Source organism: Aquarana catesbeiana, linkage group LG08 (genome assembly GCF_042186555.1).
Source record: "Aquarana catesbeiana isolate 2022-GZ linkage group LG08, ASM4218655v1, whole genome shotgun sequence".
Lineage (NCBI taxonomy): Eukaryota > Metazoa > Chordata > Amphibia > Anura > Ranidae > Aquarana > Aquarana catesbeiana.
This window is the reverse complement of record NC_133331.1, coordinates 250,778,792-250,922,970: the sequence shown is the minus strand read 5'-3', so window position 1 is coordinate 250,922,970 and position 144,179 is coordinate 250,778,792. Positions and strand designations below refer to the sequence as shown.

General features: G+C 43.8%; 1 protein-coding gene across 1 annotated transcript; it reads left to right on the top strand.

Annotated features, from left to right (window-relative positions):
- Nucleotides 1–48,842: 48,842 nt before the first annotated feature.
- Nucleotides 48,843–142,138, top strand: LOC141105346 (glutathione S-transferase P 1-like). The gene is made up of 7 exons (XM_073595213.1): nucleotides 48,843–48,916; nucleotides 92,876–92,911; nucleotides 102,787–102,899; nucleotides 103,948–104,035; nucleotides 131,775–131,878; nucleotides 140,580–140,687; nucleotides 141,432–142,138. Coding segments are annotated over exons 1-7 (636 nt in total). The 5' UTR covers nucleotides 48,843–48,915; the 3' UTR covers nucleotides 141,618–142,138.
- Nucleotides 142,139–144,179: the final 2,041 nt, after the last annotated feature.

The following is a 144,179-nucleotide window of genomic DNA, read 5'->3' as shown; positions in this document are numbered from 1 at the left end:
ACCGCTGCTTTGTCCCTGAGAGTCTCCGCACTGCTGTGCTCCAGACTTACCATTTTCCCAAGGCTGCTGGCCACCCAGTGAAGAATTAGCTAATTTAGGCTATTTCTCAACAATTTAGGCGGCCTAGACTACGCGCTAATGTAGCCACCTTCATAGCTGCTGGTTCCGTATGTGCTCAGAGTAAGACACCATGACACCTTCCAGTGGGCCTCCTACAACCCATACCCAATGTAGAGAGGCCTTGGACCCACCTGTCTATGGATTTCATTGTGGAGTTACCCAACTCTCAGGGCAACACAGTTATCCTTATGGTGGTTGACCGGTTCTCGAAAATGTATCATTGTATTCCTCTTAAGAAGTTGCCCACATCCAAAGAACTGGCTTCCATTTTTGCTCGGGAGATCTTTCACTTACATGGGCTACCCAAGGTTATCATCTCGGACAGGGGTAGCCAGTTTGTGTCCAGGTTTTGATGAGCATTTTGTGCACAACCAACAAAGTCTGGGGAATGCCCAGGAAAAAGCCAAAGTCTACTTACCACCAGCTTGCAGACAACCAAATTGACCTATCTAACAGTAAGCGTTAAAAAAGGGGTTTAGTCCGCACGCATTTGCAAACCATGCGTGAGCCATGTCACGGCACCCTTGTATCTGTGGTCCTAACACTAACCTATGAGTGTCCCCCCAGTGGAGGCACATGCATTTTAATGGATAAATGAGAGCAGGTGGACTAGAGGGGAGCCCACCTCTCCTTAAAGAAGGTACAGGAGCACACCAAACACCCAGCAATAGCACAATGGCTGCAAAGGTGTTGGTGCGCTGCTGGACCAATACAAACACTCACGTGATAACAAAAGCTTGCCACCACTCTCATTTATAGCTGGGTATCGCAGTAAGCAGCATTGGGAGGCTAAAACAGATACCAACAAAGTCTGGGGAATGCCCAGGAAAAAGCCAAAGTCTACTTACCACCAGCTTGCAGACAACCAAATTGACCTATCTAACAGTAAGCGTTAAAAAAGGGGTTTAGTCCACACGCATTTGCAAACGAATGCGTGAGCCACAGAGCCACGTCACGGCACCCTTGTGTCTGTGGTCCTAACACTAAACTATGCGTGTCCCCACAGTGGAGGCACATGCATTTTAATGGATAAATGAGAGCAGGTGGACTGGAGGGGAGCCCACCCCTCCTTAAAGGTACAGGAGCACAGTTGGGGATTCAGCTTTCCTTCTCCTCTGCGTATCACCCGCAGTCTAATGGGGCCACAGAAAGTGTCAACAAGTCCCTGGAGCAGTTTTTACATTGCTAAATTTCTGATCACCATAACAACTGGTCAGACCTCCTACCTTGGGCGGAGTTTGCTCACAATAGTACCGTCAACACCGCTTCCAGATCGTCTCCATGGCGAATTATGGTTTCCATATTTGCCTGACTCATTTGTTCCTCAGAGCATTCCTGCATTGGAGAAGCATCTCCGTGGTATTCGTTCTACAAGTCCTTGTGACATGCCAATGATAGGTACAGACTCCATACTGACCGCAGACGCCTACCTGCGCCTTCCTACCAAGTTGGGGACAGGGTCTGGCTGTCATCTCGCAACCTCCGACTCCGTGTTACCTCATTAAAACTGGAACCACGGTTTAGGGTAGGGTCCGGAGGAACGCTCTTGGGTCTCATCCTCAGACGTACATGCTCCTGTCCTCCTTCTTGCTTTCCATAGACGTTTTGCCCTCAAATCTGGTGGTCCTCCAAGGAGGAGGGGTCGTTGAGGAGGGGGTACTGTCAGGACTGGGCTCAGCTGTTCCTTCTCAGAGCTCTGTGCTCAGCTGTCAGTTAATTGCCAGCACTCTTCATTCCACAGTGACTCACCTGGTCTTCATTTCCTGCTCCTCAGCTAGCTCTGCTAGCTATTTAAACTGCATGGGTCAGATCTTCTGTGCCTGGTCAACATATCCAGACTCTCTCTCCTGTGCTTTCCTGTGAAAGACCTTTGCTTGGCTGACATCCCTTCTGGTTCCTGATCCTGTTTGCTGCACCCGACTTCGCTGATCTCTGGACTCCTGTTTCTCTGGCTTGTTCCGACTACCCGTCCTGGTTACAGAACTCTGGCTATGTTTTGACTACATTTGCTCTGTGTATACCATTTTACCATTTTGTTAAAAAGTGTGATCTTTACTGCACTTCTGTCTCAGTCTGATTCATGGTTCCTGACACAGTGTACTACCTAATTTAATATTTCCTTTAACATTTCATAGATATCTCTTCTGCATCTGCTCCTGAAGAGTGGCATTGTAGCCAGGAAACTCGACAAGCTATTAGATGCTCCCCTATGCTATACTACTTATGAATGTTACCAGTAATATGTTATGTCCACATTGGGATCATACCAATTTATAGTATATTTTATTATGGAGATACACAGCAATCAGTCGGATATGCTGTTACCATTGTGTTAATATGCGATTATGTTATTATGCCAGTATGTGCTATGTTGAGGAATTAAGTTTTTCCATTTTACAATGATTGGTTATTACGTTATTATGTTTAGAAATATGGTCATTATTGTTGGTTTATTTACCAAACACTACCGCAGTAATATGCTGAGATGTCTCCCTGGCTGCATGTTTCATGTAAAGTCCCAAACCCTGTTCTCTCAGATTTTTCATTATTGGGGATGGAGCCACATTTATTTGGCCTCATACAAAGTCCCAAACCTTTTTCTTTCTTTTTTCTTTTTTCTAATGCCATGTTGAGGATGGAAACATGCACCCAACATGCATTCTATTATGTTGGTTATTTCAGGCGCTCATATACAGGTCAGACTTCAGACATATCACAGAGAAGTATAGACTGGGTCTGGATGTATTCTTCTCGGATCCCCCTATCTCATTTCTTCCCCTCCCTTACATGTGGGTATTGTGTCATCAGTGGTGGGGCTGCTGAGCTGTGCGGTCTGGCTTGTGTTGTTTTTATTGGCCCCGGGAGCTGCGATCAGCTCCGGGAGTCCTCCCTTTCCCCTCCCCTCTCCGTTGATGTGAGGGTGGGGGCGGGCATCCCGTTGCTGATCGGTGTCACGCCTCCCACGCTGTGCGAGTTGCGTCATCACCAGTGACGTCGCACGCGCCGGCGTGATAAGATATACACCCTGGACACACGAGGTGATGTGTTAGCCGACTGACGAGCGCTTTATGTTGCTCAGCTGTTGGCGCCTTCCCTCTATTGATGCCAGCGTGATTTTGGCAGTCACCCGATCTATGTTGGAGTATGTTGTGCTCCAACACACCCTAGTAGGCATCCTCTGGAACTACTATCCTGCAGACAGTGTACACCATTTGGACCTGATTGTCCATATTAGGCTATTACAGGTAATAGTGTTATACATCTTATCTTTCATCAATTTAAAGTTCCTCCCCTGCACCCTGCATGGGTGGTTTAAAAATATAAAAAACAATATAAAAATATAATAGTGTAAAAATGTAAAATTACCAGGTAGATATATTATCATATTAATTATACCAAATTATTAACCACTATATTACATACCCTATGCTACTATATTTTAATAATACAAAAATATAAGAATGTAAAAATGTAAAATTACTGTGACTCAGACTACGTTTTCTTATCCATGGGGAATCGTCCCTGGACTGTCCTTTCCCAGCGGTTATTCTATCGATGTGGTGGGGATCACCACCTCAGCTCCCGGGGCCGGTGATTCTCCCGGTTAACCCCCAGTTCTCTATACCCATGCCCATGCCCAAAATGTTTTGTAAGTACGAGTGAGAGATCCATTCCTCTATATTAACTATTTATCTATAGAACTACCTAATTTAATATTTCCTTTAACATTTCATAGATATCTCTTATGCATCTGCTCCTGAAGAGTGGCATTGTAGCCATGAAACGCGTCGAGCTATTAGATGCTCCCCCTTGCTATACTACTTATGGCTGTTACCAGTAATATGTCCACATTGGGATCATACCAATTTATAGTATGTTTTATTATGGAGATAAACGGCAATCAGTCGGATGTGTTTTTACTATGTTACCATTATGTTACTATGCCAGTATGTACTATGTTGAGGAATTACATTTTTCTCTTTTACAATGATTGGTTATTATGTTTAGAAATATGGTCACTATTGTTGGTTTATTTACCAAACACTACCACAGTAATATGCTGAGATGTCTCCCTGGCTGCATGTTTCATGTAAAGTCTTAAACCCTGTTCTCTCAGATTTTTCAGTGTACATGAAGCCTTACAGTCAGTCAGCCTGTAGTTAAGTCTTTCCCTGCTGGCCAGCACATTGGGGCCCGTATCCAGCATTGGAACAACAAAAAAAAGTTCCTCCTAACCTGGGTAGAAGTGCATGCACTGTGTTCCAAGCAAACAATACTGTTCCTCTTTAATGAAGTGAAGTAGGGATTGGCCAGTGGCCTCTTGCCAACTCCTGGAGTGACAGCTGGTATCACTCTGTTCTTCTTCAGCAGCTCAGCATTGTCAGCAGCAGCAGCAGTCTCATGTACCAGGAGATGTCTGTTACTCAATCTCTCTATGTCCCTGATGCAGTAGCAAAGTGTTCTAATAACAGCTTGCAGCAGTCTGTCTCCCACAATGTCCTCACTGCATCTGCCTCAAGCCCTGGAATAGACTTTCCTCTCTACAGAACTGTAGTAAAATTCAGGGATACAGTCAGGTTCATAAATATTGGGACATCAACACAATTCTAATCTTTTTGGCTCTATACACCACCACAATGGAATTTGAAATGAAACGAACAAGATGTGCTTTAACTGCATACTTTCAGCTTTAATTTGAGGGTATTTACATCCAAATCAGATGAACGGTGTAGGAATTACAACAGTTTGTATATGTGCCTCCCACTTTTTAAGGGACCAAATGTAATGAGACAATTGGCTGCTCAGCTGTTCCATGGCCAGGTGTGTGTTATTCCCTCACTATCCCATTTACAAGGAACAGATAAAAGGTCCAGAGTTCATTTCAAGTGTGCTATTTGCATTTGGAATCTGTTGCTGTCAACTCTCAATATGAGATCCAAAGAGCTGTCACTATCAGTGAAGCAAGCCAACATTAGGCTGAAAAAACAAAACAAACGCATTAGAGAGATAGCAAAAACATTAGGTGTGGCCAAATCAACTGTTTGGAACATCCTTAAAAAGAAAAGAGCGTACCGATGAGTTCGGGCAACACCAAAAGACCCGGAAGACCGCGGAAAACAACTGTGGTGGATAACCGAAGAATTCTTTCCCTGGTGAAGAAAAAACCCTTCACAACAGTTGGCCAGATCAAGAACACTCTCCAGGAGGTAGGTGTATGTGTGTCAAAGTCAACAATCAAGAGAAGACTTCACCAGAGTGAATACAGAGGGTTCACCACAAGATGTAAACCATTGGTGAGTCTCAAAAACAGGAAGGCCAGATTAGAGTTTGCCAAACAATATCTAAAAAAGCCTTCACAGTTCTGGAACAACATCCTATGGACAGATGAGACCAAGATCAACTTGTACCAGAGTGATGGGAAGAGAAGAGTATGGAGAAGGAAAGGAACTGCTCATGATCCAAAGCATATCACCTCATCAGTGAAGCATGGTGGTGGTAGTGTCATGGCGTGGGCATGTATGGCTGCCAATGGAACTGGTTCTCTTGTATTTATTGATGATGTGACTGCTGACAAAAGCAGCAGGATGAATTCTGAAGTTTTTTGGGAAATATTATCTGCTCATATTCAGCAAAATGCTTCAGAACTCATTGGACAGCACTTTACAGTGCAGATGGACAATGACCGGAAGCATACTGCAAAAGCAACCAAAGACTTTTTTTAAGGGAAAGAAGTGGAATGTTATGCAATGGCCAAGTTAATCGCCTGACCTGAATTCGATTGAGCATGCATTTCACTTGCTGAAGACAAACCTGAAGGGAAAATGCCCCAAGTTTGAAGGATGATTGTTAATCTGTCCCATTACTTTTGGTCCCTTAAAAAGTGGGAGGCACATATACAAACTGTTGTAATTCCTACACTGTTCACCTGATTTGGATGTAAATACCCTCAAATTAAAGCTGAAAGTCTGCAGTTAAAGCACATCTTGTTTGTTTCATTTCAAATCCATTGTGGTGGTGTATAGAGCCAAAAAGATTAGAATTGTGCCTGTCCCAATATTTATGGACCTGACTGTACGTAATCCCACCTCCAGTCTGAAAACACAGGTTCATTCTGTCTGGGAACTGCAAGTCATAGTTGCTCCCAGAAGTCTATGTCCTCCCCACAATACACAGCAGTCCTCTTTCTCTCTGTGGCAGCATATAGTCCTCCAGATGGCCAGTGCTTTGTCTCTTTCTGGCCACAGCTCTTGTCCTTTAGGGCTCTGTCACACTGGGGCCAGCCGCGCATTAGCGGTTAAGTTAGCGGTAAAGCGCCGCTAGTTTTAGCAGTGCTTTACCGCTGTTCAGGCGGTGCTTTTCAGCCGGTAGCAGCTGAAGAAGGGGTTAAAAACTCCTGTGTTGCGGTGCTTCGGAAGCGCTTTTCAGGTGCTTCGGAAGCACTGCCCATTCATTGCAATCGGCAGGGGCGTTTTGGGAGCGCTGTATACAGCGCTCCCAAACCGCTCCAAAGATACTGCTTGCAGGACTTTTTCTAATGTCCTGCAAACGCACTGCTCCAGTGTGAAAGCACTTGGGCTTTCACATTTGGGTGGCATGGGAGGCAGTTTTCAGACGCTTTACAGGCACTATTCCTAGCGCTAAAACGCCTGAAAACTGCCTCAGTGTGAAAGGGGTCTAACAGCTTGAGAGGAAGAGAAAAACTGCAGGGCAGCAGCAATTGTAGCACAGTCCCTGCCTCCAGACAGAGCAGAACTGTGGACCAGGGACTACATTTGCTAATGCATTGTGTATTATATGCTTTTTCTTTCTTTTAGAAATATGTTTTTCACTGTTTTAACTCATTTTTGCATCTCAGTGGTGCTAAGCTGAAGCTTTTTTGCAGTTACTTTCTGTCTTCATGCAAAAGTAGAATTCCAGTCAAACTCTAAATACTCCCTCCCCCCTCCTAACTTCTATTTTGACTAAAGTCAGCCATACATGGATCAAAATTCATCCAGTTCAGCAGGCACTGGCCAAATTTTGATCCATGTATGACAGACATCCCAACCTGCAAAAACTAATTTCAAGGAGGTGGCAAACTCATTTCAAGGAGGTGGGCTTGGCTTAAACCGTGTTACATATTGGGCGTGGCTTAAATGGGGTGTGGTTTATTAGAGTCTGAGATTACTTACAGCGGAGGGTGTGGAGGGTGGTGTCAGTAGGGCAGTGGACGGTGTCAGTAGTTTTTTTTTTTTATTATTATTTTTTTACAATTGTATTTTTTAAATGATTTTACAATTTACTTTTTTATTTTTTGTTTTTCACAATGATTTGGGGTGGGGTAGTGGACAGTGTCAGTAGAGCAGTGTGTCAGTAATTTTTTTGTTTTTATTATTTTCCCTATTTTTTACAATTTTGTTGTGTATTATTTTCTTTAAATCGTTTTTATTAATATTTTTTCACAGTGCTTCTGGGGAAGACGGTGGGGAGTATGTGCGGTGATGTTGTCAGCAGGGCAGTGGACGGTGTCAGCAGGGCAGTGGACGGTGTCAGCAGGGCAGTGGATGGTGTCAGTAGTTTTTATTTTTACATATTGTTTTAAAAATTTTTTTTTTTTTTACAATGCTTTTTGGGGGGAGGGAGTTGGGGTAGTGGAAATTTTTGGTAGGACAGGGGGTGGTGTCAGTAGTCTTTTATTTTATATATTTTTTATAATGTAATTTTTTATAATTTTTGTTTACAATTTTATTTTTAAATATTTTTTGCATTTTTTTTAAATTAACTCTGTGGGGGGGGGGGAGGCTTTAGTGAGATATCAGGGGTCTAAACAGACATGGAAAGGGACTGAGGACATTGATTCCCCAGTCCCTTTCTTAGCATTGAAGATGAATGGACAGAAGACAGCGGCTCCTGTCCATTCATAAACTGAGCAGAGTAACACACTGGTTACTCTGCTCAGTTTTCACAGGAGCGATCTTGCTCCCTGTGTCCAATTCAGAAAAGGCAGGGGCCAGTAAATGACCAGTCCTTTCCTCCTCTCGCCATCCTGACAGATCCCCACAGCTGGCGGGAAAGGAGGGAAGCCGGCTACAGGGGATGGGGGTGGAGGAGGAGGACAGGGAGCTGCTGAAGAAAGGGGGGGGTGAAGGATATGGAGGGGGGCTGGAGGAGGAGGACAGAGAGCCGGGTGAAGGACAGGAGGGGAGCCATAGAAGACACAGAGGGGGGCTGGAGGAGGATACAGGGAACAGTCAGGGACGATCGGTGCAGCAGGAGGGACAGCTGTGATCACCGATCTCCCTGTATAGCTTTTTAGCCGACAGCCGCGGGAGGGAGAGACGGAGAAGCGGATGTCAGCTATACAGGGATATCGGTGTTCACAGCTGTCCTTCCTGCTGCACAGATCATCCCCGGCTGTGAACCAGGGGACCATCCAGGATCAGCCCGCAGGCGGGATATCGGGCAGCACTTGCGGGTGTCCGGGAGGCTCCCCCCAAATGCGGGAGGCTCCCGCACCTCACGGGAGACTTGAGATGTCTGGTATGAGCAAAGTGGCTATAGCCAGCAACGTTGATCAGTGTATTCTGACAGCAAAGAAGCCTTCCCACTGTCAGAATTTATTAGCTCAATGGGGAAGATTCCTCTATCCATCTCGAATGTGTGGATGAGGGAATTGAATCAGATTTTTCATTTAACCCGCTGGTTGAATGGAAAAAAACTGCTTCCTGTGCGTTATGCACTCATGTTCCCTGTGCTCTGTGCATTACACACTCCTGACCCTTATGCTCTATGTCTTAAAGTGGAGCTTTACCCAAAAGGGAAGTTTCACTTTAAGTCCTCCTCTCCCCCCCCCACCTAATTTGTAAATTTTGAGGGGGGGGGGCCAGGTACCTTGTTTAGGTAAGTGTCCTATTATTAAAAAGTCAACAACTACAGGATTTATAGCTGCTGACTTTAAATTTTTTGTTACAGTCAGATGAAGCGCTGTTCTGTGCAATATGCATTCATGTTTTAAGCCCCTCCCACTGTTACCACAATTTTGCCACACACACCAGTCACCTAATCTTATTTCTCTGTCCCCAGGGCTGAACCCCCCAGGAAAAAAAATGATCTACGGTCCTGAGGGACGCAACAGCCCTCAAATAAAATGCATGTAGAGTCATGTTGGTCAATCCAGGCCAATCCAACTTAGCAGCATAGAGTCAATAGAACCCGGCGGGGTGGTAGGGAGAAGATATCTAAGATAATCAATGGTAGACTTGTCATTGGACAGAAGACCCTCAGAGGCAGGCAGGTTGTTGGGCACAGGATGTCCAGAGGCAGGCTGGGAATCAGGCAGAGGCACATCAGGCTGGGCAGCGACACAGGTATCGGCATAGTCCAGCTGGGCAGCAGGCTTGGAAGCAGATGGTAGGTGACCCACGGCAGGCAGCAGCATGGTTGAGGAATGGACACCATCAAAGGCGGCATCAGCATGGAGAAGGAATGGACACCATCGGAAGGTGGCATCAGCATGGAGAAAGACTGGACACCATCAGAAGGCAGCATCAGCATGGAGGAAGACTGGACACCATCAGCAGGCAACATCAGCATGGAGGAGGACTGGATCGCATCGGCAGCAGTCATCAGCATGGAGGAGGACTGGATCGCATCGGCAGAAGTCATCAGCATGGAGGAGGACTGGATTACATCAGCAGCAGTCATCAGCATGGAAGAGGACTGGGCACCATCAGCAGACAACATAGATAGGGGCAGAGTTGTAAGAGAAGGAGAAAAATGTTGTTTCTTTTTGGGCTTGGATACTGGAGTCCTGCATGTAGTTGCATTGTGCTGACCAGAGTGTACTGCTGATGGGAAGGTATAGTACTTTCCCCAGTACTGGGAAGACTAGCAGAAGTACAGGAAGAGGCTTGAGATGTTGTTATGGTAACGGTACTGCAGAGGGAGCTTTCAATGGATTGCATTCAAAGGAAGTGTGATTACTGGTGGCAGGGTTCTGATCTACAGGAAGTAAGGAACCATCAGTAGCAGCAGAGGTTGCTAAGGGTAACAGAGGAATAGATTCTTGATCTTTAGCAGCAGATCTGACTTTATGTGACTCATCTAGCACTGGGGATATGATCTATGACCAAGCTTGTAGCAGAGAGTGAACTAAAGTTAGTTTGTCTCTCCCTTGCTCACATTGCTTAATTAAACAGTGCACAGCAGCAATGCAATCCAACACCACCTGTTGTAAATAGGCTAAATACTGCTGGGAAAAAGAACCTGCACAATGTTTCAGCAACTGTCCCAAAAATCGAGCCTGGTGTATAGTAAATGGAAGAGTGAAAACATCATGGCCCTGAGAGATACACTGAAATAGTAGCTCAGAACAGACCTGAAACAGGGGTTGCACGTTACTAAGAGAGAATCTGCCCTCAACAGCTAAAGCATGTGCTGTCAGAATGCTTTCCAACAGCTCCTCCTCAGTGAGATCCTGCCAAAGTGAATGACACAAATCTTTATCCCCTACCGCAAGCTGCACACAACAAATAATCTTTACTCTCAGCATTCTGACAAAGGCAAAAAAAAAACCTAAGTAACTGGCTCTCAGTTCCTAAGTGTAGCAGATCTTGTCGTTATTGGGCGTCGCTATTATGCCAGGAATCAGCGGCAAGGAGACCAGACATGTAGCTACTAGACATGTGCATTAGTTTTCGTCCAAATGCATTTTCGGATGAATTTCAGGTATTTTCGTTATCGTTTTAACAAACGATAACGAAAGTGCAGAATCTGAAAAAGGAAAGATCCGACATAAACAAATGCTTTATTTTCGTTGCTACAACAGTTCGATATAGATAGGAGAATCGACATGATGCTGACAATAACAATCTGTGTCCATCAAACCTGTGGTCGAATGTGCCTAACCTTAACTCTATTAGTCCAAGATTATTCTACATAGAGAAAAAAGATTCGACATAGAGAGAAAAGATTCAACATAAGGGAGAAAAGATCGCTGCTGGAATTGGGTGGGGGAAGTAAAATAAAAATAATGATGATGATGAATGTAATTGGCCGATTGTAACCAAAGAGGAGGAGCAGTAAAATAGCTAGAACTAAGTACACACGTACAGCCAACTTACTTTCATTTACGATTTGAGAGAGACACACACACTGAATCATTTCAGAAGACAGTCAATCTTAGCTGGTCCGTTTGTCAGAAAACCTGAATTATTTATCAATCAAGCATAAGCACAGCAGCAGAACAATAGTGAAGCAAGCTACAGCTCAACTTAACTTTTTCATAATAATCTGCTGCTATTGTTTTAGTGTTGTGAACTTGATAGTGATACTAGTGTTGCTAGTGTTGTGATAGCCTCAGAGGCTGCCCATGTTGTGGGGGGGTGGGGGGGGATTTATTTTTATAGATTCTATATAGATTCTATATACCCTATCTTGTTACCTGCCTGATCAGTGATCACTATCACCAGTCCATTTTCTGTTTGAACTAAATACATTCAACATGAACGACGAAGATTCGACAAAGCAGCGAAAAACATACAAACGTCGAATCTTTGGCTTATGGTGTCTGTTGAAAGTTCTAAGAAGATTCGACAGAGCAGCTAAACTATACGGCGTCATACAGTTTAGCTGCTCCATCGAATCTTCTTTGAACATTCGACAGACACCATAAGCCTTCAATGACAGATTCAACCTTAATTAATTTGGATTTTCGGACAAATGCATTTTTTAACGACAAACAAAATAAATAAAAACAAATTCTGGGAGTAACTAAATAAATGTATTTTTGCAACGAAAACGAAATTCCGAAACAAAATATTTCAGTGTGCACATGTCTAGTAGCTACACCCAGAAACTGAGACCAAACAAACAATGTATATATCTTTAAAGTGGTATTTATTATTAGTGAACACACACCAATAAACATACACAGCAACCAATGAAAACATAAACCACTCCAGCAATCAAGAACAAAAATAACTAATAAACCTAACTACTAACTGTATAAAATATACAGTACCGTATGTGCAATATAAGGGACAAATGTAACAGGGATGCAAGGAAGGGAATTACGACTGGGTACAGGAGCAAGGAGCAGGAGCAAGGCAGAGGGGTGCAGGAAGGATCAGGATACAGGAATCACAAGGATCTGGTAGCAAGGGCACAATCAACAGGATAGAGATGCGCTGGCGGGAAGGGAGGAGCAGCCTTAAATATCCACCTGGCTGGCAGCTAAACCCTGGTGTCACTGATCATTCCAGCCTGCTGGATCTTGGGAGACACCTGCTGGTGGACACTGAAGTTGCAGCAAACAGCTCAGAGTAGGACAGTGCCACCAGCAGCTCAATCCTAACAGATGTAGGTGATGAATAAAACTCTTTCAGGAAACTCCCTCTGGATCCTGGCTCTGGGAAATAGCGTCTGGCGTCCCCTGCACCACACTGCAGCCCACCCGGATCTGAAGTGCAGGCGTCGCTGGATAACCTGGAACAGCCTCTGGTCTGCCGGGAAAGAGAAACAATGTTGTCCGCAGAGGTCCCAGCTGAATGGCTCCACACTGTGTAGGCAATAAATCAGCAGCAGCTCACAATGACACAGAGCTCCAGCCAACAAAAGAGGAAGCTAACCCCACATTAATAGCCCTGCAAAAATGTCTGAATTACAGGCATAATAGCCAGCTCCTGGCTACACATAGTTACATAGTTAATCTGGTTGAAAAAAGACACAAGTCCATCCAGTTCAACCAACATAAAAAAAAACACACACAAATAGAACACCCCATATATATCATCCTATACCCACAGTTGATCCAGAGGAAGGCAAAAAAAACCACAATAAAGCATAATCCAATTTGCTCCAGCAGGGGAAAAATCCCTTCCTGAGGCTCAATTCACATCTATGCCTGTTGCTTTTGAGCGTTTCTGCAGTGCTTTTTGCGGTGCTTGCCACGTTTGTGGACACGTGTCTTTTACCCCGATTTTACAGTGATTTTGCCACGATTTGCGTTTTTTTTACACTGTATATAGACGGTTGGTAAGGAGGGGGCCGGGCGCCGCGTCCTTAAGAACCGATGAGTCATCAGTTGTCAGTTGTAAAAAAAAAAAAGAATTGCCGGCTAAAAAAAAATTGAGAGAAAAGACAGCGTGGGGTCCCCCCCCCAGGTCCATACCAGGCCCTTGGATCTAGTATGGATTCGGAGGGGACCCCCCATGTCAAAATTTAAAAAACAATGGCATGGGGGTCCCCCCAAAACCCATACCAGATCCTTATCTGAGTATGCAGCTCGGCAGGTCAGGAAAGGGAGGGGATGAGCGAGCGCCCCCCGAACCATACCAGGCCTCAACATGGGGGGATGGGGCCTCAACCACCCCAAAGCACCTTGCCATCATGTTGATGGGGACAAGGGCCTCTTCCCGACAGGTGGTTGTTGGGGTTTGCGGACGGGGACTTATCGGAATCTGGAAGCCCCCTTTAACAAGGGGGCCCCCAGATCCCACCCTCCCATGTGAATGAGTATGGGGTACATTGTATCCCTACCCATTCCCTAAAAAAAAAGTAGTGTAGTGTTAAAAAATACTGTAGACAGTTTTTGATAAGTCTTTTATTAAAAATCTTCTTCTTCTACTCCGCTTCTTCCTCCGGTCTTCCTCCATCTTCTCCCGCATCTTCATCCTCCGGTCTTCTCCTTCTCCCCCTGCTTTCTCTTCCGCTCTTCTTCTGTCTTCTTTGTCTGGTGTTCTTCTTCCTCTGCCATTTTACTGACGATCCTGAGTTTAAACGTCAGTAAAATGATTACATCCATGCGCAAGAGGCCCTAGAGTGAATTAGACTGCATGCTAGAGTTGTTTCTGCCTGTGTGTGTCCAGCCAGCTAGAACTTATGTGAGTGCTAGCTAGTGATATTGTAGGCTGTGATAACTTTAGTGTCAGTGTATGCGTGCTGTTTTAGGTTGCTACTTATGTCCGAATTGGGGATCATTGGCTTCTCATAATAATGTAGCACCCTTGTCCTAAACAGGGCTGCTAGTAAATTTAGCTGTGCTAGGTGGTAGCTAGCCTGGCTAATTTGTAGTTTATTAATTAAATTGGTTTCTCCTAAGCCTGGTGTTAACTGTGATTTCTCCCTTTTGTCAATAGGTGGCACTGTTACCTTTGACATCAGTGTAATGAATTATCATGGATTCAGGTTATGAGTGTGTAGCGGTACCCCCGTGAGGACTGGTGATTGACTCTATACACCACTGGCTACCTCGACTCTGTAGATCCTCTCTTATCTCTGACACCTTGGGTTCTATTCTGCAATATGATGTTAGCAATGAGAAACTCACACAACCACTCAGAAAAGTTTACTAAAGCAAATAATGGAACACAATAAAAAGCATGAATAAACACAAATTGTAATTGACAATTGGTATTACTTAATGCAGATACAGTATACAGAACTTATAACCTTAAATTCACTTTTAGGAGTATATGTGAACAGGTGTACAGAGGGATAAGTAATCAATATCTTCAAAACATATATTAAATACCTTCCCTCTGAGGCCTCAACACACAAACCAAAATGCAGTATGATGTTCTTTAAATTCAAGAACACAGTGTAAAGTCTAGCATATACTCAATGGCCCCCCCTAGGCTATAATTCAGAGTTGAACCTATGAGTGTAGCAGCAATGCTTGGTAAAAGAGGAAGATGATAAAAATTCTTTTAACTCCGGATATCTTCAGCTAGCCTGATGTTTAAACGGCAGTATTTGTTATGCTGTGTACACACGAACAGACTTTACAACATACTTGGTCCGGCGAACCGGAGTCCGTCGGACAATTCGATCGTGTGTGGGCTCCAGCGGACTTTTTTTCCCCAAAAGTTTGACGGACCTAGAAATGAAACATGTTTCAAATCTCGGACTCGAGTCTTAAAGTCCGCTCGTCTGTATACTAGTCCGACGGACAAAAAACGTCACTAGGGCAGCTATTGGCTACTGGCTATGAACTTCCTTGTTTTAGTCCGGTCGTACGAATCCGTCGGACTTTGGTTGATCGTGTGTAGGCAAGTCCGTTCATTCAGAAAGTCCATCGTAAAGTCCGTCAAAGTCCGCAGGACAAAGTATGCCGTAAAGTCTGGTCGTATAATCCACAAAGACAAAGGACAAGAAATGACTGTAGAACAAAAGATTTGCTGATAACTGCTTAACTGAAGAAATATCACCACTTGTGCAATACAGTACTGACCTTACAGCACAGGGGAAAAGGCGAGGCCCCAAAGTTCAGCTGTATGATGCCTATGAAGAAGTAGATTCACTTCCATGGAACTACAAGTCTCACCAGCAGTCTGTTGACAGAACTTAGCAATACTGTACTCTCTACTGAAATGGGCAGGTGCCCTCTCACCACAATGGACTCCAATAGCTGGGAGGCCTTGTCCGGAATCCCCTCCTGGCATTTCCGTCTGGTGAAGATGGCACCGCCGCGCCACGCTGCAACTCCCGGTGGGCTGAAGTCTCCCATGAGGTGCGGGAGACTCCCGCATTTCGTGTGCGGCTCCCGGACACCTGCAAGTGCCCTGCAATATCCCGAGTGTCAGCCCAGGACTGTGGACAAGAAATCCTGTGGGAATGCATCAGTTCTTTGTACAGATGAAATCACCATCTGCTAGTCCTCTCTCCTATCACTTCTCAGCCCACACGTCCCGCTATAAATACAGCACTCTACACATTTATGAACAGGTCCACCTCGTCCTCACCCCAGCCCTGAAACCTACCAGGTATTGGATCCACCAGCAGTTGTCACCTCCCTTCTTCCAATAGTACTCTACCTCTACCAGCAGCAGCCTCGATGTTAGGCTTCAACAATATAGAGGCGGAGACAGCTGTCCCTGGTCCTCGGCATCATGGGGCAGTGAGTATGCACAGCTCACAGATTCCGTTTACAGCCGCACTCTGCTCCCCCTAGTGGTCAATAGTGATATAGCAGCAGAGAGCAGTTGGGATGGAATGTGCAGTAAAACATGGTGCCACCCCCTAAGCAGGCTAGTGCGTCGGTGTGGCTCTGCGTCAGGATGGAATGTTTGTAGTGCAGGTGCCTCTGCTGCCACATTGCTGACAATGAATGGTACTTTCAGAATTGGTACCCACACTATAGAAGAGGAAAACTGCCCCACCCGCTCCAACGATCCCCCCCAATCCTATCCTGGCTCCATCCATTGTGGCAGGTTAAGGAGGAAAGCCACACGACGCACTAGCCTGTTTAGGGGGTGACACCGTGTTTTACTGCACCAGGTGACACCAACCCTGGTGACACCACTGGAAAAATGTATGGCTGTATAAGCTCTAATGAGCAGGCCCCTCTGATTCCTCCTGTAATAAATTGTATTGTAATTGTACTGTCTGCCATTATATTGTAAAGCGCTGTGTAAACTGTTGGTGCTATATAAATCCTGTATAAAAATAATAATGGCAGAGAAGCAATATGAGGGGAGTGTGGAGATAAAGCCACATGTCAGTGAGGGAGCAGGCAGGGAGAGGTGCTGCAATTGGGGGTTTGCTCAGAGGTTGTGTATTACCACAAGTCATATTCTCCCTGGCTCTGAATTCCACATTCCAAGAGTGATCACAAAAGTTATACAAGCACTCAGTTCCTGTCAGGGCTCCTAACATGGGAACGGCCAGGGCCGGTACAAGGGCTGGGCAAAGTGTTGCCATGCAGGAGAGGGGCGCAAGCTTGGATAAGTCCCAAACAATGAGTGTAAAAACCGCACAGCGCCCTGACTCAGGCTCCTTCCTACAGTGTTCACATGATATTCCCCAAACTCCCACCCCCTCAGTGACAGCCTCGGGTGGAGGGAGTGTGAGGAGAGAACGGAAGCCACCCAGTGGCTGATGATTACAGATGTCCTCCTCCCCTTCCCAGGAAGAGCATGAGTCTGTGTGAAAAGCGAGGAGTCACACTGACTGGTACGCACAGGCTGGTCCTTCAGAGAGTGTGAGTTCTGCAGAGTGTGGATAGCGTGACAAAGTGACTGTGTGTCACTCTCTCACCACATCTCTCAGCTCACTCATCATCATGTGTCAGTCACTCAGGATGATCCCAGAGCAGTGAGTCACAGCACAAGTCTGAGCAGGGGCCATTTTCTCCACAGGGGCCAGATTTTCTCCACAGGGGCCATTTACTCAGCAGGTGACGTCCACAGGGATCATAGCAGGTGTTCACAGGGGCCATCAACAGTTTTTATTTTTTATATATATATATATATATATATATAAATTTGTTACAACAGCCTGGTGCCAGAGTTACTACACAGGCAGGGCCAGGATTATCAGTGGCAGTGCAGAACCATCATGGCAGAGTAAAAAAAAAAAGAAGTACAAAACGCACTTCACCCCAGACTACACAAAAGTGTACCCATGCATAATAGGGGTAAAAAAACAATGACGGTGTAGCTCGCTGCACTGGTTGCAGCAGTGATTTCTCCGTAGCCCATGGTGGGTTAAATGACTGTAAAAGACATATTGAGGTGAGTGTGACACAACATTATCTTTTAAAGTATTATTTTATTATAGCATATTATTAATTATCTTTAAAAGTATTATTTTATACTATTTTTTTTACTGGCTGCTTTATGTATTACATAAATTAATTTTTGTGATTTTCACCTAAGTCTGGTATATTATTATGCAGATATGACAGATTACATTGTAAGGACATAAAACACTAAAATAAGGATACACATTATGCTTTTATTTCTTTTAGGGACCACAACATATTAGGGAGGCTAAGCGCAGGGAAGGCTGCTCAAACATTTCACAGTTCTTTTCAGCAGAAAACCAAAGCCCGACAGAGAAGTTCATTAAAGCTGAGGTGTACTTTACATCTTTCATTGTTGAGCATAACCTGCCATTGCATGTGTGTAAGCATACAGGCAAGCTATTCAGGAAAATGTTTCCAGATTCAGATATAGCAAAAAATTATGCCTGCTCATCATCCAAGACAGCAGCTATTGTGAACCTGGCACTGGAACCAGAATGTTCAGAGAATCTGTATAAATTCATCTTGACAGAAAAAAGGCCATACAGTATTACGGTTGAAGAAAGCAACAATGTCATGTGTAAGAAGGAATGTGCTATTTTAGCCAGGTACTGTCGATATGCCAGCGTACAATGATGCCAAAGCTGAAAACATATTCAACTACATTGCATCATCCATGCATGACAAAGGCGTTGAATGGTCTAATTGTGTAGGATTTAGCAGTGACAACTGCAATGTGATGATTGGCAAAAACAACTCCGTACTGTCAAGAGTGAAAGCACAGGCCCCTCATATTCACAGTGTTGCCTGTCCAAGTCACCTGGTCAACATTTGTGCCAAAACTGCTGCTAAGGAGCTCTCAGTGTCACCTGAAGAACTGCTCATTGACATGTACTACTACTACTTTGAGAAAAGTTCCAAACGAAGAAAAGACCTAAAAGAGTTTCAAGAGTTCTGCAATATTGCCCAGCAGAAAATCCAAATGCATTGTCCAACACGCTAGATTTCTTTAGGGAAAGGTTTGGACCATCTTCTCCACCAATGGCCAGCTTTTCTTTCATATTTTGAGTCAATGAGAATCAGAAATCGGCTCATATTCAAAAAAGGTTAAAAGATCCCCAAATGAAACTATATGCATGCTTTCTCCTTAACGTTACACGATGCTTTGACAAATTCAATTTGATTTTTCAAAACAAGGCACCTATCCTCTTTAAGTTGAATCAGAGTGTACATGAGCTCCTGCATGCAATGGCAAGCAGATTTATAAAACCAAAGGTATTGAGAGAAAAAAAAACATTCAGGAAATAGATGTAAGCAATACTGAAATTCACCTCCCAGACAAAGAACTTTTTAATGGGTACCAGGCAAGGAGGCAGTTGCTAAGTGAGGAAGGACAAAAGATGCCCCCTTACAAGACAAATTAGTTCTTTAAAGATGTCAGAGCATTCTATGCCAGGAGCTTTACAAAAATATTGGAGAAGTTCCCAATGCAGGACCAAATTTTGAAGAATACGTCAGTGGTCAATATGGAGAACCAAGATGAGATGAATCCAGAGCAGATTTTGATAGAGAGATTTCCAAATGTGATCAAGGCAGATGACAGAGAACAGCTCCACTTGGAAGTCCTGGATTATGTCTTAAAGCGGGGGTCCACCTATCTATCGTTTTTTTTTTTTTTTTGAGTTCATTCACAAACTTTTCTTCTCAGCATTACATACTCACATATTGTGTGTAATATGTCCGCCTGTGTCAGATTTCGTCGGAAAGAATAACTTATATTATTCACTGCAGGCGGTTTCCATCTTCATTGTGGGTATTTGAAGCCCACAATCATTTATTTCCTGGATGTGGTGAATGCTGTGCTCCCAGGATTCACCGCTCGTTCCCGCGCATGCTCAGTGGCATCCTGGGAAGCCTGAGACTAGCTCCCAGGAGTCTGGGAGAGGCTAGAAACAAGCCTACTCCCATGGGAGGAGAACCAGGAAGTGCAAAGAAGAATAGAAAAATAAAAGGTAATTACGGCGATTTAAATTTTTTTAAACGGCATGTCAGCATCTAGGCAAGGAAGAGAATACATACAGATATTGTTCAAAATTTGGGTGGAACCCCGCTTTAACTAATCTTGAGGGACTGGTGCCAAACTACAAAAGTTTGACAGTTGGTGAATTCTGGGGAAAGCTGTCCAAAGTAAAGTCTGTGAGCACAGGACAGTTGAGATTCAAAGAGCTCTGCCAGTTGATGATGCTGCTTTTGGTGCTGCATTCAGCATTGTACGTCACATTAAAACGAGTTTCAGTCAGCTGTCTCTCCTGTAAATTTGATGTCGTGCAAAATTAACAAATTTATTGTCACAGACTGCTACGAGGTTGAGACTTCCAGCAAAATGCTCCAATCTGCCAAACAAGCTGCTGCACAGTACAATGAAAGTCTGCAAAATAAGTAGTAAAGTTATGTGTATTAGCGTGTGTAAATTGTTGCAATATGTTGTTTAATAACTAGTTGTATTCTGTAATCATAAAATGACGTGTCCTTGCTCATACATCATGTATGAACAAGGACATGACATTTCCTTTATTCCTCAAATCACTGAAGTGGTTAGAGTGTTCCTTTAATACCTCTCAGGAGACGTAAACGTAAACCTCTGTATACTGATTCGATTTCATTTGATCATCCTCTAGTTGTGTTAAATCGGGGGGGGGGGGGGTTGGGTTGTCAGCGCAAAGCGTGACCTCCCTAAAATGAGCTTGCCACCTCCCTGAAATGAGTTTTTGCAGGTTGGGTTATCTGTGAAGTGCAGGGGCTTTCAGTTGCTCTGAAGCGCAGGCCGGTCCGCTTGCTCGAATGGCAAAGCTGTACTCCTAGATCCCTCTCTGCTGAATAGGCCGCAATCTCTCACTCCTGGTCACACACAGACCTCCTGCTGGCAGATGTTGAATGTTATCCAGAGAGGCTGAAAACAGGCCACAACTGGTCCTTTTATCACTGCTCCCAGCAGGCAGTGCTGCGGCGCTTTGCATTGTCTGTATTGTAGTTCAGGGCTGATCCAGCTATCAGAGTCACTTCCTCCTTCAAAATACATCTCCCACAATACTTTGTTGCATTCCTTCTCAGGAATAAGGAAACATCCTAACAGAACCCAGCAGGCACTAGAGGGAGCCAAACTCATTTGAAATAACAACAACTGTAATAACTATAGTAGCAAACCCTTAGCTACAAGTGTATATACTTCTCTTAGCCAATCAGCAGGAGTTTCTTTGGCCACCGGGGATGCTGGGAGAAGCCATTTATTCGGAGAAGGTCAGGTGATCAGGGGGTCAGGTGATCAGGGTTCTTTTCCACCCAGGCTGCGGCATGGGAGGGCGTGTGTGGAGCAGCAGCAGAGGTGTAGGCCTGAATCCTGGGGACTTGCCACGTGTGAAAGGGGCTCTGTTGGAGGGAGTCTGGTCATTGCCGGGAGGCATGGGAAAGGAAGTTGCCAGAGGGTCAACCACTCCTGTTGCTGGAGGCATGTGTGGAGGGATGAAGTTCTGAAGGAGTACCAGAGGAGACTCTTCATCAGCCGGGGACTGTGAAGTGGCTGGGAAAGCTTCAGGAGAGAACTCATCCAAGGATTCCAGTGGGTAGCTGTGAATTAAGCTTGAGGAATCCAGCAGGTAGCTGTGAGTTAAGCTTGAGGAGTCCAGCGGGTAGCTGTGAGTTAAGCTTGAGGAATCCAGCGGGTAGCTGTGAATGGAGCTTGTTGCTATAGGAGACAACAGTTGCAATGAAATACAGATTTCTGAATTCAGCTTAAAGGCCCTTTTTCTGTATAGCTGTCTGCCTATTCTAATTTTGTCTAAGGAGTCTGCCAAGCTATAGCATTTTCCTAAAGGTGTCCTGTGCCCTACCCCTCTCTCCCACAGTTCCTGTTAAGAGTATTAACATCACTTTCCTTTATTTTTAATAGTGACTGGTGCCTATCTTTTCACCTTGCACAACACCCACCATGCCAGGGAACCTGCACCCTGGGGAGGAATGTCGGCCCTTCCGACATCTGGGGGTCACCACTAGGCCCTTGGAGGTTGGGGAGGCCACTACAATAATCTGAGGCTGTGCAACAGATGGCGATACCTTGCACATTGTCTGGCATCCCTTGTACCTAAACCTTCTAAACCCTTGTCCAGGAACACTAAAGAATGGGAGTCCCTGGATTACATTAGCAGTAAACTTATTGACTGAAGCAGATCCTCTCTGGGTTGCTTTATTGTTCCTGCTTTAAACAAATCAAACTAGTAGCTATATCATATGTACACATTTACAGAATCTACCTTCTCCTATTTCAACCAGTGTACTATAACCACAGTGTCCCTCCCCTTCTTTCTTTGTTAATGAAAGTGCGACCCGGAAAAAAGAAAATAGACGCAGGGTCGGCATGACTAAGGGAGGAACAGGTCTGAGAAGGGTGGAGCTGAAAGGGATTTGTCTGTGCAAGGGCTGATGGGTAATCACTCCAGAAAGTTCTGTTGGTTGAAGAGTTTGCTGTTCCTCTGCAGAAAGAATAAAGGACAGGATGAGCGACTTAGAGGCCTTATGGGACCAGGTCAGGGCCGCAGCTGCTGCATCGGGTCCGCAGTGGCTCCAGCAGCAACTGATGGGCATGATAGGGGAGTCAGGGGTTGGTCCATCTCCTCCTGGGTCCCCCCATCCTCAAAACGTGCTAGGGGGATTCGTCCTCCTGAGCGCCTGAGCCCTTCTCACACCCCCCGGATCTGGCTGCAGCATGGGAGCTCTACTAGGAACCCTCCAGTGTCCTCTGCTGTGCCACATGCCTCTGGCTCCAGCAGCAGGCCTAGGACGAATCCCCTTCATGGCGGGACCCATGGGAGGAGGGGATGCCATGCTCTCATCCCCCCTCCTCCCCCTCTTCACTGACCCAGGACATGGCAGCTGGCTCTCCTGCTGATGTGCCTAGCATGAGGTCGGATCATTCAGCAGTGGGAGCCCTGTTCCCTCTGGCACTGGAAAGACAGCCTGTGGATCCGGAGCCCGCCGGGGACTGAGGTCGCATGTTCCCCCTGCTTGCCCGTTCGTCAAGAATCTGGAGTGAGTGGCCCCCTTCCCTGTGGCTGGAAGAGAGGCTCAGCGAGGGAAGAGACCAGCTTCAGGCAGCAGGAAGAATCTGATGCCCTCTGCTGCTTCTTCTATGTCGGTGCAGCCTGGCAAGAATGTTGTTGAAGTGACAGCTACACAAGGGAGTGGCTTTGCCCACGTAAAGGGCCGGCGACCCCCTTCTGCAGCTGGGGCTTTCCAAATGTGCCTGAAGTGCCTGATGTGGACAAAGATACGTCAGGGCGCTCTGGGCCTGAGTCTCCAGCGAGAGGGGTGCCTGCGGCAACTCCTTTCCATGAGTCGTCCGACGAATCTGGTGAGGTCTCCAGTGATGACAGTGATGGGCAGTCAGTGGCTGTGCGCCCTGCTCTTCAGAGACAGCTGGGATCTGGAAGTGCGGCTGCTCGACATCCCGCGCAAAGGCAGCCATGTAAGTCACGTTCTTTAACTACCTCCTTATCCCAGGGTGTCGGGGTTGGTGCAGGAGATCAGGGATGGGTCCCATGTCGGGGTTAATGTAGGTCTGCCGGTAAAGAACACTGGGAGTGCGTTGGGCTTGGCAGAATTTTTTTGCGGGATTTCATGATTTGTTGGACCGTTGTGCTCCGCCTGGGCCTACTGGGCCCATTTTGGGACCAACGGGGGCGTGGATCCCTGCCGTGGCCACATCAGATGGCTTAGGCTGTGATGTTTCCATCATACCTCGTTCTACGCTGCCGGCGGCTGTTGGCACAGTGTCACAGCATGACGATGGTAGACGCACCAACTAGAAATAAAGCGATACTGGATCTACTGATTACCAACAATACAGACCTGATCACGGATGTGGAAATACGGGGCAATTTAGGTAACAGTGATCACGGGTCAATTGGCTTCAGAAAAAATCGCACAAATAGGAAACAAAAGGGGGATACAAAGACACTGAATTCCAAAAGAGCCAACTTCCCTAAACTACGAGCCTTGCTAGAAGGCATAAATTGGGATAAAATCTTAGGAACAAAGAACACGGGGGAGAGATGGGTTTGCTTTAAGAGCATATTAAATAAGGGCATTAGCCAATGCATTACATTGGGTAATAAATTTACAAGAGCGAACAAAAGTCCTGGATGGCTTAACTCCAATGTATAAATGCATATAAAAGCAAAGGAGAAGGCATTCAAAAAAATACAAGGTTGAGGGATCATCATCAGCATTCAGACTTTATAAAGAATGCAACAAGAAATGTAAGGGTGCAATAAGGACGGCTAAGATAGAACATGAAAGACACATTGCAGAGGAGAGCAAAAAAAATCCCTAAAAATTCTTTAATTATGTAAACAGTAAAAAAGGGAGGACAGACCATATTGGCCCCATAAAGAATGAGGAAGGACATCTGGTTACAAAGGATGGAGAGATGGCGAAGGTATTGAATTTATACTTCTCAGTCTTCACGAGGGAATCGGGGGGCTTTAGTAACCAAAACTGCAGTGTTTATCCTCATGACACATCACAGGAAGCACCTCCATGGTTAACAGAGGACAGAATTAAAATTAGACTTGGGAAACTTTACATTAATAAATCACCGGGACCAGATGGCTTGCACCCGAGGGTACTTAGGGAACTCAGAAAAGTAATTCCAAGACCGTTGTTCCTAATTTTTACTAACAGTCTACTGACTGGAATGGTACCAGGTGATTGGAGAAAAGCCAATGTAGCACCAATATTTAAAAAGGGCCCAAAATACATCCCTGGGAATTACAGACCAGTTAGCCTAACATCAATAGTATGTAAACTCTTGGAGGGGATGATAAGGGACTATATACAAAATTTTAGTAATGAGAACGGTATCATTAGCAGTAATCAGCATGGATTCATAAGGAATCGTTCTTGCCAAACCAATCTATTAATCTTCTATGAGGAGGTGACGTGGTGACGTGGTGTATCTGGATTTTGCAAAAGCATCTGACACAGTTCACCACAAACGTTTACTGTACAAAATAAGGTCCATTGGCATGGACCATAGGGTGAGTACATTGACTGAAAACTGGCTACAAGGGCAAGTTCAAAGTGTGGTGATAAATAGGGAGTACTCGGAATGGTCAGGGGTGGGTAGTGGGGTCCCCCAGGGTTCTGTGTTGGGACGAATCCTGTTTAATTTATTCATAAATGACCTGGAGGATGGGGTAAACAGTTCAATCTCTGTATTTGCGGACGATACTAAGCTAAGCAGGGCAATAACTTCTCCACAGGATGTGAAAACATTGCAAAAAGATCTGAACAAATTAATGGGGTTGGCAACTACATGGCAAATGAGGTTCAATGTAAAAAAATGTAAAATAATGCATTTGGGTGACAAAAATATGAATGCAATTTATACACTGGGGGGAGAACCTCTGGGGGAATCTAGAATGGAAAAGGACCTGGGGTCCTAGTAGATGATAGGCTCAGCAATGGCATGCAATGCCAAGCTGCTGCGAACAAAGCAAACAGAATATTGGCATGCATTAAAAAGGGGATCAACTCCAGAGATAAAACGATAATTCTCCCGCTCTACAAGACTCTGGTCCAGCCGCACCTAGAGTATGCTGTCCAGTTCTGGGCACCAGTCCTCAGGAAGGAAGTACTAGAAATGGAGCGAATACAAAGAAGGGCAACAAAGCTAATAAAGGGTCTGGAGGATATTAGTTACGAGGAAAGGTTGCGAGCACTGAACTTATTCTCTCTGGAGAAGAGACGCTTGAGAGGGGATATGATTTCAATATACAAATACCATACTGGTGACCCCACAATAGGGATAAAACTTTTTCGCAAAGGGAGTTTAACAAGACTCGTGGCCACTCATTAAAATTAGAAGAAAAGAGGTTTAACCTTAAACTACGTAGAGGGGGTTTTTTACTGTAAGAGCAGCAAGGATGTGGAATTCCCTTCCACAGGCGGTGGTCTCAGTGGGGAGCAACGATAGTTTCAAGAAACTATTAGATAAGCACCTGAACGACCGCAACATACAGGGATATACAATGTAATACTGACATATAATCACACACATGGGTTGGACTTGATGGACGTGTGTCTTTTTTCAACCTCCCCTACTATGTAACTATGTAATATGTAACGAGCAAGGGAGGAAGGACACAGCAGTGGGTACCGAGGTTGCTTTATCCCCGGCAGTAGTAGAGTCTGCCTCCTAGACAGTGAAGGCTAGTGGCTCGGAGTCGCGTAAGGCCAAGGAGTCAGGAGATGATAGGGTTCGATTGGCGGATACGGCACAATGCGAGGTCTATGTATGCTTCGAGGGTCCGTTGGGGGTTCATCTTAAGCTTGAAATCAGGGAAAAGTTTTGGTGGGGTGAATATGTGGAAATATTCTCCCTCTTGCCCTTAGAAAGTTTAACATAGACAAGGAGAAGGAGGACGAGAGCAAGGAGGAGGAGGAGGAGAGGCGTCACTGGTAGCTTATCCCTCTGACTTTTTCCAATTGGCTTCAGGCCTTTGCTATATTGGTGAGTGTCATCAGCGAAAGAGAACCTGAGAACTGTTCTCCGCTCTTTTGCTACTTGGACGCTATTGGGGAGGCCCATAGGGTCTACGGGAATTGGCGTGGCTTCGCTATGACGAGCAGTTTCGTCAGCAAAAAGCCGTGAGGTCTCAGCTATGCTGGAATCATAAAGATATTGGGTTTTGGATGAAGCTCATGGTTCAGGCGCGGGCCCTGGGACAGCTCTTTCAGGGGGGGTGGCGGTTCAGGTGCCACTGGACAGTCGGCTACACACAGAAAAAGCTACTGTTGGCAGTTCAACGAGGGAACGTGCCGTTTCGGCGCGGCCTGTCATTTCCACCATGAGTGCTCTGGCTGCGGGGGCTCCCACAGTTATGCCAGATGCTTTAAAAAAGGTAAGCATCAATCCGGGGATTCCACTTCAAAAAGGGAGGACCCCGGTAAACCTGTCCGCTATGCTGCCATACCATAGGTATCTCAGGAGAGCGGCGGTGGTTTTCCCTGCCAATGGCTTTCGGATTCCCTGTTCTTTACCTCTGACTGGGACTTCTGTGCCCAAGAATTTAAAATCCACGTTTCAGTTTCCGCAGATTGTGACTGAGAAATTGGCTAAGGAGGTCGAAATGGGCAGGATGGCCGGCCCCTTCGATCAACCACCCATACCTTTGTTGTATGTGTCACCTTTGGGGGTGGTCCCTAAAAAAGAACCCAACAAATTTAGGTTGATACATCATTTGTCGTATCTGAAGGGAGCTTTGGTGAATGATGCAATTGAGCCTGATTTAACTTCGGTGTCGTATACCTCTTTTGATACGGAGGTCAGTTGGGTTCAGCGGTATGGCCGGAGGGCATTGTTAGCGAATACGGATATTGAATCCACTTTTCGTCTGTTGCCAGTTCATCCAGAGAGACAACCGTTGCTGGGTTGTTTTTGGGGTGGGCAGTTTTTTGTTGACTGTTGTCTTCCCATGGGCTTCTCCATTTCTTGTTCCTTTTTTGAGACTTTTAGTACTTTTGTGGAATGGGTGGTACGGGAGGAATCGCAAGTTCGCTCAGTTCTGCATTACCTTGACGATTTTCTTTGTATCGGACCCCCGAAGTCCACAGTTTGCACGGTCCTGTTGCAGACGTTGGAAGGCGTCACACAGCGGTTCAGGATCCCTCTTGTGCCTGAAAAAATGGAAGGTCCTTCCACAGAGATTCAATTCTTGGGTATCATCATGGACACACAGGCGATGGAGTGTCGCTTGCCGATTGCAAAATTGGAGGACCTGCGGTTGATGGTTGGTGCGGCCCTGCAGGCGAGAAAAGCTAGGCTGAAACAGTTGCAATCCTTGTTGGGGAAGCTTAATTTCGCCTGCTGCATCATGCCTATGGCACGCATTTTCTGCCGTCGCCTTAGTGCCGCTACTTCAGGGGTGCGATTGCCGCATCACTACATTAGAATTTCGGGCGAGCACAAGGCTGATCTGCAGGTGTGGGAAGAGTTTTTGACCTCTTATAATGGGAGGTCCTTGTGGATGGCCCCAGTGGTGTCAGCTTTTGACATTGACCTGTATACTGATGCTACTGGCAGCTTGGGTTTCAGGGCTTATTGTCGGGGGGCGTGGTGCGCGGCTGTGTGGCCGGAGGAATGGTGAGCCATGGGATTCTTGAGCAACCTGGTACTATTGGAGCTTTTCCCAATCGTAGATATTTGAGGGCCTCGACTTCAGAATCGCCGGGTTTGCTTTCATTGCGATAACATGGGGGTGGTTGTGGTTGTGTCCAGTCTGTCTGCTTCATCTCCACCAGTAGTGCGCTTGCTGCGTTATCTTGTTCTTCGTTATTTAAGTTTGAACTGTTTTGTAAAAGCTGTACACGTCCCGGGAGTAGAGAATTCCATTGCTGATGCCTTGTCTCGTTTTCAGTGGGGTAGGTTCCGGAAGCTGGCACCGGCAGCAGAGCAGAGGGCGGGTCCTTGTCCCGCACATTTGTGGAGACTGGCATTGGAGTAGCTGTTGCCCTAGTGCAGCGCTCGGTGAGTGAGGGTACATGGTCAGTGTACTCATTTGTTTGGCGGGAATGGAAAGGATTGGTAAATTCCATTGAGGGTTGCTTTTCGGATCAGGACAGACTTTTCTGCTGTTGTATGTGATCGGGACGGAGTTCACGGTGGGCGCATCCGTATCCAAAATGAACCAGAGGTTGGCTGCTCTAGCTTTCCTTTTCAAGCTAGAGGGCCTGCATGATGTTATCAAAGACTTCATGGTGCGACAGGCCATGAAAGGGTTTCGGCGGGGGCGTGGTACCAGATACCAGGAGCCTGGTGTCATTTGAGCTGCTCCAGGAGCTGGTAGGGATCTTGCCCAGGGTTTGTACCTCCCTTTATGAGGTGCAGCTGTTTACGGTGGCTTTTGCCTTGGCCTTTTTTGGGGCCCTACGGATTGGGGAGTTAGTGAGCAAGAACAAGTGTGGTGTGGGTGGGTTGATGTTTTCAGATGTACAGGTCGCTGCTGACAGTATCCAGCTACATATCAGCAGATCAAAAGCTGATCAGCTGGGCAAGGGTGTTATCGTGACGTTGTTCAAAGTGCGTGTGCGTGTGTCTGGTTCTTGCTGCACAGCATTATGTGCGGGTCGGGGAGGGAGTGCAGGGGCCATTTTTGTGGCATGTGGATCGATCATCCCTGTCGCGTTTTCAGCTTGTGGCGATTTTCAAGCACTGTTTGGTTGAGGTGGGCAGGATAGCTTCCCAGTTTAATACTCATGCCTTCTGAGTGGGGGCAGCTACGGAGGCGGCTCGCTGGGGATTGAGTTAGCAGGTGGTGAGACGTATAAGGAAGTGGGAGTCTGACCGTTTTAAAATTTATGTCTGCCCACATATGCTGTAATGTTGTTCATTGTTCTGTACTTGTTTTCTGGTGCTTTTTTTTTCTTTGGCTCGATGTTTTTATTTTGTTTTTCTTATTACAGGTTTTCCTCAGGGCCTGGTGTGGTTTTTGGGAGACACTTACGTCTTCTGGGGGGGTGATCAGAGCGGATGCACATCCCGAAGCGAGACAACTTGGCGTTCCGCGGAGAGAAGCGGTCTGTAAATGGCTGGGCATTAGGGGCATGATGTGGGATTGGGTTCTTTCTGACTTCCACTATTATTCAAAAATTGACAGGCCTCCTGATGTTCTGGTACTCTCCGTGGGAGGGACTGACATGGGGGTTCGGGCTGCTAGGGACCTCATTAGAGATGTCAAATTTGACATTTTGCGCTTGATGCACGATTTCCCCGGTATGGTCATAGTGTGGTCAGACATAGTGGCCCGACACAGTTGGCGTCATGCTCACTCTGTTGAGCGCTTGAATAAAGCCAGGATTAAAGCTAACAGGACAATTTCTGTCTCGTCTTGGGGGCTTGGTGGTTCGGCATCGGGATCTGTAGGATCTGACCATTCGTTATTGGAGAGATGATGGTGTTCACTTGAATGCCGTGGGAACAGATTTCTGGTTTTTGGGATTACAGGAAGGGGTGCAGAGGGCTCTTCAGGTGTGGAGAGACTCGCTTGAGTAAGGTTTCCCTCAGGCTCTCGTGGCGGGTCAGGGGGTCTTTGAGGGGGTCAAGGATTAAGCAGATTGTAGAAGAATTGGTGGCCCATCTTGGGTATGGCGCTCCCACCTTGTTGGTTGTTGGTGGTTCTCCTGGGAGCTAGGGGGAAAAGTCAAAATGTGGAAGTCGCACCATCTTTGAGCCGGATGGGGCGCGGCTGAGAACATGGTCGGTAATTTAAAAATGTGATTTAAGGACAAAGACCCCCCCCCCGGTGTTAAAATTGTTTAGTTTTGTTATTTATTAATTTGTTAAATAAAAGGGTTGCTGTGGCCGTTTAAACCCATGTCATTTGCAGGGGGTACACATTTGCAACCTGGCTCTTTCTCAAAGTGGCGATTTCTACAAGTGAAATGCACTTCTGACTCTGCACTTATCACTCATCATCTGACTGTCTGATCTGAAAATATCATCTTTGTCCTCCCACAGGTATGCTCCTACTACTACAGCTCCAGCCAGAATCGCATTAGTGAAATCTGTCTCCTATGTCTCTTAACTCTGGTATGCTCCTACTACTACAGCTCCAGCCAGCATCGCATTAGTGAAATCTGTCTCCTAGGTCTCTTAACTCTGGTATGCTCCTACTACTACAGCTCCAGCCAGAATCGCATTAGTGAAATCTGTCTCCTATGTCTCTTAACTCTGGTATGCTCCTACTACTACAGCTCCCGCCAGAATCGCATTAGTGAAATCTGTCTCCTATGTCTCTTAACTCTGGTATGCTCCTACTACTACAGCTCCAGCCAAAAACTGAAACACTGCTATCATTTTATTTTTATTTTTTTCTTATGTGTCTCTAATAATGCTGGTATGTTATTTTTACTTAACTGTCTGTAGACCTGTCCACATTACAATGCTTTATTATGTCCCTTGTCTTACCCAAAATTATGGCCCTTTAGTGCCCTCTTGCTAGTCTGTTTGTGAATTAAGAATTTTGCCCTATTAACCAGCCAAGCTTTATAACCTCTTGATTGCTGATTGAAATCTGCCCACACCCTACCCCTATCAGTATATATTTAAGCTTCTCTTGGGGGAAGCATTTGCAGGGGGTACACATTTGCAACTTGGCTCTTTCTCAAAGTGGCGATTTCTACAAGTGAAATGCACTTCTGACTCTGCACTTATCACTCATCATCTGACTGTCTGATCTAAAATATCATCTTTGTCCTCCCACAGGTATGCTCCTACTACTACAGCTCCAGCCAGAATCGCATTAGTGAAATCTGTCTCCTATGTCTCTTAACTCTGGTATGCTCCTACTACTACAGCTCCAGCCAGCATCGCATTAGTGAAATCTGTCTCCTAGGTCTCTTAACTCTGGTATGCTCCTACTACTACAGCTCCAGCCAGAATCGCATTAGTGAAATCTGTCTCCTATGTCTCTTAACTCTGGTATGCTCCTACTACTACAGCTCCAGCCAAAAACTGAAACACTGCTATCATTTTATTTTTATTTTTTTCTTATGTGTCTCTAATAATGCTGGTATGTTATTTTTACTTAACTGTCTGTAGACCTGTCCACATTACAATGCTTTATTAGGTCCCTTGTCTTACCCAAAATTATGGCCCTCTGAACTTTAGTGCCCTCTTGCTAGTCTGTTTGTGAATTAAGAATTTTGCCCTATTAACCAGCCAAGCTTTATAACCTCTTGATTGCTGATTGAAATCTGCCCACACCCTACCCCTATCAGTATATATTTAAGCTTTTCTTGGGGGAAGCATTTGCAGGGGGTACACATTTGCAACTTGGCTCTTTCTCAAAGTGGCGATTTCTACAAGTGAAATGCACTTCTGACTCTGCACTTATCACTCATCATCTGACTGTCTGATCTGAAAATATCATCTTTGTCCTCCCACAGGTATGCTCCTACTACTACAGCTCCAGCCAGAATCGCATTAGTGAAATCTGTCTCCTATGTCTCTTAACTCTGGTATGCTCCTACTACTACAGCTCCAGCCAGCATCGCATTAGTGAAATCTGTCTCCTAGGTCTCTTAACTCTGGTATGCTCCTACTACTACAGCTCCAGCCAGAATCGCATTAGTGAAATCTGTCTCCTATGTCTCTTAACTCTGGTATGCTCCTACTACTACAGCTCCAGCCAAAAACTGAAACACTGCTATCATTTTATTTTTATTTTTTTCTTATGTGTCTCTAATAATGCTGGTATGTTATTTTTACTTAACTGTCTGTAGACCTGTCCACATTACAATGCTTTATTAGGTCCCTTGTCTTACCCAAAATTATGGCCCTCTGAACTTTAGTGCCCTCTTGCTAGTCTGTTTGTGAATTAAGAATTTTGCCCTATTAACCAGCCAAGCTTTATAACCTCTTGATTGCTGATTGAAATCTGCCCACACCCTACCCCTATCAGTATATATTTAAGCTTTTCTTGGGGGAAGCATTTGCAGGGGGTACACATTTGCAACTTGGCTCTTTCTCAAAGTGGCGATTTCTACAAGTGAAATGCACTTCTGACTCTGCACTTATCACTCATCATCTGACTGTCTGATCTGAAAATATCATCTTTGTCCTCCCACAGGTATGCTCCTACTACTACAGCTCCAGCCAGAATCGCATTAGTGAAATCTGTCTCCTATGTCTCTTAACTCTGGTATGCTCCTACTACTACAGCTCCAGCCAGCATCGCATTAGTGAAATCTGTCTCCTAGGTCTCTTAACTCTGGTATGCTCCTACTACTACAGCTCCAGCCAGAATCGCATTAGTGAAATCTGTCTCCTATGTCTCTTAACTCTGGTATGCTCCTACTACTACAGCTCCAGCCAAAAACTGAAACACTGCTATCATTTTATTTTTATTTTTTTCTTATGTGTCTCTAATAATGCTGGTATGTTATTTTTACTTAACTGTCTGTAGACCTGTCCACATTACAATGCTTTATTAGGTCCCTTGTCTTACCCAAAATTATGGCCCTCTGAACTTTAGTGCCCTCTTGCTAGTCTGTTTGTGAATTAAGAATTTTGCCCTATTAACCAGCCAAGCTTTATAACCTCTTGATTGCTGATTGAAATCTGCCCACACCCTACCCCTATCAGTATATATTTAAGCTTTTCTTGGGGGAAGCATTTGCAGGGGGTACACATTTGCAACTTGGCTCTTTCTCAAAGTGGCGATTTCTACAAGTGAAATGCACTTCTGACTCTGCACTTATCACTCATCATCTGACTGTCTGATCTGAAAATATCATCTTTGTCCTCCCACAGGTATGCTCCTACTACTACAGCTCCAGCCAGAATCGCATTAGTGAAATCTGTCTCCTATGTCTCTTAACTCTGGTATGCTCCTACTACTACAGCTCCAGCCAGCATCGCATTAGTGAAATCTGTCTCCTAGGTCTCTTAACTCTGGTATGCTCCTACTACTACAGCTCCAGCCAGAATCGCATTAGTGAAATCTGTCTCCTATGTCTCTTAACTCTGGTATGCTCCTACTACTACAGCTCCAGCCAAAAACTGAAACACTGCTATCATTTTATTTTTATTTTTTTCTTATGTGTCTCTAATAATGCTGGTATGTTATTTTTACTTAACTGTCTGTAGACCTGTCCACATTACAATGCTTTATTAGGTCCCTTGTCTTACCCAAAATTATGGCCCTCTGAACTTTAGTGCCCTCTTGCTAGTCTGTTTGTGAATTAAGAATTTTGCCCTATTAACCAGCCAAGCTTTATAACCTCTTGATTGCTGATTGAAATCTGCCCACACCCTACCCCTATCAGTATATATTTAAGCTTTTCTTGGGGGAAGCATTTGCAGGGGGTACACATTTGCAACTTGGCTCTTTCTCAAAGTGGCGATTTCTACAAGTGAAATGCACTTCTGACTCTGCACTTATCACTCATCATCTGACTGTCTGATCTGAAAATATCATCTTTGTCCTCCCACAGGTATGCTCCTACTACTACAGCTCCAGCCAGAATCGCATTAGTGAAATCTGTCTCCTATGTCTCTTAACTCTGGTATGCTCCTACTACTACAGCTCCAGCCAGCATCGCATTAGTGAAATCTGTCTCCTAGGTCTCTTAACTCTGGTATGCTCCTACTACTACAGCTCCAGCCAGAATCGCATTAGTGAAATCTGTCTCCTATGTCTCTTAACTCTGGTATGCTCCTACTACTACAGCTCCAGCCAAAAACTGAAACACTGCTATCATTTTATTTTTATTTTTTTCTTATGTGTCTCTAATAATGCTGGTATGTTATTTTTACTTAACTGTCTGTAGACCTGTCCACATTACAATGCTTTATTAGGTCCCTTGTCTTACCCAAAATTATGGCCCTCTGAACTTTAGTGCCCTCTTGCTAGTCTGTTTGTGAATTAAGAATTTTGCCCTATTAACCAGCCAAGCTTTATAACCTCTTGATTGCTGATTGAAATCTGCCCACACCCTACCCCTATCAGTATATATTTAAGCTTTTCTTGGGGGAAGCATTTGCAGGGGGTACACATTTGCAACTTGGCTCTTTCTCAAAGTGGCGATTTCTACAAGTGAAATGCACTTCTGACTCTGCACTTATCACTCATCATCTGACTGTCTGATCTGAAAATATCATCTTTGTCCTCCCACAGGTATGCTCCTACTACTACAGCTCCAGCCAGAATCGCATTAGTGAAATCTGTCTCCTATGTCTCTTAACTCTGGTATGCTCCTACTACTACAGCTCCAGCCAGCATCGCATTAGTGAAATCTGTCTCCTAGGTCTCTTAACTCTGGTATGCTCCTACTACTACAGCTCCAGCCAAAAACTGAAACACTGCTATCATTTTATTTTTATTTTTTTCTTATGTGTCTCTAATAATGCTGGTATGTTATTTTTACTTAACTGTCTGTAGACCTGTCCACATTACAATGCTTTATTAGGTCCCTTGTCTTACCCAAAATTATGGCCCTCTGAACTTTAGTGCCCTCTTGCTAGTCTGTTTGTGAATTAAGAATTTTGCCCTATTAACCAGCCAAGCTTTATAACCTCTTGATTGCTGATTGAAATCTGCCCACACCCTACCCCTATCAGTATATATTTAAGCTTTTCTTGGGGGAAGCATTTGCAGGGGGTACACATTTGCAACTTGGCTCTTTCTCAAAGTGGCGATTTCTACAAGTGAAATGCACTTCTGACTCTGCACTTATCACTCATCATCTGACTGTCTGATCTGAAAATATCATCTTTGTCCTCCCACAGGTATGCTCCTACTACTACAGCTCCAGCCAGAATCGCATTAGTGAAATCTGTCTCCTATGTCTCTTAACTCTGGTATGCTCCTACTACTACAGCTCCAGCCAAAAACTGAAACACTGCTATCATTTTATTTTTATTTTTTTCTTATGTGTCTCTAATAATGCTGGTATGTTATTTTTACTTAACTGTCTGTAGACCTGTCCACATTACAATGCTTTATTAGGTCCCTTGTCTTACCCAAAATTATGGCCCTCTGAACTTTAGTGCCCTCTTGCTAGTCTGTTTGTGAATTAAGAATTTTGCCCTATTAACCAGCCAAGCTTTATAACCTCTTGATTGCTGATTGAAATCTGCCCACACCCTACCCCTATCAGTATATATTTAAGCTTTTCTTGGGGGAAGCATTTGCAGGGGGTACACATTTGCAACTTGGCTCTTTCTCAAAGTGGCGATTTCTACAAGTGAAATGCACTTCTGACTCTGCACTTATCACTCATCATCTGACTGTCTGATCTGAAAATATCATCTTTGTCCTCCCACAGGTATGCTCCTACTACTACAGCTCCAGCCAGAATCGCATTAGTGAAATCTGTCTCCTATGTCTCTTAACTCTGGTATGCTCCTACTACTACAGCTCCAGCCAGCATCGCATTAGTGAAATCTGTCTCCTAGGTCTCTTAACTCTGGTATGCTCCTACTACTACAGCTCCAGCCAAAAACTGAAACACTGCTATCATTTTATTTTTATTTTTTTCTTATGTGTCTCTAATAATGCTGGTATGTTATTTTTACTTAACTGTCTGTAGACCTGTCCACATTACAATGCTTTATTAGGTCCCTTGTCTTACCCAAAATTATGGCCCTCTGAACTTTAGTGCCCTCTTGCTAGTCTGTTTGTGAATTAAGAATTTTGCCCTATTAACCAGCCAAGCTTTATAACCTCTTGATTGCTGATTGAAATCTGCCCACACCCTACCCCTATCAGTATATATTTAAGCTTTTCTTGGGGGAAGCATTTGCAGGGGGTACACATTTGCAACTTGGCTCTTTCTCAAAGTGGCGATTTCTACAAGTGAAATGCACTTCTGACTCTGCACTTATCACTCATCATCTGACTGTCTGATCTGAAAATATCATCTTTGTCCTCCCACAGGTATGCTCCTACTACTACAGCTCCAGCCAGAATCGCATTAGTGAAATCTGTCTCCTATGTCTCTTAACTCTGGTATGCTCCTACTACTACAGCTCCAGCCAAAAACTGAAACACTGCTATCATTTTATTTTTATTTTTTTCTTATGTGTCTCTAATAATGCTGGTATGTTATTTTTACTTAACTGTCTGTAGACCTGTCCACATTACAATGCTTTATTAGGTCCCTTGTCTTACCCAAAATTATGGCCCTCTGAACTTTAGTGCCCTCTTGCTAGTCTGTTTGTGAATTAAGAATTTTGCCCTATTAACCAGCCAAGCTTTATAACCTCTTGATTGCTGATTGAAATCTGCCCACACCCTACCCCTATCAGTATATATTTAAGCTTTTCTTGGGGGAAGCATTTGCAGGGGGTACACATTTGCAACTTGGCTCTTTCTCAAAGTGGCGATTTCTACAAGTGAAATGCACTTCTGACTCTGCACTTATCACTCATCATCTGACTGTCTGATCTGAAAATATCATCTTTGTCCTCCCACAGGTATGCTCCTACTACTACAGCTCCAGCCAGAATCGCATTAGTGAAATCTGTCTCCTATGTCTCTTAACTCTGGTATGCTCCTACTACTACAGCTCCAGCCAGCATCGCATTAGTGAAATCTGTCTCCTAGGTCTCTTAACTCTGGTATGCGCCTACTACTACAGCTCCAGCCAAAAACTGAAACACTGCTATCATTTTATTTTTATTTTTTTCTTATGTGTCTCTAATAATGCTGGTATGTTATTTTTACTTAACTGTCTGTAGACCTGTCCACATTACAATGCTTTATTAGGTCCCTTGTCTTACCCAAAATTATGGCCCTCTGAACTTTAGTGCCCTCTTGCTAGTCTGTTTGTGAATTAAGAATTTTGCCCTATTAACCAGCCAAGCTTTATAACCTCTTGATTGCTGATTGAAATCTGCCCACACCCTACCCCTATCAGTATATATTTAAGCTTTTCTTGGGGGAAGCATTTGCAGGGGGTACACATTTGCAACTTGGCTCTTTCTCAAAGTGGCGATTTCTACAAGTGAAATGCACTTCTGACTCTGCACTTATCACTCATCATCTGACTGTCTGATCTGAAAATATCATCTTTGTCCTCCCACAGGTATGCTCCTACTACTACAGCTCCAGCCAGAATCGCATTAGTGAAATCTGTCTCCTATGTCTCTTAACTCTGGTATGCTCCTACTACTACAGCTCCAGCCAGCATCGCATTAGTGAAATCTGTCTCCTAGGTCTCTTAACTCTGGTATGCTCCTACTACTACAGCTCCAGCCAGAATCGCATTAGTGAAATCTGTCTCCTATGTCTCTTAACTCTGGTATGCTCCTACTACTACAGCTCCAGCCAAAAACTGAAACACTGCTATCATTTTATTTTTATTTTTTTCTTATGTGTCTCTAATAATGCTGGTATGTTATTTTTACTTAACTGTCTGTAGACCTGTCCACATTACAATGCTTTATTAGGTCCCTTGTCTTACCCAAAATTATGGCCCTCTGAACTTTAGTGCCCTCTTGCTAGTCTGTTTGTGAATTAAGAATTTTGCCCTATTAACCAGCCAAGCTTTATAACCTCTTGATTGCTGATTGAAATCTGCCCACACCCTACCCCTATCAGTATATATTTAAGCTTTTCTTGGGGGAAGCATTTGCAGGGGGTACACATTTGCAACTTGGCTCTTTCTCAAAGTGGCGATTTCTACAAGTGAAATGCACTTCTGACTCTGCACTTATCACTCATCATCTGACTGTCTGATCTGAAAATATCATCTTTGTCCTCCCACAGGTATGCTCCTACTACTACAGCTCCAGCCAGAATCGCATTAGTGAAATCTGTCTCCTATGTCTCTTAACTCTGGTATGCTCCTACTACTACAGCTCCAGCCAGCATCGCATTAGTGAAATCTGTCTCCTAGGTCTCTTAACTCTGGTATGCTCCTACTACTACAGCTCCAGCCAGAATCGCATTAGTGAAATCTGTCTCCTATGTCTCTTAACTCTGGTATGCTCCTACTACTACAGCTCCAGCCAAAAACTGAAACACTGCTATCATTTTATTTTTATTTTTTTCTTATGTGTCTCTAATAATGCTGGTATGTTATTTTTACTTAACTGTCTGTAGACCTGTCCACATTACAATGCTTTATTAGGTCCCTTGTCTTACCCAAAATTATGGCCCTCTGAACTTTAGTGCCCTCTTGCTAGTCTGTTTGTGAATTAAGAATTTTGCCCTATTAACCAGCCAAGCTTTATAACCTCTTGATTGCTGATTGAAATCTGCCCACACCCTACCCCTATCAGTATATATTTAAGCTTTTCTTGGGGGAAGCATTTGCAGGGGGTACACATTTGCAACTTGGCTCTTTCTCAAAGTGGCGATTTCTACAAGTGAAATGCACTTCTGACTCTGCACTTATCACTCATCATCTGACTGTCTGATCTGAAAATATCATCTTTGTCCTCCCACAGGTATGCTCCTACTACTACAGCTCCAGCCAGAATCGCATTAGTGAAATCTGTCTCCTATGTCTCTTAACTCTGGTATGCTCCTACTACTACAGCTCCAGCCAGCATCGCATTAGTGAAATCTGTCTCCTAGGTCTCTTAACTCTGGTATGCTCCTACTACTACAGCTCCAGCCAGAATCGCATTAGTGAAATCTGTCTCCTATGTCTCTTAACTCTGGTATGCTCCTACTACTACAGCTCCAGCCAAAAACTGAAACACTGCTATCATTTTATTTTTATTTTTTTCTTATGTGTCTCTAATAATGCTGGTATGTTATTTTTACTTAACTGTCTGTAGACCTGTCCACATTACAATGCTTTATTAGGTCCCTTGTCTTACCCAAAATTATGGCCCTCTGAACTTTAGTGCCCTCTTGCTAGTCTGTTTGTGAATTAAGAATTTTGCCCTATTAACCAGCCAAGCTTTATAACCTCTTGATTGCTGATTGAAATCTGCCCACACCCTACCCCTATCAGTATATATTTAAGCTTTTCTTGGGGGAAGCATTTGCAGGGGGTACACATTTGCAACTTGGCTCTTTCTCAAAGTGGCGATTTCTACAAGTGAAATGCACTTCTGACTCTGCACTTATCACTCATCATCTGACTGTCTGATCTGAAAATATCATCTTTGTCCTCCCACAGGTATGCTCCTACTACTACAGCTCCAGCCAGAATCGCATTAGTGAAATCTGTCTCCTATGTCTCTTAACTCTGGTATGCTCCTACTACTACAGCTCCAGCCAGCATCGCATTAGTGAAATCTGTCTCCTAGGTCTCTTAACTCTGGTATGCTCCTACTACTACAGCTCCAGCCAGAATCGCATTAGTGAAATCTGTCTCCTATGTCTCTTAACTCTGGTATGCTCCTACTACTACAGCTCCAGCCAAAAACTGAAACACTGCTATCATTTTATTTTTATTTTTTTCTTATGTGTCTCTAATAATGCTGGTATGTTATTTTTACTTAACTGTCTGTAGACCTGTCCACATTACAATGCTTTATTAGGTCCCTTGTCTTACCCAAAATTATGGCCCTCTGAACTTTAGTGCCCTCTTGCTAGTCTGTTTGTGAATTAAGAATTTTGCCCTATTAACCAGCCAAGCTTTATAACCTCTTGATTGCTGATTGAAATCTGCCCACACCCTACCCCTATCAGTATATATTTAAGCTTTTCTTGGGGGAAGCATTTGCAGGGGGTACACATTTGCAACTTGGCTCTTTCTCAAAGTGGCGATTTCTACAAGTGAAATGCACTTCTGACTCTGCACTTATCACTCATCATCTGACTGTCTGATCTGAAAATATCATCTTTGTCCTCCCACAGGTATGCTCCTACTACTACAGCTCCAGCCAGAATCGCATTAGTGAAATCTGTCTCCTATGTCTCTTAACTCTGGTATGCTCCTACTACTACAGCTCCAGCCAGCATCGCATTAGTGAAATCTGTCTCCTAGGTCTCTTAACTCTGGTATGCTCCTACTACTACAGCTCCAGCCAGAATCGCATTAGTGAAATCTGTCTCCTATGTCTCTTAACTCTGGTATGCTCCTACTACTACAGCTCCAGCCAAAAACTGAAACACTGCTATCATTTTATTTTTATTTTTTTCTTATGTGTCTCTAATAATGCTGGTATGTTATTTTTACTTAACTGTCTGTAGACCTGTCCACATTACAATGCTTTATTAGGTCCCTTGTCTTACCCAAAATTATGGCCCTCTGAACTTTAGTGCCCTCTTGCTAGTCTGTTTGTGAATTAAGAATTTTGCCCTATTAACCAGCCAAGCTTTATAACCTCTTGATTGCTGATTGAAATCTGCCCACACCCTACCCCTATCAGTATATATTTAAGCTTTTCTTGGGGGAAGCATTTGCAGGGGGTACACATTTGCAACTTGGCTCTTTCTCAAAGTGGCGATTTCTACAAGTGAAATGCACTTCTGACTCTGCACTTATCACTCATCATCTGACTGTCTGATCTGAAAATATCATCTTTGTCCTCCCACAGGTATGCTCCTACTACTACAGCTCCAGCCAGAATCGCATTAGTGAAATCTGTCTCCTATGTCTCTTAACTCTGGTATGCTCCTACTACTACAGCTCCAGCCAGCATCGCATTAGTGAAATCTGTCTCCTAGGTCTCTTAACTCTGGTATGCTCCTACTACTACAGCTCCAGCCAGAATCGCATTAGTGAAATCTGTCTCCTATGTCTCTTAACTCTGGTATGCTCCTACTACTACAGCTCCAGCCAAAAACTGAAACACTGCTATCATTTTATTTTTATTTTTTTCTTATGTGTCTCTAATAATGCTGGTATGTTATTTTTACTTAACTGTCTGTAGACCTGTCCACATTACAATGCTTTATTAGGTCCCTTGTCTTACCCAAAATTATGGCCCTCTGAACTTTAGTGCCCTCTTGCTAGTCTGTTTGTGAATTAAGAATTTTGCCCTATTAACCAGCCAAGCTTTATAACCTCTTGATTGCTGATTGAAATCTGCCCACACCCTACCCCTATCAGTATATATTTAAGCTTTTCTTGGGGGAAGCATTTGCAGGGGGTACACATTTGCAACTTGGCTCTTTCTCAAAGTGGCGATTTCTACAAGTGAAATGCACTTCTGACTCTGCACTTATCACTCATCATCTGACTGTCTGATCTGAAAATATCATCTTTGTCCTCCCACAGGTATGCTCCTACTACTACAGCTCCAGCCAGAATCGCATTAGTGAAATCTGTCTCCTATGTCTCTTAACTCTGGTATGCTCCTACTACTACAGCTCCAGCCAGCATCGCATTAGTGAAATCTGTCTCCTAGGTCTCTTAACTCTGGTATGCTCCTACTACTACAGCTCCAGCCAAAAACTGAAACACTGCTATCATTTTATTTTTATTTTTTTCTTATGTGTCTCTAATAATGCTGGTATGTTATTTTTACTTAACTGTCTGTAGACCTGTCCACATTACAATGCTTTATTAGGTCCCTTGTCTTACCCAAAATTATGGCCCTCTGAACTTTAGTGCCCTCTTGCTAGTCTGTTTGTGAATTAAGAATTTTGCCCTATTAACCAGCCAAGCTTTATAACCTCTTGATTGCTGATTGAAATCTGCCCACACCCTACCCCTATCAGTATATATTTAAGCTTTTCTTGGGGGAAGCATTTGCAGGGGGTACACATTTGCAACTTGGCTCTTTCTCAAAGTGGCGATTTCTACAAGTGAAATGCACTTCTGACTCTGCACTTATCACTCATCATCTGACTGTCTGATCTGAAAATATCATCTTTGTCCTCCCACAGGTATGCTCCTACTACTACAGCTCCAGCCAGAATCGCATTAGTGAAATCTGTCTCCTATGTCTCTTAACTCTGGTATGCTCCTACTACTACAGCTCCAGCCAAAAACTGAAACACTGCTATCATTTTATTTTTATTTTTTTCTTATGTGTCTCTAATAATGCTGGTATGTTATTTTTACTTAACTGTCTGTAGACCTGTCCACATTACAATGCTTTATTAGGTCCCTTGTCTTACCCAAAATTATGGCCCTCTGAACTTTAGTGCCCTCTTGCTAGTCTGTTTGTGAATTAAGAATTTTGCCCTATTAACCAGCCAAGCTTTATAACCTCTTGATTGCTGATTGAAATCTGCCCACACCCTACCCCTATCAGTATATATTTAAGCTTTTCTTGGGGGAAGCATTTGCAGGGGGTACACATTTGCAACTTGGCTCTTTCTCAAAGTGGCGATTTCTACAAGTGAAATGCACTTCTGACTCTGCACTTATCACTCATCATCTGACTGTCTGATCTGAAAATATCATCTTTGTCCTCCCACAGGTATGCTCCTACTACTACAGCTCCAGCCAGAATCGCATTAGTGAAATCTGTCTCCTATGTCTCTTAACTCTGGTATGCTCCTACTACTACAGCTCCAGCCAAAAACTGAAACACTGCTATCATTTTATTTTTATTTTTTTCTTATGTGTCTCTAATAATGCTGGTATGTTATTTTTACTTAACTGTCTGTAGACCTGTCCACATTACAATGCTTTATTAGGTCCCTTGTCTTACCCAAAATTATGGCCCTCTGAACTTTAGTGCCCTCTTGCTAGTCTGTTTGTGAATTAAGAATTTTGCCCTATTAACCAGCCAAGCTTTATAACCTCTTGATTGCTGATTGAAATCTGCCCACACCCTACCCCTATCAGTATATATTTAAGCTTTTCTTGGGGGAAGCATTTGCAGGGGGTACACATTTGCAACTTGGCTCTTTCTCAAAGTGGCGATTTCTACAAGTGAAATGCACTTCTGACTCTGCACTTATCACTCATCATCTGACTGTCTGATCTGAAAATATCATCTTTGTCCTCCCACAGGTATGCTCCTACTACTACAGCTCCAGCCAGAATCGCATTAGTGAAATCTGTCTCCTATGTCTCTTAACTCTGGTATGCTCCTACTACTACAGCTCCAGCCAGCATCGCATTAGTGAAATCTGTCTCCTAGGTCTCTTAACTCTGGTATGCTCCTACTACTACAGCTCCAGCCAAAAACTGAAACACTGCTATCATTTTATTTTTATTTTTTTCTTATGTGTCTCTAATAATGCTGGTATGTTATTTTTACTTAACTGTCTGTAGACCTGTCCACATTACAATGCTTTATTAGGTCCCTTGTCTTACCCAAAATTATGGCCCTCTGAACTTTAGTGCCCTCTTGCTAGTCTGTTTGTGAATTAAGAATTTTGCCCTATTAACCAGCCAAGCTTTATAACCTCTTGATTGCTGATTGAAATCTGCCCACACCCTACCCCTATCAGTATATATTTAAGCTTTTCTTGGGGGAAGCATTTGCAGGGGGTACACATTTGCAACTTGGCTCTTTCTCAAAGTGGCGATTTCTACAAGTGAAATGCACTTCTGACTCTGCACTTATCACTCATCATCTGACTGTCTGATCTGAAAATATCATCTTTGTCCTCCCACAGGTATGCTCCTACTACTACAGCTCCAGCCAGAATCGCATTAGTGAAATCTGTCTCCTATGTCTCTTAACTCTGGTATGCTCCTACTACTACAGCTCCAGCCAAAAACTGAAACACTGCTATCATTTTATTTTTATTTTTTTCTTATGTGTCTCTAATAATGCTGGTATGTTATTTTTACTTAACTGTCTGTAGACCTGTCCACATTACAATGCTTTATTAGGTCCCTTGTCTTACCCAAAATTATGGCCCTCTGAACTTTAGTGCCCTCTTGCTAGTCTGTTTGTGAATTAAGAATTTTGCCCTATTAACCAGCCAAGCTTTATAACCTCTTGATTGCTGATTGAAATCTGCCCACACCCTACCCCTATCAGTATATATTTAAGCTTTTCTTGGGGGAAGCATTTGCAGGGGGTACACATTTGCAACTTGGCTCTTTCTCAAAGTGGCGATTTCTACAAGTGAAATGCACTTCTGACTCTGCACTTATCACTCATCATCTGACTGTCTGATCTGAAAATATCATCTTTGTCCTCCCACAGGTATGCTCCTACTACTACAGCTCCAGCCAGAATCGCATTAGTGAAATCTGTCTCCTATGTCTCTTAACTCTGGTATGCTCCTACTACTACAGCTCCAGCCAAAAACTGAAACACTGCTATCATTTTATTTTTATTTTTTTCTTATGTGTCTCTAATAATGCTGGTATGTTATTTTTACTTAACTGTCTGTAGACCTGTCCACATTACAATGCTTTATTAGGTCCCTTGTCTTACCCAAAATTATGGCCCTCTGAACTTTAGTGCCCTCTTGCTAGTCTGTTTGTGAATTAAGAATTTTGCCCTATTAACCAGCCAAGCTTTATAACCTCTTAATTGCTGATTGAAATCTGCCCACACCCTACCCCTATCAGTATATATTTAAGCTTTTCTTGGGGGAAGCATTTGCAGGGGGTACACATTTGCAACTTGGCTCTTTCTCAAAGTGGCGATTTCTACAAGTGAAATGCACTTCTGACTCTGCACTTATCACTCATCATCTGACTGTCTGATCTGAAAATATCATCTTTGTCCTCCCACAGGTATGCTCCTACTACTACAGCTCCAGCCAGAATCGCATTAGTGAAATCTGTCTCCTATGTCTCTTAACTCTGGTATGCTCCTACTACTACAGCTCCAGCCAAAAACTGAAACACTGCTATCATTTTATTTTTATTTTTTTCTTATGTGTCTCTAATAATGCTGGTATGTTATTTTTACTTAACTGTCTGTAGACCTGTCCACATTACAATGCTTTATTAGGTCCCTTGTCTTACCCAAAATTATGGCCCTCTGAACTTTAGTGCCCTCTTGCTAGTCTGTTTGTGAATTAAGAATTTTGCCCTATTAACCAGCCAAGCTTTATAACCTCTTGATTGCTGATTGAAATCTGCCCACACCCTACCCCTATCAGTATATATTTAAGCTTTTCTTGGGGGAAGCATTTGCAGGGGGTACACATTTGCAACTTGGCTCTTTCTCAAAGTGGCGATTTCTACAAGTGAAATGCACTTCTGACTCTGCACTTCAGCGAAGGCACAAAGCGAAAAGACACAAGATAAACACTTTGAAAACCAGCACACAGACATCAGGTGAACTTGTTTACTCCTTTAGCTTTTTTTCCTTGGAACATGCTTTCTCTACCACTGCTTTTGACAACTCTGTCCTCCATCCTAAAACTATCTCTCCTTCACCCCTCTTCTCCCCCCCACAGCGCGCATATATATATATATATATATATATCTATCACCCTCACTCCTGTCCTTATTATTGCACCCACCAACTCCTGCTAATTCTAAATCCACATACACTAAAAATCTCCAAGACCCTGGGGCATGTCACTTCATATAAATCCCACTTCCATATTACCTCCCTCACCCTCTTGCTTCTCCTAACCTCTGGAGATATATCCCCAAACCCTGGGCCTCCATCATTTTAACTGTACCCCATGCACCCATCACCCTGCACCCCCTGGCAGCAGCCGCCGCAATCAACACAATTTAATTCCCATTTCTATTCTTTCCAAATCCAGACTCCCTTTCTCTTGTGCCCTTTGGAACTCGCGCTCTGTCTGCAACAAGCTCACCTCTCTCCATGACCTCTTTATTGCCAACTCATTTAACCTACTCGCCATTACCGAAACCTGGCTCCACGAATCCGACACTGCATCTTCTGCGGCCCTATCCCATGGTGGTCTTCTCTGGACTCACTCCCCCAGATCCCGCGGACGTAAGGGAGGAGGTGTCGGAATCCTGCTAGCCCCACATAGCACCTTTCAGGTACTTCAGCCACCTCCCTCTCTGTCACTCTCCTCTTTTGAAGCACACTGTATTCGCCTTTTCTCTCCAATTTCTCTAAGGATAGCTGTGATCTACAGGCCCCCTGGACCAATATCAACTTTTCTTGAAGACTTCTCTGCCTGGCTACCCTACTTTCTTTCTTCTGAAATCCCCACTATCATTCTCGGGGACTTCAACATCCCTATTAATACTAACACTCCTTCCACTGCCAAACTTCTCAGCCTAACATCCTCCTTTGACCTGAAGCAGTGGATACATGCTCCAACTCACTCAGAAGGCAATATCCTTGACCTCGTGTTCTCTCGCCTTTGCACTCCATGCAACCTCTCTAACTATCCATCCCCTCTCTCTGATCACCACCTTATTAGTTTCACTCTCTCCCTCTCCTTCACCTCCTCTCCCTCCAACCACCTTAAAGTTACCCGCAGAAACCTACGTCATCTCAACCCTTCTCTTCTCTACTCTGCCATCAACAACCTCTACGACAAAATCTCTCCCCTATCCTGCACCAACCTAGCCATTTCTGTGTACAACGCTTCAGTTCTAGCCTCACTGAACTCACTTGCCCCCCTCACTACACACAGAATCAAGCCCAGACCCCTTCAACCTTGGCAAACAGATGATACTAGAAGTCTTAAACGTAGTCGTGCTCTGGAGCGCCTGTGGCGTAAGACTAAGTCCCAGAGAGATTTCTACCAATATAAATCTGCCCTCCAAAAATACAACTCCAGCCTCCTCTCTGCCAAGCAGACCTATTTTACCACTCTCATTAGCAACTTATCATCCTGTCCCCGTCAACTCTTCTCCACCTTCAACTCTCTACTTCGTCCTCCACCGCCTCCATCCGCCAACTCACTGCACAGGAGATCGCCAATCACTTCAAACAGAAGATTGATACTATTCGCGCTGAGATCTCTACTGTGCCGACACCCTCCACGCTTTACACTTCATGCCCACAGGCACAATCATTACTTCCCTCTTTCAACCCCACCACTACAGACGAAGTTGCTAAACTACTTGCTAATGTCCACCTTACCACCGGCCCTCTGGATCCTGTTCCCTCACAAATGCTACGTTCACCCTCTGGCCCTATACTACACTCTCTAACCCGCATCTTCAATCTCTCCCTCTCTTCTGGCATCTTCCCTAACTCTCTAAAACATGCACTTGTCAGACCCATACTTAAAAAGCCCTCACTGGACCCATCCAATCTTAACAACCTACGCCCCATCTCCTTGCTCCCCTTCTTATCCAAACTCCTCGAACGTCTGGTCTACAACCGACCGAGCGTCCACCTCGCTGATAATGGCCTTCTCGATCCCCTTCAGTCTGGATTTCGTCCTCAACACTCCACAGAAACTGCTCTCCTAAAACTAACAAACGATCTACTAACGGCCAAAACCAATCGACACTATTCTGTACTCCTACTCCTGGACCTTTCTGCTGCCTTTGATATGGTTGACCACCCCCTCCTCCTCAAAAAACTACACACCTTTGGTCTCCGTGACTGTACACTTCGCTGGTTCCCTTCCTACTTATCCAACCGCACCTTTAGCGTTTCTTATAACTCTACTTCCTCCTCTCCCTTTCTCTGTTGGGGTCCCTCAGGGTTCTGTTCTTGGACCTCTACTATTTTCAATCTACACTGCCTCCCTGGGTCAACTGATAGCCTCCCATGGCTTCCAATACCACCTCTACGCTGATGACACCCAAATCTATTTCTCTACACCTTAGCTCACTCCCTCTGTCTCCTCATGTATCAGTAATTTACTCTCAGATATATCAGTCTGGATGTCTCACCACTTCCTTAAACTCAATCTAGCCAAAACCGAACTTCTAATTTTCCCTCCCCCCTATGCCTCTTCCCCTGATCTCTCTGTCAAAATCGATGGCACAACTATAAGCCCATCCCCACATGCCAAAGTTCTAGGTGTAGTCCTAGACTCTGAACTCTCCTTCAAGCAACACATCCAATCACTGTCCAAATCCTGCCGCCTCAACCTCCGCAACATCTCCAAAATACACCCCTGTCTAACCAATGACACAACAAAGCTCTTAATTCACTCGCTGGTCATCTCTCGCCTTGACTACTGCAACTCCCTTCTCATTGGCTTACCTCTACATAGTCTATCACCTCTTCAATCCATTATGAATGCTGCTGCCAGACTCATCCACCTTACCAGTCGCTCTGTGTCTGCCACTCCTCTATGTCAATCCCTCCACTGGCTTCCGCTCGGCCAAAGAATTCAAAATTCTAACAACTACGTACAAAGCCATCCACAATTTCGCCCCCAGCTACATCACTTGCTTAGTCTCTAAATACCAACCTACTCGCTCTCTTCGTTCCTCTCAAGACCTCCTGCTCTCTAGCTCCCTTGTCACCTCCTCCCATGCTCGCCTCCAGGCCTTTTCCAAAGCCTCTCCAATCCTATGGAACTCCTTACCCCAATCTGTCCGCTTATCTCCTACTTTATTAGCTTTCAGAAGATCCCTGAAAACCCTTCTCTTCAGAGAATCCTATCCTACCCACACCTAACAACTGTATGTTTTTTTTTTTTATTTTCCCCCATCAGCTCATCCCCCAAAGTTATTACCTTTTGTCTCCACTTGACCCTCCCTTCTAGATGCTAACGAGCAGGGCCCTCTGATCCCTCCTGTATTGATTTGTATTGTAAGTGTACTGTCTGCCCCATGTTGTAAAGCGCTGTGCAAACTGTTGGCACTATATAAATCCTGTATAATAATAATAATGTCACGCAGTGTTGTGCTTTTATTATAAAGTTCAAGGATCGTAAGTTGACGAATCCTATAGTCAAGGCATAATGACTCAGCATACAGTAAGAGGTTTTCAATATAAACCTGTCACAGACAGTCAAGCTTTTAAACCAGCATACCGGTCAATCAAGACTAACAACAGTAAGTAAATATGTCAAGGGGCTTAATAGAATACCCACATTTTTTACTTTTGTTTATGTTTTGTGAGCTAGGAAATCTTAGGACTCAATCCATTTTCCTTGTTTTTTTTTTTTTTTTCAAGCTCTAAAGTGGGAGTTTTTGATGTAGTGCAGGCAGCTTTTTTTATTGAGTTTTCACAAATAGGTACAGACATGAAGTACAGAACTGGAGAGCCTTAAACACACAGACTCTGTATACTATGCAAATATATGACATAAACATGACACATCACAGGAAGCACCTCCATGGTTAACAGAGGACAGAATTAAAATTAGACTTGAGAAACTTAACATTAATAAATCACCGGGATCAGATGCCTTTGATAAAGTCACGTGGGCTGTGACGATACGCGTCAGGGAAGAGTGAGGTGTCATCACTTCCGGCCGCGGCCGAGACCGGAAGTACTGGGATCTGTGCTGTTCATTTTATGCTGTACATGTCCCTTCCGGCTGATGAACATCATTGCAGCAGGTCTAGCGTAAGATGTCCTTTGAGATCCGAGACTTCCATCCCTTCCCAGGACACCTATACGTCTGGATCTCTAAGCCTGTTTGATTTGTTGTCGCTGACATCCGAATCCACCAGTTCTGGTAAGAGTATTTCATCTCTCTCTACTTCAAGATTTTCCATATTGATGAACCACACACTAGAAGATTTTCCACTTGCACTGAATTTCACATTTTATTGCACTGTGGGACTTTATCACTTTTGTTGTTTATATTCATCCTATAGTGGATACTACCCACTGGTTATTGAACTTTATTCACTTATATATTTTGGTTATGTTTTGCTCTTAGCGCTACATTTTTACACTATCCCATGTGCATACTTGTCACATTTTTGTGTAGCAGCTTCATGTTTTTTCACTGGGTTAGCGCAGTGATATTATTGTTTTCACTTGGCAATATGAAATAGAACCCTCAGGAGTAGAAGCAGAGTAATACGCATGTAAGTGGTGATCACAAAGGATCATATAATAGCATTAGTGGTGAACAGGGCTAAATATCAGGGACATATGAGTTAGGATAGGCCAGTAATCCCCTAACAACTGCAGTGTTTATCCTCATGACACATCACAGGAAGCACCTCCATGGTTAACAGAGGACAGAATTAAAATTAGACTTGGGAAACTTAACATAAAAAAATCACCGGGATCAGATGGCTTACACCCGAGGGTACTTAGGGAACTCAGTCAAGTAATTGCCAGACCATTGTTCCTAATTTTTACTGACAGTCTACTGACTGGAATGGTACCAGCTGATTGGAGAAAAGCCAATGTAGCACCAATACTTAAAAAGGGCCCAAAATACACAGGAGGCCGATCCAAGGCTGGAGCATCCCAATAAGTACGCTCCATTGAGTGACATTGGTGAAACCAGTCAGGGACCAGCACTGCTGGAGCTGAGGGAACTCTCCTAGCCACCGGGGGAATAAGTGAGAGTGGGGGGAAGCGAAGGGAAAGGAAAGACAGATTCTGGTAGTAGATTACTCAATTCTTAGAAGGACAGAGAGGCCAATCTGTAACAAAGACCTGAAGCGCCGAACAGTATGTTGTCTACTGGACGTTCAGGTTCGGCACATCACGGATCTGGTGGACAGATTACTGGGAGGGGCTGGGGAAGACCCAGCTGTCATGGTGCATGTTGGCACCAATGACAAAGTCAGAGGCAGATGGAGTATCCTAAAGAACAATTTTAGGGACTTACAGTAGGTGACCGCTATATCGCTATATTGTGTCAATCTCGCCGATGTTATCGGCGAGATTGAAACCTGCGAGCCCCGTCACGGGAAAATGTGTTTTTTCCTCTCCCAATGAGCGACAAGCATTGCTGACATGTGTTTGGTATAAATCATGAGGGGGAACTCCACGCCAAATTTTAAATAAACTGGCATGGGTTCCCCTCCAGGAGCATACCAGGCCCTTAGGTCTGGTATGGGTCCTAAGGGGAACCACCTACGCCAAAAAAAGGCATGGGGGTCCCCCCAAAATCCATACCAGACCCTTATCCGAGCATGCAGCCTGGGCCATATGCCCTCAACATGGGGGAGTGGCTTCTTTGGGGAATGGGGGTGCCCTGCGCCCCTATGCCCCAAAGCACCTTTTCCCCATGTTGATGAGGACAAGGGCCTCTTCCCGACAACCCTGGCCTTTGGTTGTCGGGATCTGCGGGCAGGGGCCTTATTGGAATAAGGGAGCTCCCTTTAATAAGGGGGCCCCCAGATCCCAGCCCTCCACCCTATGTGAATGAGTATGGGGGTACATCGTACCCCTACCCATTCACCTGGGGGAAAAAGGTGTCAATAAAAAAAACACACTAGACAGGTTTTTAAAGTAATTTATTAGGCAGCTCTGTGGGTCTCTTCCGACTCCTCTCCGGCCTCTTCTCCCGCTCTCTGGTTCTTCTGCCTGGCTCCTTCGCTATCTTCTGCTCTTTTGCCACTCTTTTGCTAGCGTTGGCCCGGTCTTCTCCGTCGTCTTCTTCCCTCTTCTCTTCTTCCGATGTTGACACAACGCTGTCTCCCACTGTAATGCCGTGTGCGCGGTGCACAACGACTTATATAGGCATAGGGCATGATGGGACTGTGACGTCATAAGGGGCGGGGGTCACGGTTCCCCTTAAAATCCATACCAGACCTAAGGACCTGGTATGCTCTTGGAGGGGAACTGTTTCTCACACTCGCTGCAATAGGAAAATGTGTTCTTCCTATTGCAGCCAGCGCGAGATGTACAGTACCCTGTCACCGAGAACCAGCATGATGGGATCGTGCTGGAAACACATTCTTGCGGGCAGGTACTGTAGGAGCTAAATTGAGGAAATGGACCTCCAAGGTAGTATTCTCAGGAATACTACCGGTACATCGAGCCACACCAGAAAGGCAGAGGGAGATTAGGGAAGTAAACAAGTGGCTGAAGAGCTGGTGTAGTAAGGAGGGGTTTGGGTTCCTGGAGGACTGGTCTGACTTCTCATTCGATAACCGGTACTATAGAAGGGATGGACTGCACCTAAATGAGGAGGGTGCAGATCAACTGGGAATGAAGATGGCCAAAAAGTTAGAGGAGTTTTTAAACTATGCGATGGGGGGAGGGTCCAGAGGTAGAGATAGTCAGCGCGGAACATATTTCAGAGGGTAGTATTGGGGGCATTAGTGGTAGGTTGACCAAAGCACATAAACTCAAGGTAAGTATAGTAGAAAGTCCTAGTTGCAATCTCGGAACACCAAATAAGAGGATAATATGCGACCAGTCTAAACTACACCAATGCCAGGAGCCTGGTGGACAAGATGACCGAATTAGAGATACTGTTGTACGAGGAGGATTTGTATTTTGTGGGAATTTCAGAGACCTGGTTCAACAGCTCTCATGATTGGCTGGCAAACATTCAAGGGTATACCCTTTATCGCAAGGATAGAGAGGGTAAAAAAGGGGGAGGGGTATGCCTATATATCAAGAATAATGTACAAGGGAATGTGAGAGATGACATCACTAAGAGAGCTAGGGAGGAGGTGGAATCCTTATGGGTGGAGCTCGCAAAGGGATGAAGCTAAGGGGAAAATAATACTGGGAGTATGCTATAGGCCCCCTATCCTGAGGGAGGAAGGTGAGACAGATCTCCTATCACAATTTGGATTAGCAGCAAGGATGGGAAGTGTTATCATAATGGGGGATTTTAACTATCCAGACATAGACTGGGCGGAGGGAACCGCGCATTCATCTAAGGCTTGCCAGTTCCTGAATGTCTTGCAGGACAATATTATGGGTCAGATGGTAGATGCACCAACTAGAAATAAAGCGTTACTGGATCTACTGATTACCAACAATACAGACCTGATCATGAAGGTGGAAATACAGGCAATTTAGGTAACAGCGATCACAGGTCAATTGGCTTCAGTATAAATCACACAAATAGGAAACATAAGGGGAATACAAAGACACAGAATTTCAAAAGAGCCAGCTTCCCTAAACTACGAGCCTTGCTAGAAGGCATAAATTGGGATAAAATCTTAGGAACAAAGAACACGGAGTAGAGATGGGTTTGCTTTAAGAGCATATTAAATAAGGGCATTAGCCAATGCATCCCATTGGGTAATAAATTTAACCACTTGCTGCCCGCCATATAGCAGAATGACGGCGGCAAAGTGGTTTCAATATCCTGAATGGGCGTTGTATGACGTCCTCAGGGTATTAAGCCACTGCGCGCCCCCGGGGGCGGGCATCGAGGCGATCGTTGTTGTGGTGTGTCAGTCTAACACACCACAACTCCGATCTAGGTAAAGAGTCTCTGATGGAGACTCTTTACCACGTGAACAGCCATGTCCAATCACGGCTGATCACGATGTAAATAGGAAGAGCCGGTGATCGGCTTTTCCTCACTCGCGTCTGACAGACGCGAGTAGAGGAGAGCCGATCGGCTGCTTTCCTGACAGAGGGGGTCTGTGCTGATTGTTTATCAGCACAGCCCCCCCTCGGATCCCACCCAGGACCACCATCATGCCACCCAGGACCACCAGGATGGCCACCACACTGGACCACCAGGCATGGCCCCCCTAGAACCCCAGGGAAATACTAATCTGTACCCAGGAAGCTGCCAATCAATGCCCAGGCAGCTGCCAATCAGTGCCCACTCACAATGCCTACCACTGCCATCAGTGATTCCCATCAGTGCCTCATATCAGTGCCGCGTATCAGTGCCGTGTATCAATGCCCATCAGTGCCCATCAGTACCGCCTATCAGTGCCACCCATAAAAACCCATCTTTGCAGCCTTTCAGTGCCCATCAGTGTCGCCTATCAGTGCCACTCATGAGTGCCCATCAGTGCCGCCTATCAATGCCCATCAGTGCTGCATATCAGTGCCTATCGTCAGTGCCTGCTCATCGGTGCCGCCTTGTCAGTGCCGCCTTGTCAGTGCCGCCTTGTCAGTGCCGCCTTATCAGTGCTCATCAGTGAAAGAGAAAACATACTTATTTACAAAACACAGAAACAAAAGCAAAACTTATTTTTTTCAAAATTTTCGGTCTTTTTTTATTTGTTTAGCAAAAAATAAAATCCGCAGGAGGTGATCAAATACCACCAAAAGAAAGCTCTATTTGTGGGAACAAAATGATAAAAAATTAGTTTGGGTACAGTGATGGATGACCGCACAATTGTCATTCAAACTGCGACAGCACTGAAAGCTGAAAATTGGTCTGGGCAGGAAGGTGTATAAGTGCCCTGTATTGAAGTGGTTAAAAGAGTGCACAAAAGTCCTGGATGGCTTAACTCCAATGTAAAATGCATCATCAGCATTCAGGCTTTATAAAGAATGCAATAAGAAATGTAAGGGTGCAATAAGGACGGCTAAGATAGAACATGAAAGACACATAGCAGAGGAGAGCAAAAAAAATCCAAAGAATGTAAACAGTAAAAAAGGGAGGACATAAAGAATGAGGAAGGACATCTGCTTACAAAGGATGGGGAGATGCCGAAGGTATTGAATTTATTCTTCTCCTCAGTCTTTACAAGGGAATCAGGGGGCTTCAGTAACCAAAACTGCAGTGTTTATCCTCATGACACATCACAGGAAGCACCTCCATGGTTAACAGAGGACAGAATTAAAATTAGACTTGGGAAACTTAACATTAATAAATCACCGGGACAAGATGGCTTGCACCCGAGGGTACTTAGGGAACTCAATCAAGCAATTGCCAGACCATTGTTCCTAATTTTTACTGACAGTCTACTGAGTGGAATGGTACCAACTGAGTGGAGAAAAGCCAATGTAGCACCAATATTTAAAAAGGGCCCAAAATACATCCCTGGGAATTATAGACCAGTTAGCCTAACATCAATAGTATTTAAACTCTTGGAGGGGATGATAAGGGACTATATACAAGATTTTAGTAATGAGAACGACATCATTAGCAGTAATCAGTATGGATTCATGAAGAATTGTTCTTGCCAAACCAATCTATTAATCTTCTATGAGGAGGTGAGTTGCCATCTAGATAAAGGAAGGCCCGTAGAAGTGGTGTATCTGGATTTTGCAAAAGCATTTGACACAGTTCCCCATAAACGTTTACTGTACAAAATAAGGTCCCTTGGCATGGACCATAGGGTGAATACATGGATTGAAAACTGGCTACAAGGGCGAGTTCAGAGGATGGTGATAAATGGGGAGTACTCGGAATGGTCAGGGGTGGGTAGTGGGGTCCACCAGGGTTCTGTGCTGGTATCAATCCTATTTAATTTGTTCATAAACGACCTGGAGGATGGGGTAAACAGTTCAATCTCTGTATTTGTGGACGATACTAAGCTAAGCAGGGCATTAACTTCTCCGCAGGATGTGGAAACCTTGCAAAAAGATCTGAACAAATTAATGGGGTGGGCAACTACATGGCAAATGAGGTTCAATGTAGAAAAATGTAAAATAATGCATTTGGGTGGCAAAAATATGAATGCAATCTATACAATGGGGGGAGAACCTCTGGGGGAATCTAGGATGGAAAAGGACCTGGGGGTCCTAGTAGATGATAGGCTCAGCAATGGCATGCAATGCCAAGCTGCTGCTAACAAAGCAAACAGAATATTAGCATGCATTAAAAAGGGGATTAATTCCAGAGATAAATCGATAATTCTCCTGCAAGACTCTAAAAAGCTAATAGAGGGTCTAGAGGATATTAGTTATGAGGAAAGGTTGCGAGCACTGAACTCATTCTCTCTGGAGAAGAGACGCTTGAGAGGGGATATGATTTCAATATACAAATACCATACTGGTGACCCCACAATAGGGATAAAACTTTTTCGCAGAAGGGAATTTAACAAGACTCGTGGCCACTCATTAAAATTAGAAGAAAAGAGGTTTAACCTTAAACTATGTAGAGGGTTCTTTGCTGTAAGAGCGGCAAGGATGTGGAATTCCCCTCCACGGGCGGTGCTTTCAGCGGGGGGCATCGATAGTTTTTTTTTAAGAAACTACAAATACAATGTAATACTGAATGTAACCCCACACATAGGATGGACTTGTGTCTTTTTTCAACCTCACCTACTTTGTAACTATGTAACAACTCGGGGTCTTAAGGGAGCGAGAAATCAAGGGGCCCCTTAGGAGCTGGTAGTTTAAGTCTGCCTAAAGAGTTGGTAAGGTCTTGTTTCAGATTGTAGGCAGTTTTAATGGCTACCCTCCTGAGAGCAAATGGTGGTAGGGGTAGACACATGCACAAGTACCTGACCTCATATGGCTAAAATACATTTCAGCATGGGTTAGGTCCAGTTTGGCCACATCAAGAAACATTCAAGTGAAAAAACTCCACATTTACCATAATAAAAAGTTTATAGAATACAATTACCAGATGGTAAAGCCTAGAAAGTTACTATTATAAAAAAGAAATATTTAATATACAATGAAAAAACACACAACATACCCTAAATAAAAAACAAAAAACAAAACACTTGATCAAGATACTAAAAGAATCAAAAAAGCAAGACATCTTTCTTAAAGAGTAACTCCACTTTTGTTGGGGAAAAAACATTCCTGTCTGGGTGATCTATGTACATTGCAGGTATTTTAACCACTTCAGCTCCAGAAGATTTTACCCCCTTCATGACCAGGTCAATTTTTGCTATTCAGTACTGCGCTATTTTAACTGGTAATTGCGTGGTCAGGCAACACTGTACCCAAAAAAAAATTTATATAATTTTTTTACACAAATAGAGCTTTTTTTCATTTTTTTTTTTTTTATATATACAGTACTACCAATGGCAGCGATCTGTGACTTAAAACAGGACTATGATAATGCGGTGGTCAATCTGACACTAACTGACACTGGGGGTAACTGAATAACTGCCACTGACATCACCAGTGATCATACAGTGATCAATGATAACATAATATACTATCACACTATCACTGTGCTAATGACATTGGCTAGGGCGATCAAAGGGTTAAATATGTACCTAACTATGTGTAAAAATAAAAACAATGCGCTTTAGAATTAAAAAATTCCCAAAAATAGTGCTGCTACTTAAATAACATAAACATGACAAAAACATAAATACATAACCGTGTATATATAATACACAGTAGTGCTCTTAAATGTGTCCATAAAAGACAAATAATGTCCTTAATAATAAAAAAATGTATGTATGTATGTATATAAATATACAATGAAACAATGTATACAGATAAGAATAGTGAAATAGTCTTATAAATCCACACCAAAAAAAGACAACCCTTATTGAAGTGTGCAAAAGCAATATGTGTATATGATGACACCAATTCCTCCCCCAGAGTGATGAATGGGAGATCCCGATAAGAAACAAGCTCACCAGATGATGTTGCTATTCATTCTCCTGTTTGGAAAACAAGCTCAAAGATTAAATTGAACAGCTGCTGTAAAACTCCACACTCAGTTCACATGCCCAGATTTGACTCCACATGTAGAAAATAGAAGGAGAAGAGGGGGCAGGAGGCGGAGCCTAGCAGAGCAGACATGCATTGTTAGAGCTCCACACCGCTGAGGAGAAAAGAGAAGGACAAAGCGGAGCCTGCAGGCTCAAAAGGTATCCATTTGAACCTTTTTGCCCCAGGGAACAAACTGTGAAAGTTTGGGCAGGAAATATGGTACTGGGAGGAAACCGTGGCAGAAATAAAAATCACCTCACAAAGAGCTCACAGGCACTCACTGCAGCTGAAGCAGCTCCAGTCACCTCACAAGATACAGCATCAGGGCGCTCTCACAGACAGAAAATGTCACAGCAAGACTCTCCATTTGAGTCAGATACAGAACAAATCCTCTCACAAACTTCTCCACAAGCCTCCTCAGTATCCCCAGTAATATTATTACAATTTGAAAATATGCTTCATAAGGCTTTAAAACAAACCTCAGACCAAATAACAAAAAGCCTAACCAAAGAAATAAGAGAGCTGGGAAACCGCACCGCAGCCTTAGAAATAAAAATGGATGAAATTGAAATTACAACCCAAGAAAATATAACAGAATTGGAACAATTAAAAAAAGAGAATTTAATACTTCAAACTAAGCTCGAAGATTACGAAAATAGAGCCAGACGTTCAAACTTACGCATAAGGGGAATACCTGAAACTGTGACAGACCTGCAATCTACTATTACTGCTCTATTACAAGAACTAAAGCCAGATATCCCTATTGAACGTTTAGAACTGGACAGAGTACACAGAGCCCTCACAGCCAAAAAGAAAGATGGACCCCCACGTGATATAATCACAAAATTTCATTATTACAGAACGAAAGTACAAATACTAATTGCTGCAAGAGAAAAAAGGGAACTTAATTTTCAAGGACACAATTATCAAATTTTTGCTGACCTATCCCAACTTACTATAACTAAAAGACGATCCATGAAACCCCAACTAATGGAACTGCAACGCCACAACATTATGTATCAATGGGGCTTCCCCTTTTCAGTCAGATTTAACTACCAAGGTACAATTTACAGAAGCAGATCAGCAGATGAACTACAACAAACCCTTTTAAAATTAAATCTGACAGAACCCACAAGCAGCAACACTCCCACACGCAGAAGAATGGCGTCATCTTTACCTTCAGGCAGCACCCAGAAAATTTCAGAACAAAATGGGAATCACCATTCTCACAAAAGAGGCCGTTATGCCACATCATCCATGGACCAAGAAGATTCAATGGACTGACATCCTAATTCCTGATATCTTTTCATTTATTATACTAAGAGATGGTTCTCTATAAAAAAACCTATATTTATAACTGAATGTAACTGCATTCTGATAGTCACACACTGTGTGGGATCATGTTACATTCCAGTTATATTTCTTATTACTTCTGATTCATATAGCCTTAGAATATATAAGTGAAATAAGGAAATTCTTGTTCAGTTATATATTATCAGGTAATAACAATAGATTTATTACTTTTTAGGACAAATATGTTCAATAATCCAGAAGTAATGGAAGCTTTTTCTTTCTTTTCTTAAAACAAATATATTATTATCTAACTAGTTCCTAGAATTATGTTTTTGTTTATTCTAATCTGAAGCAATACAACCTCAATTTTATGAGTTAACATATCTAAACAGTTACGTATGAATAAAATATGTAATTGTTTACTCTAAAAGGGTTAAAATCCCAAAATAATTCAAACTATCTTCATCAATACCAAAGTTATTAACAGTACCTTTCTAACTGAATTATTTAGCCTAGGGCAAGACTAACCATATACAACCAGCCTGGAATAAATAATTTCAACAAAAACTATATTCTGCACTCCAATTAATGAAACATCATTTTGATGTCTTTTGACATAGCACTTCTCTCCTGTAAGCGGAAGATCCGTGTACCCCCATTAGCCCTCCTCATTCTCCCAACCATATTATGTGGGAGTGTGACGAAGGCACTTATTCCCCTGAGAGAGATATTTATTCTCTTTCACGGGTAAATTGTGATTACTTGCAAAAAATAATTTATACAATGTATCATCTAATCTCGTATGTTTTTTGTTTACTCTTTACTCCAGAATTCACTGGTTTCTTTTCTATCTATTCATCTCTTCAGTCCACACAGGTTGATCTGCGCAGTCAGCTCTGCATAACAAAAAGTAAGTCAAAACTATTTGATCTATTGCCATGGCACCACTGAATATACTTTCCCTGAATGTTCAGGGAATAAATGTCCCTCAAAAAAGGACCAAAGCCTTCCGTACTTTCCATAACAAGAAGGCTCACATAGTATGCCTCCAAGAAACACACTTCACCAAAGATTCTACTCCAAAATATATTTCTCCTTTTTATCAACAAATTTACACGGCTTCTGCCTGTACCAAGCAAAGGGGAACTCTAATTGCATTTCACCGATCCACACCATTCACCTTATCATCAGAAATTAAAGACCCAGAAGGTAGATACTTGATACTCATGGGTTATATAATGGATACAGCAATCACGGTGATTTCCTACTACGCTCCTAACAAACAACCTACACCATTCCTCTCACATATATTACAAGTGATTAATACACACAAAATAGGAACAGTGATAATGTGTGGGGATTCGAACCAGGTCCTCCTCCCATTTCTAGATAAATCACCTTTTACACCATCCAAAATAACCTCTAGATTACCTTTTTCTCAACTTCTTTCCAAATACAATCTGGTAGATTCATGGAGAGAAAGTAACCCAATAAAAAAGAAATTCACTTATTTCTCGCACCCTCATCAAACCTTCACCAGAATAGATCATATTTTTCTAACAATAGGAATGATACCAGAAATTATTGCATCAGATATAATTCCGATTCCGTGGTCTGACCATAATGCAGTATACACTACTATAGCCTCAGCCATACCAAAAGCGCATGACCCAACGTGGTACTTACCGGACATAATGCTCAAACACCCACTACATCAGATGGCCATTGAACAAGCTTTAAAGGAATACATATCAATTAATAATACAACAGACATCTCCCCAATAACACTGTGGGAAGCTCATAAGCCTGTCTTGCGTGGTACAATACAAAGACAAATGGCACTATTTAAACGGGAACGCAAAAATCTAGCAAAAAAACTAGAACATAATTTTAATGCAGCCTACATATCATTCCAAGATAATCCATCTCAGAGTACAAAATCTCATCTGGAAAAATCTAGATTGGAATACGATCTATTTCTCACGGAGTCAGTTGATAAATCCCTCGAACGCTCCAAACACAATTTCTACATGAATACAAACAAACCAGGTACATATTTGGCTCGGGCATTAAATTCAACTAACAAATCTTTCAAACCAATACGTTTGAAATTATCAAAAAATGTTTACACTTGTAATCCAGTTAAAATAGTCCATAAATTTCACTCACATCTCGCAACTTTATACAAGACAAACAATGAATTTAATCCTACAGAGGCTGAATCCTTCTTCTCAAAAATAACCTTACCTGAGTTATCTCAAAATCAAAAAAGCAGTTTGGATGAGCCTATAACTATAGATGAAGTTGCTAACGCCATAAAAGACCTAAAACTTAATAAAAGACCAGGCCCAGACGGCTACTCGGCTTTATACTATAAAACATTCTCAAAAATACTCTCTCCCATTCTCACTGAAACTTTTAACAAACTTCTAGATGGACATTCTTTTCGGCAAGAAACACTAATGGCAATTGTTTGTATGATCCCAAAACCCCTTTCTGATGATACTTCCTGTGTGAATTATCGGCCTATCTCTCTGTTAAACCTCGATATTAAATTATTAGCAAAAATAATAGCAAAACGCCTCAATAGCATTATAGGAAAATTAATACATAGAGATCAAGTAGGCTTCATGCCAAATAGACAGGCAGGCGATAATATACGCAGGGCAGTGTTATTGGCACATATTGCTAAAAAACGGAAAATCCCTTTATGTTTTCTGTCTCTCGATATTAAGAGGGCATTTGACACAGTATCCTGGCAATATATGCAATATTCATTACAAAAATGGGGTTTTGGACCCCACTTTTTAACATGGATCAAAGCATTATATAATAAACCCAAAGCCTATATAAAATATGCTGGATACAAATCTGAAGCCTTTAATATCGAAAGAGGTACCCGACAGGGTTGCCCATTATCTCCCTTATTATTTGCCCTTATACTCGAACCCATGGCCCAATACATCAGAACAAACCAAACTATAACTGGCATTGAAGTAGGAGGTATTACACACAAATTATGTATATTTGCAGACGATATATTACTTTTTCTATCATCACCACAGGTCTCTGGTCCTAACTTAATACCAGCTCTTGATGGATTTGCAGCCCTATCCGGCCTTATGATTAATCCTAAGAAATGCCTAGTGCTTAATATTTCACTCACAAACATGGAATTGATCCCGGCTAGGGCTGCACTCCCATTCACATGGGCAGAAAAATCAATCCCATATCTTGGAATTCATTTAACAGCATCTCATTCTGACTTATTCTCAACCAATTATCCTCCTGTATTAAGACAGATCACAAATCTAATAAAACAATGGTCGCAACTTCCTTTATCCTGGATAGGGAAGATTAATGCAATCAAAATGACTATTCTACCCAAATTGCTTTATCTATTCAGAGTCCTCCCTATTCCAATTCCTTCCTATTTTTTGAGAATAGTACAAAAAAGAGCAACTTCGTTTATATGGGGCTCTTCTAAACCACGTATACCTATACACACACTACATCTTCCCAAAAATAAAGGAGGCCTGGGATACCCTAATTTTACTAACTACTACAGAGCAGCACATTTGGCCAGTCTGTCCAAATACCATGCAAAACAGGAAATCCCATTATGGGTATTTATAGAGGCTTCAGAAAATGACCCTCTATTAATATCAAATTTATTATGGCTTGATCCTAAAGACCGCTTTAAAATTCATAATCCCATAACTAAACACTTCTTATCTCTCTGGGATAAACTAAAAACCAAATATCAGTTACAATCTCCACACAATCCTCTCCTTTCTTTTATCAGAAATCCGGCCTTTTATCCGGCATGGATCTACCCAAATTCTTTTAAAGCTTGGACAACATCAGGCATTCAGACACTAAATGACTTCATAGCATCTAAATCATTCCTTTCATTCCCATCGCTTAGAGAAAAATATGATCTACCAAACTCTGAGATATTTAGATATCTCCAAATCAAAAATTTCTATACACCATTCCTAAAGGGGGATACACCATTATCCCAATTATCCATTTTTGAATCAATCTGTACAAAAGATCCATTTGCTAAAGGTACAATTTCATCACTTTATAATCAATTATATGGAGTAGCAAATCTTAATAGACCCTCTTACGTTCAGAGGTGGGAGGAGGACCTGGGACGAACTTTAGAAGACACGGACTGGTCTAACATATGGCTCACATCTAAGTCATCTTCACCCAACATTTTAGCACTGGAGACAAATTATAAAGTCCTAACTCGCTGGTACCTTGTACCCGCTAGAGTGGCAAAATATTCACCTAATACCTCAGCTCTTTGTTTTCGAGGATGCCCAGAAATAGGCACATATTTACACATATGGTGGACGTGCCCAGTAATCCAAACCTTCTGGAAGGAAGTCTTCGTGATTGCATCTAACATATTTAAAAAAATAATACAACCAGATCCATATTTAACTTTGCTTAATCTAAAACCGGAATGGTTAACACTCTCTCAATTCAAACTTATGATCCAACTAATAACGGCTGCAAAACAAACAGTGGCCAAGGCATGGAAATCTCCTACATTGGTACTAGCAGAAACAATTCACAGAATGAATAATACAATGTCCCATGCTAAGATGGTAGCCATCGATCAAAATCAAATTCCAAAATTTGAAAAACTTTGGCATCCTTGGATAAAACAACAGTTCCTGTCAAACTTCAATGACTCTGTCCTGTTGCCATGGTAACAGATTAAATGACTTACAGAGACACCCATTCTAAGGCTTCAAAGAGAACTAAAAAGAATAATAAACTGACGAGCGGTACAACCTTGTGGACCATACCTCTACCTTTCAACCCTTTTTCTTCTTTCTCTTTCCTTTTCTCCACCTTACGATTAAAGCTCATTATCAGAATTTATTTGACCTATATACACTCTACTTGTAAACAATATGTATAGTAGGTATAAATCATTTAAATACCTACAAAAGTAACTAAGGAAATGATATATATCTTTAATTTAGGTTTACGTGAACCCAATGTTTAATATTTGAAATTTCATGATATTTACCTATATAAACCCTACTGTAAAACAATGAGCTTACTTTATAGATCCTTGTAAACTTGCTTTATGTATCTTTATAACATTGTATACTCAATAAACTTCTTTTGACAAGGAAAATAGAAGGAGAAATGGAGACTCCAATAGTGTAAAATACACAGTTATATATTTATGTTTTTCATCTTTTGTCATGTATGTGTAATGTGTGTAAAGTGTGCTGCTTTTTACTAATGATCTCCAAGTTTCTCATCCCTGTTTTGCAGAGATGAAAAACACAGAGATCGTTTCTTGTGTACAGAACTCTGTGTTGAATGTCAACACAGAGCTCTGGACTGTGAATGTAAACAGCCGATCAGCATGTCCTGGCTGTGAATCATTGGAGCTGGGCGGGGGGGGGGGCACATGTGCCCTAAACCCAGAAGTAGGCAGCAACGTAACAGTATGTTCCTTTGCCTACAGCAGACATACGCCCACAGTGCATTGCAGGCAGGCAGTCAAGTAGGTAACTTTGGTGCAGATTCCTACCTTTTTTTTAATTCTGAAGAAATAGCTGTTTGTTTGTCTGTCTTTATGGGAGTGATTTTATAATTATCAATCAGCTGCTGCACCTGCGGGGTTCTAATGAGGTAAGTGGTATGGTCAGTATCCCTTTAGATGTGATTTCCCTTTGGGGGTATTACACCAATAATGCAATTTTTGTTGCAGGGGATGCCCAACGTCTGACTTGTATCATAGTGCAGACACCTGGGAAAATCAGAGAGCCAATCACACGAGCAGGACATGATTTTCTAGGGGTGATCTGTACACCATCAATATACAGACCACCTCCAGGTAGCCATATTGCATTGCATTTTACAGAAAATTACTGCACTGCAGATTGAAAAGGAAAGATCATTTTTAATAGCATTCAATTACAATATGACTTGTGTAGCAATTGTATTCACTATATACTGTATATATACACTCACCAGCCACTTTATTAGGTACACCTTGTTAGTACCGGTTTGGACCCCCTTTTGCCTTCAAAACTGCCTTAATTTTTTGTGGCATAGATTCAACAAGGTGTTGAAAGGAATTGTGGCCGTTACTAACTGCAGCTCCATTATTTTCATTGCACTACTGCCCCTCCGCACTATATTTTCCCTAATCTCTTGCAATACTTCATCCATAAGGGTGAGGGAGCAATCCTGAGGGAGCAGGGAGGGTGAAGGAGCAGTGCTGCACTCTGTTCTCTTACCTATGTAACACTGCTACCGCCCGGACAGAGATGGGAGGAGGGAGCAGACACACACGCTGGATCCCTGTGCAGCAGTAGGAGCGAGAGAAAGAGAGCATGCATCAGAGCTCAGCCTGCTCTCCAACAACACAGCTGTGGGGTCACAACCCACCAGGTCGCTATCAAGAACAGCTGCTTTGTACAGCACACATAGCCATGGCACCTGGTTTGGCTACACTAATGCGCATATGATGATTATCCCTGTAATCAAGAACTACTATTTTTTTGTGCAGACAGTGTAAATCACTATTACATATAATGTGTGACAACCAACCATACAACAAACGTGTTCATATATTCATAAAGAAAGTGTTCAAAAAACTGTAAAAAAGGTAATTAGTACATTTGATAAAACAACCCAATCCACATACACAATATAAACTTGCTACAGCACAAATATATTTTACCAGCCAATCCACTTACACAATATTTACTCCTCCCACTGACACCCACAGCTCGCGATCAGAGGATGCAGTCAAATCGAGCTGGTAAAACATATTTGCACTGTAGCAAGTTCATATTGTGTAAGTGGATTGGGTTGTTTTATTGAGTAAAAGGTGTTAATGGTTTTACGCTAGGAGTTCCCTTTTTTCTTTATGTAGCCATGGTGTTGCAGCTATTAACAATCCGCGAAATCACCCCACTGCCAGACTTCATACATCACTTCCAGAGACAATGAACAGTCTTTTGCGAGCTTTGTTTTTGTTGTTTTTTTGGGGGGTACAGCTTGGATAGGAATATGGGATACCCATAGAAGTCTTTGCCATCATATTTAAGGATTTGAGTACACTCTGAATAAAGTTAGAGCCAGAAGATTTAATGTGCATATAGAATTTAGTATTAATCTCCTCCTGCATCTCCATGCAGACTGTTGCTCCTCCTCCTGTGGCTCAACCTCTGCAGACTACTGTCTCTAATGCCCTTTACACACGGTCAGATTTTCCGATGGAAAAAGTGCGATCGGATTGTGTTGTCAGAAATTCCGATCATGTGTGGCCTCCATCAGACTTTTTCCACTGGAATTTCCAACACACAAAGTTTGAGAGCAGGATATAGAATTTTCCGATCACAACAGGGTATAGGGGAAGGAGGAGGGGAATGGGACCCACGAGTTATCATCTGTACCTGGTCACGGAATTCAAATGGCCGGTACTGTACCCTGTACCTGTTACGGTTCTGTTGCTGTAACCATTAGCTATTAGGTACCAAAAAAGGGGAATTGGGGAAGGGAATAGGCCCGTTATAGATGGGCCTCAAAGGGGTTACTTCTAGCAACAGAGTAATCAAGGATACTGATTAAGTAAAAGTATAACAATTTATTCATATATTAAACATTAAAATACACTTTAGACTTAAGCAGTGCAGTGATGGGTTGCGATAAAGAATTGGCCAAACTCTCGCGGACAAAGACAAACAGACAGGACAAACATTAAACAAAGTGTACAGCTAACCAGGTCCGGGCTTATTGCTTCAGTCCTTAGTGACCTCAGGACACAATTGAGGCCATATGTTTGGTCTGTGTTCCAAATTGAGCCTTATTAGGGAATTTGGGGGGTCTGCTAAGGGCTGAAGCAATGGAGGAGTGGAGAGGAAAAGGAGAGAAGGTGCATGTGCCAATCTAATTAGAAGACCCCAGGGCTGGACATGAGTTATCTAGATAATATAGGCTCATTAACTCTATGATTGGTGCTTGTTGGTTCCAACTGTGGTAACTTGGGAGGTTCGATCAGTCCAGTAATAAGCTCTATTTTGGGTAGTAGGAAGGTCTCCTTGGGGTAATTTGCTGTCTGAAAATCGCTATTGTATATTGAGATGATTAACTAGTAGATCAGACCTTTTCCCAATAAGTAAATTTGGGGATTAATGTCCATGGACCAAATGGCCATTAGCACTTCATTACGAAATTCCTGTGTAATAGATGAATAAGTATTTGTAATCAAAAATTGTAACACTGTCATAATCGGTGAAGTTGCTCACAAGGTTCAGACATATCAAGCTGGTATAGTGACCGTATGTCATTACATTACTGCTCCATTCACGAGCTGCATCCACAGGTCCCGAGCGCTGTGAGTCTCTTGTCGCTCCTGTAGTGTATTACAGTGTGGGGAGGGGAAGCTGTCACTCATGTAGAAGTCTCCCTTGGAACAGCAACTAGCACGTAAGTAGATCCCTTTAGTCAGTACAAGTTGATTTAGCCATGTTTACCTGTGTAGATATAGATGGATCTGAGCGCCCTGTCCCTGTCCTCGCCTCTCATGTGTACGCTCCTCTGAGCCTCAGGTGTTCGCGGACCAGGCAGTGTTGTGACGTCAACGCGTTTCGCCGTGACCAATGACATAGCTTCTTCTCGGACGTTCATTGGCTAGGCCCCCACACCCCCTTCTTATGGTAAACTGGCTGGTGGTGGCCGCCAATTAAATTGTAATAGGTAAAAGGGGCAGAGTCCTGTTTAAAGGAAGTCAGCTGTCCGCCTGGCCGATTACTAAGTATAGTTCACTTCATCGTAAATAATCATTAACAATCGTAAACTTAAATAGGGTGTTATCACGTAAGAAAATTGTGCTGGTTTTCATTTTATTTACATAATGATATTTAGATGGATAAGGGCATTTAGGGGTGAAAAGTGTGAGGAAAAAGGAGAAGGAAAATTCATAGGAGAAGGGAATAGTAAAGACGCTTGGGTGGCATGCAGAAGCATTTGGGCACCGACTGTGTCCAGGTGTTTCAAATGGAAGTGCAGCAGGTGCCCATAAAAGATAATAATTGTTAACTAGATACAGGTTAAGCACTATTTCTATCCACAAGGGATATACATCAGATGTATATACATTTTCATTGTAAGCACATCACAGTAAGAGTCTCCACAAGTATTTGGCAAAAGTGCTATGGCGTGGTATATGTTATGGAGTCAAATTGGATTAATTGTTGCATGCCCCATGCCTTTAAATCAGAAGCAAGGGGTAGGACACTAGACAGAGGTGATAATGATGTTTAAAAGGCAATAATAAATTCAATCAACCAACTAGGTCTCCAAAAATACCTGTAGGTTTAGCTCCGTATTCAACCCCACCGGTACTAGGGACATCAGCTTGTATACCCACCACTTCTCTTTTTGGAGAAGTATGTGGTCGAAGTCACCTCGTCTGTAGGGTAGTTTTAGGGCATAAATCCCTTTTACAGTAAGGCCATCAGAACTTCCGCCATGGCACAGAAAGAAGTGTTTAGCCAAAGGTTTCTCTGGGATCTTTCCCTTAGCGTCAATTTCACGTAGGTGTTCGACTATGCGTATCTTTAATGACCTCTTTGTTTTCCCTACGTATATCTTAGGGCAGGGACAGATAATTACATAGATCACTCATGATGTTAAGCAATTAATGAGATCACGAATCTCAAGGGTTTTTATTCCCAGAGCATCAGTGAAGTTGGAGGTTCTGTGGACAAAGGGACAGACTTGACATTTATTACAGGGAAACATGCCCAGGGAACGGGGGTACTCTGACAGCCAGGTATGGCTTGGCTCCCTGACGAATTCTGATTGAATCAACATGTCACCCAGACTACGGGCTCTAAGGGCAACAAGCTTCGGGGAGGAGCTAACTATTTTATTGAGTTCGGGGGCATTAGTCAGGATCCCCCAATGTTTCTCAAGTATAGAGCGAACTGTGTTCCACTGGGACCCAAAGGCTGTAATGATCCGCACTGGTTCATTCGCCACCTTAGTTTGCTCTACACCAGTTGGTTTGGTGTGCAAAAGACTTTCTTGATCTCTCAAGGCAGCCATTTTTTTGGCATACAGTAAAAAAAAAATGCCGCGCTGGAACAATAAGATAAAGCAGCAGTAGACAGTGTGACAACACAAATAACAGTAAGAAAAATAAACTGCGCTAAGTGTCCTTTTGTATTGGTAGTGACATAAACGTTTGAAGTGAATGTTCAATGGTATAGTCCAAATATCACTTTGGGCAAGAAAAAGCACTCCGGATCATCCAAATGCTACAACATGCACAGAAATGATTCACAATCCAAAGATCACGACAATGAATTGCCCTTACCAGAACGCCAAATATAATAAGCAGATGGCTTAAACCCAGCCGGGGCCTTTAGGATAAGGACCGATCAGCTCTGTCAGAGTTCAGGCGTAGTTCCCTCAGTTCAATACCGTAAGAAAGAAAAAAAGGCTGGCCATAGTGTAGTATTGTTTTAACCAAGTATGAGCATGCACCTGAAACCAACACCCTATTGTGCACTTAAAACGAAGGTGATATCCCACCACCACAGCTGTAGAGTGTGCTTACCAACTCTCAGACTTTGCATTCATTGGGCTCTATGTCACACTGGGAGATTGATTGCTGTATCAGGAAATCCTGGACAAGGAATTTGCAGATCTGCCTAAAACTGATGCCGTGAAACTTGATTGCTTTTGGATCCAATGTGCCGAAATCGACAACCTCCGGAAATACTCCGCCACCCCCCTTTGAGGTACTGAGCATGCACACTACTACCCCGCAGCCATTTTTTTGGCTCTTCTGATCTGTCTATGCAAGTACCCGCGTTTGCGGAACCTCGCATATAGATCAATGCCTTTACGTCTATAATATGCAACCTCTGTACAGTTCCTTTTAATTCGTAGGAACTGACCCACTGGGATCGCATTTTTTTGCCAGGGAGGGTGGTAACTTGTTGCATGCAGCAGCGTATTGGCCGCTGTTTCCTTTCGGAATGTGCAGGTGCTAAGCCGACCATCTTCCAGTATGATCTCTAGGTCCAGAAAGGACAATTTCTTTTGATCGAAATTATATGTCAATCGTATGTTTCGTTCATTCGTATTGAGGTCCCTCATGAATTGGTGTAGGGACATCAGGTGCACCCTTCCACAACATCAGTACATCATCGATGTACCGCAACCACGTAAGTACGTGGTCACGGTACATCGGCAATGGGTAAACCTCTGTCAGTAATAGTACTCACCGAGTCAAAGATGCCAAGAGCGGTTCACCCTTGCGACTAAGCGCAGTCCGCCCCCTGGAGGTGGTACAGGGAGGGAACGGCACGAAGAGGCACAGGCTACCCCAATGGACCGTTGGTGACTTGCTTGAGGGTCTTGGTAGAGATGAGCCGCTGTGCAGATACTGATAGACAGGAGTACAAACTGGAACGAAATATAGGAAGTCCAGAACCAGGCTGAGGGTCAAACACAGTGAGCAGTAGTTTTGAGCTGCGGGGTTGCAGGATGGTGTCTAAAAGACACGGGTAGTCCAGGTGCAAGCAAAGAGTCAGGCTAGGAGACAGGAGACAGTCCAAGTAACAGGCTGAGGGTCAAACACAGGAGACCGGTGGAAATCCGTTTAAACAAGCCGAGGTCAGGTCCAGGAGAGAAGCAAAGAAATCCAATGGCAATCGGGTCACAACAGGTAGTCAGGCAAAGTACAGGAGACAGGTTCAGGTAATACAGGGAGCTGAGACAAACCAGCAATTTGTTTGATCCTCTGAGCGCCTTTTATAGGCCGCCCAGAGGATCACGTTGGGTGTGCACTAGTGCGCATGTGCGAGTGCCGTAGCGTCGGACCGCGAACGTGAATGCACCGGAACGCTGCATGCGCGAGAATACACGGCATAGTAGGAAGGCTTCTTCTGACAACCTCCTCATCCTCCCAAAGTCCCAAATGGAAGCAGGCATAGGCCGGTGCCCACGCCGCTCCCATGGAGGTGCCTCGTATTTGATGATAGTAGGAGGTCAAAAATTGAAAAATTATTGGACAGCGTAAAATCCAGCATTTCAACCAGGAATTCGTTTTGTGGTTCAGACTCTGGGTATGATAGTTCCAGGAAACGTTCAACTGCATGTATACCAACTGTATGAGGTATTGAGTTATAGAGTGACTCTACGTCTATACTAACCAGCAAGAACCCCTCCGGTTGTCTACCGGTATTGAGTTCAGTAATTTTGGCCAACACATGTCTTGTGTCCTGGACATAAGATTTTAGATCTTTAACCATATCCTGTAAAAGGGAGTCCAAGTATCGTCCCACCCTTTCCAGGGGGCCCTGACAGGCTGAGATGATCAGTCTGCCCGGTGGATTTTTTAGATTTTTGTGAACCTTAGGGATAATGTAAAAGGTCGGCACATTAAACTCCCGCACGAGGAGATGTTGATATTCATGGTTCAACAGCAATCCCTCATTCTTTGCGTTCACTAATTTCCTATTTAGTTCAGATACTAGTACTGGAAAAGGATTACTGTCCAGTTTCTCATAAGTAGTCTGATCACCGAGTAGATGGTTTACTTCTTTTTCGTACTCTTGTTGGTTTATTAGTACAACATTACCCCCTTTGTCACTCTTCTTTATAACAATGTTCTGTCTCTTTTTTAAGTCTCTCAGGGCAGCCCTTTCCCCTACTGTCAGGTTGTCTGGGGATTTTTTTGGCTACCTTTCCCAGGTCTGTTTTGCACCACTATGGTTCAGCCACCTGTTCTTGGACAATGGAGGCATTTTTGGGACCTTATCCTCAAGTTAGCCTGTCTTCTTATTGGAGCAGGTGTCCCAAAGGGCCCTTCGTTTTCCTCCAACAATAAATTCAGTATGTCTAGTGCTTTTTAGTCAACAACATCCAGAGATATATAGTATGTAGATAAATGCTTGGGACTTTGCGTGAGGACAATGGGGCCGCCCAATACCCCTCCTCCATCCCGATTCAATGAAAAAATAAGAGAACAGATGTGGGACTTTGAATGAGGCACAAGGGGGCAAAAAATGTAAATTGGCTAAAAATGCGATTTATTCTTGAATTGATACAAAATTTCATGTTATTACATACATATTTAGGCACGTGGCTCTATACATGCTGGCACATGGCTCTACAATGATAATTAAAATCATCCAAGAAATATACTGTATTTATTGGCGTATAACACTCACTTTTTCACCATGAAAATCGGGTGCAAATATTGTGTGCGTGTTATACGCCAATACTTCAATTTTAGCTGCCTTGTAGGGGACAGGGAGGGGGGCGGGACGAGCACCATCAGATTATATACAGTGAGAATCTCCTGTTTACTTGGCGGCTTCTGTAATGGGAAGTCCCGTCTCCTGGGCCGCCATTGGACCACTGTTCTGTCTATCATAAGAGATTCTCACTGTATGTAATCTGTCGGTGCTCCCCCCCCTCCCCTCTAGGCTGCAGATGGGCATCGATCAGGCTGCACTGATGGCAATGGTGAGGCTGCTGCATAGATGGCAATGGTGAGGCTGCATTGATGTGGACTGATGAGGCTGCATTGATGGCACTTGTGAGGCTGCAGATGGGCACTGATCAGGCTGCATTGATTTGCAATGGTGAGGCTGCAGATGGGCACTGACCCTTATTTTGCTTCAAAGTTCCTTAATTAAAATTTAAGTTTTTTTTCCTGAAACTTCCCTCTTAAACTGAATGTGCGTGTTATACGCCTGTGCGTGTTATACGCCGATAAATACGGTAATTCAACATGGGTTACAAAGGCAAACATAACATGCAATAAGTAGGAACGTTCATACGCTTATGATGGATCATTGTGTATGCAAAACGGTGGATCTGAGCTCTACGTCGTTTCGGGGCCTTATAGCCCCTCATCAGGAGCAGTAACCGTTGTACCATCTATAGATTTAGGGAGATAGCAGTATTAAATGATGATAAAAAACAAATGGGTAGTAATAGAACAAAACTAAGTACAATTTTCTCACCAGAGACATGGACTCACCTTCTGGTTTTCTCCTTGACTCCTTCACCCTTTTTTTCACTGTTACACCTTCCTTTCCCTCATCCTCCACCTTCTCTCTTTTCTCTTTTTTCTTTTTTCCTTTCACTTATTTCTCATTTTCCTTTCCATCCTCCTCTCCCACACTCCTCCACCCTCTGTTCCTTATGTCTCTTTCTCTTTTTCTCTATTCCTTCTCTCTTCACTATTCCTCTTCGCTCCCCTTTCTTGACCATTCTCCCTTCTCCCCTACTTTCTTCCTCCTTTCTCCTTCCTTTTTCCTTTCTCTCCCCCACCTCACCTCACACTTCACATTCTTTTCTGCATCACACATTATTGGATATTCACACACTATCTCCCACACTTGTTTTTTATAGGTTGAAAATTGTTCACCTTCCTTCCTCCTCACGAGGCCATAAACCTCGTCCATCCTATCCCCTTTCCCCACATCCACCCAGTCTGGGGGGCCACCTGTGTGGGCGGCGCCGTTGAGTTACACCCCCTCAGCTTCGGACCCTGGCATACAGGCTGGCTGGGCATGTGGGGCCGTGCTACCTCCGCGCATGCGTGTTGTGAGTCCATGTCTCTGGTGAGAAAATTGTACTTAGTTTTGTTCTATTACTACCCATTTGTTTTTTATCATCATTTAATACTGCTATCTCCCTAAATCTATAGATGGTACAACGGTTACTGCTCCTGATGAGGGGCTATAAGGCCCCGAAACGACGTAGAGCTCAGATCCACCGTTTTGCATACACAACGATCCATCATAAGCGTATGAACGTTCCTACTTATTGCATGTTATGTTTGCCTTTGTAACCCATGTTGAATTATATTTCTTGGATGATTTTAATTATCATTGTAGAGCCATGTGCCAGCATGTATAGAGCCACGTGCCTAAATATGTATGTAATAACATGAAATTTTGTATCAATTCAAGAATAAATCGCATTTTTATCCAATTTACATTTTTTGCCCCCTTGTGCCTCATTCAAAGTCCCACATCTGTTCTCTTATTTTAACATCCAGAGATGTAGCTGGTACTGCGGGGTTGTCAGTGCAGTCATATAATGAGCGTAGGAAAGCTTTCCTCAGGAATAATGTAATGTCCTTAAAGACCGTGAACTCATCCATGTTGTCTACCAGGGAAAAGGTTATACCCTTTTGCAGTAAACTGATGTGATCAGGGGTGAGTTCCAAGTCTGATAGATTAACCACCTTCATGTCGGCAGCCCTCTGTGTTGGCTGCCGGCATGTAGGCTTCATCACTGTCTCTTTTGGCTTCTGGTAAGAGTTCGCTCTCAAGCTGTCTTGGTTTGCTTTGTGTTGGTTGGACCTACTTTGATTGTGCAATTGGATTGTGTTGTCAGAAATTCTGATCGTGTGTGGGCTCCATCGGACTTTTTCCATTGGAATTTCCAACACACAAAGTTTGAGAGCAGGATATAAAATTTTCCGACAACAAAATCCGATCATTTAAATTCCAATCATGTGTACACAAATCCAACGCACAAAGTGCCACGCATGCTCAGAATAAATTAAGAGACGAAAGCCATTGGCTACTGCCCCGTTTATAGTCCAGACGTATGTGTTTTACGACACCGCGTTCAGAACGATCGGATTTTCCGACAACTGTGTGTTACTGTGTGTATGAAAAAGAAGTTTGGCCCAAAACTCGTCTGAAAAAATTGGATGGATTTTGTTGTTGGAATGTCCGATCAATGTCCGATCGTGTGTACAGGGCATAAGAGTTCTCCATCCTTCACCGTGTGTTTGATGGAGACATCACTGGGACCATGTCCAAATGATGGTCTTAGATCACTTTCACCTCCTGCCCAAAATTTGCTTCCTCCTGTACAGACTTGGTTCCTCCTGCAAAAAACTTGCAGTTACTAATTGAAGTATGGCACATCCTCCTCTATTAGGTAGTAGGGGGCCCACTCTGAATAAACCCCTCTAGTGGCTCTGGTTGCTCGCTCGGCCTGAGGCCTGCAGAACCTCTCCCCGGAGGCCTAGTGGGTTAAAAGCATGTCTTTTAGGAAAATGGACTACTGTTCCCAGCCAGCCCAACTTGCAAATCATGAGCCCGCAGGCCACATCGACTTGACACAGATATCCACAGTCTCTTTTCTGATTCAGGACTCCCCATCATCCACCGTGTGTTTGAAGACTCTGCTAATGACCATGTGATAGCAGAGTTCCCTCAGAGACTCCTTGGCACCTCCAGCCCCCCACTGTGGGAACACTCACCGACCTTCCAACAGCCCTGAGTCCTTGATGAGGAACTTTAACTGGACTGTGTACCAGCAGCTTCACCTGCCCTTCTGCTCCAGGAGTTCCCTGCCACTGACTGTGTGGTGACAGAGACATTGCCAATGACCGTGTAGAGGCAATGTTCCCTCACAGCTCTCCCCGGGCCTCCTCCTGTGATTGGCGCACCCCCCCAGATAGGGATGGCCTCCTGCGACTATCTAACATGCAATTCCTCACTTCACTCAGCCGACTTCTCTCCCCCAGTGGCATCTCACCTCAGCTTATATATGAGGCCCGCCCCCTGCCAATACCAGTTGGGGATTGGTCAGGGCTCACACACAAGCTGCCTGCCACTCCAGTTCCAGGCCCAACCCCTTTCCCAGAACCTTCTCTCTGGAAACAGGGGAGGCACCCCAGAACTAGAGCACAGGTGGTAACACCCACTGCTACTCTGACCACTCCCAGCCCCCAAATCAAAACAGACAGGCCTAGCATGTAGCATAAGCCTGCATACATTTGCCTGTGCTGGATAAACTTAGTAAAAATAAACCTTACTAGCACCTACCTATTGTATAACACCCCTTTGTTTGGAGCATAGAGTTTACCAATGTTGGATGATCATTTGAGACGGTTTGGTGGAAACATTCCCGGTGCCCCTGAGTTTATGATCAGCCATTAGGCCTGATTCACACCTATGCAGGTTGCAGTTTGCATATTGTAGGTGCATTTTGCGTTTTTCAATACACGCTTTTGATCCATTGAAGTCTATGGAACCAAAAACCAGAAAAAAGTCCCTGGGCCTTTACATAAAATCCACAGATGTGAACTATATCCATAGGAAACCATGTTAAATGTACTGTAGTGTGATTCTGCGAAACTGAAGATGCACTAAAAAACTGCATCAGTGTGAACCAGGCCTTAGTGGTAGTGAGTAGGGATGAGCCGAACACCCCCCTGTTCGGTTCGCACCAGAACATGCGAACAGGAAAAAAGTTCGTTCGAACACGCGAACACCGTTAAAGTCTATGGGACACGAACATGAATAATCAAAAGTGCTAATTTTAAAGGCTAATATGCAAGTTATTGTCATAAAAAGTGTTTGGGGACCTGGGTCCTGCCCCAGGGGACATGGATCAATGCAAAAAAAAGTTTTAAAAACGGCCGTTTTTTCAGGAGAAGTGATTTTAATAATGCTTAAAGTCAAACAATAAAAGTGTAATATCCCAAATATAATATTTTCAATTAAATAAAGTTTTCCGTGCATTCAAAAATTCTTCAAAAGTCCATATACAACATGAAGAAAAAGACTAAAAATCCAATCTCCAAGCAAGCAGATACTTTCAGTGTTAGAACCACCACCAACATCTGCTAACTCACTCACTACTAGGGATGAGCTTCGAGTTCGAGTCGAACTCATGTTCGACTCGAACATTGGCTGTTCGCAAGTTCGCCGAACAGCGAACAATTTGGGGTGTTCGCGGCAAATTCGAATGCGCGGAACACCCTTTAAAAGTCTATGGGAGAAATCAAAAGTGCTAATTTTAAAGGCTAATATGCAAGTTATTGTCATAAAAAGTGTTTGGGGACCCAGGTCCTGCCCCAGGGGACATGGATCAATGCAAAAAAAAGTTTTAAAAACGGCCGTTTTTTCAGGAGCAGTGATTTTAATAATGCTTAAAGTAAAAAAATAAAAGTGTAATATCCCTTTAAATTTCGTACCTGGGGGGTGTCTATAGTATGCCTGTAAAGGGGCGCATGTTTCCTGTGTTTAGAACAGTCTGACAGCAAAATGACATTTTGAAGGAAAAAACTCATTTAAAACTACCCGCGGCTATTGCATTGCCAACAATACACATAGAAGTTCATTGATAAAAACGGCATGGGAATTCCCCAAAGGGGAACCCCGGCCAAAATTTAAAAAAAAAATGACGTGGGGTTCCCCCTAAATTCCATACCAGACCCTTCAGGTCTGGTATGGATTTTAAGGGGAACCCCGCGCCAAAAAAAAAAAAAAAAAAAAAACGGCGTGGGGTCCCCCCAAAAATCCATACTAGACCCTTACCCGAGCACGCAACCTGGCAGGCCGCAGGAAAAGAGGGGGGGACGAGAGTGCGGCCCCCCCCCTCCTGAACCGTACCAGGCCACATGCCCTCAACATTGGGAGGGTGCTTTGGGGTAGCCCCCCAAAACACCTTGTCCCCATGTTGATGAGGACAAGGGCCTCATCCCCACAACCCTGGCCGGTGGTTGTGGGGGTCTGCAGGCGGGGGGCTTATCGGAATCTGGAAGCCCCCTTTAACAAGGGGACCCCCAGATCCCGCACCCCCGTGTGAAATGGTAAGGGGGTACAAAAGTACCCCTACCATTTCACTAAAAAACTGTCAAAAATGTTAAAAATGACAAGAGACAGTTTTTAACAATTCCTTTATTTAAATACTTCTTCTTTCTTCTATCTTCCTTCATCTTCTGGTTCTTCTGGTTCTTCTGGCTCTTCTGGTTCTTCCTCCGGCGTTCTCGTCCAGCATCTCCTCCGCGGCGTCTTCTATCTTCTTCTCCTCGGGCCGCTCCGCACCCATGGCATGGGGGGGAGGCTCCCGCTCTTCTCTTCATCTTTTTCATCTTCTCTTCTTCTTTTCTTCTCTTCTTCTCTTCTTCTCTTCTTCATTTTCTTCTCCGGGCCGCTCCGCACCCATGCTGGCATGGAGGGAGGCTCCCGCTGTGTGACGGTGCTCCTCGTCTGACAGTTCTTAAATAACGGGGGGCGGGGCCACCCGGTGACCCCGCCCCCCTCTGACGCATGGCACATGACGGGACTTCCCTGTGGCATTCCCCGTGACGTCACAGGGAAGTCCCGTCAAGTCACCGTGCGTCAGAGGGGGGCGGGGTCACCGGGTGGCCCCGCCCCCCGTTATTTAAGAACTGTCAAACGAGGAGCGCTGTCACACAGCGGGAGCCTCCCTCCATGCCAGCATGGGTGCGGAGCGGCCCGGAGAAGAAAATGAAAAAGAGAAGAAAAGAAGAAGAGAAGAAGAGAAGAAGATGAAGAAGAAGAGAAGAGCGGGAGCCTCCCCCCATGCCATGGGTGCGGAGCGGCCCGAGGAGAAGAAGATAGAAGACGCCGCGGAGGAGATGCTGGATGAGAACGCCGGAGGAAGAACCAGAAGAGCCAGAAGAACCAGAAGATGAAGGAAGATAGAAGAAAGAAGAAGTATTTAAATAAAGGAATTGTCAAAAACTGTCTCTTGTCATTTTTAACATTTTTGACAGTTTTTTAGTGAAATGGTAGGGGTACTTTTGTACCCCCTTACCATTTCACACAGGGGGGGGCCGGGATCTGGGGGTCCCCTTGTTAAAGGGGGCTTCCAGATTCCGATAAGCCCCCCGCCCGCAGACCCCCACAACCACCGGCCAGGGTTGTGGGGATGAGGCCCTTGTCCTCATCAACATGGGGACAAGGTGTTTTGGGGGGCTACTCCAAAGCACCCTCCCAATGTTGAGGGCATGTGGCCTGGTACGGTTCAGGAGGGGGGGGGCCGCACTCTCGTCCCCCCCTCTTTTCCTGCGGCCTGCCAGGTTGCGTGCTCAGATAAGGGTCTGGTATGGATTTTTGGGGGGACCCCACGCCGTTTTTTTTTTTTTTTTTTGGCGCGGGGTTCCCCTCAAAATCCATACCAGACCTGAAGGGTCTGGTATGGAATTTAGGGGGAACCCCACGTCATTTTTTTTTTTTTTTTAATTTTGGTTCGGGGTTCCCCTTTGGGGAATTCCCATGCCGTTTTTATCAATGAACTTCTATGTGTATTGTCGGCAATGCAATAGCCGCGGGTAGTTTTAAATGAGTTTTTTCCTTCAAAATGTCATTTTGCTGTCAGACTGTTCTAAACACAGGAAACATGCGCCCCTTTACAGGCATACTATAGACACCCCCCAGGTACGAAATTTAAAGGGATATTACACTTTTATTTTTTTACTTTAAGCATTATTAAAATCACTGCTCCTGAAAAAACGGCCGTTTTTAAAACTTTTTTTTGCATTGATCCATGTCCCCTGGGGCAGGACCTGGGTCCCCAAACACTTTTTATGACAATAACTTGCATATTAGCCTTTAAAATTAGCACTTTTGATTTCTCCCATAGACTTTTAAAGGGTGTTCCGCGCATTCGAATTTGCCGCGAACACCCCAAATTGTTCGCTGTTCGGCGAACTTGCGAACAGCCAATGTTCGAGTCGAACATGAGTTCGACTCGAACTCGAAGCTCATCCCTAGTAGTGAGTGAGTTAGCAGATGTTGGTGGTGGTTCTAACACTGAAAGTATCTGCTTGCTTGGAGATTGGATTTTTAGTCTTTTTCTTCATGTTGTATATGGACTTTTGAAGAATTTTTGAATGCACGGAAAACTTTATTTAATTGAAAATATTATATGAACTCTTATTAGCAATGGACACTTCTTTTTTCACTTTTTTTTCAACCCTTTATTTTTTTTAATACATGATCACGTTTTTTTTTTTTTTTTTTGTATGGTTTGTTGTCACAAATTATATGTAATGGTGATATATCGCTGTCTGCATGAAAAAATTAGTACCATACCTTGTGCTAATTTAAAAACAAAATAATGAATTAAACTTAAGCCTTATGCTGCGTACACACAATCAGAAATGCCACCAGCAAAAGACAGATGTGAGCTTTTGGTCGGAAAATGCGACCATGTGTATGCTCCATTGGACTTTTGCTAGCGGAATTCCAGCCAGCAAAAGATTGCGAGCAGGTTCTCTACTTTTCGGTCGGAAAAAGTTCCTATCCGAAAATGCGATCGTCTGTATGCAATTCAGACGCGCAAAAAATCACGCATGCTCAGAATCAAGTACGAGACGGAAGCGCTCAGTCTGGTAAAACTAGCGTTTGTAATTGAGGTAGCACATTCGTCACACTGCAAATTATTGGATCTTTTAATGCAGCACATTCATTTGTTCTTTATAATGATAGAAGAATGAATTTGTTTTGCTGCTGATATTCACACAGTTATGACAAACTTATTCCTTTATTATTTCTCGTGATCTCCTGAATAATATTTTTTTGTTTTTAAAGCCAGATTTCCATAATAATGTTTTAGAATTATTTTTTAGAGTCATCTTATTTTTTATTTATTTATTTATTTATTTATTTATTTATTTATTTTAATCAAGATCTCCTGTTTTTTGGATTATTTTTAAATTATTTTCTAGTGATCTCCATTAATTATTTTTTTTGTGTGTCAAGTTTCCACAACAACATTATTATCTTGTATTTTTAAAGCTCAAGGAGGTTGACGTTTGTGTCCCTTGTTAATTTGACATTGTATTTTTGAAATGTACCTGCCTACTCATAAACAAATTGTCCTATTTGAAGAAAAACACATAGGCAGGTATTTTCATATTAAAAAAATCTCCATTTATTCTGGCTCATAACAAAATACAGATTAAGGCAACGCTGGAGAAACTGCATGAATTTGCAAAACCTTTGTACCCCAGGGTACACATCAACTCTTTGTAAATAAAAATTGGTAGCCTGAGAAGTCCATATAATAGGGAGCACAATCTGGTCCAGGACTCCCAGAGATCAGGAACAGCAGCAGATGACATGTCTGTCCCCATGCATGTTCTCACTAATTTGGCCCCTCAACCCCTTCTGAAGGGCCTGAAAAATAAGATTCTCACACATGAAGCGTTGGCCCTCCTCCATTTTCTGCAATTTTGCAGCTACATAGCAGCTATAGGCCTCTTCAGCATCTGGGGGGTGTTTTCAGGGCCGCATTAACATCCTTAATGAGGCCCAGTGCTGCCTCCTCCATGTTACTCCCCTTCCTGGCCCTTTTTGTTGTAAGGCTGAGGGGAGGAACCTGGGATTGGGTGAGGCTACTGGGCCTGGACACCTCCTGGCTGACACTTACCCCCACCTCCTCCTGGCTGACACATTCCAGAGCCTCGTCCTGGCTGAGGTCTTCCTGTGTATGAAAAGGTGACAAAGTTTTCAGCTCATGACTCTTGCAAATTGAATGTTAATAAATAGAAAAGACTATCATTCTGAGCCCAGCATTTTTCATTCTTGTCACAATCATTTTTGGCCCCTACTGCCTATTGATATGTAAAACACTTTTTGTTCAATCATTCATTTGTTATCAATAATAACATCTAGTTAACAACACTAATTTTCGGACAATAAATATGTTAAACTATACCTGGCTCCAGCTGGGCTCCTCCACTTCTTCCAGGATGGAAGGCCCAGGTTGGTCCTCAGAAGCCTCAGCTGGAGTTGAGGGAAGTGTAGAAAGTGATTCCCTGGCTTCAATCTGGTCTTTCAGAAACCGCATCCTGTTGTAGTACACATCTTCTGCTGCTGCTCCTGATCTCATGGAAGCCTAGACACTATTAAGCTCCTTCCTATACGTGCTTCTCAAGCTACCAATTTTCTTCTCTACAAACTCGATGTCTGCATCGGGGATCTGTGTCTTCACAAATTGCACCAGTTTCTCCAGCGATGCCTTCCTAGCTGGTTTATTTCGATATAAGGGGTTTTTAACCTCCCAAAAATTTCTCATATCCCTGTATCTGTCAATGAACTGGCCCATGAATTCAGGGTCTTTAAATTGTTTCATATTTGCTGAAAGTCAAAACACAAGACCAAAACACTAATATCAGGCTAAACTCTGCTAATCTTATCCCAATATAGGCCTCAATCTAGAATCAGTATAGGCCACTGATGTCCCAAGTTAAAATGTTACCTTTGTTATAACGTTCGGCGCTTCCGGTCCTCCTTCCTCCGCACACAGATCGTACGTACCACACGTGTTAGCTTTATATACACTGCGCATGCGTGAAAATCTACCCGCCCCTGACGTTCTTTCTAGACTATTCCACACCCCTTCTCTTTCGGCGCAGTGGGAGAGCACATGGCAGAGACACAGCAGGTGCGTAATAGCAGTAACGAGGAGGAAAGACCGGAGCCAGAAACGTCCCGATCCCGGAGGAGAAGGTATAAGGCCTCAAATATGTCCTTTGTAGATATGGTGGAGATGGTGGACATCTTGAAGAGGGCCGACTATGATGGGGAGTATGGACTTAACCTAAACCCAAATGTGAGAAAGGCCAAGATCATGTCTAAAGTTGTGAAGAGTCTGCACAGGAATTTTGGGGTAGGAGCAATTGAGGAAAGTTTGTCAGACCTGAAATTGAGGGAGCAGGATCAGTACAGAAGAATCAAGAGAGTGCTTCTAAAAAGTAAGTATTTGTTGTGTGTTCCTATTATTATTATTACTTGCATGCTGCTCCATGTGCTTTTCTTTACTGTTGTACAGTTAAAAATGGCTACTTTCATGTTCGTGGTCACAGTAATCGGTCGCAGTACACATCGTTCGTTTGCCAACTAAATACAATTTTTTTGGCAGATACAGGGTTAACTACATTTGGTCATGCTAATTTGTATTAAAAGAAGTTTAGGACATTGTTGTCTAGAATGAATTGCAAACTTGATTGTAACTAGAATGAATTGCAAACTTGATTCAGTGTAATGTAAGGAGAGGACACTCAGCAGCTGTTTACACATCTGGCCAGAATATACTTTTTAGGGTGTCCCACACAGGTACTTCAGTGGATACTAGGAGTGTCTACATGTGTGAAAGTTGTCCAAAAAAAGGTAAGTATTCCAGCTTTGTTAAGGGAATAAATCATGTCTTCAACTTGGAACTCTGCCCAAACAGACAATTGTACCCCATTTCCAAGCAATGTTTTACATTCTTATTTCTGGCCACAAATATCTGTGTGCTAGGTATACCTTTTTGTTTCATTCTCATAGGGGAGAAAAGACTCAGGACATCTGAGGACACCAGGAACCCCCCACCTCAGGAAGATCAGGAGCAGAGGACACCACAACCTCAGGATGTGGAGGGAGAAGAGGTGGAAGAAGTGGTTAAAATTGTCACCACAACAGGTCAGTGTCTGACACCACAGATTCAGGTAATAGATGTATGCCTGCATATTTATAATACATGGTGTGTTTTTTTTTATTTTAGGTGATGTGCATGTTGTGGAACAATAATCTACTCATTTCACCAGTGACAGTGCACAAAGGCTAATCCAGGACATAATGTTTTGTAGTCGGGATTTAGACTTCATAAAGGAAAAAACCAAGGAGATTGAACAAAGAATGAGGAACATGATCGATGTATTAGGGAGAATCTAAATCCAAAAAATATTACACATTTTTTTTTTGTTTGTTTAAAGAAAATTTAACTAAAGTTTTAATACAATTTAAAAGCCAAATTTGGAATATGCACACAGTGTGTCAACATGTGCTATCTGTCATCAGGGGATATCAAGGTATGCGTTTTGTGGGTGCAACCCCTTCCTCGCAACTCTAGTAGGTGAGAGGAAGGGGTTGCACCCCCAAAACACGTCCATTGATCCCCCATGATGGGAGATAGCACATGTTGACATTAGGCATGGGATCAGAAAGGAAATCCCCATTTTGACTCACAATTTGTGTGCATCTTCTAAATTTGGCTTTTACAGGGGTAACATCACCCCATCTGATGAAGGCATTATCAACACATTTTTGACACTATAATGTCTTGTATTGCCTTCATTTTTTCAATGTTGAACTTTGTAAGTTCCAGAGTTGTGTATGTTATGTTTGGAAACATGCTTGTTTATGTACTTTTATATAAATTTCAAGGTAAAACTTTAAAAAAACAAGATTTTTAGTTAAAAAAAAAAAAAAAAGTTTTACAACGTACATGTGAATGTGCATGGAGTAAAAGGTTTTATACTCAACAATGTGTGGCTTCTTCTTTCAATGCTCAATACCAGTTTTTGTATTAAGTTGGTGTTCACAGTGACAATGGGTGTTATTTAAATAATGGAAAAACCACTTGGCACTACAAGTGCAGTAGGAGAACCTAGGAGACAACTAAAAGAAACACAAGCAGTAAATCAAAATCAAGATTTTATCAGGTAATTTTTTTTTTTAATTTCGAAAATATTTATAAATTTGCTGGCATAGCAATGGCCCCCCTACCTGTAAAATAATCCACATATTTTTGACGCACTTCATGGGCACTTTGGGGGGGCAAAACAGGATGGCCAGCTTCCAGGGCCGTCATTGTCGTTTCATGAAGTCCAGCCTCAGGCCCAAATGAGGCAACATAATTTATAGCATTTCGCTTTAAAAAGTTGTGCAGTATGCAGCATGATAAAACTATGTAGTTAAGTTTGTACTCCGCCATATTTATTGCCATTAGAAATAGGTGGAACCGGCTGGCCATTATCCCAAAGGCATTCTCCACGACTCTTCTGGCTCTGACCAGCCGGTAATTAAAAACCCTTTTCTCCGGGGTGAGGGTCCTCTGGGGGAATGGCCTCATAAGGTGATCACCCAGACCAAATGCTTCATCAGCGATAAAAACAAATGGGAGACCTTCGATGTTCTCTTCCGCAGGTGGCAATCCCAAGCCACCACTCTGGAGACATTGGTAGAACTCGGTCTGGGCAAAGACTCCACCATCCGACACCCGGCCATTCTTCCCCACGTCCACATATAAAAACTCATATGTTGCCGACACCACCACCATTAACACAATACTATGAAACCCCTTATAATTAAAATAGTATGACCTCGAGTGGGGTGGTGGCACGATGTGGATGTGTTTCCCATTGATTGCCCCTCCACAGTTGGGAAAGTCCCTCCGCTCGTCAAACTGGGACGCCACAGTCTGCCATTCCTGTGGCGTTGAAGGAAACTGTGGAGTCAAAACATGAAAAAAAAATAGTACTTTTGCACATTCTGCTCGTCAGTCCTGCCTACTTAAAGTCATCCAGCTCACTTGATCTCTGCCTTCGCCTTTGTCAACATCACAGAGACTTTCTCCTGCGTTCCTTCGGGCTCCTGATCCTGCTTGCTGTACTACTACGTTTATCTCTGGCTCTCTGACATTTGCTTGGCTGACTACCCGATCTGGTTACTGAACTCTGGCTTGTTTTGACTACGCTTACTCTGTTTACCTTATTATTATTATTATTATTATTATTATTATTATTATTAAACAAGTGTGATTTAACTTTACTTCTGTCTCGGTCTGATTCATGGTTCCTGATAGTAGGCCAAGGCAAGGAATTCAGAAGATATAGTCAATCCACTTGTTGGTAATATTTTTTCCAGATTGGATGAGCAAGATCACCACATGGATCAGTTTGCCATAGCGTTACAAACGCTCCTGAGATGCACAGCTCACCTGGAAACTCCCACTGTGGCTGCTCCGATACAACCTGAGTTGCAGGCCATCCCTGCTGCTGCGCCAGTCTCTGTGCAGGCACCCGCCTCAAGTATTACCTCTATATTACCTCGCTTCCCCAGTGATTTGGGGGCTATCCAGTTCAATGCAGAGGGTTTCTCAACCAGGTTGAGATTTACATTGAGATGCTGCCCCAGGCGTTTCCCACGGACAGAAGCAAAGTAGGTTTCGTGATATCTTTGCTTTCTGAGAGAGCCTTGGCCTGGGCAAACCCTCTATGGGAGATGCAAAAACCTGTTGTCTTGAGTTACCCTGACTTTGTGGCCTCCTTTAAAAGGGTATTTGACGTTCCCGCACGCTCCACTTTTGCTGCCAAGTGCCTCATGTCCATCAAACAGAGTACGAGAACTGTTGCCGACTATGCCATTGAATTGGCAGCAGAGGTTGCTTGGAACAATGAGGCCCTCATGGCTGCTTTTTCTCATGGTCTCTCGGATTCTATCAAGGATGAGATAGCAGCCCATGATATACCCACTGAGCTGGAGAGGTTGATCACGTTTGCCATCCTCATTGACTCCAGACTCAGAGAAAGACTGTCTTTTAAGGAGCGCTTGCGGAAGCCTCCTGTACATTTGCCTCCGAGCTTTGCAGTCCCACCCATGCCTCCCTCACCACCCATGCCTCCTGGTACCGAGTCGGTCAGTGAAGATGAACCCATGCACTTGGGCTTCACGTGTCTCTCTGTGGATGAGAGAGCCTTTAGGAGGAGGGAAAGATTGTGCCTTTATCGTGGACAGGCAGGTCACTTTTTGAAGTCTTGCCCTACCCATCCAGGGAATGCCCGAACCTTGAGGTCCTGTCATGGACAGACCTTAGGTGGCGTTGTTTCGTCCCCAGTTATTCAGAAGGATAAGCCCCTGGTTTCAGTCACCCTTTCTTGGGCTGAGTCGTCTAATCGACTCTGGGGCTGCAGGCCTGTTCATTGATGCTGCCTTTGTAGAGCAGTACTCGAATCCGCTGCAGCTGCATGACACTCCACTTGCCATTGAGGCTCTTAAAGGGAGACCTCTACAGCCTGCCCATGTGACTCATGAGACGGTTCCGTTTTCCATGGCTGTAGGGGCTCTTCACCATGAGATAATCCAATTCCAAGTGATTTCCTCACCTAGGTTTCCACTGCTTATTGGTTATCCTTGGTTACAGAGGTACAACCCCTCTTTTGATTGGCTCCATGCAGAGGTTCTCTCCTGGTCACCACAATGCAGTGAGACATGCTTCCAGAAGGTAGCCAAGATCCTGTGCACCTCTTCACACTCCTCCCTCCGGGAGGAGTACCGCGATTTTAGCTATGTCTTTGACAAAGGTCAAGCCAGTAGTTTGACTCCACACTGGCCTTATGATTGTGCAATTGACCTCCAACCTGGTGCCATACCCCCTCGTGGCCAGGTTTACCCTTTGTTGGTCTTGGAGGATAAGGCCATGGAGGAGTATGTTGCAGACGCAACATCTCGAGGTTTCATCCTCGTCTCCTGCTGGTGCTGGTTTCTTCTTTGTGAAAAGAAGAGCGGTGAACTGAGACCTTGTATTGATTATAGGGGTCTCAATTGTTTCACGATTAAGAATGCCTACCTGATTCCATTGATTACAGAGTTATTTGACTTCCTCAAGGGAGCAACGGTTTTCACGAAGCTTGATTTGAGCGGGGCATACAACCTCGTGCGGATTAAGGAGGGCGATGAGTGGAAAACTGCGTTTAATGCCAGAACAGTCCATTATGAGTCCCTTATAATGCCTTTTGGCCTTTGTAACGCCCCGGCAGTTTTCCAGGAATTTATTAACCACTTAACAACCGGCCCATAGCCAAATGACGGCTACAGGGCGGTTGTTTAACTCTGGGAGGACGTCCCTGGACGTCCCTAGGGCGCGCACTCGAGAGCATCCGTGATCGCCGGGTCCACAGGACCCGGCGCATCACAGATCCCGGTAAATGGCCGCTGATCGCGGCCGTTTACCATGTGATCGCTCCGTCAAATGACGGAGCGATCACATGTAAACAAACCGGCGTCATCTGATGACGCCGGTTCCTCTCCTCCCCCTCTCCTCCCCTCCTGTGTACCGATCGGTACACAGTGACCGAAGAGGCGGATGGATGGATGGCTGCAGCGTTGTGGGCTGCATCTGTAGTGCCCACAGCGCTGCACAGAGACATCCAGCCATCCATCCATCCATGCTCAGCCATCCCTACTACTCTGCATGCCCTGCAATGCTGTGCAATACTCTGCAATTCCCTCTGCAATACCCTGCAATACTCTGCCATACCCTGCAATACCCCGCAATACTCTGCCATACCCTGCAATACCCCGCAATACTCTGCCATACCCTGCAATACCCCGCAATACTCTGCCATACCCTGCAATACCCCGCAATACTCTGCCATACCCCGCAATACTCTGCCATACCCCGCAATACTCTGCCATACCCTGCAATACCCCGCAATACTCTGCCATACCCCGCAATACCTCGCAATACTCTGCCATACCCTGCAATACCCCAAAATACTCTGCCATACCCCGCAATACTCTGCCATACCCTGGAATACCCCGCAATACTCTGCCATACCCTGGAATACCCCGCAATACTCTGCCATACCCCGCAATACTCTGCCATACCCTGGAATACCCCACAATACTCTGCCATACCCTGCAATACCCCGCAATACTCTGCCATACCCTGCAATACCCCGAAATACTCTGCCATACCCTGCAACACCCTGAAATACCCCGCAATACTCTGCCATACCCCGCAATACTCTGCCATACCCTGCAATACTCTGCCATACCCCGCAATACTTTGCCATACCCTGCGATACTCTGCCATACCCCGCAATACTCTGCCATACCCTGCAATACCCCGCAATACTCTGCCATACCCTGCAATACCCCGCAATACTCTGCCATACCCTGGAATACCCTGCAATACTCTGCCATACCCTGCAATACCCCGCAATACTCTGCCATACCCTGGAATACCCCGCAATACTCTGCCATACCCTGCAATACCCTGAAATACCCTGAAATACCCTGAAATATCCCGCAATACCCAGCCATACTCTGCAATACTCAGTGATACCCAGCCATACTCTGCCATACCCAGCCATGCTCTGCAATACCCCACAAAAATCTGCAATACTCTGCCATAACCCGCAATACTCTGCCATACCCAGCCATACTCTGCCATACCCAGCCATACTCTGCAATACCCAGCCATACTCTGCAATACCCAGCCATACTCTGCAATACTCGGTGATACCCAGCCATACTCTGCAATACTCGGTGATACCCAGCCATACTCTGCAATACTCGGTGATACCCAGCCATACTCTGCCATACCCAGTCATACTCGGCGATACTCTGCAATACCCAGCCATGCTCAGCCGTACCCAGCCTCTGTATGTGGCCAGGCTGTTGAAGTCTCACACATGTGGTATCGCCGTACTCAGGAGGAGGAGGAGAATCTATTTTGGGGGGTCATTTTTGGTATATACATGCTATGTGTTAGAAATATTGTATAAATGGACAACTTTGTGTTAAAAAAAAAAAAAGCGTTTTAACCACTTCCCGCCTTCCGTCATACGACGTCCTTGACTTTGTGCGGGGATATCTGAATGATGGGTGCAGCTACAGGCATCATTCAGATATCATCTTTTTCAGCCGGCGATTCCCTACACCATAAGAATGATCGTAGCGGCTGTTACACTGCTTGATCGTTCTTACGGGAGGCGAGAGGGGACGCCCCCCCCTCCCGCCGCCCTCCGGTGCTTCTACCGACTCACCGCTATGATCGAAGCCAGGATCTTTTTTTTTTTTTTTTTTTTTTTTTATTTCAGGAACAGCCTAGAGGTGAAATGTGGGGTCTTATTGACCCCATATCTCACTGTAAAGAGGACCTGTCATGCCATATTCCTATTACAAGGGATGTTTACATTCCTTGTAATAGGAATAAAAGTGATCAAAAAATTTTTTTTTTTGGAAAAAAGTGTCAAACTAAAATAAATAAAGTAAAATGAACAATAAAAAAAAATAAAAAATTTTTAAAGCGCCCCTGTCCGTGTGCTCGCATGCAGAAGCGAACGCATACGTAAGTCCCGCCCACATATGAAAACGGTGTTCAAACCACACATGTGAGGTATCGCTGCGATCGGTAGAGCGAGAGCAATAATTTTGGCCCTAGACCTCCTCTGTAACTCAAAATTTGTAACCAGTAAAAAATTTAAAAGCGTCGCCTATGGGGATTTTTAAGTGGTGAAGTTTGGCGCCATTCCACAAGCGTGTGCAATTTTGAAAGGTGACATGTTAGGTATCTATTAACTCGGCGTAACTTCATCTTTCATATTATGCAAAAACATTGGGCTAACCTTACTGTTTTGTTTTTTTTTAAAGCAAAAAACAGTTTTTTTCCAAAAAAAACGCGTTCCAAAAATTGCTGCGCAAATATCGTGCGAGATAAAAAGTTGCAATGACCGCTATTGTATTCTCTAGGGTCTTTGCTAAAAAAACATATATAATGTTTTGGGGTTCTATGTAATTTTCTAGCAAATAAATGATGATTTTTACATGTAGGAGAGAAATGTCAGAATTGGCCTGGGTGCTCCAGAACGCCTGAAGGTGCTCCCCTGCATGTTGGGCCTCTGTATGTGGCCACGCTGTGTAAAAGTCTCACACATGTGGTATCTCCATACTCGGGAGTAATAGCAGAATGTGTTTTGGGGTGTAATTTGTGGTATGCATATGCTGTGTGTGAGAAATAACCTGCTAATATGACAATTTTGTGAAAAAAAAAAAAAGAAAAAAAAAAAACTTGATTTTGCAAAGAATTGTGGGAAAAAATGACAACTTCAAAAAACTCATCATGCATCTTTCTAAATACCTTGAAATGTCTTCTTTCCAAAAAGGGGTCATTTGGGGGGTATTTGTACTTTTCTGGCATGTTAGGGTCTCAAGAAATGAGATAGGCCGTCAGTACTTCAGGTGTGATCAATTTTCAGATATTGGTACCATAGCTTGTGGACGCTATAACTTTCACAAAGACCAAATAATATACACTAATTTGGGTTATTTTTACCAAAGATATGTAGCGGTATAAATTTTGGCCAAAATATATGAAGAAAAATTACTAATTTTCAAAATTTTATAACAGAAACGAAGAAAAATTTATTTTTTTACAGATTTTTCGGTCTTTTTTCTTTTATAGCGCAAAAAATAAAGAACCCAGCGGTGATTAAATACCACCAAAAGAAAGCTCTATTTGTGTGAAAAAAAGGACAAAAAATTCATATAGATACAGTGTTGCATGACTGAATAATTGTCATTCAAAATGTGAGAGCACCAAAAGCTGAAAATTGGTCTGGTTATTAAGGGGGTTTAAGTGCCCAGTGGTCAAGTGGTTAACGATGTTCTCCAAGATTAGTTGCAGTTATGTTTGGTGGTTTATCTTGATGATATCCTCATATTTTCCAAGTCCCTAGAGAGCCACCACACAGATGTCTGTCGTGTGCTTCAGAAACTAAGAGAGAGCAATCTCTATTGTAAACTGGAGAAATGTGAGTTCCATCGTGAACAGGTTAAATTCCTAGGCTATGTCATTTCCACTGCTGGTTTTTCAATGGACCCAGAGAAACTTTCGGCAGTCCTACAGTGGCCCCGACCCGTGGGTTTACATCCTCTGCAGTGTTTGCTGGGCTTTGCCAACTATTATCAGAAGTTTATTCGTAACTTCTCGTCTCTGGTCAAGCCCCTGACTGATATGACCAGAAAGGACGGTAACCCACAGAGTTGGTCTCCGGAGTCCATTAAGGCCTTTGAAAGTCTCAAGGCTGTCTTTGTTTCTGTGTTTCTGTGTTGGCACATCCTGATCCTACATTGCCTTTTATCCTAGAAGTTGATGCCTCTGAGACTGGAGTTGGCGCCCTTCTGTCTCAACGTCCTAACTCTGAGAGTGCTTTGCATCTGTGTGGCTACTTTTCCAAGAAATTGTCACCTGCAGAGTGCAATTATGAGATTGGTGACAGAGAGCTGTTGGCGATCATTTTAGCCCTGAAAGAATGGAGACATCTCCTTGAAGGTACCACTGTGCCGGTTCTCATTCTTACTAACCATAAGAATCTTACATTCTTGTCTGAGGCTAGGCGCCTCTCTCCCAGAAGGGCACGATGGGCTCTTTTCTTGTCGAGTTTTAATTAATTCGTAGCTGCCTGTTCCGTGTGTGCTCAGAGTAAGACTCCACGACACCTTCCAGTGGGCCTCCTACAACCCATACCCAATGGAGAGAGGCAATGGACCCACCTGTCTATGGATTTCATTGTGGAGTTACCCAACTCCCAAGACAACACTGTTATCCTTATGGTGGTTGACCTGTTCTCAAAGATGTGTCATTGTATTCCACTTAAGAAGCTGCCCACTTCTAAGGAACTTGCCTCCATTTTTGCTCAGGAGATCTTTCGCTTACATGGACTACCCAAGGTGATTGTCTCGGACAGGGGTAGTCAGTTTGTCTCCCAGTTCTGGCGAGCCTTTTGTGCACAGTTGGGAATTCAGCTTGCTTTTTCCTCTGCGTATCACCCGCAGTCTAATGGGGCCGCAGAACGAGCCAACCAGTCCTTGGAGCAATTCTTACGTTGCTATATTTCTAACCATCATAACAACTGGTCAGACCTATTACCGTGGGCAGAGTTTGCTCACAACAGTGCCCTGAATTCTGCTTCCCGATTGTCCCCATTTATGGCGAATTAGGCTTCCAACCTTCCATGTTGCCTGACTCGTTTGTTCCGCAGAGTATTCCTGCATTAGAGGAGCATCCCTGTGGTCTTCGTTCCACTTGGACACAAGTTCAGGAGGCTTTGCAACATGCTAACAATAGGTACAGACTCCATGCTGACCGCAGACGCCTGCATGCACCTTCCTACCAGGTTGGGGATAGAGTCTTGCTGTCGTCTTGCAACCTCTGACTTCGTGTTCCTTTCTTGAAGTTCGCACCTCGTTTTATTGGGCCTTTCCGTATCCTTCGTAGGATTGGACTTTCCTCCTAGTATGCTCATCTCAAATGTGTTTCATATCTCCTTATTGAAACCTTTGGTCTGCAATCGCTTTATCACCTCGGTGCCAAGCAGCATTTTTGGGGCGGTACGTGAGCGGTCTGTAGACCACTCCTAAACCTCCCCTGCCATTAAAAACAATGGGCACTGCTGCCAAAGCGCCTGCAAAGGGATTCGTTAACTGCGCTTTTTGGGCGCTTTTAACCCTTTCTTCGGGCCGCTAGGGGGAGTTAAAAGCTCCCCTCTAGCGGCCGAAAAGCATCACTATAACAGCGGTAAAGCACTGCTAAAACCAGTGGGGCTTTACGGCTAACCCACCCCAGTGTGAAAGTAGCTTAAAAGGCAGTATTCAACTGTCATTTCAGCTTGTTGCAATTGCTCTGATATAGCTACAATCACCTTACTAATTGAACGACATATTTTTTTAATATTAGTAAAAAACCCAAATAAATTTTTTGTTAATCTAGAGTTTCTCTAATTTGCTGCCAGTTTTATTTGGATAAATATCGTGGTAGGTATCTCAACATACTTACTTACTTTTCAAACCCTTTCTGTGTAAATGACATAATTTTATTATTTTCTCTTGCAGTGCCTGAATTAGTTTTAACTTATTTCCCTGTAAGAGGTAAGTTGATGATCTATACAGGTTACACTCACATTTCATAACTAAATTACCATGACCAGTACTACTGTGAAAGTGAAGATTTTGCTTAATGTGGCGTCCTTTTGGAGGTGACAAGCCAAAGTATGTCTCTAGGCAAACCTTTTTTGTTTTGGATATAGTTGGGAAAGTTTAGACCCACAGATTATTTGTTTTTCTCTTTTTTGCTGTCTGCGTGTACGCCTACCTACCTAGCGCCTAGTGTACTTAGCGTTAGTAAGGTTATAAGCTGTTGTGGGTGGAGTCCTAGCCAAAATAAGTATGGGAACACGTTACCCCTAATATACATAGTGTAAATCTGTAGCCTGGAAAGGAAAGGGCCCTTCGGGCTAAGCTGTCAAGAGAGTCGGGTTGGGGCCCCAAAAAAAGGAGGACTCACAGCGGAGAGGAGGGAGAGACGGCTGCATTTTCTGAGTTTAAGTTTAGTGCACTGATATAGACTGTACTGCTGGTCTAAAGTATGGTTTAATGGGTTAAAGAAGCTACTGTACGGAATTGTGGACTTTTTGTTTCACAGTAAAAAATGTTAAAAAGTTACTTATGTGGACATTCCTTCATTCAAGAAGATGGACCTCAGGCCACAAATGCTGCCATGGAGGTGGGCCTCAGGTCAGAAGAATGTGAGTAACCTTGGCTAGCTTAACAGGAGCTGGCAGCGATTCTGGGCTGCCAACATGTGTCTTCATTGGGAAGATTTGCTCCTATATTTGTATTCATTGCCATTACATAGGTACATAGTTCGTCCGGCTGAAAAAAGACACAAGTCCATCTAGTTCAACCAATAGAAGGAAAAATGTACGTTGTCACGGAAACAGTAAATGGAGGGAAATCCAAACATTTTGAGTTGTTGCCAGAGGTTTAGCAGAGTTTTTTTACTGGGGGTAAATGTTCTGGAGACAGAAAGTTTTGACTATACATATACTTTAAGCTTCTCACTTTGCATTCAAATCTAGCGGTTGCATTTCCAACTTGCCTATATTGCTACCTATTTATATCCCCAATTGCCTATATTGCTATATATTTATACCCCATTATATGCTGATGGCCAAAGAGCAGCCCCTCAATAAAAGCCATCTATACAGTAGATTATGACTATATTGGTGGCGAGTGGCAGAATGAATGTCCTCTTACATTGCTGACTTACAGCTACCCTGTTTCTGTAAACTTGGCCAAGTATCGTAGGAAGAAATGCCGTATGCTGTTTGTTTCAGACTGGCTCATACAGTCAGTATTATCAGCTGTCACATTTTTTCTTAAAGCAAGCCCATGTTTGTCCATGCAGAACAACATGTTTTCTTAAAACCCCCATCCTAAGAAATACATAGTCACCTTTTTTGGCTCTCTGTTTAGCCACCAGGCTTTTTTGCCTTGTGTAATATCTAAGTTGCAAGCGAATTCTGGGGTGTAACACTAGTGGGATCAACAGCAGAAAGAAGGTGGTACTAATTCCACTAATTAGGGCTTTATTTAGACCCTATTTACAAATCTGGAGACCTTACTTACAAGAAGTGAAAACACAAGATACAGCTCAAGATAATAATATATACAGCTTCAAGGAAAGAAGAGAAGGGGGGCATGATTGAAACCTTTAAATGTGTGAACGAGGAAAGTTCAAAACTAACCTTAGAAAGTATTATTTTACCAAAAGAATACTGGATGCCTGAAGCAGAAAGGTAGAAGTAGTAAGTTAACCACTTCAGCCCAGGAAGATTTGGCTGCTGAATGACCGTCCATTTTTTGCTATTCGGCACTGTGTCGATTTAACTGACAGTTGCGTAGTCGTGCGACGCTGCACCCAAACAAAATTGACGTCCTTTTTTCCCACAAATAGAGCTTTTTTTGGTGGTATTTGATCACCTCTGCAGTTTTTATTTTTTATGCTATAAACAAAAAACAAGCGACAATTTTGAAAAAACACAATATTTTGTACTTTTTGCTATAATAAATATCCCCATTTTTAAAACAAAAAAATGCTAACTTTTTCTCAGTTTAGGCCAATATGTATTCTTCTACATATTTTTGGTAAAAAAATCACAATAAGGGTATATTGATTGGTTTGCGCAAAAGTTATAGTGTCTACAAAATGGGGGATAGATTTATAGCATTTTTATTATTATTTTTTTTTATTAGTAATGGTGGCGATTTTTATCGGGACTGCGACATTATGGCGGACACATCGGACATTTTTTACACTATTTTTGGACCATTGTCATTTATACAGCGATCCGTGCTATAAAAATGCATTGATTACTGTGTAAATGACACTGGCAGCGAAGGGGTTAACCACTAGGGGGCGATGAAGGGGTCAAGTGTATCCTAGGGAGTGATTCTAACTGTGGGAAGGATGGGCTTCAACTCACATGACAGCGATCACTGCTCTCGATGACAGAGAGCAGTGATCTCTGTCATGACACAAGGCAGAACGGGGAAATGCCTTGTTTACATTGGCACTTCCCTGTTCTGAGGCTCCGTGACACGATCGCCGGGAGACCGGCGGGCATTGAGTCCTCCGGTCCCACGGGCACGGTCACGTTGTACGCGGAAAGCATGCATCTGCTAGCCCCGGCTCTTAAAGGGGACGTACAGGTACGCCCATTTGCCCACCACTGCCGTTGTGCCGACGTACATCGGCGTGCGGCGGTCGGCAAGTGGTTAACCACTTGCCGACCGCCTAACGTATATATACGTCGGCAGAATGGCACGGGCAGGCAGAATCACGTACCTGTACGTGATCTGCCTCCCGCGGGCGGGGGGTCCGATCGGACCCCCCCCCGGTGCCAGCGGCGGTCGGCATTTGACTGGGAGCGTCGGGAGGCGAGGGGGAGACCATCCGATCGTGGCCCCCCCCTCGCGATCGCTCCCAGCCAATCGGAATCCTCCCCTGCCTGTGTGTAGTTTCACACAGGCAGAGGATGTGATGTCATCTCTCCTCGGCTTGGCAGTTTCCGTCCAGCGCCGAGGAGAGAAGACATGTAAGTGCACAACACACACAAACACACACAGTAGAACATGCCAGGCATACTTTACACCCCCGAATCCCCCCCCCGATCGCCCCCCGATCCCCCCCCAATCACCCCCCCCGTCACAAACTGACAGCAAGCAGTATTTTTTTTTTTTTCTGATTACTGCATGGTGTCAGTTTGTGACAGTTACAGTGTTAGGGCAGTGAATATTACCCCCCTTTAGGTCTAGGATACCCCCCTAACCCCCCCTAATAAAGTTTTAACCCCTTGATCACCCCCTGTCACCAGTGTCACTAAGCGATCATTTTTCTGATCGCTGTATTAGTGTCGCTGGTGACGCTAGTTAGGAACGTAAATATTTAGGTTCGCCGTCAGCGTTTTATAGTGACAGGGACCCCCATATACTACCTAATAAATGTTTTAACCCCTTGATTGCCCCCTAGTTAACCCTTTCACCACTGATCACCGTATAACCGTTACGGGTGACGCTGGTTAGTTCGTTTATTTTTTATAGTGTCAGGGGACCCGCCGTTTATTACCTAATAAAGGTTTAGCCCCCTGATCGCCCGGCGGTGATATGCGTCGCCCCAGGCAGCGTCAGATTAGCGCCAGTACCGCTAACACCCACGCACGCAGCATACGCCTCCCTTAGTGGTATAGTATCTGTACGGATCAATATCTGATCCGATCAGATCTATACTAGTGTCCCCAGCAGTTTAGGGTTCCCAAAAACGCAGTGTTAGCGGGATCAGCCCAGATACCCGCTAGCACCTGCGTTCTTCCCCTCCGCCCGGCCCAGCCCAAGTGCAGTATCGATCGATCACTGTCACTTACAAAACACTAAACGCATAACTGCAGCGTTCACAGAGTCAGGCCTGATCCCTGCGATCGCTAACAGTTTTCTTGGTAGCGTTTTGGTGAACTGGCAAGCACCAGCCCCAGGCAGCGTCAGGTTAGCGCCAGTACCGCTAACACCCACGCACGCACCGTACACCTCCCTTAGTGGTATAGTATCTGAACGCATCAATATCTGATCCGATCAGATCTATACTAGCGTCCCCAGCAGTTTAGGGTTCCCACAAACGCAGTGTTAGCGGGATCAGCCCAGATACCTGCTAGCACCTGCGTTTTGCCCCTCCGCCCGGCCCAGCCCACCCAAGTGCAGTATCGATCGATCACTGACACTTACAAAACACTAAACGCATAACTGCAGCGTTCGCAGAGTCAGGCCTGATCCCTGCGATCGCTAACAGTTTTTCTGGTAGCGTTTTGGTGAACTGGCAAGCACCAGTCCCAGGCAGCATCAGGTTAGCGCCAGTACCGCTAACACCCACGCACACACCGTACACCTCCCTTAGTGGTATAGTATCTGATCGGATCAATATCTGATCTGATCAGATCTATACTAGCGTCCCCAGCAGTTTAGGGTTCCCACAAACGCAGTGTTAGCGGGATCAGCCCAGATACCTGCTAGCACCTGCGTTTTGCCCCTCCGCCCGGCCCAGCCCAGCCCAGCCCACCCAAGTGCAGTATCGATCGATCACTGTCACTTACAAAACACTAAACGCATAACTGCAGCGTTCGCAGAGTCAGGCCTGATCCCTGCGATCGCTAACAGTTTTTTTGGTAGCGTTTTGGTGAACTGGCAAGCACCAGCAGCCTAGTACACCCCGGTCGTAGTCAAACCAGCACTGCAGTAACACTTGGTGACGTGGCGAGTCCCATAAATGCAGTTCAAGCTGGTGAGGTGGCAAGCACAAGTAGTGTCCCGCTGCCACCAAGAAGACAAACACAGGCCCGTCGTGCCCATAGTGCCCTTCCTGCTGCATTCGCCAATCCTAATTGGGAACCCACCACTTCTGCAGCGCCCGTACTTCCCCCATTCACATCCCCAACCAAATGCAGTCGGCTGCATGAGAGGCATTTTCTTTATGTCCTCCCGAGTACCCCTACCCAACGAACCCCCCCAAAAAAGATGTCGTGTCTGCAGCAAGCGCGGATATAGGCGTGACACCCTCTATTATTGTCCCTCCTGTCCTGACAATCCTGGTCTTTGCATTGGTGAATGTTTTGAACACTACCATTCACTAGTTGAGTATTAGCGTAGGGTACAGCATTGCACAGACTAGGCACACTTTCACAGGGTCTCCCAAGATGCCATCGCATTTTGAGAGACCCGAACCTGGAACCGGTTACAGTTATAAAAGTTAGTTACAAAAAAAAGTGTAAAAAAAAAAAAAAAACACAAACAAAAATATAAAATAAAAAAAAAATAGTTGTTGTTTTATTGTTCTCTCTCTCTATTCTCTCTCTATTGTTCTGCTCTTTTTTACTGTATTCTATTCTGCAATGTTTTATTGTTGTTATGTTTTATCATGTTTGCTTTTCAGATATGCAATTTTTTATACCTTACCGTTTACTGTGCTTTATTGTTAACCATTTTTTTGTCTTCAGGTACGCCATTCACGACTTTGAGTGGTTATACCAGAATGATGCCTGCAGGTTTAGGTATCATCTTGGTATCATTCTTTTCAGCCAGCGATTGGCTTTCATGTAAAAGCAATCCTAGCAGCTAATTAGCCTCTAGACTGCTTTTACAAGCAGTGGGAGGGAATGCCCCCCCCCAACGTCTTCCGTGTTTTTCTCTGGCTCTCCTGTCTCAACAGGGAACCTGAGAATGCAGCCGGTGATTCAGCCAGCTGACCATAGAGCTGATCAGAGACCAGAGTGGCTCCAAACATCTCTATGGCCTAAGAAACCGGAAGCTACGAGCATTTTATGACTTAGATTTCGCCGGATGTAAACAGCACCATTGGGAAATTGGGAAAGCATTTTATCACACCGATCTTGGTGTGGTCAGATGCTTTGAGGGCAGAGGAGAAATCTAGGGTCTAATAGACCCCAATTTTTGCAAAAAAGAGTACCTGTCACTACCTATTGCTATGATAGGGGATATTTACATTCCCTGAGATAACAATAAAAATGATTTAAAAAAAAAAAAATGAAAGGAACAGTTTAAAAATAAGATAAAAAAATAATAATAATAAAGAAAAAAAAAAAAAAAAAAAAAAGCACCCCTGTCCCCCCTGCTCTCGCGCTAAGGCGAACGCAAGCGTCGGTCTGGCGTCAAATGTAAACAGCAATTGCACCATGCATGTGAGGTATCACCGCGAACGTCAGATCGAGGGCAGTAATTTTAGCAGTAGACCTCCTCTGTAAATCTAAAGTGGTAACCTGTAAAGGCTTTTAAAGGCTTTTAAAAATGTATTTAGTTTGTCGCCACTGCACGTTTGTGCGCAATTTTAAAGCATGTCATGTTAGGTATCCATGTACTCGGCCTAAGATCATCTTTTTTATTTCATCAAACATTTGGGCAATATAGTGTGTTTTAGTGCATTAAAATTTAAAAAAGTGTGTTTTTTCCCCAAAAAATGCGTTTGAAAAATCGCTGCGCAAATACTGTGTGAAAAAAAAAAATGAAACACCCACCATTTTAATCTGTAGGGCATTTGCTTTAAAAAATATATAATGTTTGGGGGTTCAAAGTAATTTTCTTGCAAAAAAAAATTATTTTTTTATGTAATCAAAAAGTGTCAGAAAGGGCTTTGTCTTCAAGTGGTTAGAAGAGTGTGTGATGTGTGACATAAGCTTCTAGATGTTGTGCATAAAATGCCAGGACAGTTCAAAACCCCCCCAAATGACCCCATTTTGGAAAGTAGACACCCCAAGCTATTTGCTGAGAGGCATGTCGAGTCCATGGAATATTTTATATTGTGACACAAGTTGCGGGAAAGAGACAATTTTTTATTTTTTTTATTTTTTTTTGCGCAAAGTTGTCACTAAATGATATATTGCTCAAACATGCCATGGGAATATGTGAAATTACACCCCAAAATACATTCTGTTGCTTCTCCTGAGTACGGGGATACCACATGTGTGAGACTTTTTGGGAGCCTAGCCGCGTACGGGACCCCGAAAACCAAGCACCGCCTTCAGGCTTTCTAAGGCCGTAAATTTTTGATTTCACTCTTCACTGCCTATCACAGTCTCGGAGGCCATGGAATGCCCAGGTGGCAAAAAAAACCCTCAAATGACCCCATTTTGGAAAGTAGACACCCCAAGCTATTTGATGAGAGGTATAGTGAGTATTTTGCAGACCTCACTTTTTGTCACAAAGTTTTGAAAATTGAAAAAAGAAAAAAAAATTTTTTTTTCTCGTCTTTCTTTATTTTCAAAAACAAATGAGAGCTGCAAAATACTCACCATGCCTCTCAGCAAATAGCTTGGGGTGTCTACTTTCCAAAATGGGGTCATTTGGGGGGGGTTTGTGCCACCTGGGCATTCCATGGCCTCCGAAACTGTGATAGGTAGTGAGGAGTAAAATCAAAAATGTACGCCCTTAGAAATCCTGAAGGCAGTGATTGGTTTTCGGGGGCCCCGTACGCGGCTAGGCTCCCAAAAAGTCCCACACATGTGGTATCCCCATACTCAGGAGAAGCAGCTAAATGTATTTTGGGGTGCAATTCCACATATGCCCATGGCCTGTGTGAGCAATATATCATTTAGTGACAACTTTTTGTAATTTTTTTTTTTTGTCATTATTCAATCACTTGGGACAAAAAAAATGAATATTCAATGGGCTCAACATGCCTCTCAGCAAATTCCTTGGGGTGTCTACTTTCCAAAATGGGGTCATTTGTGGGGGTTTTGTACTGCCCTGCCATTTTAGCACCTCAAGAAACGACATAGGCAGTCATAAATTAAAGGCTGTGTAAATTCCAGAAAATGTACCCTAGTTTGTAGGCGCTATAACTTTTGCGCAAACCAATAAATATACACTTATTGACATTTTTTCTACCAAAGACATGTGGCCGAATACATTTTGGCCTAAATGTATGACTAAAATTGAGTTTATTGGATTTTTTTTTAGAACAAAAAGTAGAAAATATCATTTTTTTTCAAAATTTTCGGTCTTTTTCCGTGTATAGCGCAAAAAATAAAAACGGCAGAGGTGATCAAATACCATCAAAAGAAAGCTCTATTTGTGGGAAGAAAAGGACGCAAATTTCGTTTGGGTACAGCATTGCATGACCGCGCAATTAGCAGTTAAAGCGACGCAGTGCCGAATTGTAAAAAGTGCTCTGGTCAGGAAGGGGGTAAAACCTTCCGGGGCTGAAGTGGTTAAAGACCGCCCACCGCATATATACGAAATTTTGTGCAAAAGGTACTGTGCGCGTGCCCATTGGACAGAGGGGGAGCCAATCAGAGGAGGACCCTATGTCCACTGGCCACCCGCGATCGTTCCCCAGAAAAGGAGAATGATGATCTGCCTATGTAAACAAGGCAGATCGCCATGCTGACAGGGGAAGACACAGAGATCTTCCATTCCTGCTAAGCAGGATTACAGGTCTGTGTGTTCACCCAGTCAGTCCATCCCCCACACAGTTAGCAAGCACCTCCTAGGGACACACTTAACCCTTTTATCGCCCCTGGTGTTAACCCCTTCCTGCCACTGTCATTAGCACAGTAACAGTGCATATTTTTAGCACTGATCACTGTATTAATGTCACTGGTTCCCAAAAAAATGTCAGAAGTGTCAGTTAAGTGTTTCATTTGCCTGCTGCAATGTCACAGTCCCGCTAAAAATCACTGAAATAAATAAAAATGCCATAAAAATATCCCATAGTTTGTAGACGCTATAACTTTTGTGCAAACCAATCAATATACGCTTATTGGGATTTTTTTTACCAAAAATATGTAGCAGAATAATTATTGGCCTAAACTGATAAAGAAATTAGATTTTTTTCCATTTTTTTTACTGGGTGTGTTTTATAGAAGTGAATAAATACCACCAAAAGAAATCTCTATTTGTGGGAAAAAAAAGGCATCAATTTTATTTGGGTACAGCGTCACACAACCATGCAATTGTCAGTTAAAATAACCCAGTGCCATATCACAAAAAATGGCCTGGTCTATAAGGGGGTAAAACCTTCCTGGGCTGAAGTGGTTAAACATGCTTGGAATAAACCTATATCTATACTCAGACTAAAACAGTAATCAAGACAAAAAACTATTATTGTAAAAGGAAATAAAAACATTCCACCCCAGCTTAAAATTAATGAAACAAAAGCTTACATGATAGACCACTTAAGCTGGCCATAGATGTATCATTTTTTTTTTTGTTTTTTTTTTTAAAAAGCAACGGATTACCCCATCCACTTATTCAAAGGTGTATGGAGGAATGGAGTTGATCATTAGTGCATCTCCTCTCGAACAACAAGGGCCATAGATGGATTGAAATTTGTCCGGTCCCTTCTGAACCAGAAACATTATGATCCATCTATATCCAGCCTTAGGCTGGCCATACATTATACAATTTTCTTATTCCATTTTCTGTCGATTTACCTTCAACTATGTAGTGCAAGGGCCTGCCTGATTGCATACAAATTGAAAGTGTTTAGGTTTGACCTCATATTATATGGTTTTGGTAAATCAAGGAAAATTGTACAATGTATGGTGAGCAGTATGCTGTCATTCTATTTTCCTTTTTTACTTTGTGTTCAGTATTAGAGATTCTTTAATTTCCTGTCTTGGCGAAAAAATGTTGACTAATGCAAATTCCCCACATGGGGTCATAGGCAGTGCAAAAATCTGACAGGGTTTCTAACTTTCCCCTACTCTTTCCAAAAGTTTGAAAAAAAAAGTTTTTGCTATCGCTATAGCAATATTTTATAATATGCCATTCTTGAAAAGGGAATTGCTTTTTAATTCATTATTATTAATCATTATTTTTATTTATTATAACACATTTAAAAGCTCTTTTGGTTTGTTACCTGATATTTTTTTCTAATATGAGACATATATATATATTTACAGGGAGAGGAGAGCCCCCACGGCTCCTACTTGCTGACCAGGGAATTTCCTGGACAGAGGATGAGGTGCAAATGCAGGATTGGGTCTCAGGCAAAATAGATCTGAAGAAAAATGCGGTGAGACACAATGCTGTTCAGTTTGTTAGGAGCGATTTAAACTAAAAACTGGGTCATTTTCTAAAACTGCACTAAATATTTTACAAAAATTATGAATAAAGGGTGCATCCATGTTATTCATTACCGGTGCATGTCCTGCCAGCATGCCTGTTGGCATCCTGTGTATAAAGCAGAAGACATTTGTCTCTCCAATGAGATAGGAAAAGGGTGTCAGCATCCTTCTTCCTTGAAAGTTTATAAGATTTTGGGACTGCCAGGTGCAGGGGGAAGAATGTTTGTGTATGCAAATGAGGATTTTAACTTACTCACTGAAGGCAAGGTCAATTGCAGAGAGTCTCTATAGGGTGCTTAATGGTCAACCATTAATAAGGGAAATGTCTTTAATGCCAACCCAGCATGAAAATGCAAGGTTCACTTATTACTGAGCCTCCTATCTCTCACGAAAAAAAAAAAAAAAAAATAAAAGTTAAAACACCCAAAGGTTTTAAAAACCAAAATACTTACAGTACCTTGGACACTGCCTTCTAGGTGCTTCCTGTAGGCCCAGGTGACATCACTGTATCCCAGAGCTGCCTTCTCCTGTACAGTCCTATAGCACAATGCTGAAGTACATTCTCAAAGAAACTTGAGTTCTTAACTTTCGCAAGAGGCAGCATTGAGGGACAGTGCCACCACCAGGTCCTATAGGAAGAAGCTGTAGGCTAGGTTCGAGGTAAGAATTTCTCTCTTTTTTCTTGCAGAAAGTTTAGAGTTTGGTGTTGACTTAGATCACTTCTTAAGTCTTTATAAAAGTCCCTGATTTCGAATTGCATGAAGCCGAAAAGTCATTCAATAACTTAAGCTAGCAATAAAGGTTATCACTTAAACTCTACACTTTCTGCATTAATGATGGTTAACTACAGTATATACTCACTAATCATTTTTAATTTTAATCCTTTAGTACTTTTTAACTTTTAGTTAAAACATGAACGAAATACAGATGCCTGTCATGATTTTAAAATTGTTGCATATGTTATGTATTAGATATTTGAACTCTAATTATTTATAGGTCTTTGGGCAACTGCCTCGTTTACAAGATGGAGGCTTTGAGCTTTATCAAAGCAACACCATTCTGCGATATTTGGGGAGAAAATATGGTAAGCCAAAATGTTAACATTGTGATTTGCCCTTTCTCTCAGAAAAAAAATCTCAAGCCTGTAAAGAAGTTCTCTTTCAATTTTTATTATTATTATTTTTTTCCATAAACAGTTTTTATTTAGTTTACAAGAGAGAGAGACCAGTGTTTAGTCTCCAGTATTACCTTACATCTCATATTGATTCACTTTTACTTTTCACTGCCAATGAAGTGACAGTTTGAGTTCAGAAGCCATGGGTTTGAAAGCGCTGAGTTGTTTTGAAGTGAGTCCAGCATGCCCATGTTTTTGTGAATTTTTGGATTCGCTCTTGAGATATGTGAACTAGCTCCTCCATTTCCTAAATCCTAATGAACCATTCTCTAATCGTTGGAGTGTGTGTGGCTCGCTAATGTATCGGAATGCATAATCTTGCTACATTTACCATATGCATGGCCAGCGATTTATGATATTCTTTTTTAGTTAGAAATGTATGGTTTAAGAGTTACTGTGCCCGAGAGTAATCCAGGGCGTACGTAGTGACATGTGAAAAAAAAGAGGGGGGTTGGGGAGCGCTAAATCATTATCAAAGAAGCTCATATACAAAAAATCCCATTGAATGTGAACTAAAAGTAATAAAAAAAAATTAGAAATAAAAACCAGCCTGCCTATGTAAATAAAAATTAGGTAGACAAAAACATAAACCTAAAAACAAAGAATAATTGTGTTCAATAGAACTTGTGCAACTATAACATATAATGTCAAATCAATTTCAGATGTGTAATATAATGAAAAAGTCCATCAAAGGTAAAAACATTTATATTATGGAATCCTGATGTGAATCTTGATATCTAGACGTGAGCAGAGAAATCCCTTCACCATCACTGAAAAACACCAATGTGCTCATGAAAGAGGATGTCCGCTTACCAGATGGAATTGACCAATTTAATGAAAAAGAGGTCAATTAGGCTTTTGCAAGATAACGCTTGCTACAATGGAGAAGGCTGAACCAAACCAATATCCTCACATCACAGGGTCCCACGTATGGGATATAAAATAGATGGAGAGGAACCAAAAATAGTGTAACATCGTTTATTAAAAATAGAGTAAAAACAAAACATAGCCAAATGGCTACTCACATATAAGGTGCCATCGCCCGGCACTGAGGCTAGGAAGCGTGTCTTATGGATAGAAGGATCCGCTCTATGGGAGAAATTCCTAGATAGTCACGGCAATGGCGTGCGTTCCACCCTCACCAAACAGGCAAACCACAGAAACCGGATATGATGTAAATGCGTGACCAAGTACCGCCTCGACGTACGTTTAGTTAAACACGTCTTCAGGAAGCGTACTTGGTCACTAGGGAGATGGTTTAAATAATGTTTGAAATTTGCATAAAGGGAGGAGTTGAATGCTTCACAGCCTCAGCGCCATTCACAGAACACCGTACAACCGTCTCCAATAACATTTGTAATAACAGAGATTGATTAAACTTATACAAAAAGTTTATACAAATGTGAATAATCTTAAATAATAGTACTAGTAAAAAATGTGTTCCAAGATGAAAATGGAATAAGGATGGCACATTCCGCCAACAACTGGCTAATAGAAAAGTGAGAAATTTAGAAAAATATATTCATATATTTATTAAAAATAGTGACATTAATCACAGTTCAAATTAGTAACAAAAAAGATATATAGAAAAATAATATATATAAAAAATATTATATATAAAGAAATATAAATATAAAAAATAATAAAAAGTAAAATAAAAATGAAAAAATAAAAATAAAAAATAAATAAAAATACCCAACAGCTGCAAAAATTAGAATAATTCAAATTAACCCAAAAAAAACCCAAAAAATTGAATGCCAATTACATTAGTAATTCAAGGAAAAAGTTAATCTATGAGAGTATTCAACACAAATTCAATCGTTGGTCAAAAAACAATTTAGATTCAGTTCAATATTTAAGCCATGTGGTTGCATCATTTGTAAACGATACAGCCACTGGGTCTCATTCTGAGAAACAGCCTTTTTAAGATCAGTGCCTCTCCAATTAGGGGCAATCTTATCTATACCGTAAAAAGTAAGCAAACGGGGGTCTCTATTATGGGCCGTACGAAAATGCCGTGATACGCTATGATTCAAAAAACCTTTAGAAATGTTGGCTACGTGTTCATTAATCCGAACCCTCAATTTACGGGTAGTCCGACCCACATATTGGATTGAACATGGGCACTCTAGCACATATGTGACATAACTAGAATTGCATGTAATCAGAGGTTTTATAGAAAATTCTTGTCGAGTAACCTTGGAATGGAACTTTCTTTTTCCCTACTCTATTTGTGGTACGGCAGGCTTTGCATCTAGTGCAATAATGAAACCCTGATCCCTCCAGAAAAGTAGAGGGTTTTCTGGGGGGATCGGGTACATTGGGGGCTATCATATTCCTGAGTACTGGTGCTCGTCTATAAATAAACTTAGGTTTGGAGGGGAGTATGTTCTGTAAATCTCTATCCTTACATAGTATAGGCCAGTATTTATGAAATATTTTTTCCACTCCCTTGTATTGGCGATGAAAGCCTGATACAAAGGAGATATCTCCCAAAAAGGGGACTTTTTCCTTAGGGACTAAAAGAGAGTCCCTATTAATGGCCAAAACTTGGTTTTTGGTTTTAATAAGATTTTCAAGAGGATAACCTTTCTCCTGAAACCTATTAGTAAGAATCTCAGATTGTGTATGGTAATCAATAATGTCATCGCAATTTCTCCTAATGAGCATGTATTGTCCCTTAGGGACGGCTCCTAACCAATGTGGATGGTGACAGCTGTTGACTGGCACAAATGCATTACGGTCAGTGGCCTTGAAAAATGTTTTGGAAACTAACCTATTCCCTTGCTTAGTTAAAGTGAGGTCTAAATAATTAATAGTATCCCAACTGGATTCAGCAGTAAACCTGAGTCCATAGGTATTATCATTCAGACTCAAAAGGAATTCTTGAAAATCTGGCATAGTGCCCTCCCACAAAAGAATGACGTCGTCAATATACCTTTTATAGTACTTTAACGATTTGATAGGTTGATGATAAATAGTTTCCTGTTCCCATTTGTTGAGTACTATATTTGCTACACTGGGGGCATATCTTGCCCCCATGGCAACTCCTTTAATTTGATTGTAAAATTGATGAAGTGCCCAAAAGTAGTTATTCCCCATAGCCAATTTCAGTCCTTCAACTAAAAATTCTATTTGCAATAATTTAAGTTTTGATTGATCTATAAGTGCTAGTTTCACTGCTACCAAAGCATCTTGTTGTTTAATATTGGTATAGAGAGATTCTATATCAATAGTCACTAATAGAGTATTAGAAGATATTGTAATACCCTGTAGAGATTGAATAAGAGCTCGACTGTCCTTCAGATACGATCGTCCACATGTGACTAGGGGCTGTAGATAAATATCCAAGTATTCTCCTACACGGGAATATAGTGACCCTATCCCGCTCACTATGGGTCGGCCAGGAGGTTTTTCTTTACATTTATGTATCTTGGGCAATATATATAAGACTGGAATACGTGGGGCCCGGGGAATAAGATAATGGGCTTCTTTTTTATTGAGCATGTGTAACTGCAGACCCTTATTTACCCAACAAGAGAGCTGTGTTGTGAATTGCGGTGTGGGATCTGACAATAAAGGTTTATAGGTGGTGGTATCCTGTAATAATCTTTGAATCTCCAAATTATAATTCTCTTTGCTAAGGACTACTACTCCTCCCCCTTTGTCCGCTGGTCGGACTACTATTTGTTTATTATTTTCTAATTTTTTAATACCTTCACGAATGGACTGATTGGCACTGAATTTTGGAACTTTGAGTGTTCTTACCTCCTCTTGAACCATATTTCTAAACACTTCAATATGGTGGTGGGTACTTTTTTTGGGATTAAATACTGAATTATTTTTGAGTCCACTATGCAAATAAGTGGTCTCAATCTCATTAGGAAGGGAAGAGATATTTGTTTGTGAAGAGAAATGTTTTTTGATATTTAGTTTCCTAATAAATTTCTCTATATCAACAAATACATCAAACTTGTCAATATTTTTGCTAGGTGCAAATTTTAACCCCTGCGATAATACTAGTAATTCTTCCTCTGAAAGGTCCACTCCAGAAAGATTGAAAATCCCTGTATTTAATTGTCCCGTTTTCTTTTTCTTTCTCCTTTTCCCTCTACTACCTCTTTTTCTGTAGGTTCTTTGGAATGTTGGGTTATGGTAGGTGGAATTCTGTAGGGTCCTTTCCATTCCTTCCATTCCCCCCCGATTGATGATAATTGTGGTGATTATAATAGGGTCGACCTCGATAATTGCCCCTATAGTTTCCTCTAGGGGGTCTAGGTTGGTAATAGTTAGGTTCTGGATTATGATATTGATACTCATAATCAGATGGTCTATTAGACAGAGGCGCGAACCTATTGTGTGTAGGTACCATATAAGGTGATGAATAGGAGTAACTATTATTGTTCTGTGGGGGATAATTTCTACCCCTCTGAGGGGGGTTATTTTTAGGGTGAGAGCCTAGTTTGTTAGAGGTTCTCACTGGAGTATGGGGGGTCGCCCTCTTATTGAAATCTTTGGCTAGTTGACTAACAGCATTATGTATCTCCAGATCTCGCTCGACTGGAGGTACATTGGGATTAGTTGGGATTGAATCAGTTTGCCATTTGTATACCTGATTCTGTTCAAAGTCTTTAATATCTCTCTGATATTTCTTAAGCTTCTTCTGCTGAATATCAGCATCATATTTAGACAAATGAGTATGCAACTGTTCGGCTTTATCTAAAAACTCTTTAGTTCCTTGGAATGGTTCCATTTTTTCTTTAAGCTCAGAAATTTTGGCTTCAAGGATGCGTCCCTTGGCTTGACGCCTCCTAACCATCATTTGCATGAGCTTCTGCTCGCAAGCATTGAAAAACTGGAACCATTCGTCTAAAAGTGTTGGGTCCTCAACTCCATCATTGGGATTTACATCCCACCGTAATCTCCTGGGGGTGAGATTTTTTCAATATATAAGTTAAAGGAAGCTATGTCCCACCACAACCTGGCCTGTTTCTCCATATCTGATTGTAATTGTTTAAAACCTATTTCAAGGTCTAAATTAGGGCTGGGTGCTTTCTGAAAAATTTCTTCAATATTAATCTGGCGTCCTTTCATAAAGTTAAAGACATCCATGGCTGCGTGAATAAAAAATCCCCAAAAAAACAAAATATTTTTTTTTTTTTCATCATTGGTTTTTTATTAATTTTTGCAAAGAGTATATAACAATACAATGTGCACATTGTATATTAGGTACAGTACAGTCGTTTAGATGTATACAATGAAACAGATTATCTGATTAATGCTATAGCATATAGCAGAGAGCTGTCAAAATGCCGCTTCCGATATCGGAGGTTAATTATGGCATGAGTAGCACTACCCCAGGCGCCCTAATGGGAACACTTTTCACCCGGGGGGGTGGCACTCTGCGTGGACAGTCTCCGGTTTAGATAGATCATAGGTAAAACAGAGTCTATAAGTAAAAGCAGTAGGAGTATTCAAGAGAAGGGAGAAAAAAAAGAAAAAAAAAAGAATTATCAAGAAAAAGCGGTAACGATATGTTGCTTATCATGAAAATAAGAAAGGTTTCTGGATCGTCAGGTGATTGGTCATGAAAGGAATGATGCGGCTCCAGTCCACATCTCCCATGGCCTCCAGTTATATTTCACAGTGTGTGTAAGGCCCGCACTAGGGGCCATCATCAACTCAAAGCTGTAGTGGAGGTTCACCGTATCTAGAGTATGTTCAACGGAGGGGGTAGCATCCGTTTTCCATAGTCTTGCGATACATAATCTTGCAGCTAACAGAATATGGGTCACTATGTATCTGTAAGGTGTTGGTATTGTTTCAATAGTGAGGTTCAGCACAGCTAGATCAGGTGTTGGGTGTAAATCTTGGTGTACAATGTCTGATAGTATTTGGAAGATCTTGTTCCAGTAATTACGCAATCGTGGGCATGTCCAGAAAATGTGAAGCATATCACCTCTGATTGAACACCCGCGCCAGCATTGATCGCTGATAGAAGGATTGATTTTAGCAATTCTGGATGGGGTTAGGTACCACCTAAGGTGTATTTTTTGGGTGTTTTCCCAGAGCGTGGCGCATTTTGTGGATTTATATACTGACTGGATCACTTTTTGCCATTGGTGTTCCGTGTAGGTCTGACCTAAGTCATGTTCCCAGTGGATATGAGGGGGTTTCTTGGTAAACTGCTGTTTATGGTGTAGGATATTATAAAGTAGGGATATCCCCTTGCGTTTGGGGATGGAGGACGTTAGAAAATCCCATGCTTTAGGATGTATAGTGTACAACTGAAGGTGGGAGTTTCTAAGGCAGTGGGTGACTCGGAGGTAGGTGAAGAGTTCTGTTTGGGGTAAGTTATATTCTTGTTTCAAGAGGGTAAAAGATTTGGGTTTGTCTATGAGTAGAATGTGTTGTAAGGTTCGGATACCGTTCTTGGCCCATTGGTTTAAATTTAGGTCTGGGGAGAGGTGATGGAGGGTTTCAATAGGGATAGGAGTGGGAGGATTATCGGGTGTGTCGCCGCTATTTTGTATTAGTTTTTTCCATGCTGAGACTGACGCTACCATGGTGGGAGGTGTTGCCGCCGACAATTTTGGACCCCAGGGTGAGCTCATCAACCAAGATTGTAGGTTTGGGCGAAGCAGGTGGGAGTGTTCTATTGAGCTCCAAAGTTTATTAGGTTTTGTGCGGAACCACTCACCGAGCTGGACCAGTATCGCTGCCGTGTGATAGTCTTCGAAATCTATTGTCCCTGAGCCCCCCGCCAATCTGTGATTTCTAAGTGTCGAATGTGCGCATCTAGGTTTGGTTTCATTCCATATGGTTTTGTTAAGTATGGCTTGCAATGATTTAAAGTAGTATTTAGGTAGGGGTACGGGTAAAGTTCTGAACAGGTATAGGATTTGGGGTAGGTGTAGCATTTTGAATGCTGCCAGTCTACCTGACCAGGAAAGGTTGTGTTTGGTTATGGCCTGTGCTTCTATTTTTAAAGTGGCGAGGAGAGGTTTGAAATTGGCTGCAAATAGGAGTTTAACTGATTTCGTAAGGTGGATTCCTAAGTATGGGATGCTGTGGTCGGCCCAAGCAAAGGGGAATTGTGCTTGTAGCAGGTTTCGAGAAGTAGCGTCTAGTTTAAGGTCTAGAATATGGGACTTAGTTACGTTGAGCTTGTAATATGATACGCGACCAAACCAGTCTAACAATTTTTGTGCTTCAGGAAGGGAGGAATTTGGATTGGTGAGTACTAGTATGACATCATCAGCAAAGAGGCTGATTTTGTGTGATGTTTTCCCTATTGTGACTTCTGTGAGTAGGGGGTTTGAGCGAACGTGTTCCGCTAGTGGTTCTATGAGCATGTTTAAAATCAGCGGGGACAATGGACATCCCTGGCGAGTGCCATTTGTGATGTGAAATGTTTGTGACAGCATATCTGCGGAGTATACCTTCGCAGTTGGGACAGTATATAGAGCCAAGATTGCGTTGTATATGAGGTCTTTAAAACCAAGTTTAGTTAGTACTGCTCTGAGGTAAGACCAGTGTATCCTATCGAACGCCTTCTCTGCGTCCAAAGAGAGGAGCAGAGAAGGCGTTCCGCTGGACTCAATATGGTGTATAATGTTCACCATCCTTCTTGTGGCATCAGGGGCTTGCCTGCCCTTAATGAATCCTGATTGGTCTGTGTGTATGAGATCAGGCATAACAGCCATAAGGCGTCTGGCAATCGTTTTGGCATATATTTTTACGTCAAGATTCAATAGGGAGATAGGGCGGAAGTTTTGAGGGGAGGTAGGAGCTTTGCCTGGTTTCGGGATAGTAATGATAAGAGCGTTTAGCGATTCATCAGGGAATGTGGAGGAGGAGGCAGCAATATTGAAGAATTCTGTCAGTTGGGGAAGTAAGTGTCTAGAGAATCTTTTATAGTATTCCCCCGTGAGACCGTCAGGTCCTGGGGCTTTGCCCGTTGGCAAGGAGGATATTGTATCAAGAATTTCCCTGTCTGAAAATGGTTCGTTGAGGGAGGTCAGTTGAGAGTCAGTCAGCTTTGGTAGGTTAATTTGTTGAAGAAAGTTGTTGATATCTTCAGGGGATGGTTGGTAAGTAGTGTGGTCATGTTTGATGTTGTAGAGCTTACTATAGTAGTCGCTGAAGGCGTTCGCTATGTCCTGGGGGTTAGTCAGAGTGTCAGTTGAGTGCGGGTAGGATAAAGTCGGAATTTTGGATTTGATCCTTTGTCCTTTGAGGCGTTGCGCTAGTCTTTTACCTGCTTTATTGGAAGTGGAGTATGTGGTAGCTTTAAGCTTACGCTGGATCAGTTCATAGGAGTGGAGAAGAAGTGAGGTCACGTCTTAGGGTCAATAATTGGGCTTGGGTGTTCGGGTCTGGGTTAGTCTTATGCTGGGATTCAAGAGTCGCTATTTGGGAGGTAAGGGTGTCTATTTGCTGCGTCCTCCTTTTTTTACATACAGAGCTCAGTTTCATGACAATACCTCTAATAACCGCTTTGTGCGCGTTCCACACCGTCACGGGATCCCCCACTGATCCTTTGTTTAGGTCAAAATAATCACTTATATGTTTTTCTATGTCTAAGGAGTAGGTGGGGTGTTGTAAGATATAATTATTCGCTCGCCAGAGGAACGTATTCCGCTGGGGTGGCATGTCGGTGATGGAAATAGAGATTAGGGCGTGGTCTGACCACGTCACGGTGTGGATTACAGATGCGCTGATGTTTTGTAGTAGCCATTTGTCTGTGAGGAACAAATCAATTCTAGAATAGGAATTGTGGCGGTGTGAAAAATAGGTAAAGTCTTTTTCGGACCCATGATGGCATCTCCACACGTCAAAAATGTCATGTGACGTGAGGAGCCGCCCCAGGGGTGACTCTCTTCTTTTCGCGGGAGAAGTAGTGTCCATATGGATATCGGGAACTAAATTGAAGTCTCCGCAGATTATCAAATGACCCTTGCAAACTGCTCGAGCCTTAGTGAGGGCTTTCTTCAGGAAACTGATCTGGCGGGTGTTGGGGGCGTAGAGATTCATTAATGTATAACTGACTTTGTTGAGGGTGAAGGATAAAATGAGATATCTACCGTTGGGGTCAGGGGTTTGTTGTAGCAGTTGGAAGTCCAGCCCCTGTTTGATCGCTATGAGAACTCCTCTTTTCTTGGAGCTATAAGTGGCGTGGTATATTTGGGGGTACTGCCGATTATGGCATAGGGTTGTTGCCGCGGGGAGCAGGTGGGTTTCCTGGACACAGAGGATGTCACAGTTCAATTTTGCCGCAGTGTGCCATAGAGAATGATGTTTTGCCGGGTGGTTGAGGCCCTTGGCATTGAGGGACACAATGTTGCAGGGCATGATCAGAGGATAGTGGGTGGAGTGTGTTGAGTGTAGAAGAGTCACTTACAGTTAGTTGCTTGTAGCTTGCGGGATGTTGGCGATGTTGTCGGTGGTTAAGTTGCTGGATGGATGGTCACTTGCGTGGTGTTGAAGATCTAGATCGGAAGCCGCAGGAGGGAACTGGAGGGAGGCAACAAATTAAAAGGCTGGAAGAGCCAACAGTTAGAACAAGAATTAATAATAGATTTAACTTTCTACTGCAAACTCGCTGTATAGGAAGCGTGGCGGCGTAGAGAACAGAGAGCTTATGAGAAGCTATGCCGCAGGTGGGGGAAAACAGTTAGTGTTCAAAAGGAGAGAAATAGGACAATTAGGAGCATTGCTCAAGACAGCGAGGGAGAAATGAGCTGTAGAGATTATAGCCCAACTTATTCAGGTATTCGTGTGGGTATGGTGGATCTTGGGGTTCTGGTTGTTGCGCCTGTGGGAAGAATTCCGTTGTGGCAGAGGGGGGATCCCATCTGTCGGGGGTTCCAAGATGATGCCCCATTCATGCAGAAGGCGCAGCCCCTTCATTAGGTCGTTGACGACGTGAGTAGTGCCATTTTTCATGATGAGGATGGTCGCCGGATATCGCCATTTATATGGGATTTTGTGGTTGGAGAGGCCTTTTGTGATGGGATTGAGCTTCCTCCTCATTTGCAGGGTGAACTTGGAAAGATCTGGAAAGATCTGTATTGCCTCGTAGGGTCTGGGCAGGGGAGCTTTGGCTCTGGCTTCTGACATCATTTTTTCTTTTATGTGGAAAAAATGGATTCGCATGAGTACATCTCTTGGTACTGATGCTGCTAGATGAGACGGTTTGGCAATCCTGTGAATTCTATCGATGACGATATCTCTGGGAGCCGCGTCGGGTAAAATAGTGTGTATGAGGTCTTTGGCGTACCTGGGGAGATCATTCGGGGGTATGGACTCAGGAACCCCTCGCAATTTGACGTTGTTACGTCGAGAGCGGTCTTCCAAATCGGCCAGCTTGGCTCGGACCCAGTGTTGCTCATCCTTAATGTCATCCACCGCGTCTATAATGTCATTCACTGTGGCTGAGCATTCTGTCATTCCCCTTTCCATATTAGAAATTCTATTGTCCATAGAGTGCATCTCTGTGGAGATTTTACTGAATAGTGATGATAAATCTGTCATCAGAGAGGTTTGCAGGGACATCAGCATCTCTTTCAGGGTTGTGTCTATTACTGGCTGGCCTGAGGTGGGGAAGGATGCCATGGAGTTGTGCAGAGCCTGGTTAGACTGAAAGGGGTTGAAGGCTTGGGCCTGTACTGCAGTGCTGATATGAGGAGAGTGTGGTTGCGGTGTATCCATCCGCATCCGAGCCTTAGCAGGGCTGGAAGTAAGGGGATCAGATCCAGGGTCATGGGTAGGGGATGTAGGCAGAGGAGCTGTGCCCATTTCACTGTGGATGGCGTCAGGGAGATCTGTGTAAGCCTCACTGGTGTCTGTCAGGCCGCCGGCGCCATCTTGGATAGCACTGACCTTGTCCTGGGGAAACAGGAACGTAGTAAGTTTTCTGATTCCTCTTTCTCCCATCCGTTTGCGGGACATTGTCGGTCGGCACTGCGGGAAGCTGTGTAGCGATTTTGGGGCGAATCGCTCCGGTCTGTCAGGCGGTATTCGTTCCGGTGTTCTCCCTCGCTGTGGAGCTATGAGATTAGGCAGCCATCTTCAGCGCCGGCTAGCCACGCCCCCAAAAAAAACAAAATATTTTTGGAACCAAAACAGTGAATAAATAAATAATTCCGCGCCACAAAAATAAATAATTAATGGAGCAGCTACACCCTGAACAAAAATGAACAAATGTCATAAATGCATACGTGTGAAAAAAAGAGGGGGGTTGGGGAGCGCTAAATCATAAAAGTAATAAAAAAAATTATAAAAAAAACCAGCCTGCCTATGTAAATAAAAATTAGGTAGACAAAAACATAAACCTATCTATCTATATAACTGCATATATATATCTATCTATCTGTATCTATCTATCTGTATCTATCTGTATATCTCTATCTAACTGCATGTCTGCCTGTCTCCATCTATTTTATATCCCATACGTGAGACCCTGTGATGTGAGGATATTGGTTTGGTTCAGCCTTCTCCATTGTAGCAAGCGTTATCTTGCAAAAGCCTAATTGACCTCTTTTTCATTTAATTGGTCAATTCCATCTGGTAAGCGGACATCCTCTTTCATGAGCACATTGGTGTTTTTCAGTGATGGTGAAGGGATTTCTCTGCTCACGTCTAGATATCAAGATTCACATCAGGATTCCATAATATAAATGTTTTTACCTTTGATGGACTTTTTCATTATATTACACATCTGAAATTGATTTGACATTATATGTTATAGTTGCACAAGTTCTATTGAACACAATTATTCTTTGTTTTTAGGTTTATGTTTTTGTCTACCTAATTTTTATTTACATAGGCAGGCTGGTTTTTATTTATAACTTTTTTTATTACTTTTAGTTCACATTCAATGGGATTTTTTTGTATATGAGCTTCTTTGATAATGATTTAGCGCTCCCCAACCCCCCTCTTTTTTTCACACGTATGCATTTATGACATTTGTTCATTTTTGTTCAGGGTGTAGCTGCTCCATTAATTATTTATTTTTGTGGCGCGGAATTATTTATTTATTCACTTTATATATATATATATATATATATATATATATATATATGCAGTTATACAGATAGATAGACAGGCAGACATGCAGTTAGATAGAGATATACAGATAGATACAGATAGATAGATACAGATAGATAGATATATATATGCAGTTATATAGATAGATAGTTATACAGATAGAAGAGAGAGAGAGAGAGAGAGAGAGAGATGAGATGATAGAATGCACAGCGTGACTCTAGGACGCAGTGCTGGGAGCCCTCGTGATATACACATACAGGAGATGTGTAATGAAGGCTCCAGCAGATTGTCGGGTGAAGGGCTGGAGCAGAGGTTGATTCCTGGCAGGGCAGAGGTGAAGCACGGCTCCCTCCACCCTCCGATCACAGACTGAGAAGAATATAATACAGACAGGCTGTCAGTAACACAGTATCTTGGCTTCTCCATTCACACAGAGCCGAAACAGGAAGTGACACGCCGCCGGGAGACAGCACTGCCCGGACATGAAGACATGAAGGAGAATGCCCCAATCAGCGTGTAGAGGCGCACTGCACAGCGCCACAGGGCATCAAAAAACCCCGCAAATGAAGCGTCTTGCCTGCAATCACGGGACTGCATTGGCATGACGCTTCCATAGTGCACTGTGTCCGGCGTCCGCCCGGAACACAGTGCACTTAAAGGAAGGTTTTTTAAAGGGACTTTTTTTGGGGGGGGGGGCGGCGCCCATGCGCCCCCTATGGACAGGCCGCCACTGCCTCTAATCGTCCTAATGTGCATGGACACAGGATAACACTGGGCTGCTTCTACAGGCAGAACACAAAACTCCTGTAGAAGCAAAGTTTTTTTTTATGCCAGTGTGCATGGAGCCTAAAAGATACATTATAGAAGAATAGTATAGTACATAAGGGATCAGGGGGAATTCAGATGTTGACCCGGGGAGCAGCCGAGAGACCTGTGACCACCACACCATAGCAACCCCCACATGTGTATGTCGAATAGGTGCTATAACAGGTGGTGAACCTGTAAAATGAAAAATATATAAAAAATGTGAGGATATATAGATAGATAGATAGATAGATAGATAGATAGAAAAAAAAAAAATATATATATATATATATATATATATAAATAACCTGTGTGAGTGAATGGGTGGAAACAAAATATGTGATTGAATGGAAGTGTAGTAATGAATTGTATAATGAAATAGGACAGGTTGGGTGACGGTTTATGAATAGGTATGATACCACTATATTCCCAAGAAAGGCAGTGGTGTAGGAATGAAGTGTGTGTCGACTGAAAAACAAGATGTGACAAAAAATGAATATACATATATTTTATATATATATATATATATAATATATATATTTGAAGCCCTATGGCCGATACGGATACGAACAACATAGACTTATAATGAGACTTACAACATGACATGGACCTGAAGTGTGCCTTGGTCTGATGGACGGCATACCAAAATAAGGGGGCATACCCAAGATTAGAAATTAATATTGTGAAAGAGAATTGATTGAGAAATTCCCTAAAAATGGGGATGGGAGGGTGGGTATCGCGCACAGGAAACCGACAAAGACCACAGGCGAGCGGGCTGGTTAAATACCCCCCGGGCTCCTCCCATAAATTCAGGCCAGCATACTGGCCTTCTTACTTATGGTTGAAGCCCTATGGCCAATACAGATACGAACAAGATAGACTTATAATGAGACTTACAACATGAAATGGATCTGAAGTGTGCCTTGGTCTGATGGCCGGCATTCCAAAATAAGGGGGCAAAAACATTCAGGTAGGGTTAAGTTTTATTGGTTTTAGTTGGTCATTGAACGAGTAGGGTAAATGCTTGTGACATTTCCACCTAGGGATTGGGTATGTACCGGGCGAAGCAGTCAGACTTCCACCTGCCTAATTGCCTAATCTCTTGATAACATGATCTGGGACCCCAATGCGAGATGCTGTCGAGGCTGCTCCGATACGGAAAGAGTGACCGAAGTATTGAGTGGGGTTAAGGTGTAGGTTGCGGAGAAGAATCCTCACGTGTTCCACGAACTGGCTGGTATTTAAAGGCTTGACCAGAAAGGGTAGAAGGGGACTAGAATCTGACCGTTCAGGCAGGAGTGACAGTAAGCGGTTAAGTATGGTAACTGGACACCAGCTATTGTTAGTTTTGTAGAGGTGGATATCTACTCCGGAGCCTGATTGCTGGGTTTTGGATACCGCAAAATGGAGGACGAAATGGTCTTGGTAGCGAACCAAGTGACGTCTGCACCGGATTTGGCCTGCAGAGTTATTGCATGTGAACTCACCAGGCCGCAGGAACCCGTAGTAGGCCAAATAGATAGCTGCTTGTAGTACCAGGCTAGGGAGAAGACCAAACGGAGAACTGGCAAGCATAGTGGACATGTCTCTAAAGATGTCGCTTGTTATAGGCAGGCGTTTGGCCTTGACTATTGGCTGTAGTTTCTTCATGCCACGTAGGCTGGCTTGGATCGCATGGCTTGCGAACAAGGATGGTCTTGTGGGATCTTGTAGAGCCAGAAAATGTTGGATGCCAGCTAAGTATAGGCGGACTGTATTGTGGGACAGGGCCAAATAACTATGGCAGTATGAAATAAAGGCCAGTATGTGTTTGGCGTCTGTCGTAGTTCCCACTGAGCAGTTTGCTAGGAATTTGTGAAAAGTGCTCCAAGCTATATGGTAAGCTTTGAACGTGTTACGGGACAGAGACTGGTTAATGAGCTGGGTCACTCCACGGAGATGCTGTTCTAATCCAGAGTCAGCTGAGACCAGGCCGGGATACGGGCTGATACAAGGTCGGCTCCGGGAACCTGCCGAAAGAAGGAGGTGAAATTAAAATGAGAGAGTGCATCTGCGGCAAGGTTACATTTGCCCGGAATGAATGTACAATGGATGTTGAATTGGTGCTGAAGGGAAAGTTGTATCAGCCTGCGTAGGAAGGACATAACCAAGAGCGACTTAGACCTGCCTTTAGTAATGATATCTGCCATGGCCTGGTTGTCGGTAGTGAAGGCCACCGTTTGCCCTGCCCAGATCTGACCCAAGATCTGGGCGGCTGCCACGATTGGGTAAAGCTCGAAGAGAGGAAGTCAGGGTAAACCCGGGGATTGCAAGAATCTCTGTAGGCCAGGGTCCTGCAAACCAATGATGGCCAAAAATTGTAGCGAAGCCTGTGGAGGCTGCGGCATCTGTTACTACCTGTGGTGATTGGAGTGATATTGAATGTATAAACATGGATATACCATTCCAGGTGGAAATGAACTCCTCCCACATTGATAAGTCTGCTATTGCTGCAGTGTCCAAATTAAGGACCTGATTAAGGACTAGACTAGGAGGCGTGACACAAAGGACCGACCCTGGGAAATTATTCGCATGGCGAAATTGAGCATGCCCAACAGGGACTGGAGCTGCTTTTTAGTACATCCTCTTGTGTGGGTGAACTCTTGGAGAACTGACCTAATTCTGTTTAATTTGTCAAGGGGAAGGCTAGCCTGCATGGAGCAAGCATCTAGGTTAACTCTGAGGAAGGTGATGGAGTGTGCTGGTCCGTCAACCTTGTGTTCAGCGATGGGGACATTGAGATTCCCGAAGACTACTCTCAATTTGTTGAGGTCTCCTGGGGGTATGCTGGGCTGTTTGATTAACAAGAAGTCGTCCAGGTAATGGATAACCTCTTGGCACTGAGCCTTGTGTATAAGAATCCAGGTAAGGGTCTGTGCGAAAGTGTTAAAAAGCCAGGGGCTACTTTTAGAGCCAAAGGTCAGCTTGATAGCGAAGTAGTACGCCTCTTTCCACTTAATGCCGTGCCAATGCCAGAGGGACGGGTGGATAGGCAGGAGTTTAAAGGCGTCTGAGATGTCAGCCTTAGAGAGCCAGGCACCTGTGCCTGCTTTGATAATGGCCTGAATTGCCATGTCTACGGAGGCATACTTCAGGGAAAACTCCTCAGAGAGAATTAGGGAATTCAGGCTGGGAATATGGGAAGAATGAGGCGCAGACAGGTCTTACACCAAGCGAGCTTTATTCGAGAACTTGCCCTTGACAAGCCCAATCGGGCTAACTCTCCAAGTGATAAAAGGGGGCTGTGTGAAGGGACCTATGATGAAGTCCCGCTCCAGTTCGGCCTGTAATAGCAGGTCTATGGCCTGCTCGTCGGTGGCCGCTGAGCGGAGGTTCCTGCATTCATAGGTTGTATGGTGCAGAGAGATGAGGCCGGTGTGGAACCCTGCTGTAAATCCTTGGATAAGGAAGGTGGCAGGGAAGGAGTAGGGTGTGAGGAAAGATAGAGCCCCAGCCACAGGACATTGACTCGGCCTAGTCATGCCTTCTTCTGCTGCTTGACCTCGCATAGATTTCTCGGGTGTGCCCTCTGGCATATGATGCAGATGTGGAGCATGCGACATTGGCTAAAATTACATGAGCCGTAGTTGTAATTGTTGTAAATGGCTGCTCCTCCTACCGTCCGAACAGAGCGTCCAAACTTGTCCACTTGGGACGTCTGCGGGGGCTGACGGGCCTAGCACTGCACCGGGGGTGGAGGGGAACTCGAATGAGCGAGTAACTGCCGCGTTAGCGCACCAGGCAGCGGTGTGGGAGGAAGATTGGCAAATAGCGCACAATGGTGAGCGCATGCCAGCAAAGTGACGGCAGAACAATTCAGTGTCCAAAAGGCTCCAATCCGTGCCTGTCTGAAATTGTGCCAGCCTAGCTGCTCCTTTTGCGGAGAAGGAACGATGGTAATCGTAAAACGAAAAACCTCCGTATTTGTAGCCCAGGTCCACCACGGTGTGGAGATCCAGCTCTTCCCTTCTGCTAGGGGAGGCTGAGCATAAGACATCCCTGACCATACCGAAGGCCAGAGCAAACTCTGGGATGGACAACTTTCGGTTGAATATACAGCAATCAGTGTAGCGCTGGACATAAGAGTGTAACTGGTGATTAGAAATTGGTGCACAATCTCTGATAATGCTAGGGTGTAATGCCGAATAAACAATGTAAATACACCAAAAATAATCATCTAAAGCTTATATCTATACAATACATAGTGATATTCCTTTTAAATATGGGACCATGCCAGAAATAGGTATGTGTGAAAAGAATAATAAAAGTGAAAAATAAAATAAAAAGTTCAAAAAAGTGTCCCAAATAACAATGTGTAAAATCCAAAAGAGATCCGGAGGAAGATATATTGCAGGATTCGGGAATATTCGATCCACCTCCCGTGCAGCCCACCACCAAATGGTAAAGATGAAGGCTTACCAGAAAGCCTGCGACCGCCCTTACTCAGGGGGGTCAGAACAAGCTTAGTTGTGGAAATGTCCAGGGATGATGGAGCCTCCGAGTCCTCTCTCACTACATCGGGCAGGCAGCCCACAGCAACGGGAACCCCGAAGAAGAAGTTCACAAGAATTCCCTCAATGTTTCTTCTCGGAAAAGGTCAGATATAAATGAGCAAAGATATGAACATGACTGGATGTCCAGACCGACAGGTAATGGCTCAGTAGTGCAAACCACATGGGTCTCAGCCCAACCCAGAATCCAGAAGATCAATGAATCCAGCATGGGTTGACTGCATGGACTCCACTGGCTGAATGTGGGAAGGGAGCTCTATATAAATGGTGATGCAAGTCTTGCATCACCATTTATATAGAGCTCCCTTCCCACATTCAGCCAGTGGAGTCCATGCAGTCAACCCATGCTGGATTCATTGATCTTCTTCTGGATTCTGGGTTGGGCTGAGACCCATGTGGTTTGCACTACTGAGCCATTACCTGTCGGTCTGGACATCCAGTCATGTTCATATCTTTGCTCATTTATATCTGACCTTTTCCGAGAAGAAACATTGAGGGAATTCTTGTGAACTTCTTCTTCGGGGTTCCCGTTGCTGTGGGCTGCCTGCCCGATGTAGTGAGAGAGGACTCGGAGGCTCCATCATCCCTGGACATTTCCACAACTAAGCTTGTTCTGACCCCCCTGAGTAAGGGCGGTCGCAGGCTTTCTGGTAAGCCTTCATCTTTACCATTTGGTGGTGGGCTGCACGGGAGGTGGATCGAATATTCCCGAATCCTGCAATATATCTTCCTCCGGATCTCTTTTGGATTTTACACATTGTTATTTGGGACACTTTTTTGAACTTTTTATTTTATTTTTCACTTTTATTATTCTTTTCACACATACCTATTTCTGGCATGGTCCCATATTTAAAAGGAATATCACTATGTATTGTATAGATATAAGCTTTAGATGATTATTTTTGGTGTATTTACATTGTTTATTCGGCATTACACCCTAGCATTATCAGAGATTGTGCACCAATTTCTAATCACCAGTTACACTCTTATGTCCAGCGCTACACTGATTGCTGTATATTTGATCTTTGCCTTATATCGAGGTTATAGTGTTTAGCAGCAGGATTTTACTCAATCTTTGTCACTTACGATTCATTTATTTTTCACATCTTCACATTTATGCACGTAGCGCGGTCTTATTTATTTATAACTTTCGGTTGAGCCTAGGATCTTTGGCCTTGAGGACCACTGGTACGTCTCCCCAGGTATAGGCTTTATTCTCTGCCAGGTCGTGGACTGAAAAGAGTAAGGAGGCGAGGTTGACGTCCTTGCCGTCCAGGATGTCCTTCCTAATACTGGCTGGGACCAGATGTGCCGGGCAGATAGTGGGACTTGTCCCTGTAGTACCTGCCATAAGGGGTGTCAGAACCTGCACTGTGGGCGGATCCCGGATGGTCGTGGCTGGGCGAGCCTCCAAGAGTGCCACTCTGGCTTGAACATCCATGACTGTAGTCGATAAAGATGACACCATGGTGTGAAGTTGGGATATTGCAGCGGAAATTGTTTAGAGAGTAGCCTGTTGAGTACTGGGCCCAGCTGTGGCTGACGGGGGGAAGAGGAGCTTAAAAAGCTCTGCCTTCTTGGCCGTAGCAGGGTAAGGCACGCCCTTGCGCTTCAATTATGCCGTTAATTTGGGGATGGTCCATCCCCTGAGGGACTGCACGCTGCCACTGTCTGACATTGGAGAAGGTGACAGAGGGGCGGTGAAGTCTTCGCTGCCAGCTTGAGAGATGGCTCTAGGTGGCTTGTGCCCTGGAAGTGAAGTACTGTCTTTTGAGGTCGCAAGATGGTCAACCGGAACCTATTGAGGGTGACATAAAGTCTAGATTGTTTCTTTTTCTGTGTCAGTATACGTACCTAGCTCCTGTCCTCTAAGAGGGGTGTGTTTCTCTTTTTTTTTTTTTTTTGTACCTGGGGGAATACCGTCCAACCTGGTGCAGAGTGGACCTACTGAACTTGACTGACCTAGAGAGAGAAATTACATATGACAACTGGTGAGGGTTTTGACTATCTGAATTGAACAGGTGACTTAAATGACGGACTTGTATAACTTGCAGTACGTTTATGCGAGTTTGTCGATTTGGAAAAAAAATTTTTTTTTTCTTTCCTTTTTTTTTACTTGATGCGACTATTGCATGACAAGAAATGAATGAAATGTTTATGCCTGGATGAAGGCACAAACCAGTGTTGCACCGCAACAAGCAAGTAATCAAACTGTGGAACAAAAATTAAATGAAATGAGGCCATACCAGACGAATCGATGCATCTCGGATACCACTGGATTCGAATCGGAGCTCGGTATGTGACAGTGAAATGAATGAACTGTTTTATCTTGACAAAGGCACGAAACGGTCGAGCGACTGACAACGAATCGGACTCTGGAGCATGTACTGAAATGAGGCCGAAAACAACTGGGGCACACCGGGACGAATCGGTGCATCTTAGATGCAACTGGATTTGAATCGGAGCGTGTTACGTGACGGTGAAATGAAATGATTGCCATGACGGAGGCACGAATCGGTCAGCCGCAAGTGCGACTGACTACGAACCGGACTCTGGAGCATGTACTGAAATGTGGCCAAAAAACCCTGGATCGCGCTGGGACGAATCGCTGCATCTCGGATGCGACTGGATTCGAATCGGAACATGATACGTGACTGTGAAATGATTGCCATGACAGAGACTCGAATCGGTGAGCCGAGTTTTGCGACTAACGAAAACGGGTTCTGGAGCATGTACTGAAATGAGGCCAAAAACCCTGGGGCACGCCGGGACAAATTGGTGCATAAGGATGCGACTGGTTTCCACCCGGAACGTGATTCGTGACCGTGAAATGATTGTCATGACAGAGGAATGAATCGGTGAGCCGTAGACTGACTAACGACGAACCAAACTCTGGAGCATGTACTGAAATGAGGCCGAAAAAACAACTGGGGCACACCGGGACGAATCCGTGCATCACGGATGCCATTAGATTCGAATCGGAGCTCGGTAAGCGACAGAGAAATGAGTGAAATGGTTAAAATGATTGAAATGGTTGAAATGATTTGCTACGACTGAGACACGAGTCGGTGTACAGCAATTGCGACTGGCAACGACCTGTCTGTGGAGCATGGTACGGTGAAAAAATATTTGTGACATGTAAAACGAAGCGGTGCAACACTGTTGCTACAAGGTACGACTCGTAGTGAAGTACATAAAAGTATCACAATGTTTGTTTGTGATAGCGGTGCGAGTGAGTGGCTAACGATACGGCTGTGTAGGGTTTTACGAATGACTCGTAAGCTTCGATATCGAGATAGTTGGCAGGATATCTAACATAAATGCATGAAATGAAAGGTCAAACGTAAAAACCCTACCTGCGACAGCTGAGCCAGACACTTTGTACAACCACGATGGTAACGAAAGCCTCGAGAACTTCGAAGACGGAACTCGCGAATGCTAACGAATCTCGAATAGTCGGCCTAGTGCCGTAGTATCGCGCACAGGAAACCGACAAAGACCACAGGCGAGCGGGCTGGTTAAATACCCCCCCGTGCTCCTCCCATAAATTCTGGCCAGCATACTGGCCTTCTAACATATATATATACATACATCCTCATATTTTATATATATTTTTAATTTTACAGGTTCACCACCTGTTATAGCACGTATTCGACATACACATGTGGGGGTTGCTGTGGTGTGGTGGTCACAGGTCTCTCGGCTGCTCCCCGAGTCAACATCTGAATTCCCCCCAATCCCTTATGGGGGGAGGGGGTGGGGGGGAACCCCCCATCTCAACCCCGGGTGAGACACTCTGTCCGAACCCCCTGCCTTTCCATCTCGGAATTGGGCCTGGTCCATGAGCGGGACCGTAAGTCTCTGATTAAATGTGTAGTTCCTTTTCCATAGTCATGTCCCTTTGAGGACCCTATACTAATGGTCCTCTCTTTAATTATAGTACAATCAATGCATCCCACTCCTGATGAGTCCACAACAAGGGTGCCCAGACAAACTCGTCATAATCATGGATTTTTATTTTAATATAATATTTTGTCAATGTTGTATACTGAGGTGTATATTGGATGTACCATGCTATTCTGGATCTGCTTTGTTGATCATGTCTATGTGATTATACATATATGCTCTCCTTTGATTTTCAATTCTTCATTTCTGTATCAACAATGTCTTTAGTATCCGACTATGAATTGACGTGTTTTTGATTAAAGCATATCGATACTAGAATTAATGTTATTATTATCATTATTATTATGAGTATTATTATCATGAGTATTAACATTATTGGTGGTGATATATTATTGTTATCATTACCGCTATCAATTTTTGACTATCTTAATCAAACAACATACTTGTACTGGTCTGATGTATGCGGTGGCTTTGCATTATTCTGCGAAGCCACTGCATTACATCATATCATTATCAAATTCTATTGCAGAATACATACCGTTCGTTTCAATTATCAAATGCACAGACACGCCTCATGTAAAGTCTCACCAATTTTTCTTTTCTTTTGACATGAATGCTAACATGTTTTGTTACTTACTGAAGCAGAGCATGATCCCCTCCCTTCAGAGACTGGGCTGCAGGGCAATATTCCAACATGATAATGACCGCAAACACACCTACAAGATGACCACAGCCTAGCTAAAGAAGCTGAGGGTAAAGGTGATGGACTGACCAAGCATGTCTCCAGACCTAAACCCTATTGAGCATCTGTGGGGCATCCTCAAAACGGAAGGTGGAGGAGCGCAAGGTCTCTAACATCCACCAGCTCCATGATGTTGTCATTGAGGAGTGGAAGAGGACTCCAGTGGCAACCTGTGAAGCACTAGTGAACTTCATGCCCAAGTGGGTTAAGGCGGTGCTGGAAAATAATGGTGGCCACACAAAATATTGACACTTTGGGCCCAATTTGGACATTTTCACTTAGGGGTGTACTCACTTTTGTTGCCAGCGGTTCAGACATTAATGGCTGTGTGTTGAGTTATTTTGAGGGGACAGCAAATTTACACTGTTATACAAGCTGCACACTGACTACATTGTAGTAAAGCGTCATTTCTTCAGTATTGTCACATGAAAAGATATAATTAAATATTTACAAAAATGTAAATGTGAGAGGTGTACTCACTTTTGTGAGATATAGTGTGTGTGTGTGTGTGTGTGTGTGTGTGTCTATATATATATATATATATATATATATATATATATATATATATATATATATATATAGTAGTATATCTAACCCTATGACAAAATTAAGAAAAAAACAGCATGGGTCCCCCCCAAAATCCATACCAGGCCCTTTGGGTCTGACCCTGATATACCAGACCCTTATCCGAGCAAGAAACCTGGCAGGCCAGGATAGGGGGGACGAGCGAGTGGGCCCCACCCTTCTGAACTATACCAGGCCGCTTGCCCTCAATTAAGGATGAGCCGAACACCCCCCGGTTCGGTTCACACCAGAACTTGCGAACAGACCAAAACTTCGCACGAACGTTAGAACCCCATTGAAGTCTATGGGACTCCAACGTTCTAAATCAAAAGTGCTCATTTTAAAGGCTAATTTGCATGGTTTTGTCCTAAAAAGTGTTTGGGGACCCGGGTCCTGCCCCAGGGGACATGTATCAATGCAAAAAAAAGTTTTAAAAACTGACTTTTTTCGAGAGCAGTGATTTTAATAATGCTTAAAGTCAAACAATAAAAGTGTAATATTCCTTTAAATTTCGTACCTGGGGGGGGGGGGTCTATAGTATGCCTGTAAAGGGGCACATGTTTCCCGTGTTTAGAACAGTCTGACAGCAAAATGACATTTCAAAGGAAAAAAGTAATTTAAAACTACTCGCGGCTATACTGAATTGCCGGCCCGACAATACACATAAAAGTTCATTAATAAAAACGGCATGGGAATTCCCCACAGGGGAACCCCAAACCAAAATTAAAAAAAAAAAAAATGACGTGGGGGGTCCCCCTAAATTCCATACCAGGCCCTTCAGGTCTGGTATGGATATTAAGGGGAACCCCGGCCAAAATTAAAAAAAAAAAATTGGCGCGGGGTCCCCCTCAAAATCTATACCAGACCCTTCAGGTCTGGTATGGATTTTAAGGGGAACCCCGCGCCAACATTTTTAAAAAAATGGCGTGGGGTACCCCCAAAAATCCATACCAGACCCTTATCCAAGCACGCAACCTGGCAGGCCGCAGGAAAAGAGGGGGGGCGAGAGAGCGCCCCCCCCTCCTGAACCGTACCAGGCCACATGCCCTTAACATTGGGAGGGTGCTTTGGGGGTAGCCCCCAAAAGCACCTTGTCCCCATGTTGATGAGGACAAGGACCTCATCCCCACAACCCTGGCCCGGTGGTTGTGGGGGTCTGCAGACAGGGGGCTTATCGTAATCTGGAAGCCCCCTTTAACAAGGGGACCCAAAGATCCCGGCCCTCCCCCCTGTGTGAAATGGTAAGGGGGTACAAAAGTACCCCTACCATTTCACAAAAAAAATGTCAAAAATGTTAAAAATGACAAGAGACAGTTTTTGACAATTCCTTTATTTAAATGCTTCTTCTTTCTTCTATCTTCCTTCAGTTTCTTCCTCCATCTTCTTCTTCTGGTTCTTGTTTTTCTTGTTCTTCTGGTTCTTCATCCAGTCTTCTCGTCCGGCATCTTCCTCAGCGGCGCCGCCTTCACTTCATCTTCTTTCCTCGGGCCACTCCGCATCCACGATTGGATGAGAGGCTCCCGCTGTGTGATGCTTCTCCTCGTCTGAAGAAAGAAGATAGATGAAAGAAGATAGAAAATAGAAGAAAGAAGAAGCATTTAAATAAAGGAATTGTCAAAAACTGTCTCTTGTCATTTTTAACATTTTTGACTTTTTTTTGTGAAATGGTAGGGGTACTTTTGTACCCCCTTACCATTTCACACAGGGGGGAGGGCCGGGATCTGGGGGTCCCCTTGTTAAAGGGGGCTTCCAGATTCCAATAAGCCCCCTGCCCGCAGACCCCCACAACCCTTGCCCGGGTGTTTTGAGGGGCTACCCCCAAAGCACCCTCCCAATGTTGAGGGCATGTGGCCTGGTACGGTTCAGGTGGGGGGGGCCGCTCTCTCGTCCCCCTCTCTTTTCCTGCGGCCTGCCAGGTTGCGTGCTCGGATAAGGGTCTGGTATGGATTTTTGGGGGTACCCCACGCCATTTTTTTTTTAAATTTTGGCGCGGGGTTCCCCTTAAAACCCATACCAGACCTGAAGGGCCTGGTATGGAATTTAGGGGGACCCCCACGTCATTTTTTTTTTTTAATTTTGGTTCGGGGTTCCCCTGTGGGGAATTCCCATGCCGTTTTATCAATGAACTTTTATGTGTATTGTCAGGCCGGCAATTCAGTATAGCCGCGAGTAGTTTTAAATGACTTTTTTCCTTTGAAATGTCATTTTGCTGTCAGACTGTTCTAAACACGGGAAACATGCGCCCCTTTACAGGCATACTATAGACACCCCCCAGGTACAAAATTTAAAGGGATATTACACTTTTATTGTTTGACTTTAAGCATTATTAAAATCACTGCTCCCGAAAAAACGGCCTTTTTTAAAACTTTTTTTTTGCATTGATACATGTCCCCTGGGGCAGGACCCGGGTCCTCAAACACTTTTTATGACAATACCATGCATATAAGCCTTTAAAATTAGCACTTTTGATTTCTCCCATAGACTTTTAAAGGGTGTTCCGCGGCATTCGAATTTGCCGCGAACACCCCAAATTGTTCACTGTTCGGTGAACTGGCGAACAGCCGATGTTCGAGTTGAACATGAGTTCGACTCGAACTCGAAGCTCATCCCTACCCTCAATATGGGGAGGGTGCTTTGGGGTCCCCCCCAAAGCACCTTGTCCCCATGTTGATGGGGACAAGGGCCCCATCTCCACCACCCTGTCCATTGGTTGTGGGGGTCTGCGGGCGGGGAGCTTATCAGAATCTGGAAGCCCCCTTTAACAAGGCGGCCCCAGATCCCACCCCCCCATGTGAATGCGTAGGGGTACTTTGTCAACGTTAAAATCACAATACACAGGTTTTTTTTTAAATTCCTTTATTAAAAAAGAAAAGAAAAGAAAAGTGTCCCGCGATGTCCATCCATCTTCAATTATGCCGCCTGAGGGACCTGAAAAATAGAAAAAAAAAAGCTCTGCCTCGATGGGAGGCCTCTCACCAACTGCTGTCTCTTGGCTGTGACAGCTGTTATATAGGCAAGGGCGGGGCCACCGTGACGTAACCGAGTGACCCCGCACCCTTATGACGTCATGTGATGCCATGTGCCATCTGGTTACATCAGCTGGTGTTCCCGCCCCTTCTATATATAAGAGCTGTCGCAGCAAAAAGACAGCAGTCGACAGGACGCCCCCCCATGGAGGCTTAGTATTTTTAGGGTTTTATTCTATTTTTTGGGTCCGTCGGGAGATCTGATTGAAGATGGGTGGACATCGCGGGGACACTTTTTTTTTTTTAAATGAAGGCATAGTCAAAAACTGTGTATTGTGGTTTTTACTTTTTAACATTTTTTTGGTGAATAGGTAGGGGTACAATGTACCCCATACCCATTCACATAGGGGGGCCCGGCAATACATTACAGCCGCAAGCAATTTTAACCGCTTCCCAACCAGCGCATGCCGATTTACGTCGGCATAATGGCACTGGTGGACAAAAGGGTGTACAGGTACGCCCCCTTTAAGAAGTGGCACTGCGGGTGTGCGCCACGTTCTCCGTGACTATGACCGCAGGTCCCACGGAGTCAAAGTCCACCTGGTGCCCGCGATCGTGTCACGGAGAGGTAAAACTGGGAGATGCTTTTGTAAACAAAGCATTTGCTAGTTCTGCCTAGTAACAGGACAGAGATCACTGCTCTCTGTCATCGAGAGCAGGGATCGCTGTCATGTGTGTTGTAGCCCCTCCCCCCACAGTTAGAATCACTCCCTAGGACACACTTAACCCCTACATCGTCCCCTAGTGGTTAACCCCTTCACTGCCAGTGTCATTTACACAGTAATCAATGCATTTTTATAGCACTGATCGCTGTTTAAATGGCAATGGTCCCAAAATAGTGTCAAAAGTGTCTGATCTGTCCGCCATAATGTCGCAGTCCCGATAAAAATCGCAGATCGCCATCATTACTAATAAAAAAAAATGAATAAAAATGCCATAAAGCTATCCCCTATTTTGTAGAAGCTATAAATTTTGCGCAAACCAATCAATATACGCTTATTGCAATTTTTTTACCAAAAATATGTAGAAGAATACATATCGGCCTAAACTGAGGAAAAAAACTGTTCTTTTATATATATTTGGGGGATATTTATAATAGCAAAAAGTAAAAAATAATGCGATTTTCAAAATTGTCGCTCTTTCTGTTTATAGCGCAAAAAATAAAAACCGCAGAGGCGATCAAATACCACGAAAAGAAAGCTGTATTTGTGGGAAAAAAAAGGACGTCAATTTTGTTTTGGTATAACGTCGCACGACCGGGCAATTGTCCGTTAAAACGACAGAGTGCCGAATCGCAAAAAGTGCTCTGGTCAGTAAGGGGGTAAATCCTTCCAGGGCTGAAGTGGTTAAATGACATTTTTTCCTTCAGAAATGACATCCCCTTAGTCTGTCAATTTACAGGCAGACTAAGGGGACCCCCCAGGCATGATATTTAAAGGAATATTTCATTTTTATTGTTTCACTTTAAGCATTAATAAAATCACTACTCCTGAAAAAAAGGCAGTTTTAAAAAATGTTTTTTGCATTGATACATGTCCCCTACGGCAGTGCCCAGGTCCCCATACACCTTTTATGGCAATAACCTGCATATAAGCCTTTAAAATTAACACTTTTTATTTTTCACATTCGTGTCCCATAGACTTTAACGGTGTTCGCATGTTCACACAAATTGTTTGCCTTTTCGCATGTTCTGGTGCGAACCAAACTTGGGGGTGTTCGGCTCACCCCTACTGACAATGTACAAATACCAAATATCTCCTTGTGTTAACCTATGCACTAAAAAACCTGCAAACCTTGCACAGCTCAGAACCTCGCTTACACTGTTTGTTAGTTAAATACCAGCGTCAGGCAGTTTTAAATTACCTGACAGTAGTAAGGCTAATAAACATTGCTTTCTGGTTAGCTGTTATGGGTTACTACACATACTTCCCCCACTAATTTGAACTGACATGCAAAAATTAATTTTGTGTAACTAACAGTTTAAATGGAGGTTTTACTTCTTGCAGGGGTCGCTGGCAGCAATGAGCAGGAGAAAACAATTGCTGAAATGGTGAATGATGGAGTGGAGGATCTCAGAATGAAATACTATAAGTTTTTGTTTATAGAGAATGTACGTACGTCCCACTAAATGCAATGAAATGAACAAGATGACTGTGATGTCAGTTGTGTTTGTAATATCTGCTCCAGAGGTCAGAGAATATTGCTAAATATTGTAGCAAACTCTGTTTCCTTAAGCCAAGCAGACCAAGTGGCGGTTGCCCAGGGCTTAATACACAGTTTTATGGTCTCAGGCCAAGAGGCACAACATACTGAGGGGTACCTATGGTCCTCAGGAATTTTGCATGGACTGATGTTGCAGCAGGTTTGTAGCCAGTAGCAGTAGGCATGAAATGTGCAGCCAGTAGCAGGGCATGTGGCAGCCAGTAGCAGGGCATGTGGCAGCCAGTAGCAGGGCATGTGGCAGCCAGTAGCATAATTAGAGCTAAACTGAGGTCAGGGTAGGCAGCAGACAATAGGGTAACCCAGGGACAAGCTAGGTAAGGTTTAGGATCGAGTGTCAGAGTAACAGAGCGCAGTTTTCATTGTAGTAAGTCCTATCACAAGCCCAAAGCCCGGACTTGTGATTTTTAAATAGAGAACCGAAGGAGCAGTGGCCATTCAGAGAAGAGAAGATAGGCAGCACTGACCTGCTGTCAGCAGCACAGTCCAAGGTAAGTGCCATTGCTGGCCAATAATAGAGGAGGGGGGTTTGCTGTCCAGCAACCAATGTGTATGCTAGGGATGTGACAGTGGCTGGGCAATGGTCTTTCCGGAGATGGAGACAGGGAGTGTTGAATAGTGCTTAAACATTTTTCATTATAAACTCTCTACTGCATATTTTAGGTGAGCATGTTTAATGGGTAGCACCCTGTTTTATAGAATTTCTAGCATAAATTATTAGTGCCTCAGTACAGCATGACTGACTTGCTAGCAGAAAGATCAAAGAGGCCACCCATCCACATAGTTATTTTCATATAATTTTGCAGTTAGAACTAAACTCAGAAGCTGTCAGAGTACATGACACTGTAGGACTTAAGCCCAGTTTCCTAATACTCACTCATTTACCCCACATTACCCTCCCTCCAAAAACATCATAAACGACTCAAACTAGTTTTTGGAGTAAATGGCCTGACGGCCTTATATTTATTAAAATATAAATTACCATAAATATAACATAAATAACCGTAAACTTTTAATAATAACTTTATTGGGGTAACTATCAGTAAACAACTATCACCATGGTCACTGTAAACAATTCTTTTACTTTTGAACCTACCAGTCGGCAACCCCTGATTCGGCAGTACCCTAACTTCCAATGACCTAAACCTTTTACCTCCTCCAAGGCCTTCATAGCCTGAAAGTACACAACCTCAATCCCCATCCTTCATGGATGGGTGCCAGCAAAACCCCCTATCCGATGGATGGGTACCATAATGCAACCCCCATCCCCTGGATGGGTACAACATGTTTCATACATGTAACTTGACATATCCTATTAAAGGAAACCAAAAAACTGCCACAGCACGAAAGGGGTAACCCCTTACCCTTGCGCGCACCTCCACACCCTCAAGCCTCTCTGAATCCCCTCTTGCAAACCTAGAGACTATAGATCTGTCCCCACCTCGTTCAAATGTACCCCGTCACTGCGTAAATACCTCCAGGTATCTACCTCCAGCTCCCTATGGCGGATGGCTAAACCCCCGTTCTTAACAAAGAATCTGCTCACTTCCTTGTTCACCTTTATCCTTACCCTGTCCACCTTCTTTGCTGGCCATGCCCAACGCCATGACAACCTACCCACCATGTCTGACCAAACTAAAACCATCTTAGGGTATGCCGCTCTCAAACGCCAAAAATCACATTTAATATCCCGAATAAGGTCCCTCATGGATCTTGCTCCCATGTCATTCCCACCTACGTGTAATAGCAAAACATCAGGAGCCCTATCTAGTTTGCAAAATCTGTGTATTTCCCCCAACACCCTGTTCCATCGCATACCCGGGACCCCGATCCACCTGATGAGTGCTTCTTGCCTGGGGATCCTTAACTGCCTGCACGTCGGCTCTCTTGGCCCCCCAAAAAACATACGAATGGCCGAGTATCCATACCAGGCCAAAATCATTACCTGCAAACAAGAAAAATAATACAAAAATTGAAGAGGGTCGCACCCCATCCTGACCACGCATTTTTTTAAAACCGCTATAAACTGAAATTTTGATAAAAACCCACCATCCTCATGTATTAACAAAGGCCCCTCAAACTCCGATCTAACCTCCAAAAAGGATTTCACTACATTAACAGGGCAGATACTTACCTCGTCAATCCTGCCAACATCCAAGTACTTGCCTTTTCCAGCCTGATCAGTCTTAGACCTTCTGATCCACACTCTAATAGACTCGTGCAACAACTCTACATCTCCCACCATGAGGCCCCCTTGTATTGTCTTAGAGGGGCTGACTAACTCACTGATGCGCAGTGCCCCAAAAAATGCCAAAGCAAAGGCTGCCCGAAATAACATGCGTTCGTAAACGGATATACATACCGTTTCCGAACTACCAAGCAACCGTCTCAACATATCAAACGACACCGGTCGCCTCCCATCCCTACTTTTGTGTGTCTTCCTATACCCTTTAACAGCCTGCCTTACCCAAAATTCCTTTGTATAATCCCGGAGCCCTTGCCATTTAAAAAGAAAGGCCAAACCTGCCAACTCGCGGTCTATGGCAGCTGCCGAGATACCCTTTTCGAAACCCCTAATAATGAAATACAGGACTGCATGTCCGACTGCCGGATCATCTGAGGCTATTCCCAGGTCGGTTAAACAGGTAAACCAGGCTTTCCATGCCTTAGAGTAGGCATTCCACGTAGCCATACTCACGGATTGCTGAATCCACTTTGCTGCGATCCCAAAGCAATGTTCCTCATCCAGTTGGGACAGGCGATCCCTTGCTGTTCCGCCTCAGGCGCCAACGTCCGGAACCTGTCCCACTGAAAACGAGACAAAGCCTTAGCCAAAGTGTTATCGACCCCAGGTAAGTGTACAGCATAAATGAATGCGTTCACTTGTAAACAGCGAAGCACCAAATGTCTTAACAACCTGACCACCGGAACCGATGCTGCAGTAAGCCGGTTAACCACTTGGACCACCCCCAAATTGTCACAATTGAAGCGTACTTTTAAATTTCTGAACGAGTCCCCCCACAGTTCCATGGCCACAACAATTGGGAACAGTTCCAATAGAACCAGGCTCTTCAAGAACCCTGCCTCCTGCCATGCCGACGGCCATCTGGCCGCACACCGATGACCTATTAAAAAAAGCCCCAAACCCCAGGAGCCGGCCGCATTGGTGAATAGTTCCAGATCACAATTGCTGATGGGACCCGACATCCAAAGAGCCCTTCCATTAAAGGACTCTAAGAAAACCTGCCATACACATAAATCTTCTCTATGTTCACGAGTAAGACTGACAAAATGTGTTGGCGCCCGGATCCCTGCTGTAGCAGCTGCCAGCCGCCTGCAAAAAACTCTGCCCATTGGTATGATTCGGCAAGCAAAGTTCAGTTTTCCCAGTAAAGATTGAAGTTGTCGTAGCTGTAGTTTCCAAATCCCTATGGTCCCACGCACTTCCTCTTGTAACTTCACCAGTTTGTCCTTCGGAAGCCTGCACTCCATCCTCATCGAGTCTATCTCAATGCCCAGAAACGTTATAGTCACTGTTGGACCTTCTGTTTTCTCAGGGGTTAATGGAACCCCAAATCGGTCCGCCAGGTGTTGCAGCGTCCCCAACAGCACTGCACAAATATTAGAGCCCGCTGGGCCAACACATAAGAAATCGTCCAAATAATGGATGACTGAGTTGATCCCTGCGACATCCCTAACTACCCATTCCAGGAATGAGCTGAACGTCTCAAAAAGAGCGCAAGTTATAGAGCATCCCATGGGCAGGCACCTATCCACATAGTAAGCCCCTTCCCAGGTACACCCTAGTAACCGAAAACTGTCCGGGTGCACCGGCAATAACCGGAAAGCCGATTCAATGTCAGACTTTGCCATTAAGGAACCCTGCCCAAACCTCCTCACCCATGACACGGCCACGTCAAAAAATGTGTACGTCACTGCACACTCCTCAGGTGCAATGGCATCATTGACCGACCCCCCTTTTGGAAAAGAGAGGTGGTGTATGAGCCTAAACTTGTTAGGCTCTTTTTTGGGAACAACTCCCAAAGGGGAGACCACTAAATCCGGCAGCGGCAATTCTTTAAAAGGGCCCGCCATACGTCCCAACGATACCTCCTTCCCTAATTTTTCGGAAACTACCGCTGGATGTTGCATTGCCGACTTCAGATTCTGAGCCTCTGGCGGTGTTGTTGCCAAAGAACATGGAATCCGAAAACCGCTCGTAAAGCCAGCTTCTAATATAGCAGCCGCTGCCCGATCGGGGTATCTACTGAGGAAAGGACACATCCTTTCCACCCACACCGGAGTCTTCCCTCTTAACCGAAGCATCTCCGACACGACCTTTTCCTTTTTTGAAACATTTGGACAGCGCATGAGATCCCCCGCAGCCAGAGCACTGATGTTCGAAGCGACAGTTGGATCCAAATCTGCAGGTGCCCTCATTAAACTGCCAGCAATAACCCCATCTTTTTTCGGCCGGCTGTCCTGGAGTTGCGGAACCTCCGACCCCTGCCTGAAAAAACTGATTCGGGGCCCTCGCCGCCATCATCAACCTCATCCATAGGTTTATGTCCTTATGGTCCCAGCGCAGAGTCGGTCTCGCCGCCATTCTTTACGAAATTGTTCATCGTAGCGTAACCAAGCCATGCCACCATACGTCCTGTGGGCCTTGCTAATGGCTTCTAAATAAACGAATAAAGCTGAGCAGTTCTCCGGTGCCTTTTCACCTACCACGCTTGCTAAAATGGCAAACGCCTGCAGCCAATTAGCAAATGTACGCGGAATTAAGCGGTATCTACGCTTTTCCTCATCCTCCTTCTTGCCCTCGACTGGTATCAACCTGTCCAGGTTAAATTTCTCCAAAGGCAATAACGTGAATATTTCTACCTATTCGCCCTTCCATATCTTTTCTTTAATCTCCGTCTTCAAATGAGCACCCAAAGGGCCCTCAAAACACACGTAAACTTCGCTCCTCGCCGCATCTGCCAACCTAACTGAATCCGGGCCTTTTTTCACCCGTCTTCCCCTGATCCCCCGAAGTCGTGGCCACCGCTGTCGGGTTGGCATCCACCTCAGGCACCACCGGAGTAATGCCTGTGACCTGTGTATCCCCTCCTGTCTGCGGCAGGGTAGGTGCCGTCCATGCACTCGCGGGACTACTTCTTGTCCCTGCCTCAACCCGTGCTACTAGCTCCTTCAGCCCAACTAACAGTTCCCGCAATCCATCGTTCCCAGGCCCGGGTCCCCCCAGTGTCGGCGTGGCTATGATAGGCCCAGACATCCCAGACCCTGTTGACCTCGCTGTACCTGTCAGTCCCCCCTGTTTACCTTGCCCCAATAATGTATGCAACAAAGATGTAATAGAATTCGAAGAATCGCACTCACCGGGCTGCTCTGGACTGGGCCCAACAGCCGCCACTTCTGGAACCACCGCCGCTGGATGTCGTTGGTCTTCTCCACCATCCGACCCGGACAATTCTCCCTCTGATCGATCATCGCTGGTTTCGCTCCTGCCGACCGCCTGCTGCACCCCAGACGCGGCTGCTCTGGGTGCCGAGGGTCTGCGGTGCTGTGACCGACCTCTCTCAGAATTACCGCCAGACCCATTAGATGCCCCCCTAGATGAACTCCTGCATCTGCTACATTGTGGAGTACGTATAACCTGGCTGCTTCCTGCACTCGTGCCCGACCCAGCATTCCTCGCTGACCCACTCCTGTGCTGCCGTGTGTTGCTGGCCGACCCTGCTGCCTGTGCTGTCTCCTGGCATGCTATTCCCTTCTCTCTGGTGTCATGCCTCCTCTCCGCCCCTGCTGTTCCATCCCTCAGTGCCATGCACCTGCGACGCGCTGGGGGGGAAGAGCCGTGTGGTCTGCTTGGCATTCTTCCGCTGGTCCCTCTGCCTCTGCGACTGGCCCCCCTTGCCTCCCCTGCACTGGTCACAGGGGGCCGAATGCTGCTACTGCTCTGGGGATCATTGGTGTCCTCTGGCCTCCCCCTTACCCGAGACTCTCCTGGGCCTGATGCAGGGCTGTACCTCTCAGGCAGCCGGGACCGCCGTGCACGAGGTGTGGGCGCCCCCCCCGCTCACCGCTGCTCTGTCCTCAGCTATGTCAGAAAGCTGCTGCTGCAGCCAGTCCGCGCCGTGAGCGGCAACCGCCGCTCTCAGTTGCTCTAGGAAACCCTCCATTGCCGCCATCCTGACTAATATGGCAAATAAAAGTTGATTATATAGCAGGATTGAAGAGCGGTGAGGTGCTGTGATCAATCTTCTCCTCCACCGCTCTTCGAATGACGTCACTTCCCCCCGCCTGTTACCTTCCCTTCACTGATCTCTCAGCCCCTCCCCTTCTCTAAAAGGGGAAACCTCTTAAGACGGCAACTGTGCCATCCATCATTGTCATGCCGTCCCTGCGCCCATCATTGCACTTAGCTCCGGGACTCTCTATACAAATTAATAAGGAAAAAAAAGCAGGTCCTATGACCTGTCAATGCCATGTTAACAGATCTCCTCCAAACAAAGGGTTGTCTCTGCTGCTTTAAGCCAGTGGTCTACAATCTATGGCCAATAGGCCACATTCAGCCAACTACAATATCTGATCTGGCTTGCAAATAGGGTCAGTGGTGTATCCTCAATGTGCACAAATTGAAAATTAATGTCAGAAGAAGCTGCATATGGTCTCCACTTCTGATGTAAGGGGGGGGAGGGGGCTCTAATTGTGACTCTGATGGGGACTCAGATGTAGGGGGACTGGTGGGTATTTTTTAATTTTTTTTTTAGCCTATGAATATTTGTAAAATATATGATGTGCCCCTTGTACTGAAATGTTTGGAGAACCCTGGCTTAGGCAGTGAGTAGGCAGTAGGATACTGTAGTCTGTATTCTATATTCTATGAACGGGCTATAAAATGCAGGCTGCAGTACTTAATAGACCAGCAGAGTATAACAGAGATCGAATAGCAGCATCTGCTCCATTTGATAAATTGGTCCCTTAGTTTTGTAAAGTACTGTAAATAAAACATATAATTTTACCTTTGTATTTTGTACCTTATTTTTCTTCCTATTCTCCTCTTACATCCTGTGGACTTTTTGTATGAACTTATGAATTATGCTGTAATCATTAGAACTTGCCAATGGACTGCTTATAGAACAACTCAAGAGCGTGCAGGAAAGGGTGACAATGTTGTAACTGGATGCAATAAGTGTCACCCGCATGCACCGCATGATTCCTCCATCCACACAGTTTAGCGTACATGGAGAAATCTGTTGCACTTTTTCCATCTAACCATAGAAAATCTGCAGATAATCTATAGGTGTTTGGCCAGCTTAAGAAGCATTGGAAGGCTAACAACAGGTACAAACAAGGCCAAGGATAAATCCAAGGGAAAAAACAAGCTTAACTTACCACCAGCCCGCAGACAACCAAATAACCTGTCTAACAGTATGAGTTAAAAGTAGGGGTTTAGTCTGCACATATTTGCAAATGCATGCGTAAGCCACAGAGCCTTGTCAAGGCACCCTAACACTAATTTGTAAGTTTCCCCACAGTGGAGGCACATGCAGTCTGATGGATAGGTGAGAGCAGGTGGACTGAAAGGGAGCCACCCCTTCTTAAAGGTACAGGGGCACACTGAACACCCAGCATATAGCACAATGGGTGCAAAGGTGTCAGTGCGTTGCCTGGCCAAAAAAACACAACAGTGATACAAAAAGATGCCACTTGCTCCTATCTATAGCTGGCTATCACAGTAAGAAGAAATAAAATAAATATCTGTGCTAAAAATGAACCACAATAACATACAGCAACTATGCACTATAACCCAGATAGTAGGCAAAAAGCAAATATATAACAAAAAATCTGCAGCGCTATTGAAATAAACTAATGATAATAAAAAGTGATAATTAATATAGCTGACATACTAAAGTGCATTAGTGCAAATGTGGATGTGGATTTTTGCACTAAAGCACTTTAATATGTCAGCTATATTAATTATCACTTTTTATTATCATTAGATAATTTCAATAGCGCTGCACTTTTTTTGTTATATCTCACAGTAAGAAGCATTGGAAGGCTAATAACGGGTACAAAAAAGGCCAAGAATAAATTCAAGGGAAAAACAAAGCATGTGCCTCCACTGTGGGGGCACTTATAAATTAGTGTTAGGTACCACAGATACCAGGATGCCTTGACGAGGCTCTGTGGCTTACGCATGCATTTGCAAATGTGTGCAAACTAAACCCCTGCTTTTAACGCATACTGTTAGACAGGTTATTTGGTTGTCTGCGGGCTGGTGGTAAGTTAAGCTTGGTTTTTCCCTTGGATTCATCCTTGGCCTTGTTTGTACATGTTGTTCGCCTTCCAATGCTTCTTACTGTGATAGTCAGCTATAGATGGGAGCAAGTGGCGTCTTTTTTGTATCGCAGTCGTGTTTTTTTGGTCAGGTGGATTCCCTTCAGTCCACCTGCTCTCACCTATCCATCAGAATGCATGTGCCTCCACTCTGGGGAGACTTATGTTTATGGGCTCCCTATATGTGGCCAAATTAATCATTATAGTTAAAAAGCCTTGGTAATCACTCTGACATCTTCTTGCAGGAAGAAAACAAGGATAAATACCTGGAGGAATTGTCTAATCAGTTGGGTTATTTTGAAAAGATTCTGTCAAAAAATGCGAATGGCACTAAGTTTCTGGTAGGAAATGGGGTAAGCATAATTAACTGTTCTTAGACACAGTGGTGGATCTACAGATTTCTCTGGAAGTGAAAAACTATTGGCTAGACTGGTCTGTATCTTGAACCTCCCAGACTTTATCAGAGGGTTGGGTATATTTGCCACCACAAAGCTTCCAAGGACCCCAAATATCTGTAAAGATTACAAATGATATTTGGACTCCTACTAAGTTCTACTGTTTGGCTGTAAGGCTGAAACACCATCTTCTATAGCAAATAGATGGTGATAATAATAATAATAATAAAATTGATTCTCAGTGGTGCCACCAACACTTAGACCCCTTACACACTGAGGCAGTTTTCAGGTGTTTTAGCACCTCCCATTCATTTCAGTGTGTCTTTTCACACTGGGGCGGTGTGAAAAGACAAAAAAAAGTCCTGCAAGCAGCATCTTTGGGGCGATTTGGGAGCGCTGTATACAGAACCATGCCCATTGAAATGAATGGGGAGCGCTTCTAAAGCGCTTCCGAAGCATCGCAACATTTTTAATTTCTTTGGGGTTAAAAGCGCCCAGCTAGCATCCTAAAGCACTGCTAAAATGAGCAGTGCTTTAGCGCTAACGCGGTCGCGGCTCAATGTGGAAGAGGTCTCAACTGAAAACAAAATGTAAAAAGAGCACCACAGTAATAAATAACAGCATTCATTTGGGCTTTAACTAAATCGGTCTTCTGGGACCCTGACCTACTTTTCATCCAAATTAAATTTTTTGTTTCTACAGATTACATATGCTGACTATCACTTAGTGGATACTCTGCAGTGCAATCTAGATGTTTCTCCAACATGCCTTTCTGCTTTTCCACTACTATCAGCCTACCTGGAGCGAATCCTCAAGCGGCCAAAACTTAGCGAGTACTTGAAATCTGATGGACGCCAGAGACGCCCCATCACCACTAAGCACAAGTGAATAGGAATTTCACAAAACCCTTAACATGCTTTTTAGTTTTAGACCCCATTCACACTGGAATGTTTTTTATCTTGTTTCCCTATGCTTGACTACACTCAACATGTAGAATCCTATTGTTTCTAACTATCTCTGTTAACATGTCTATGCTCAGTTGCCCTATGCTAGATGTTCAAAAAAGTACAAAAGCCAAGAAATCACCAGCAATATGCTCTGCTTGGGTGTGAATGCAGGCTTAGGCCCTGCTTTTTTATTTGCCTAAACTGCAGCAATACCAACATACAATAATCTATACCACACTTTTGGAGAAATCACACCAATTCTTAATAAATGCTGTCCCTTCCTAAACTAAAGAATTAGGGTTGTCCTGTGAAAAATTGTAAATGTGAAAATTGTGGTTGGCAGTCTCAGTTGGTGTAAAATATTGTGTTCTCTACAATTTCATTTTCAGAGCAAATATAAATTTCATTTATACAATATACGGTATGTATGGTATTGAAATATTAAACAACTACATGAAATTATATTATGAGTGACAGTTATTTTCTTTTTTGTGCACAACAGCACATTCTGGTAGCAGCTGTTTTTCAACAGATGATTTTTAGGTGATTAACTGCTTGCTAAAAATACAATATGTAATAGTTTAAATGTCAATAGCTTGGCCACTATCACAGTTAAACACTAAAATAACTATCTCAAGAACAATGGCAAAACTGGTTCTGTACACTATTTACAATACAGTCCATGGAAGCCCAAATAATTTGGAGTTAGGCCTCATTCACACGAGGCGGACTCCGTTTCCACGGAGCCCGCCTCGGTCCGCCGGCTCAGCGGGAGATCAGTCCGTTGATCTCCGCTGAGCCAGCGGATGACAGGTCCCTCTCTGCTCACTGAGGCAGTTTTCAGGTGTTTTAGCACCTCCCATTCATTTCAGTGTGTCTTTTCACACTGGGGCGGTGTGAAAAGACAAAAAAAAAGTCCTGCAAGCAGCATCTTTGGGGCGATTTGGGAGCCAGCGGATGACAGGTCCCTCTCTGCTCACTGAGCGGGGAGGGGCTTGTCAGGCGCCGCTTCTGCCTATGGAGGGATCGGACGAAAACGGACAGAATGTCCGTTTTCGTCAGAACTCACCTGATCCGATCTGGCAGCAACGGATCTGGACGTAGGGCCATCCATCTACTTTTAGCGGATCGGACGGGGTCGGATGTCAGCGGACATGTCTCCGCTGACATCCGTCGCTCCATAGGCTAACATGGAGCCCCCGTTCAGGTCCACCATCAAAACTGACAGGCAGACCTGAACGGTTCGATCATGTGAAAGGGGCCTAACAGGGCGGTTACCTCTAGACAATTTGTTTCAGTCTAAATTCAAATTCCGACAAATTTGGTTATTTGGATGTATCCAAATCTCCAAATAGAATAGTAACCAATTTCTTTGAAATTCATTAAAATTAGTTCTGCTTATTAAGTTTCTAACGAATTCTAAATTTTCAAAATGATTAGAATTCGGATCGGTCGAAAAATGATCAAATTCTGTGTGAAGAATAACTGGTTGTTAAGCAATGGCCGGGAAACCGGCTGTCACGTCCTAACAATTGATGAGTCATCAGCTGTCAGCTGGCTTCCCCACTGACAGCTGAAATGTAAACAAAATAATGCAGGCAATAGAAAATTCTGAAAAATTCAGAAAAAAATCCAGACCAGACCCTTATCTGGGTATGCAGCCCAACAGATCAGAAAAGGGGGGTGCGGTGAGTGAGCACCCCCCCCCCACCTCCTGAACCATACCAGGCCACATGCCCTCAACATGGGGGGTGGATGCTTTGTCCATACCAGGCCCTTTGGGTCTGGTATAGATTTTAAGGGGCACTCCATGCCAAAATTTTTTTTTAAAATGGCGTGCCCCCCCCACCAATCCATACCAAGCCCTTTGTATCTGGCATGGATTTTAAGGGGAACTCCATGTCAAATTTTAAAATAAAACTGGCGTGGGGTCCCCTCAAAATCCATACCAGACCCTTATCCGAGCAAGAAACCTGGCAGGCCAGGATAGGGGGGGCGAGCGAGTGGGCCCCACCCTTCTGAACCATACCAGGCCGCTTGCCCTCAACATGTGGAGGATGCTTTGAGGCCCCCCCAAAGCACCTTGTCGCCAAGTTAATGGCGCCAAGGCCCATGGCCCTATTGCTGTATACAGATGACTCATCTGCAGACCCTGTGTTTATATGTAAATAACCTGATAACCTGATTGATATGCAAATAGTGGCAGGATTCATATGTAAATAGCTGCAAACCGGCAGCATTCATATGTAAATAAATGCGTCATTCATATGTATATCATGCCCCCCTGCGGTCATATCCACCATCATCTATACTGAATGCTGCCCACTGGGGAGATAAAGGGGCATACTTGAAAGTCCTGCCTGCAACTGTGCTTATTAAGCCTAACATCAGCCTGTTCTGTTCTGCAAAGGTAAGCAAATTGTGTGTGTGTGTGGGGGGGGGGGGTAGTGTGGGGTGTGCAGAGGTAGGCAGAGAAAGAATTACAGTTTAGGGTGTACAGGTG

Bases quoted from the DNA above. Each gene is read 5' to 3' on its own strand.
- LOC141105346 (XM_073595213.1), top strand. The intron at 131,879-140,579 runs GTACGTACGTCC...ATCTTCTTGCAG, and splicing joins AGTTTTTGTTTATAGAGAAT to GAAGAAAACAAGGATAAATA. The intron at 140,688-141,431 runs GTAAGCATAATT...TTGTTTCTACAG, and splicing joins AGTTTCTGGTAGGAAATGGG to ATTACATATGCTGACTATCA.